Below are 144,179 nucleotides of genomic sequence, written 5' to 3'. Positions count from 1 at the left end.
AGGGTTCTTCTTTGTGAAGTGAAGAGACGTATTATATAGGAATCTGTAGGGTTCTTCTTGTGTGAAGTGCAGAGACGTATTATATAGGAATCTGTAGGGTTCTTCTTTGTGAAGTGAAGAGACGTATTATATAGGAATCTGTAGGGTTCTTCTTTTGTGAAGTGCAGAGACGTATTATATAGGAATCTGTAGGGTTCTTCTTTGTGAAGAGACGTATTATATAGGAATCTGTAGGGTTCTTCTTTTGTGAAGTGCAGAGACGTATTATATAGGAATCTGTAGGGTTCTTCTTTTGTGAAGTGCAGAGACGTATTATATAGGAATCTGTAGGGTTCTTCTTTGTGTATTATATAGGAATTTGTAGAGTTCTTCTTTTGTGAAGAGACGTATTATATAGGAATCTGTAGGGTTCTTCTTTTGTGAAGAGACGTATTATATAGGAATCTGTAGGGTTCTTCTTTGTGAAGTGAAGAGACGTATTATATAGGAATCTGTAGGGTTCTTCTTTTGTGAAGTGCAGAGATGTATTATATAGGAATCTGTAGGGTTCTTCTTTGTGAAGAGACGTATTATATAGGAATCTGTAGGGTTCTTCTTTTGTGAAGAGACGTATTATATAGGAATCTGTAGGGTTCTTCTTTTGTAAAGTGAAGAGACGTATTATATAGGAATCTGTAGGGTTCTTCTTGTGTGAAGTGAAGAGACGTATTATATAGGAATCTGTAGGGTTCTTCGTATTATATAGGAATCTGTAGGGTTCTTCTTTTGTGAAGAAGAACGTATTATATAGGAATCTGTAGGGTTCTTCTTTTGTGAAGAGAGACGTATTATATAGGAATCTGTAGGGTTCTTCTTGTGTGAAGTTATATAGGAGACGTATTATATAGGAATCTGTAGGGTTCTTCTTTGTGAAGTGCAGAGACGTATTATATAGGAATCTGTAGGGTTCTTCTTTGTGAAGTGCAGAGACGTATTATATAGGAATCTGTAGGGTTCTTCTTTTGTGAAGTGCAGAGACGTATTATATAGGAATCTGTAGGGTTCTTCTTGTGTGAAGTGCAGAGACGTATTATATAGGAATCTGTAGGGTTCTTCTTTTGTGAAGTGCAGAGACGTATTATATAGGAATCTGTAGGGTTCTTCTTTTGTGAAGTGCAGAGACGTATTATATAGGAATCTGTAGGGTTCTTCTTTTGTGAAGTGCAGAGAGGTATTATATAGGAATCTGTAGGGTTCTTCTTTTGTGAAGTGAAGAGACGTATTATATAGGAATCTGTAGGGTTCTTCTTTGTGAAGAGACGTATTATATAGGAATCTGTAGGGTTCTTCTTTTGTGAAGTGCAGAGATGTATTATATAGGAATCTGTAGGGTTCTTCTTTTGTGAAGTGCAGAGACGTATTATATAGGAATCTGTAGGGTTCTTCTTTTGTGAAGTGCAGAGACGTATTATATAGGAATCTGTAGGCTTCTTCTTTTGTGAAGTGCAGAGACGTATTATATAGGAATCTGTAGTGTTCTTCTTGTGTGAAGTGCAAAGACGTATTATACAGGAATCTGTAGGGTTCTTCTTTTGTGAAGTGCAGAGACGTATTATATAGGAATCTGTAGGGTTCTTCTTTTGTGAAGAGACGTATTATATAGGAATCTGTAGGGTTCTTCTTTTGTGAAGTGCAGAGACGTATTATATAGGAATCTGTAGGGTTCTTCTTGTGTGAAGTGAAGAGACGTATTATATAGGAATCTGTAGGGTTCTTCTTTTGTGAAGTGCAGAGACGTATTATATAGGAATCTGTAGGGTTCTTCTTTTGTGAAGTACAGAGACGTATTATATAGGAATCTGTAGGGTTCTTCTTGTGTGAAGTGCAGAGACGTATTATATAGGAATCTGTAGGGTTCTTCTTGTGTGAAGTGCAGAGACGTATTATATAGGAATCTGTAGGGTTCTTCTTTTGTGAAGTGAAGAGACGTATTATATAGGAATCTGTAGGGTTCTTCTTTTGTGAAGAGACGTATTATATAGGAATCTGTAGGGTTCTTCTGAGAATTATACAGACTTTGTGGTGCAACAGAAAGATAAAAAAACTAAATCCAAAGGTTGTGAGTTCAAATCCCAGGTGAAACATATTGAACAGTTAGCACTAAGTGATCATAATCTTAAACCCCCCCCCCTTAAAACCCCCATTTCATTACTTCCCTCAGATATGAATAATTTTGCACGCCCAATCAGTTTTAGATTTGTTAAAAAAGTTTGAAATATCCAATAAATGTCGTTCCACTTCATGATTGTGTCCCACTTGTTGTTGATTCTTCACAAACAAATACAGTTTTATATCTTTATATCTTTATGTTTGAAGCCTGAAATGTGGCAAAAGGTCGCAAAGTTCAAGGGGGCCGAATACTTTCGCAAGGCACTGTATTTCAAGGCCTACCTTCAAACTCAGTGCCTCTTTTCTTGACATCATGGGAAAATCAAAAGAAACCAGAACATTTTTTGTAGACCTCCACAAGTCTGTTTCATCCTTGGGAACAATTTCCAAACATCTGCAGGCGCCATGTTCATCTGTATAAACAATAGTACGCAAGAATAAACACCATGGGACAACGCAGCCGTCATACCGCTCAGGATGAAGATGTGTTCTGTCTCCTAGAAATGAACGTACTTTTGTGCGAAAAGTGCAAATCAATCCCAGAACAACAGCATAGGACCTTGTGGAGATGCTGGAGGAAACAGGTACAAAAGTATCTATATCCACAGTAAAACGAGTCCTATATCGGCATAACCTGAAAGGCCGCTCAGCAAGGAAGAAGCCATTGCTCCAAAACCGCCATAAAAAAGCCAGACTATGGTTTTCAACTGCACATGGGGACAAAGATTGTACTCTTTGGAGAAATGTCCTCTGGTCTGATGACACAAAAATAGAACTGTTTGGCCATAATGCCCATCATTATATTTGGAGGTAAAAGACGAAGGCTTGCAAGCTGAAGAACACCATCCCAACCGTGAAGCACAGGGGTAGCAGCATCATGTTGTGAGGGTGCTTTGCTGCAGGAGGGACTGGTGACCTTCACAAAACAGATGGCATCATGAGGCAGGAACATTATGTGGATATATTGAAGCAACATCTCAAGACATCAGTCAGGAAGTTAAAGCTTGGTCACAATTGTGTCTTCCAAATGGACAATGACCCCAAGCATACTTCAAAAGTTGTAGCAAAATGGCTTAAGGACAACAAAGTCAAGGTATTGGAGTGGCCATCACAAAGATCTGACTTCAATCCTATAGACAATGTGTGGGCAGAACTGAAAAGGAGTGTGCGAGCAAGGTCTACAAACCTGGCTCAGTTACACCAGCTCTGTCAGGAGAAATGGGCCAAAATTCCCCCAACTTATCGTGGGAAGCTTGTTGAAGGCTACCCAAAATGTTTTACCCAAGTTAAACAATTTAAAGGCAATGCTACCAAATACTAATTGAGTGTATGTAAACTTCTGACCCACTGGGAATGTGATGAAAGAAATAAAAGCTGAAGTAGATCATTCTCTCTACTATTATTCTGACATTTCACATTCTTAAAATAAAGTGGTGAACCTAACTGACCTAAAACAAGGAATATTTACTAGGATTTAATGTCAGAAATTGTGAAAACTTAAATGTATAGTTTAAATGTATTTGGCTAAGGTGTATGTAAACCTCCGACTTCAACTGTATATGAGTGATACAATCATACTAGCTCTGAAGATTTTACTGCAAAGAGACAAAATCATTAGATCATTTGTTTGTCCATATGTAGCGTTTTTTTGGTCACAAGTTCAGAAATGGCTGAAGAATTGCAACATTTACCTGGAGTTAAGCACTGCTGGGTGATCTGAAAAGTCATAGACAATCGATCAATAATATAACAATTCTCAGAGCAAAAAATGCTATCTTTAATTTACAATCTGTAGAAACCATGAGAATAGAAAGGTTCAGAACTTTGTGAAACATCACAGCACTGAAATCAAATCTGGATAGTGTTCAGAGATAGATGACAGGGGTTAAGGGGGGCTGAAGGGTGGGACCAAAAATCTAAAAAGACAAGGAAAATAATGTAAAATATACTGTGCCGTAAAATGTATATAGGATCAAGACTTTTGTGAAACATCATAACAACTTTGAAAAATATGGCAAATAGAAATCAAAACTGCATGGTGTTCGGAGATAGATGGGAGAGGTTGAGGGTAGCTGACAGATTTGATGAAAAGCAAATATAAGATAATGATTGTAGAATATACTGTGTCCGTGAAATGTATACAGTACACATAAGCTGGAAGTAGAAGCTTAACTGTTGTTGTAATTAGTTTACTCCAATTATGGAATGGATGGTAGGGTTAGGGGGAAAAAATATTATTAATTATATTAAAATATTTATTATACTGAACACTGAAAATACAAAATAACAATGTGAAAATAGACGAAAACCGAAAGTCTTGTAAGGTGCGTAAAACACTAAAACAGAAACCCACAAAACACAGGTGGGAAAAGGCTACCTAAGTATGATTCTCAATCAGAGACAACGAACGACACCTGCCTCTGATTGAAAACCATACCAGGCCAAACACATAAACATAACATAGAAAAAGAACATAGACTACCCACCCCAACTCACGCCTGACCAAACTAAAACAAAGACATAACAAAGGAACTAAGGTCAGAACGTGACACACCTACTCATTCCAGGGTTTTTCTTTAATTTTGCTATGTTCTACATTGTAGAATAATAGTGAAGACATCAAACTATGAAATAACACATATGGAATCACGTAGTAATCAAAAAAGTGTGAAACAAATACAAATCTTTTTTATATTTGACATTATTCAAAGTAACCACCCTTTGCCTTGAAGACAGCTTTGCACACTCTTGGCATTCTCTCAAACATCTTCATGAAGTAGTTACCTGGAATGCATTTCTATTAAGAGGTGTGCCTTGTTAAAAGTTCATTTGTGGAATTTCTTTCCTTCTAAATGCGTTTGAGCCAATCAGTTGCGTTGTGACAAGGTAGGGGTTGTATACAGAACATAGCCCTGTTTGGCAAGAACATCTAAAATAAGCAAAGAGAAACGACAATCCATCATTACTTTAAGACATGAAGGTCTGTCAATCTGGATTATTTCAAGAGCTTTGAAACTTTCTTCAAGTGCAGGACTGCCACTGGAAACGAAGACCCAGAGTTATCTATTCTGCAGAGGATAAATTCATTAGATTTACCAGCATCAGAAATTGCAGCCCAAATAAATGCTTCACAGAGTTCAAGTAAGACACATCTCAACATCAACTGTTCAGAGATTAAGTGAATCAGGCTTTCATGGTTGAATTGCTGCAAAGAAACCACTACTAATAGACACCAATAAGAAGAAGATACTTGCTTGAGCCAACAAACACAAACAATGCAAATTAAACCATATGTCCCTTGTTCTGATGAGTCCAAATTTGAGGTTGTTGGTTTGTGAGACGCAGAGTAGATGAACGGATGAGCTCCACATGTGTAGTTCCCAACGTGAAGCATGGAGGAGGAGGTGTGATGGTGTGTGGGTGGTTTGCTGGTGACACTGACAGTGATTTATTTAGAATTCAAGGCACACTTAACCTGCATGACTACCACAGCATGCTGCAGCGATACGCCATCCCATCTGGTTTACACATAGTGGAACTATCATCTGTTTTTCAACAGGACAATTACACAAAACACACCTCCAGGTTTTTTAAGGGATATTTAAGCAAGAAGGAGAGTGATGAAGGGCCGCATCAGATGCCCTGGCCTCCATAATCACCCGACCTCAACCAAATTGAGATGGTTTGGGATGAGTTGGACCGCAGAGTGAAGGAAAAGCAGCCAACAAGTGCTCAGCATACGTTGGAACTCCTTCAAGACTGTTGGACGGATTTCTCATGAAGCTGGTTGAGAGAATGCCAAGAATGTGCAAAGCTGTCATCAAGACAGGCCACTTTGAAGAATCTAAAATATATTTAGATTTGTTTAACACTTTTTCTGTTACTACATGATTCCATGTGTTATCTCATAGTTTTGATGTCTTCACTATTTTTCTACAATGTAGAACAGTAAAAATACAGAAAAACCCTTGAATGAGTAGGTGTGAACTTTTGACTGGTACTGTATACATTTATAAATAAAAAGATACGGGGGATTGGAAATGATGCAGATAACTACATTGATAGAAGCCACAATATATGTTGAAATATTAAAGCTGATCCACCGCCTAAAAATGCCCTGCAAAGAATGGGAACCTATTGGAGATGGGTAAAAACAAAATATAAAACAGACATTGAATATCCCTTTGATAAATACAGCGCATTTGGAAAGAATTCAGACACCTTGACTTTTAACACATTTTGTTACGTTACAGCCTTATTCTAAAATTGATTGAATAAATACAAAATCCTCATCAATCTACACACTATGCCCCATAATGGCAAAGCAAAAACAAGTTTTTAGAATGTTTGCAAATGTATTAAAAATAAAAAACAGATACCTTATTTACATAAGTATTCAGATCCTTTGCTGTGAGACTCGAAATTGACCTCAGGTGCATCCTGTTTACATTGATCATCCTTGAGATGTTTCTACAACTTCATTGTTGTCTACCTGTGGAAAATCCAATTGATTGGTATGATTCGGAAAGGCACACACCTGTCTATATAATGTCCCACAGTTGACAGTGGATGTCAGACCAAAAACCAAGCAATGAGGTTGAAAGAATGGACCGTAGAGCTCCAATGACAAGATTGTGTTGAGGCACAGATCTGGGAAAGGCTACCAAAGAAAAACGTTTGCAGCATTGAAGGTCCCCAAGAACACGTTGGCCTCAATCATTCTTAAATGGAAGAAGTTTGGAACCACCTAGACTCATCCTAGAGCTGACCGCCCGGCCAAATTGAGCAATTAGGGAAGCAGGGCCTTGGTCTGGGAGGTGACCAAGAACCTGATGGTCACTCTGACAGAGCTCCAGAGTTCCTTTGTGGAGATTGGAGAAGCTTCCAGAATTACAACCATCTCTACAGGACTCCACCAATTATGGCCTTTATTGTAGAGTGGCCAGACAGAAGCCATTACTCCATAAAAGGCACATGACAGCCCGCTTGGAGTTTGCCAAAAGGAATCTAAAGGACTCAGACCATGAGCAACAAGATTCTCTGATCTGTTGAAACCAAGATTGATCTCTTTGGTCTGAATGCCAGTGTCACGTCTGTAGGAAACCTGGCACAATCTCTACGGTGAAGCATGGTGGTGGTAGCATTATGCTGTGGTTCACCTTCCAACAGGACAACAGCCCTAAGCACACAGCCAAGAAAATGCAGGTGGGGCTTTGGGGCAAGTCTCTGAATGTCCTTGAGTGGCCCAGCCAGAGCCTGGACTTGAACCCAATCGAACATCTCTGGAGTGACCTGAAAATAGCTGTGCAGCAACACTCCCCATCCAACCTGACAGAGCTTGAGAGGATCTGCAGAGAAGGATGGGGGAAACTCCCGAAATACAGGTGTGCCAAGCTTGTAGCTTCATAACCAAGAAGATTTGAGGCTGTAATCACTGCTGAAGGTGCTTCAACAAAGTACTGAGTAAAGGTCTGAATACTTAAGTATTTGGTATATTTCCTTTTTTTTCTTTTTAATAAATTTGCTTTGTTATTATTGGGTGTAGATTGGTGAGGGGAAAAACATTTAAAATAAGGCTGTAGCGTCACAACATTTTGAAAACGGGGTCTGAAAACTTTCCATTTCCATTTCCATTTACATTTAAGTCATTTAGCAGACGCTCTTATCCAGAGCGACTTACAAATTGGTGAATTCACCTTCTGACATCAGTGGAACAGCCACTTTACAATAGTGCATCTAAATCATTTAAGGGGGGGTGAGAAGGATTGCTTTATCCTATCCTAGGTATTCCTTGAAGAGGTGGGGTTTCAGGTGTCTCCGGAAGGTGGTGATTGACTCCGCTGTCCTGGCGTCGTGAGGGAGTTTGTTCCACCATTGGGGGGCCAGAGCAGCGAACAGTTTTGACTGGGCTGAGCGGGAACTGTACTTCCTCAGTGGTAGGGAGGCGAGCAGGCCAGAGGTGGATGAACGCAGTGCCCTTGTTTGGGTGTAGGGCCTGATCAGAGCCTGGAGGTACTGCGGTGCCGTTCCCCTCACAGCTCCGTAGGCAAGCACCATGGTCTTGTAGCGGATGCGAGCTTCAACTGGAAGCCAGTGGAGAGAGCGGAGGAGCGGGGTGACGTGAGAGAACTTGGGAAGATTGAACACCAGACGGGCTGCGGCGTTCTGGATGAGTTGTAGGGGTTTAATGGCACAGGCAGGGAGCCCAGCCAACAGCGAGTTGCAGTAATCCAGACGGGAGATGACAAGTGCCTGGATTAGGACCTGCGCCGCTTCCTGTGTGAGGCAGGGGCGTACTCTGCGGATGTTGTAGAGCATGAACCTACAGGAACGGGCCACCGCCTTGATGTTAGTTGAGAACGACAGGGTGTTGTCCAGGATCACGCCAAGGTTCTTAGCGCTCTGGGAGGAGGAAACAATGGAGTTGTCAACCGTGATGGCGAGATCATGGAACGGGCAGTCCTTCCCCGGGAGGAAGAGCAGCTCCGTCTTGCCGAGGTTCAGCTTGAGGTGGTGATCCGTCATCCACACTGATATGTCTGCCAGACATGCAGAGATGCGATTCGCCACCTGGCCATCAGAAGGGGGAAAGGAGAAGATTAATTGTGTGTCGTCTGCATAGCAATGATAGGAGAGACCATGTGAGGTTATGACAGAGCCAAGTGACTTAGTGTATAGCGAGAATAGGAGAGGGCCTAGAACAGAGCCCTGGGGGACACCAGTGGTGAGAGCGCGTGGCGAGGAGACAGATTCTCGCCACGCCACTTAGTAGGAGCGACCTGTCAGGTAGGACGCAATCCAAGCGTGGGCCGCACCGGAGATGCCCAACTCGGAGAGGGTGGAGAGGAGGATCTGATGGTTCACAGTGTCGAAGGCAGCCGATAGGTCTAGAAGGATGAGAGCAGAGGAGAGAGAGTTAGCTTTAGCAGTGCGGAGCGCCTCCGTGATACAGAGAAGAGCAGTCTCAGTTGAATGACTAGTCTTGAAACCTGACTGATTTGGATCAAGAAGGTCATTCTGAGAGAGATAGCGGGAGAGCTGGCCAAGGACGGCACGTTCAAGAGTTTTGGAGAGAAAAGAAAGAAGGGATACTGGTCTGTAGTTGTTGACATCGGAGGGATCGAGTGTAGGTTTTTTCAGAAGGGGTGCAACTCTCGCTCTCTTGAAGACGGAAGGGACGTAGCCAGCGGTCAGGGATGAGTTGATGAGCAAGGTGAGGTAAGCGAGAAGGTCTCCGGAAATGGTCTGGAGAAGAGAGGAGGGGATAGGGTCAAGCGGGCAGGTTGTTGGGCGGCCGGCCGTCACAAGAAGCGAGATTTCATCTGGAGAGAGAGGGGAGAAAGAGGTCAGAGCACAGGGTAGGGCAGTGTGAGCAGAACCAGCGGTGTCGTTTGACTTAGCAAACGAGGATCGGATGTCGTCGACCTTCTTTTCAAAATTTCCGAATGTATATCCCGTTACTCATCAATATGAAAGCAGATCTAATGAAATGGAACGCCCATAACTCTTACAGGTAGAATAAACCTTCCAGACTTGGAATTGTTTCAACTCACCACCCAAGACTCTTACTAGAGATATATAGTTTAATACACTAAAGAGTAACAATTGGTACATATTGAATATGTGCTCGTCCCCAGAATCTTTTCACGAGTATATTTTCAAAGGATAAATGACATTCACAACTTCATAGCTAACAATAATGAAGAAAATGAAATGTATTACCTTCAAATAGGTTTTGGTTTTGCGTTGTGGATGGGGATGGCAGACGGGCTTAAGCATCTGCCTCTGATTCCAGATTGCAAGAATTATATTTTTGTTTTAAGCCTTACCTTAACCATTCAGAGTTAATGCCTAAACTTAACATTAAACACTTTGAAATTTTACTTTTGAAAAACATGAATGAATGTATAATTCTGATGTAAGACTCAGAGCTAGTTGTAAAAACTTTAACACAATGGAAATGTCAAATGCTTTATTATCTTGGGGTTGAAAGGGTGTGGGCGACACTAAATGGTGCAATTTGAGGTCATGTGGCTGAGAGTGATGCGAGCGCTGGAGATGGGGGTGTGAGCAGGTGGGTCTGGGCAGGTGTGATGTCTAAGTTTGCATCTGTATGTAGTCGTGCATTGTATAAAAATAATAATAATAATATGCATTGAGCATGGTGAAGTTATTAATCCCATTTTGGATGCATCAATACACCCAGTCACTACAAAGATACAGTCATCCTTCCTAACTCAGTTACCGGAGAGGAAGGATGATGGTGATTTGAAAACAGTTACAGAGTTTAATGGCTGTGATAGGAGATAACTAAGTATGGATAAACAACATTGTAGTTACTCCACAATACTAACCTAAATGACTGAGTGAAAAGAAGGAAGCCTGTACAGAATACAAAATATTCCAATACATGGATCCTGTTTGCCATAAGGCACTAAAGTAATACTGAAAATAAATTGCATTATGCTTAGGACAAATCCAAGATATTTTCATCATATTTTCAGGCATGGGTGGTGGCTGCATCATGTTATGGATATGCATGTCATCAGCAAGGACAAGGCAGTTGTTGGGGATAGAAATGGAATAGAGCTAAGCACAGACAAAATCCTAGAGTAAAACCTGGTCTCCTTTCCAACAGACAAAGTCACCTTTCAGCAGGACAGTAGCCTAAAACATAAGGCCAAATATACACTGGAGTTGTTTACCAAGATGACATTGAATGACATTGAATGGTCCTGAGTGGCCAAGTTACTGTTTTGATTTAAATTGGGTTGAAAATCTATGGCAACAACCAACTTGAAAGAAGAATTTAAAAAGAATAATGGAATAATGGGCATATATTGTACAATCCAGGTGTGCAAAGTTCTTAAAGACTTACCTAGAGTGGCACAGCGGTCTAAGGCACCACATCTCAATACTGGAGTCGTCACTACATACACCCTGAATCCAGGCTGTATCACAACCGGCAGTGATTGGGAGTCCCATAGGGCAGCGCACAATTGGCCCAGCGTTGTCCGGGTTTGGCCGGTGTAGGCTGTCATTGTAAATAAGAATTTGTTCTTAATTTAAATGACTTGCCTAGTTAAATGAAGGTTTTTTTGTCTTTTTTTTAACGTTTTTTGAAAAATGTATCCCAGTTTGTAAGTCAAGAGATGTGAATACTTTCTGTATGGGAGGGAAAAGGTTACGAGGGACGAGGAATGGGGCACAAGGGTTGTGGTGTGTTTGGGTGGGGAACCTTTCTCCCAAACATGCACATGCACAAGCACACACAATAAGGGAAGAGGGCTTTGCTTGCTGGACCCATTTTTCCTGAGGGTGCGAAGGGAGTTAAGAGGATTTAGTCATTAACTTTTTTGGGATAGGGGGCAGTATTCGGAAGTTTGGATGACTGAGGTGCCCAAAGTAAACTGCCTGTTACTCAGGCCCAGAAGCTAGGATATGGAATGACCTAGTCAAAGCCCAGACCAATCCAATTGAGAATCTGTGGTATGACTTCTCTTGAAACTCCCCATCCCGGATCCGGGATCGTGACTAAAGCCTCAGGCTCATTAGCATAACGCAACGTTAACGATTTCTGAAAATCGCAAATAAAATGAAAATAATGCGTTTGCTCTCAAGCTTAGCCTTTTCTTAACAACACTGTCATCTCAGATTTTCAAAATATGCTTTTGAACCATAGAAATTAACTAATTTGTGTAAGAGTATGCAAAGCTAGCATAGCATTTTGAGTAGCATTTAGCACGCAACATTTTCACAAAAACCAGATAACCAAATAAATAAAATCATTTACCTTTGAAGAGCTTCTGATGTTTTCAATGAGGAGACTCTCAGTTACATACCAAATGCGCAGTTTTTCCTGAAAGCGTCTGTGTGTAGGAGAAATCGTTCCGTTTTCTACATTGCGTCTGGCTACCGAAACGAACCGAAAATTCAGTCACCTACAACGTAAAACTTTTTCCGGATTAACTACATAATATCGACCGAAACATGGCAAACGTTGTTTGGAATCAATCCTCAAGGTGTTTTTTCACATATCTCTTCATTGATATGCAGTTCGTGGAAGCTTGCTTTCCTCTCTGTATCGCATGGAAAAATACTGGCAGGTGACTTTTGCGCACCAATTTCGGCGCAGGACACCGGGCGGACACCTGGTAAATGTGGTCTCTTATGGTCAATCTTCCAATGATCTGCCTACAAATACGTCACAATGCTGCAGACACCTTGGGGAAACGACAGAAAGGGCAGGCTCATTCCTCTCGCATTCACAGCCATATAAGGAGACAATGGAAAACAGAGCCTCAAAAATCCTTGTCATTTCCTGGATGCCATCTCATCTTGGTTTTGCCTGAAGCTCACGTTCTAGGGCACGCACAGAGAATATCTTGGTATTTCTGGACACGTCAGAGTGTTTTCTTTCGAATGGTATCAATTATATGCATAGTCGAGCATCTTTTTGTGACAAAATATCTTGTTTAAAACGGGAACGTTTTTCATCCAAAAATGAAATAGCGCCCCCATAGATGTAAGAGGTTAATTTGATTGCTTTTCTTATTTTCGTGAAAATGTTGCCTGCTGCTAGCAGAGCTTAGCATAGCATTCTGCCATGATAAACTTACACAAATGCTTGTCTAGCGTTGGCTGTAAAGCATATTTTGAAAATCTGAGATGACTGTGATTAACAATAGGCTAAGCTGTGTCTCAATATATTTCATTTGTGATTTTCATGAATTGGAACATTTTCTAGGGATATTTATGTCCACTGCGTTATGCTAATTAGCATGCGGAATGGGTAGTATCAAGAAGTTTTAATCACCCTGTCGTCTCAGATTTTGAAATTATGCTTTACAGCGAAAGCAATCCAAGCATTTGTGTAAGTTTATCGATAGCCTAGTATAGCATTATGTACACTTAGCATCAGGAAGCTTGGTCACGAAAATCAGAAAAGCAATCAAATTAACCGTTTACCTTTGATGATCTTCGGATGTTTTCACTCATGAGACTCCCAGTTACAAAGCAAATGTTCCTTTTGTTCCATAAAGATTATTTTTATACCCAAAAAACTTTGTTTGTCGCGTTATGTTCAGAAATCTACAGGAAAGAGTGGTCACGACAACGCAGACATAAATTCCAAATAGTCTTTATAATGTCCACATAAACATGTCAAACGTTTTTTATAATCATTCCTCAGGTAGATTTTAAAATATATATTCGATAATATATCAACAGAGTGTGTAGCTTTTTCCATAACAGCGGGAGGAACAATGGCCGTTTTACTCAATTGCGCACCAACTCACTCTGAGAGCCCCCACCTCTCCACTTACGCAATGTGATCCTTCACGCTCATTTCTCAACATAAAAGCCTGAAACTATGTCTAAAGACTGTTGACACCTTAGGGAAGCCACAGAAAAGGGAATCTGGTTGATATTTCTTTAAATGGGCAATAGGGATGCATAAGAACAGAGAGATTTCAAAAACAGGGGCACTTCCTGATTGGATTTTCCTCAGGTTTTAGCCTGCAATACCAGTTCTGTTTAACTCACAGACAAACAATTTACAGTTTTGGAAGTGTTTTCTATCCTAATCTGTCAATTATATGCATATTCTAGCATCTGGTCCCGAGAGATAGGCCGTTTATGTTTGGAACGTTATTTTTCCAAACATAAAAATAGTGCCCCCTAGCTTCAAGAGGTTTTAAGAGTAAGCAGTTGAAGATAATATTAATGTCCAATATATGCATCCTTGAGGAACACCAAACATACTTAATCCCATCATTATCAAATTATTGAGCAATTGAAATCACAACTAAACAAAACAATATATTTCCGTTTCTCATTCTCTCTTTTACTCTTACCCCTTTTTCTTTCTCCCCCAAACCTCCCTCTCTCTAACCCCCGTGCCCTTCCTTTTCTCTTCAGTAGCACATTGTCTGTTTCATTGGCTGGACACACATGCATAAAACACAGAAGTAGATTGAGCAGAGGGTGACCATATACATTTTCCCGACATTAACCATTTCTTATAAACTGTAAACTAAGCCAATACCTCCCCAGCCCCCCTCAATCCTCTAACCCCCTCCACTCAGCACACACACACACTTCACTATCATTATGTGCCATTACCCAGTCCCAAATCCTTACCCCTCTCCAACCTCTGTCCTTCCAGACAGACAAGCTAATCAATCTGTTAGGTTTTCTTATGCTTTTCTATCCTTCTCCATCCTTCACTTTACACAATGGGATTTAGTATCTTTCCATTTTTCCTTCTCTCTCCTTCTATCACATTACTGTCTCTGCCCCTTCTCTGACTATTTTCTCTCTGCCCTCCCCTCTCCACTTCTGTGTCGCTGTCACCTTCTATCTATTCCTCTCTCTCTCTCCTCCCCCACTCACTGTTACCCACTGTCTGTTTCTCTCTCCATCGCTATTTTTCTGTAATCAAAATGGTAAAACACTAAAACCTGTTTGGCAGTAAATCAGGTTTAATCTCGGGCTTGAAGAAAAGATGAACAGTAATCCACATCTGTCCATAGAAATATTTACCGCTCATATTTCAGACCTCATCCAGCCCTGCTAAGCCCTTTATGTGTGTGTGTATGTATGTGAGGGGGTGTTGGTTCTTCTATCCTCGTGGGGACCTAAAATCCCCCAAAATCCCCACAAGGATAGTAAAACAAGGAACATTCTCCCTTGTGGGGACATTTCCCACATCCCCATGAGGACAACGGCTATTTTAGGGTTAAATGGCTGGTTCAGCCAGCCAGTTCCTGTCGGGTTGTTGCCATGACCAGACCAATTAGAGACTGCATGATCTGTGGTAAACGCAAACTTACGAGGCTGGATCGTCATCTACGTTCGGTTCAAAAACTAAAAACTATGAGCCAGATGTACAGATGTACAGAGAAGCTATGCAGGCATCGTTGTCTACCTAGTTACCAGTGAATACCACAGTGTCAGTGAATACAGCCACAGCCGGATCCCCATCCTCCTATGATGAGAGCAACCTTCCGTCTGGGCAACGGGGGAGAGCAAACTTCCAGGGACGGATGAGAGCAACCTTCCATCTGGGCAACGGGGGAGAGCAAACTTCCAGGGACGGACGAGAGCAAACTTCCAGGGACGGATGAGAGCAACCTTCCGTCTGGGCAACGGGGGAGAGCAAACTTCCAGGGACGGACGAGAGCAACCTTCCATCTGGGCAACGGGGGAGAGCAAACTTCCAGGGACGGACGAGAGCAACCTTCCATCTGGGCAACGGGGGAGAGCAAACTTCCAGGGACGGACGAGAGCAAACTTCCAGGGACGGACGAGAGCAACCTTCCGTCTGGGCAACGGGGGAGAGCAAACTTCCAGGGACGGACGAGAGCAAACTTCCAGGGACGGACGAGAGCAACCTTCCGTCTGGGCAACGGGGGAGAGCAAACTTCCAGGGACGGACGAGAGCAACCTTCCATCTGGGCAACGGGGGAGAGCAAACTTCCAGGGACGGACGAGAGCAACCTTCCATCTGGGCAACGGGGGAGAGCAAACTTCCAGGGACGGACGAGAGCAACCTTCCATCTGGGCAACGGGGGAGAGCAAACTTCCAGGGACGGACGAGAGCAACCTTCCATCTGGGCAACGGGGGAGAGCAAACTTCCAGGGACGGACGAGAGCAACCCTCCATCTGGGCAACGGGGGAGAGCAAACTTCCAGGGACGGACGAGAGCAAACTTCCATCCGGGCAACGGGGGAGAGCAAACTTCCAGGGACGGACGAGAGCAACCTTCCATCTGGGCAACGGGGGAGAGCAAACTTCCAGGGACGGACGAGAGCAAACTTCCAAGGACGGACGAGAGCAAACTTCCAGGGACGGACGAGATTGATTCTGAGACCGAGGCTGACAGAGACTTCTCTGGTTCACACAATACTATTCTTTTGAAACATATGGATTTTCTCGTAGCGAGCCATCCTACAAGTTGTTGTACAGACAATACTCAATCAACAATCTCAAGGCTGAAGAATTTTTTCGATAAAATGACAGGGACAGAACCTGAGAACTACAAGAGGCACTCCGAGTGGTTCCAGATTGTGAGGGACTGCGGGCTACGCAAAAATACATTGAAAAACTACCATGGCTGTGTAAGACAATTCATCAAGTACTGTTTAGATTTTCAGGCAACTCCTTTTCAATCCAATGGGTCGAGAATTAGAAAGAGAGACAGAAAACTGTCTCTCGACAAGATGGACTATGATTGCCGGATGGAGCTCCCAGCACAGAGAGCTTTTGTCCTAAGTGCCGGGATTCCATCCTCAGCCCAGATGCAGAAATTAATATTGAAAAGTGATATGTCTATTGAACAATCTTTAGGTCAGTTGGAGCAGGGACGTTTAAAATCAGATATAGTCCATTTTGCAGCGTTTTATGTGGCCTTTAGGCAGTTTTTAATGGCTCTCGTTGGAGGCCACTCAATGAGAAGGAATTCCTAGAGATGACCCAGAAGGAGACCGGTACCATCTGTGTGTATATCACTAAAAAAACACATTTTGTGTTTGGTGAATGTAGACTTCTCTTATCCAAAGAGGAATTAAGCTGGCTCAAACATTTCTACAAAATCCGCCACTCTTTAAGTGGTTATCAAAACTCCATAAAACACTGTCGACATTGGGGCTTACTCTGGGTGAAACCTTTCAGGAATACGGCATTGGTTCTTGTGTGATGCTTGGCAGTGTACAACGTAGGATTACAACATGAAACTTTGCCAAAGAGAGTGTTGCACACGGGGAAATTATAAGCGAACACGTGCTTCATTCCCTCGACACTCAACATAGATATTGTAACTTCTCATGTCTCCCAAAGACTGCTGCTCAGATGTTGATTGAAAATGTAATTGTAATAAATAATAATTGTTCTGAATAATTTCTCTGTGTCCGTTATTAATTGGGGATATACATTTGCATTTGGAAAGTATTCAGTTTTTCCTCATCAATTTACAGACAATAGCCCATAATGACAAAGCAAAAACAGGTTTGAAGAAATGTTTTCAAAAATAAAACACTGAAATATTACATTTGCATAAGAATTCAGACCCTTTACTCAGTGCTTTGTTGAAGCACCTTTGGCAATTATTATAGCCTAGACTCTTCTTGGGTATGACTCTACAAGCATGGCACATCTGTATTTGGGGAGTTTCTTAAGCGTTCTCATCCAGCCAAGCCGTGGACCCCAAACCCACCCCTGAGGGCCCCTGGAGCCATCCCCTCCATCTGCACCTGGTTACCCATTTGAGTTGGACTTATACAGTTGAAGTTTACTGGCGTCATTAAAACTTATTTTTCAAACCCTCCATAGATGTCTTGTTAACCATCTATAGTTTTGGCAAGTCGTTTAGGACATCTAATTTGCAAATAAATTCATTAAAAATCCTACAATGTGATTTTCTGGATTTTTTTTTTCATTTTGTCTGTCATAGTCGAGGTGTACCTATGATGGGAATTACAGGCCTCTCATCTTTTTAAATGGGAGAACTTGCACAATTGGTGGCTGCCTACGTTTTCAACTGCACATGGGGACAAAGATCGTACTTTCTGGAGAAATGTCCTCTGGTCTGATGAAACAAAAATAGAACTGTTTGGCCATAATGACCATCGTTATGTTTGGATGAAAAAGGGGGAGGCTTGCAAGCCGAAGAACACCATCCCAACCGTGAAGCACGGGGGTGGCAGAATCATGATGTGGGGGTGCTTTGCTGCAGGAGGGACTGGTGCACTTCAAAAAATAGATGGCATCACCAGGAAGGAAAATTATGTGGATATATTGAAGCAACAGCTCAACTCATCAGTCAGGTTAAAGCTGGTCGCAAATGGATCTTCGAAATGGACAATGACCCCAAGCATACTTCCAAAGTTGTGGCAAAATGGCTTAAGGACAACAATGTCAAGGAATTGGAGTGGCCATCACAAAGCCCTGACCTCAATCCTATAGAAAATGTGTGGGCAGAACTGAAAAAGCATGTGCGAGCATGGCAGTCTACAAACCTGACACAGTTACACCAGCTCTGTCAGGAGAAAATGGGCCAACGTTCACCCAACTTATCGTGGGAAGCTTGTTGAAGGCTACCCGAAACGTTTTACCCAAGTTAAACAATTTAAAGGCAATGCTACCAAATACTAATTGAGTGTATGTAAACTTCTGACCCACTGGGAATGTGATGAAGGAAATAAAATCTGAAATAATTAATTTTCTCTACTATTATTCTGACATTTCACATTCTTAAAATAACGTGGTGATCCTAGCTGACCTAATAATGCAGGGAATTTTTATTCAATGTTTAAATGTCAGGAATTGTGAAAAACTGAGTTTAAATGTATTTGGCTAAGGTGTATGTAAACTTCAGACTTCAACTGTAAATGACAGATTGAAAAGGAGGAAACATGAACAGAATAAATATATTCCAAAATATGTATCCTGTTTGCAATAAAGCATTAGGTCTAAAGAAAAATGTGGCAAAGAAATTCACTTTTTGTCCGGAATAGAAAATGGTTTGGGGCAAATCCAACACTGAGTACGAAGCTTCATATTCTCAAGAATGGAGGTTAATTTGGGTCAAACGCTTCCACTGGGCCCCAAACGAACATCAAAGATCCACCACTATTTGTCCTTCACCCAAATCCAGATGTTCTGAAAGACCTGCAAAATCTGGACTCCTTCAATTCAGCCGGATCTTGACAATCTGGACCAACTCTTTCTAAAATTATCCGCTCGAAATTGTTGCAACCCCTATTACTAGCCTGTTCAACCTCTCTTTCATATCGTCTGAGATCCCCAAAGATTGGAAAGCTGCCGCAGTCACGCTTCAAAGGGAGAGAAACTCTAGACCCAAACTGCTACAGACCTATGTCCATCCTACCCTGCCATCCTACCCTGCCTTTCTAAGGTCTTCGAAAGCCAAGTTAACAAACAGATCACTGACCATTTCGAATCCCACCGTACCTTCTCCACTATGCAATCTGGTTTCAGAGCTGGTCATGGGTGCACCTCAGCCACACTCGAGGTCCTAAACGATATCATAACCGCCATCGATAAGAGACAATACTGCGCAGCTGTATTCATCGACCTGGCCAAGGCTTTCGACTCTGTCAATCACCACATTCTTATCGGCAGACTCAGCAGCCTTGGTTTCTCAAATGACTGCCTCGCCTGGTTCACCAACTACTTCTCAGATAGAGTTTAGTGTCAAATCGGAGGGCCTGTTGTCTGGACCTCTGGCGGTCTCTATAAGGGTGCCACAGGTTTCAATCGTCGGGCCGACACTTTTCTCTGTATACATCAATGATGTCACTCTTGCCGCTGGTGATTCTCTGATCCACCTCTACGTAGACGACACCATTTGGTATACTTCTTGCCCTTCTTTGGACACTGTGTTAACAAACCTCCAGACGAGCTTCAATGCCATACAACTCTCTTTACGTGGCCTCCAACTGCTCTTAAATGCAAGTTATACTAAATGCATGCTATTCAACCGATCGCTGCCCACACCTGCCCGCCCATCCAGCATCAGTACTCTGGACTGTTCCGACTTAGAATATGTGGACAACTACAAATACCTAGGTGTCTGTTTAGGGTAAACTCTCCTTCCAGACTCACATTAAGCATCTCCAATCCAAAATTAAATCTAGAATCGGCTTCCTTTTTTTCAACAAAGCATCCTTCACTCATGCTGCCAAACATACCTCGTAAAACTGACTATCCTACCGATCCTCGACTTCGGAAATGTCATTTACAAAATAGCCTCCAACACTCTACTCAGAAAACTGGATGCAGTCTATCAGAGTGCCATCCGTTTTGTCACCAAAGCCCCATATACTACCCACCACTGCGACCTGTATGCTCTCGTTGGATGGCCCTCACTTCATACTCGTCGCCAAACCCACTGGCTCCGGGTCATCTACAAGTCTTTGCTAGATAAAGCCCCGTCTTATCTCAGCTCACTGGTCACCATAGCAACACCCACCCATGGCACACGCTCCAGCAGGTATATTTCACTGGTCAACCCCAAAGCCAATTCCTCCTTTGGCCGCCTTTCCTTCCAGGTCTCTGCTGCCAATGACTGGAATGAACTGCAAAAATCACTGAAGTTGGAGACTCATATCTCCCTCACTAGCTTTAAGCTCCAGCTGTCACAGCAGCTCACAGATCACTGCACCTGTGCATAGCCCATCTGTAAATAGCTCATCCAACTACCTCATCCCCATACTTTTATTTATTTTGCTCCTTTGCACCCAGTATCTCTACTTGCTGCACACTCATCTTCTGCACATCTATCACTCCAGTGTTTATTTGCTATATTGTAATTATTTTGTCTATGTACTGCCTTACCTCCCTTATCCTACCTCATTTGCACACACTGCATATAGACTTTTCTATTGTGTTATTGATTGTATGTTTGTTTACACCATGTGTAACTCTGTGTTGTTGTATGTGTCGAACTGCTTTGCTTTATCTTGGCCAGGTTGCAGTTGTTAATGAGAACTTGTTCTCAACTAGTCTGGTTAAAAAAAGGTGAAATAAAATATATATATATATATATATATATTGCAGTGGGTATGAGGTACCCTCCACACAAACATACAGAATGTCTCTATACCTGTCAGCTGTACATCTGTTTCTCTATCCTTCACTTCCTCTCTCATCTCTTCTACTCCTTCCCTCCTTTTGTCCTTCTCTCCTTACACACACAAGTACACACAGAGTGGTCCGCCACCTGGCTCCTGTAGTGGGCAGCAAATGTTGCCAATCAGAATCACATGTTGGTTTGTACCCGTGTCTACTGTATGTCTGTGCCCGTGTGTGTCTGTTGGTATGTCTATGTAGCTGCAGTTGGGTGCATGTATGTAGAGCATGGCATTTGCAACACTAGGGCTGTGGGTTCAATTCCCATGGGGGACCAGTAAGAACAAATATGAGAATGTATGCACTCACTATTGTGTGTCTGCTAAAATGTCAAATGAACCCCTTACACAGTCTCACATCAGAATTATACATTCATCCATGTTTTTCAAATTTTGTTGTCCAAACTTCAAAGTGATTAAGGCTAAGTTTAGGCATCAACTCAGAATTCTTAAGGTTAGACTCTGAAAGGTTATGGTAAGGGTTACTTTTTGAGCTCAAAACAAAAATAAATATATATCGCTGGATTCAAACATACACCCGTTTGAACTAGAGGCAGATGCACCCAATCGCCATCTCCGTCCACATTTCCACAGCAAAACCCAAACCTCCTTGAAAGTAACATCACTGTTGCCCCTGGTGGCCAGTTTCAATGTCGTATCCAGACGGATGAAGGTCAATACTGACTGTATCACGGTTGACCTGCCTGGAACCCTGCCCCCCGTCCAAAAACATCACAGATCCTCCTCTACCCCATCCATTCTCTCATCCTCTCTTCACTTCTCCTTCTCTCCCCATCCCTTCTCTCATCCTCTCTCCCTCTCCCTCTCCCCATCCCTTCTCTCATCCTCTCTTCCCTTCTCCTTCTCTCCCCATCCCTTCTCTCATCCTCTCCCCCTCTCCACATCCCTTCTCTCATCCTCTTCCCCTCTCCCCATCCCTTCTCTCGTCCTCTCTTCCCTTCTCCCCATCTCCCAAATCCCTTCTCTTGTCCTCTCTTCCCTTCTCCTTCTCTCCGCATCCCTTCTCTCAACCTCTCTTCATCTCCCCCTCTCCCCATCCCTTCTCTCATCCTTTCTTCCCTTCTCCTTCTCTCCCCATCCCTTCTCTCATCCTCTCCCCCTCTCCCAATCCCTTCTCTCATCCTCTTCCCCTCTCCCCATCCCTTCTCTCGTCCTCTCTTCCCTTCTCCCGCTCTCCCAAATCCCTTCTCTCATCCTCTCTTCCCTTCTCCTTCTATCCCCATCCCTTCTCTCATCCTCTCCCCCTCTCCCCATCCCTTCTCTCATCCTCTCTTCCCTTCTCCATCTCTCCCCATCCCTTTTCTCATTCTCTCCCACTCTCCCTATCCCTTCTCTCATCCTCTCCCCCTCTCCCCATCCCTTCTCTCATCCTCTCCCCCTCTCCCCCATCCCTTCTCTCATCCTCTCTCCCTCTCCCCCTCTCCCCATCCCTTCTCTCGTCCTCTCTTCCATTCTCCTTCTCTCCCCATCCCTTCTCTCATCCTCTCCCCTTCTCCCCGTCCCTTCTCTCATCCTCTCTCCCTCTCCCCTCTCCCCATCCCTTCTCTCATCCTCTCTCCCACTCCCCTCTCCCCATCCCTTCTCTCATCCTCTCTTCCCTTCTCCTTCTCTCTCCATCCCTTCTCTCATCCTCTCCCCCTCTCCCCATCACTTCTCTCATCTTCTCTCACTCTCCCCCTCTCCCCATCCCTTCTCTCATCCTCTCTCCCTCTCCCCCTTCCTTCTCTCATCCTCTCTTCCCTTCTTCTTCTCTCCCCATCCCTTCTATCATCCTCTCATCCTCTCCCCCTCTCTCCCCATCCCTTCTCTCATCCTCTATCCCTCTCCCCATCCCTTCTCTCATCCCCTCTCCCTCTCCCCCTCTCCCCATCCATTCTATCATCCTCTCTCCCTCTCCCCTCTCCCCATCCCTTCTCTCATCCTCTCCCCCCTCCCCATCCCTTCTCTCATCCTCTCTTCCCTTCTCCTTCTCTCTCCGTCCCTTCTCTCATCCTCTCCCCCTCTCCCCATCCCTTCTCTCATCCTCTCTCCCTCTCCCCCTCTCCCCATCCCTTCTCTCATCCATCCTCTCCCTCTCCCCCTCTCCCCATTCCTTCTCTCATCCTCTCATCCTCTCCCCCTCTCCCCATCCCTTCTCTTATCCTCTCTTCCCTTCTCATTCTCTCTCCATCCCTTCTCTCATCTTCTCCCCCTCTCCCCATCCCTTCTCTCATCCTCTCTTCCTCTCTCCCTCTCCCCCTCCCTTCTATCATCCTTCCCTTCTCCTTCTCTCCCCAACCCTTCTCTCATCCTCCTCCGCTCCCTTCTCTCGTCCTCTCTTCCCTTCTCCTTCTCTCCCCATCCCTTCTCTCATCCTCTCTCCCTCTCCCCCCATCCCTTCTCTCATGGTCTCTCCCTCTCCCCCTCTCCCCATCACTTCTCTCGTCCTCTCTTCCCTTCTCCCCCTCTCCCCATCCCTTCTCTCATCCTCTCTCCCTCTCCCCCATCCCTTCTCTCATGGTCTCTCCCTCTCCCCCTCTCCCCATCACTTCTCTCGTCCTCTCTTCCCTTCTCCCCCTCTCCCCATCCCTTCTCTCATCCTCTCTCCTTCTCCCCCCATCCCTTCTCTCATGGTCTCTCCCTCTCTTCCCTCTCCCCATCCCTTCTCTCATTCCTCTCTCCCTCTCCCCCTCTCCCCATCCCTTCTCTCATCCTCTCTCCCTCTCCCCCATCCCTTCTCTCCCTCTCCCCCTCTCCCCATCACTTCTCTCGTCCTCTCTTCCCAACCCTTCTCTCATCCTCTCTCCCTCTCCCCCATGCCTTCTCTTATCCTCTCTCCCTTTCCCCCTCTCCCCATCCCTTCTCTCATCGTTTCTCCCTCTCCCCTCTCCCCATCCCTTCTCTCATCCTCTCTCCCTCTCCCCCATCCCTTCTCTCATCGTTTCTCCTCTCTCCCCCTCTCCCCATCCCTTCTCTCATCCTCTCTCCCTCTCCCCCATCCCTTCTCTCATCCCTCTCCCTCTCCCCCTCTCCCCATCCCTTCTCTCATCGTTTCTCCCTCTCCCCCTCTCCCCATCCCTTCTCTCATCCTCTCTCCCTCTCCCCCATCCCTTCTCTCATCCTCTCTCCCCCTCTCCCCATCCCTTCTCTCATCGTTTCTCCCTCTCCCCCTCTCCCCATCCCTTCTCTCATCCTCTCTCCCTCTCCCCCAACCCTTCTCTCATCGTTTCTCCCTCTCCCCCTCTCCCCATCCCTTCTCTCATCGTTTCTCCCTCTCCCCCTCTCCCCATCCCTTCTCTCATCCTCTCTCCCTCTCCCCCATCCCTTCTCTCATCCTCTCTCCCCCTCTCCCCATCCCTTCTCTCATCGTTTCTCCCTCTCCCCTCTCCCCATCCCTTCTCTCATCCTCTCTCCCTCTCCCCCATCCCTTCTCTCATCGTTTCTCCCTCTCCCCCTCTCCCCATCCCTTCTCTCATCGTTTCTCCCTCTCTCCCTCTCCCCCATCCCTTCTCTCATCGTTTCTCCCTCTCCGCCTCTCCCCATCCCTTCTCTCATCCTCTCTCCCTTTCACCTTTTCTTTCCATCTCCCTCTCCCCCATCTATCCTCTCACCCTCACTCTCCATCTCATACACACCCTGCATTGTCCTAAACTGTCCTAAATAACTTAATCTGTACAGCGACATCCCTTAGTAGACGTCTGACTGAGGTCACAACCTGACTGAGGATGCTGCTGCCTCACTGTAGTGTGCTGTAAGTGGATTGCCGTAACTACTGTGATCTCTGTACCATATTCATATTTTCAGCCAATCCTGCCATAAAAAGCCGAACATTTGGCACTTACCTAATTCACACCATTACATTGATTGTGTTGAATTGTTTTCTCTCTCTCTGTACTGTGTGTGTGTGTGTGTGTGTGTGTGTGTGTGTGTGTGTGTGTGTGTGTGTGTGTGTGTGTGTGTGTGTGTGTGTGTGTGTGTGCGTGCGTGCGTGCGTGCGTGCGTGCGTGCGTGCGTGCGTGCGTGCGTGCGTGCGTGCGTGCGTGCGTGCGTGCGTGCGTGCGTGTGTGTGTGTTATCCTGCCGGCATGCTGTTGTGTGATGCCTCTTAAATAATGGTTGTGTGCTGAGTGTAATCCTGATTTAAATGTGTGTGTGTGTGTGTGTGTGTGTGTGTGTGTGTGTGTGTGTGTGTGTGTGTGTGTGTGTGTGATATCCTGCCGGCATGCTGTTGTGTGATGCCTCTTAAATAATGGTTGTGTGCTGAGTGTAATCCTGATTTAAATGGGGTTAATGTCTGCTAGACTGTTTCACTGGAGCATCTCTATCGCTGACCTTCTCTGACAACAAAGCTTACATAAATGAACCTGCTTATGAGACATGGAGTGACAGAGACACGGGAGGAGTGATTTGATATGTCTATAGATGTGTGTATTTATTAATAATACATTTGTTTTCCCATGCTCAGAATCCTTTTACATGCTCAATATTACATTCTGAAAGCAAACATTTACAGATAATGAAATAGAAGAAGACATATCACTTTCCTCTTGGACGTGATAAAGGAACAAACAGATTGACTCTCAATTCCAAAATCCTCCCCCGTGCAAGCAACACGTGTCCATCTTGGCTGTGTGTGTGGCGGGTTATTCGGCCCAAACGCAAACCAACCCTCCGTTAAGACGTGTGTGTGTGTAGCCCAAACCTACGCACAGCTCATCTGCTAAGATCCCACCAGTTAGGAATTGGACACCTGTCCTTTTGTCTGTCATTTCACACAACCTGTCTTTCCACCAATCTCACTCCATCGCATTCCAAATCAAATCAAATCAAATGTTATTGGTCACATACACACGCTTAGCAGATGTCATTGCGAGTGTAGCGAAATGCTTGTGCTTCTAGTTTCCTGACAGTGCAACAATATCTGACAATATCCTTATTAAGTTGTATGTCTCTGACCGAGGCTATCTGCAGAGGACCTCTTCCTACTTCCTATTGTCCTAGTGTCTCTATGGGGTATTATTGAAACTGCTATCTGCAGAGGACCTCTTCCTCTTCCTATTGTCCTAGTGTCTCTATGGGGTATTATTGAAACTGCTATCTGCAGAGGACTCTTCCTCTTCCTATTGTCCTAGTGTCTCTATGGGGTATTATTGAAACTGCTATCTGCAGAGGATCTGCCTCTTCCTCTTCCTATTGTCCTAGTGTCTCTATGGGGTATTATTGAAACTGCTATCTATTGAAACTGCTATCTGCAGAGGACCTCTTCCTATTGTCCTAGTGTCTCTATGGGGTATTATTGAAACTCTTCCTCTTCCTATTGTCCTAGTGTCTCTATGGGGTATTATTGAAACTGCTATCTGCAGAGGATGGGGTATTATTGAAACTGCTATCTTCTTCCTCTTTCTTCCTATTGTCCTAGTGTCTCTATGGGGTATTATTGAAACTGCTATCTGCAGAGGATTGTCCTAGTGTCTCTTGAAACCTCTTCCTATTGTCCTAGTGTCTCTATGGGGTATTATTGAAACTGCTATCTGCAGAGGTCCTAGTGTCTCTCTTCCTCTTCCTATTGTCCTAGTGTCTCTATGGGGTATTATTGAAACTGCTATCTGCAGAGGACCTCTTCCTATTGTCCTAGTGTCTCTTCTATCTGCAGAGGACCTCTTCCTATTGTCCTAGTGTCTCTATGGGGTATTATTGAAACTGCTATCTGCAGAGGAGCTCTTCCTCTTCCTATTGTCCTAGTGTCTCTATGCAGGGTATTGTTATTGGGGAAACTGCTATCTGCAGAGGACCTCTTCCTCTTCCTATTGTCCTAGTGTCTCTATGGGGTATTATTGAAAACTGCTATCTGTCTCTATGGGGTATTATTGAAACTGCTATCTGCCTCTTCCTATTGTCCTAGTGTCTCTATGGGGTATTATTGAAACTGCTATCTGCAGAGGATTGAAACTGCTATCCTCTTCCTATTGTCCTAGTGTCTCTATGGGGTATTATTGAAACTGCTATCTGCAGAGGACCTCTTCCTCTTCCTATTGTCCTAGTGTCTCTATGGGGTATTATTGAAACTGCTATCTGCAGAGGACCTCTTCCTATTGTCCTAGTGTCTCTATGGGGTATTATTGAAACTGCTATCTGCATAGGAGACCTTCCTCTTCCTATTGTCCTAGTGTCTCTATGGGGTATTATTGAAACTGCTATCTGCAGAGGACCTCTTCCTCTTCCTATTGTCCTAGTGTCTCTATGGGGTATTATTGAAACTGCTATCTGCAGAGGACTCTTCTTCCTATTGTCCTAGTGTCTCTATGGGGTATTATTGAAAACTGCTATCTGCAGAGGACTCTTCCTCTCCCTATTGTCCTAGTGTCTCTATGGGGTATTATTGAAACTGCTATCTGCAGAGGACCTCTCTTCCTATTGTCCTAGTGTCTCTATGGGGTATTATTGAAACTGCTATCTGCAGAGGACCTCTTCCTATTGTCCTAGTGTCTCTATGGGGTATTATTGAAACTGCTATCTGCAGAGGACCTCTTCCTATTGTCCTAGTGTCTCTATGGGGTATTATTGAAACTGCTATCTGCAGAGGACCTCTTCCTCTTCCTATTGTCCTAGTGTCTCTATGGGGTATTATTGAAACTGCTATCTGCAGAGGACCTCTTCCTCTTCCTATTGTCCTAGTGTCTCTATGGGGTATTATTGAAACTGCTATTCCTATTGTCCTAGTGTCTCTATGGGGTATTATTGAAACTGCTATCTGCAGAGGACCTCTTCCTCTTCCTATTGTCCTAGTGTCTCTATGGGGTATTATTGAAACTGCTATCTGCAGAGGACCTCTTCCTCTTCCTATTGTCCTAGTGTCTCTATGGGGTATTATTGAAACTGCTATCTGCAGAGGACCTCTTCCTCTTCCTATTGTCCTAGTGTCTCTATGGGGTATTATTGAAACTGCTATCTGCAGAGGACCTCTTCCTATTGTCCTAGTGTCTCTATGGGGTATTATTGAAACTGAAACTGCTAGTGTCTGCTATGGGGAGGACCTCTTCCTCTTCCTATTGTCCTAGTGTCTCTATGGGGTATTATTGAAACTGCTATCTGCAGAGGACCTCTTCCTCTTCCTATTGTCCTAGTGTCTCTATGGGGTATTATTGAAACTGCTATCTGCAGAGGACCTCTTCCTATTGTCCTAGTGTCTCTATGGGGTATTATTGAAACTGCTATCTGCAGAGGAGCTCTTCCTATTGTCCTAGTGTCCTAGTGTCTCTATGGGGTATTATTGAAACTGCTATCTGCAGAGGAGCTCTTCCTCTTCCTATTGTCCTATTGTCTCTATGCGGTATTATTGAAACTGCTATCTGCAGAGGATTGAAACTCTATTCTTCCTTCCTATTGTCCTAGTGTCTCTATGGGGTATTATTGAAACTGCTATCTGCAGAGGACCTCTTCCTCTTCCTATTGTCCTAGTGTCTCTATGGGGTATTATTGAAACTGCTATCTGCAGAGGACCTCTTCCTATTGTCCTAGTGTCTCTATGGGGTATTATTGAAACTGCTATCTGCAGAGGACCTCTTCCTATTGTCCTAGTGTCTCTATGGGGTATTATTGAAACTGCTATCTGCAGAGGAGCTCTTCCTATTGTCCTAGTGTCTCTATGGGGTATTATTGAAACTGCTATCTGCCTCTTCCTATTGTCCTAGTGTCTCTATGGGGTATTATTGAAACTGCTATCTGCAGAGGACCTCTTCCTATTGTCCTAGTGTCTCTATGGGGTATTATTGAAACTGCTATCTGCAGAGGACCTCTTCCTATTGTCCTAGTGTCTCTATGGGGTATTATTGAAACTGCTATCTGCAGAGGATCTCTTCCTATTGTCCTAGTGTCTCTATGGGGTATTATTGAAACTGCTATCTGCAGAGGAGCTCTTCCTCTTCCTATTGTCCTAGTGTCTCTATGGGGTATTATTGAAACTGCTATCTGCAGAGGACCTCTTCCTCTTCCTATTGTCCTAGTGTCTCTATGGGGTATTATTGAAACTGCTATCTGCAGAGGACCTCTTCCTCTTCCTATTGTCCTAGTGTCTCTATGGCAGAGGACCTCTTCCTATTGTCCTAGTGTCTCTATGGGGTATTATTGAAAACTGCTATCTGCAGAGGTATTATTCTTCCTCTTCCTATTGTCCTAGTGTCTCTATGGGGTATTATTGAAACTGCTATCTGCAGAGGACCTTCTTCCTATTGTCCTAGTGTCTCCTCTTCCTATTGTCCTAGTGTCTCTATGGGGTATTATTGAAACTGCTATCTGCAGAGGGATTGTCCTAGTGTCTCTTCCTATTGTCCTAGTGTCTCTATGGGGTATTATTGAAACTGCTATCTGCAGAGGACCTCTCTTCCTATTGTCCTAGTGTCTCTATGGGGTATTATTGAAACTGCTATCTGCAGAGGACCTCTTCCTCTTCCTATTGTCCTAGTGTCTCTATGGGGTATTATTGAAACTGCTATCTGCAGAGGACCTCTTCCTATTGTCCTAGTGTCTCTATGGGGTATTATTGAAACTGCTATCTGCAGAGGACCTCTTCCTCTTCCTATTGTCCTAGTGTCTCTATGGGGTATTATTGAAACTGCTATCTGCAGAGGACCTCTTCCTATTGTCCTAGTGTCTCTATGGGGTATTATTGAAACTGCTATCTGCAGAGGACCTCTTCCTCTTCCTATTGTCCTAGTGTCTCTATGGGGTATTATTGAAACTGCTATCTGCAGAGGACCTCTTCCTCTTCCTATTGTCCTAGTGTCTCTATGGGGTATTATTGAAACTGCTATCTGCAGAGGAGTGTCTCTATGGGGTATTATTGAAACTGCTATCTGCCTCTTCCTATTGTCCTAGTGTCTCTATGGGGTATTATTGAAACTGCTATCTGCAGAGGACCTCTTCCTATTGTCCTAGTGTCCTAGTGTCTCTATGGGGTATTATTGAAACTGCTATCTGCAGAGGACCTCTTCCTATTGTCCTAGTGTCTCTATGGGGTATTATTGAAACTGCAATCTGCAGAGGAGTGTCTCTATGGGGTATTATTGAAACTCTTCCTCTTCCTATTGTCCTAGTGTCTCTATGGGGTATTATTGAAACTGCTATCTGCAGAGGACCTCTTCCTATTGTCCTAGTGTCTCTATGGGGTATTATTGAAACTGCTATCTGCAGAGGAGCTCTTCCTATTTCCTCTTCCTATTGCAGAGGACCTCTTCCTCTTCCTATTCCTAGTGTCTCTATGGGGTATTATTGAAACTGCTATCTGCAGACTGCTATCTGAGACCTCTTCCTCTTCCTATTGTCCTAGTGTCTCTATGGGGTATTATTGAAACTGCTATCTGCAGAGGAGCTCTTCCTCTTCCTATTGTCCTAGTGTCTCTATGGGGTATTATTGAAACTGCTATCTGCAGAGGAGCTCTTCCTATTGTCCTAGTGTCTCTATGGGGTATTATTGAAACTGCTATCTGCAGAGGAGCTCTTCCTATTGTCCTAGTGTCTCTATGGGGTATTATTGAAACTGCTATCTGCAGAGGACCTCTTCCTCTTCCCTAGTGTCTCTATGGGGTATTATTGAAACTCCTCTTCCTATTGTCCTAGTGTCTCTATGGGGTATTATTGAAACTGCTATCTGCAGAGGACCTCTTCCTCTTCCTATTGTCCTAGTGTCTCTATGGGGTATTATTGAAACTGCTATCTGCAGAGGACCTCTTCCTATTGTCCTAGTGTCTCTATGGGGTATTATTGAAACTGCTATCTGCAGAGGACCTCTTCCTCTTCCTATTGTCCTAGTGTCTCTATGGGGTATTATTGAAACTGCTATCTGCAGTGTCTCTATGGGGATTGAAACTGCTCTCCTCTTCCTATTGTCCTAGTGTCTCTATGGGGTATTATTGAAACTGCTATCTGCAGAGGACCTCTTCCTCTTCCTATTGTCCTAGTGTCTCTATGGGGTATTATTGAAACTGCTATCTGCAGAGGACCTCTTCCTCTTCCTATTGTCCTAGTGTCTCTATGGGGTATTATTGAAACTGCTATCTGCAGAGGACCTCTTCCTATTGTCCTAGTGTCTCTATGGGGTATTATTGAAACTGCTATCTGCATAGGAGACCTTCCTCTTCCTATTGTCCTAGTGTCTCTATGGGGGTACTGCTATCTGCAGAAACCTAGTGTCTCTTGAAATCTGCAGAGGACCTTCTTCCTATTGTCCTAGTGTCTCTTGAAAAGCAGGCCAGCAGACCAGGTTGGTCAAGAGAAGTCTTCCACAGTGTCAACTAGTTTGTATTTATGCCAATGGTAACCATGCAGGGCGCATTTAATGTGAATGTCACATGTCTACTCTTTTCCTCTCATACCAACAGAATTGTGAATAACAATATTTATATTATCCACGTTGTGCAAAAACCTGGCTGTTATTTACTGAGCCACTGAATCACATTTGGGATCCGTTCAAATTGATTGTTGTGCCAGAACACTTCTTATTTTTTTCTCCCTCTGTATCTTTCCCTCCATCCCTTCCAATAGATGGAGATGTGAAATATTTAAACACACTTTGTTGTTTGGGGACAATGCACTCCAGCAGATGGGCAGGCCCCGCACAGACCCAATGTATGCAAATCTCCATCCAAAGCAGCCCAGGATGTTTTCAATATAACACGAGCGCCTCGGGCCCTGTTTTAATCCCTCTTTACCCACAGCCAGCAACGCCTTTCATCCAGTCAAACGCCTTAAGCGCTATGTCAACTTGGACATCTGGCCACACGACTGAACCAAAAAAGTGTGTTCGGGTCTGTGACTGTGCGTATGTGTGTGTATTGGTTGGGGGCGGGGTGGTGTTGCTTGGTGTAGAGGGGTGCTACATTACAACAATTGTGAATTCTGTTTGTCTGATATACTGAGGATGACATCACACTTTGTCTATCCTCTCTCTGTCTTTTCTCTTTCTCCATGTGTTTTGTGATTCCTGAAGTTGTCTTTCCAGCCCTCCAAGAACATATAGCAACACATCCGCACACAGGCAGGCATGTATGGACACACACACACACACACACTCACACACTTAAACACACACACACTCAAACACTTAAACACACAAGTGTCTGCCGCCTGCAGCTTACTCTACCCTGTTCAGACGATTGATTTTTGTCATTGTGACATCTGAAGGGTGCTATTGCACAGCCAGACACCTGGATACACATGGCACCTTTCACTACCACCCCCCCCCCACACACACACACACACACACACACACTGGTGTGTTTATGCTAGGTGTGACGGAAGGTGCCATCTCTCCTGAGGCGAGATCATCAGGTTTTCCAGGACCACTGGTTCAGTTGCTCTTGGCGATGCTGCGTGTTCTCATTGACCTACATAATATTGAAACAGCAATGGAAACACATTATACGAGGCAAAAAAACATGGGCAAATGTGATAATGTAAGGCATACTGATACCGTATCATTCACTATTTATTCAAAACCTCCACGTCGATCTACATATTTAACCAAGACAAGTTTTAGAATCCATATACAGTAAACTGTCACCACTGAGGAGAGGAAGACGAGACCAGAACATACAGGGCCTTCGGATTCAGACCTCTTGACTTTATTATTAGGTCTTATTCGAAAATGGATACAATCATTTTTCCCCCTCATCAAGCTACACACAATACCCCATAATGACAGAGCAAAAACTGGATTTTAGACATTTTTGCAAATGTATTACAAATAAAAAAATGGTAATATCACATTTCCATAAGTATTCAGACCCTTTACTCAGTACTTTGTTGAAGCACCTTTGGCAGTGATTACAGCCTCGAGTCTTCTTGGGTATGACAAATAAATACACCTGTATTTGGGGAGTTCCTCCCATTATTCTCTGCAGATCAAGCTCTGTCAGGTTGGTTGGGGAGCGTTGCTGCTCAGCTATTTTCAGGTCTCTCCAGAGATGTTCGATCGGTTTCAAGTCCAGGCTCTGGCTGAGCCACTCACGGACATTCAGACACTTGTCCTGAAGCCACTCCTGCGTTGTCTTCGTTGTGTGCTTAGGGTTGTTGTCCTTTTGGAAGGTGAACCTTCGACCCAGTCTGAGGTCCTGAGCACTCTGGAGCAGGTTTTCATGAAGGATCTCTCTGTACTTTGCTCCGTTCATCTTTGCCTCTATCCGGACTAGTGTCCCAGTCCCTGCTGCTGAAAAGCATCCCCATAGCATGATGCTGCCACCACCATGCTACACCTTAGGGATGGTGCCAGGTTTTCCTCCAGACGTGATGCTTGGCATTCAGGCCAAAGAGTTCAATCTGGGTTTAATAAGACCAGAGAATCTTGTTTCTCATGGTCTGAGAGTCTTTGGGTGCTTTTTTGGTAAACTCCAAGCAGGCTGTCATGTGTCTTTTACTGAGGAGGGGCTTCCGTCTGGCCAATCTACAATAAAGACCTAATTGGTGGAGTGCTGCAGAGATGGTTGTCCTTCTGGAAGGTTCTGCCATCTCCACAGAGGAACTCTAGAGCTCTGTCAGAGTGACCATCAGGTTCTTGGCCACCTCCCTGACCAAGGCCCTTCTCCCACGATTGCTCAGTTTGGCGGGGCGGTCAGCTCTAGGAAGAGTGTAGGTGGTTCCAAACTTCTTCCATTTAAGAATCATAGAGGCCACTGTGTTCTTGGGGACCTTCAATTCTTGCTGACAATTTTTGGTACCCTTCTCCAGATCTGTGCCTCGACACAATCGTATCTCGGAGCTCTACGGACATTTTCTTTGACTTTATGTCTTGGTTTCTGCTCTGACATGCACTGTCAACTGTGGGACCTTATATAGACAGGTGTGTGCCTTTCCAAATCATGTCCAATCAATTTAATTTACCACAGGTGGACTCCAATCAAGCTGTAGAAACATCTCAGGTATGGAAACAGGATGCACCTGAGCTCAATTTCAAGTCTCATAGCAAAGGGTCTGAATACTTATGTAAATAAGGTATTTGTGTGTTTTTATTTTTAATACATTTGCAAAAAAAAAAAGAAGCTATTTTTGCTTTGTCATTGTGGGTTATTGTGTGTAGATTGCTGTGGATTATAATTGTTATAATCCATTTCAGAATAAGGCTGTAACGTAACTAAATGCGGAAAAAGTCAAGGTGTCTGAATACTTTCAGGCACTGTAAATAAAAGCTTACTAGGAATCTTGAATATTTCCAGTCTCTCTCTTAGTTTTCTATGGATGAGGTGTGATCACATTGTTACCAGCAACTCACCAGCACCTCTCAGAAAAAAATGATCCCTTTCACTTTGTGTTTGTTGTTGGCCAGAGAAAGAGACTGCCCGCAGGTTAGACTGTGTGTGTGCGCTTGCGTGCATGCGTGTCTGTGTGTGTGCGTGTGTGTAAGGATGTAAGAAGAGGGTGAGTGTGGCAAATATACCTGTCAGTGCCACAGCTGGTTCTCTCTGTGGCTGCAGGGCTCTGACTGGAGCAGTGTGACACCCAGCATCACAGCACCACTCCACAGGGCCTGGGGTCCCGTCACACACACATGGGGACACACATGCATACACAGACAAATGCAAAAACACATTGCATGGGTCTGAAGTCCAAAAACACCTTCTCCTGGCTCTACCCCTTTCCACCTATCACAGTGATACCTAACCCAGCGAACTAGGAACATTCCTTAAGATTTCCATTAAGTACTAGTTAGGGTTTAATCTAACATTAGAATGATAACATCCCCAAAGCATTCAAAGAACGCTTTATTTTTTAGTACATTTTAAATGAAATCGTTTAACAAAAGTGTTTTTCACATCTGTTAGAACTACCACAGAACATTTCCCCCAAGGTTCTCATTGGGTTGCCAGGCAACGTAATAATGCAATGATTGGGTAATGTTCTTAGAACACACTGCCGTAACAATAGAAGTGGTTCTGAGGAAACATTACGGTAATGTTCTGCTATTGTAACAACAAGTAAGGAATATTCCTACAATGGTCTCCTGAAGTCTTGGTGTGACACTATGACATGATGGTTCTGAGGAAACATTACGGGAATGTTCTGCTATTGTAACAACAAGCAGGGAATATTCCTACAATGGTCTCCTGAAGTCTTGGTGTGACACTATGACATGATGGTTCTGAGGAAACATTACGGGAATGTTCTGCTATTGTAACAACAAGCAGGGAATATTCCTACAATGGTCTCCGGAAGTCTTGGTGTGACACTATGACATGATGGTTCTAATAACGTTCCTGAACATAAATACAATGTTGGAGCAATTAAAGTTCTTCTAAAAAACATTCCTTCAATATTCAGCTAATGTTGATGGAGAGAGTTGTGAAAACATTCCTTCAATATTCAGCTACTGTTGATGGAGAGAGTCGTGAAAACATTGCTGGAATGCTCAGCTAATGTTGATGGAGAGAGTTGTGAAAACATTGCTGGAATGCTCAGCTAATGTTGATGGAGAGAGTTGTGAAAACATTGCTGGAATGCTCTGCTAATGTTGATGGAGAGAGTTGTGAAAACATTGCTGGAATGCTCTGCTAATGTTGATGGAGAGAGTTGTGAAAACATTGCTGGAATGCTCTGCTAATGTTGATGGAGAGAGTTGTGAAAACATTGCTGGAATGCTCTGCTAATGTTGATGGAGAGAATTGTGAAGATATTGGTGGAATGCTCTGCTAATGTTGATGGAGAGAGTTGTGAAAACATTGCTGGAATGCTCTGCTATTTTCTTTGGGTAACATCCAAACATAGCTATAGCTTTTTTAAAGAATGGTAGTTAAGTAGATTTCAACCTGCGATCTGCCATCTTCGTGCCCTGTAGGCTACTTAGTCTGCTGCACCTCCAGGATCCTAATATTTAGAGTGGATTTCCCTTTGTACTGAAATCATTAAATTATTATCCAGACTATGGCTTTACATCTTAGTACATATGTACACCTCATCGCAATCTATTTGCCATGACTTCTAGGGAGAGGGAAAATAAAAAAACATCCCAACATTACAGTATATAAGAAGAGTGGTAGAGTAATACATAAGAGGATACTCATTTTCTAGGTTTAAACCACATGACCAAATGTATGTGGACACCTGCTTGTCGAACATCTCATTCCTAATCACAGGCATTAATATGGAGTTGGTCCTCCTTTGCTGCTAGAAAAGCCTCCACTCTTCTGGGAAGGCTTTCCACCAGTCAAGTTCTTCCACACTTATCTCGACAAACCATTTCTGTATGGACCTCGCTTTGTGCACGGGGCCATTGTCATGCCGAAGCAGGAAAGGGCCTTCCCCAAATTGTTGCCATAAAGTTGGAAGGGCAGAATTGTCTAGAATGTTATTGTATGCTGTAGCATTAAGATTTCCCTTCACTGGAACTAAGGGGCAGAGCCCGAACCGTGAAACACAGCCACAGATCATTATTCCTAATCCACCAAACTTTACAGTTGGCACTATGCATTTGGGCAGAGTCCAATGGCGACAAGATTTACACCACTCCAACCGACGCTTGGCTTTGTGCACGGTGATCTGTGATTTGTTGGCGGCTGCTCGGCCATGGAAACCCATTTCAGTTAAGCTCCCGATGAACAGTTATTGTGCTGACGTTGCTTCCAGAGGTAGTTTGGAACCGAGGACAGACGATCTTTACGTGCTACGTGCTTCAGCACTTGGCAGTCCCGTTTTGTGAGCTTGTGTGGCCTACCACTTCGCTGCTGAGCCGTTGTTGCTCCTAGACGTTTCCACTTCACAATAACAGCACTTCAGTTAATCGGGGCAGCTCTAGCAGGGCAGAAATCTGATAAACTGACTTGTTGGATAGGTGGCATTCTATGACGGTGCCACGTTGAAAGTCACTGAGCTCTTCAGTAAGGCCATTCTACCACCATGTTTGTCTATGGAGATTGCATGGCTGTTTGCTCAATTTTATACACCAGTGTGGCTGAATTAGCCGAATCCAATCATTTGAAGGGGTGTCCACAAAGTTTTGTATATATGGTGTACTTGTCCTCTTCATGGATTGTTGTACAAAAGAAGCCCCCATGGACTGTTCAAAACTTAATTGTATCATTATGGGAACATAGGGACAGCATCCCTGATACAAACATTGTAAGAATGTCATCACAACTGGACAGATGTATTTAGGGAACCGATCAACTGAAATGTATCCACACTGATCGACAACCTATTGAAATATTCTGGGAACCTTTAAATAACTCAGAATAGCTATTCTGTCCATTCTTGCAACAACAAATGTTGAATCACTTGTCATATTCCCACAATATTCCATTAACCGAAAGACATTTTAGGAACTTTTAAAGAAAATAAAACATTTGTTCTGGGAACGTTCTTGCAACATCAGGCATCTGCTTCCACAACCTAATAGAAACATTGTAATCAGCACAACTGTGATGTCCCCACAATGTTCCCACCAGACTGTTCCCACAACCTAATAGAAACATTGTAATCAGCACAACTGTGATGTCCCCACAATGTTCCCACCAGACTGTTCCCACAACCTAATAGAAACATTATAATCAGCACAACTGTGATGTCCCCACAATGTTCCCACCAGACTGTTCCCACAACCTAATAGAAACATTGTAATCAGCACAACTGTGATGTCCCCACAATGTTCCCACCAGACTGTTCCCACAACCTAATAGAAACATTGTAATCAGCACAACTGTGATGTCCCCACAATGTTCCCACCAGACTGTTTCCACAACCTAATAGAAACATTGTAATCAGCACAACTGTGATGTCCCCAATGTTCCCACCAGACTGTTCCCACAACCTAATAGAAACATTCTGGGAACCTTTAAAAGAACAGATTAAATGTTTTCTGGGAGCGTTCTTGCAAAGTCAGGTGAATGTTTTATACAACCGTTGTATAATCATCAGCACAACTGGGCAGTTTTTGTGTTATGAGAACATTTGCTGCAACCAAACCAATTTTGGTTTGCTGGGAAGGCACCTCTGAAGGAGACAAAAAGAGTCGAAAAGCAGGTGCAGGTGAAACGTTTAATAAAACAACAAACATGGAACGAGACAGTAACGTCACGTTGGTAGCGTAGGCCTTCCCTTTCCCTTTACACACCTGGACCATCCCCCTTCCATAGGCTTTTGGCCAAGGCTGAAACCCAGCCTCCATAACCCCCTGTCATCTTTGTGACTGTAACCTCTACTCCATCAGTGCTAACTGGCCCTTGTCATCATCCCTCTCTTTGCGGAGAAGGACAGCTGGCAAACATACAAACCCACACACCAACCAACCAACCAACCAGTGCGCAAACATAATGCCTACCTTCAAACTCAGTTGAAGTTGGAAGTTACACTTAGGTTGGAGTCATTAAAACTTGTTTTTCAAACTCTCCACACATCTCTTGTTAACAAACTATTTTATTTTTTATTTTTGGCAAGTCGGTTAGGACATCTACTTTGTGTAAGACACAAGTCATTTTTCCAACAATTGTTTACAGACAGATAATTTCACTTATAATTCACTGTATCACAACTCCAGTGGGTGAGAAGTGTACATACACTAAGCTGACTGTGCCTTTAAACAGCTTGGAAAATTCCAGAAAATTATGTCTTGGCTTTAGAAGCTTCTGATAGACTAATTTACATCATTTGAGTCAATTGGAGGTGTACCTGTGGATGTATTTCAAGGCCTACCTTCAAACTCAGTGCCTCTTTGCTTGACATCATGGGAAAATCAAAATAAATCAGCCAAGACCTCAGAAAAAAATTTGTAGACCTCCACAAGTCTGGTTCATCCTTGGGAGCAATTTCCAAATGCCTGAAGGTCCCACGTTCATCTGTACAAACAATAATACACAAGTATAAACACCATGGGACCACACAGCTGTCATACCGCTCAGGAAGGAGATGTGTTCTGTCTCCTAGAGATGAACGTACTTTGGTGCAAAAAGTGCAAATCAATCCCAGAACAACAGCAAAGGACCTTGTGAAGATGCTGGAGGAAATAGGTACAATAGTATCTATATCCACAGCAAAACAAGTTCTATATTGACATAACCTGAAAGGCTGCTCAGCAAGGAAGAAGCCACTTCTCCAAAACCGCCATAAAAGAGCCAGACTACGGTTTGCAACTACACATGGGGACAAAGATGGTACTTTTTGGAGAGATGTCCTCTGGTCTGGTGAAACAAAAATAGAACTGTTTGGCCATAATGACCATCGTTATGTTTGGGGGGAAAAGGGGGAGGCTTGCAAGCCGAAGAACACCATCCCAACCATGAGGCATGGGGGTGGCAGCATCATGTTGTGCGGGGTGCTTTGCTGCAGGGTGCACTTCACAAAATAAATGGCATCATGAGGCAGGAAATGTATGGGGATATATTGAAGCAACAACTCAAAACATCAGTCAGGAAGTTAAAGGTGGTTGCAAATGGGTCTTCCAAATGGACAATGACCTCAAGCATACTTCCAAAGTTGTGGCAAAATGGCTTAAGGACAACACAGCCAAGGTATTGGATTTGCCATGACAAAGCCCTGACCTCAATCCTATATAAGATTTGTGTGCAGAATTGAAGAAGCATCTGCGAGCAAGGAGGTCTACAAACCTGACTCAGTTACACCAGCTCTTTCAGGAGGAATGGGCCAAAATTCACCCAACTTATTGTAGGAAGCTTGTGAAAAGCTTTCCGAAACATTTGACCCAAGTTAAACAATGTAAAGGCAATACTATCAAATACTAATTGAGTGTATGTAAACGTCTGACCAACTGGGAATGTGATGAAACAAATAAAAGCTGAAATAAATTATTATCTCTACTATTATTCTGACATTTCACATTCGTATATTATAGCGGGGATCCTAACTGACCTACGACAGGGCATTTTTACTAGGATTAAATGTCAGGAATTGTGAAAAACTGAGTTTAAATGTATTTGGCTGAGGTGTATGTAAACTCAGTGAACTTGGTTTGTTTGTTTGTTTGTTTATGCAATTTTGAACACACACACAGACACAGACAAACATCCATTGTACCTACAAGAGCGCTGGTACGGTTGAGGTCTGGATCTCCATGGTTCGGAAAACCAAAAACATAATGGAAGACCTGTGGGTAAACACACATGTAAACAGGACAGACCAGAATGCCTGGCAATGGACTGACTATAATTTTGTAAGAAGAGAAACACAAGAAGAGAGAGCAAGGAAGATCTATGAAACAGAAAGAAATAAGAAAGAAATGCAATAAAATTGACTTTTTTTGCATTGGGAATAATCGTTTAGGGGGAAAAAAAAGCATGAAACACACACACCGATTATGGTGTTCACACCGATTGGTCGGTTCTATTAAATGGATTCTCACTGTCTACATCAGTCAGTGCTGTACCTCCATCTCGTCAAGGGAGAGTCCTCAGTGTGTGCCCAAGCAGGGACTCTCTGTGGAGAAAGTTCCTCAGGCAGTACCACTCCCTATCCACAGTCGCTTCCCTTCCTCTTCGATGTCAGAGACTACTTGGAGTAAAGGGCCTATATGACAGAGCCATGCACCTCTGTAACGATGATTGCTACAGAGTGATTCATTTGTATCTCAGACACAGAGCCAGAGGTGACAACTAGAGTTCAGTCACAGTTCTCTGAATACCATGTAGTAAGGTTGGCGAATTCTTGTAGTTCTTTTTCATACATTCCTGTCATATAAACAATTGTCGGATGTCTTGGCTTGTTCAGGGTGACAGGGTCCAAGTCTGCCAATTAAGTAACACTTTGTAAGTAAGTAGCGTGGATGTGTGGATGTGTGGATGTAGGCTCTGACAAAGTTCTGGCACTGTCCAAGTGTTTCTGCCTTTATTGTGTCGTGTGGCTGGTGTTATGCTGGGCTGAATTACCGAACAGTAATGTAGGGCACGTGCCCTGGTGCTCCCAACCTCCATGGGGTATCCAACCGAAAAATATATATTTTAGGTTGGAGGTCAGGCGCCCCCCAAACAGCATATGAACATGTCCTAAGCAATGGCAAAATGTGTAGAATAGCAAATTAACTTCTTCAGGATTGGTGGGACGGTTGAGGTAACATAGGTTAATGCAATTAGCTTGAGGTTGTAAGTGACAAGAACGTTTCCCAGGACATAGACATATCTGATATTGGCAGAAAGCTTAAATTCTTGTTAATCTAACTGAACTGTCCAATTTACAGTAGCTATTACAGTGAAAGAATACCATGCTATTGTTTGAGGAAAGTGCACAGTTTTGAACATGAAAAGTTATTAATAAACAAATTAGGCACATTTGGGATACAACATTTTGAACAGAAATGCAATGTTTCATTGGATCAGTCTAAAAATTTGCACATACATTGCTGGCAATATCTAAATTGCACCTGGGCTGAAATAATACTTATTAACCTTTCTCTTGCATTTCAAAGAAAAAAATACAAAAAGACAGTTGGTTTTTTCTTTGTATTATCTTTTACCAGATCTAATGTGTTATATTCTCCTACCTTCCTTTCAGATTTCCACAAACTTCAAAGTGTTTACTTTCAAATGGTACCAAGAAAATGCATACCTTTGCTTCAGGGCCTGAGCTACAGGCAGTTAGATTTGGGTATGTCATTTTAGGCAAAAAATTGAGAGAAAAAAAGTGGGCTAATCCTAAGGGTTAAAACTGCAGAATCTTCTCTCACTCATCCTCTGTCAAAATGGGAAAAATAAAGTATTTTTTTACATTTTGTGGGAGGGTTGGGGACCCCTGGAGTTAGGTGCCCCGGGGCCCAAAATGCATTAGTGTTATGCCCCGATCCTGGTGACTGACCAATAGGAACACAGCGAGCATGAATTATCCACACAACAATATGAGTATTGTGAATAGTCAGATTAATATAACAGTTATTACTATATTATTTATGATATTTTTGGGAAGCCTGTTTGATTCATAGTTCAGACATATAAAGTTTGCAAGTGAAGACTATTTCTAAGGTGCATACTTTCAGTTTTTACAAACTCACTTCAGTCACGCATCAAATCAAATTCAACTTTATTTGGCACATGCGCCAAATACAATGTATTAGTCCGATGGCCATTTGATTAATTGAACAGTAGTCTGGGGGTAGAAGCTGTTATGGAGCCTTTTGGTCCTAGACTGGTGCTCCAGTATCACTTGCCGTGCGGTAGCAGAGAAAACAGTCTATGACCAGGGTGACTGGAGTCTCTGACAATTTTTAGGGCTTTCCTCTGACACCACCTATTATATAGGTCCTGGATTGCAGGAAGCTTGGCCCCAGTGATGTACTGGGCCGTACAAACTACCCTCTGTAGTGCCTTGCGGTCGGAGGCCGAGCAGTTGCTATACCAGGCAGTGATGCAACCGGTCAGGATGCTCTCGATTGGGCAGCAATATAACTTTTTGAGGATCTGGGGACCCATGCCAAATCTTTTCTGTCTCCTGAGGGGGAATAGGTTTTGTCGTGCCCTCTTCACGACTGTCTTGTTGTGTTTGGTCCATGACAGATTGTTGGTGATGTGGACACCAAGGAACTTGAAACTCTCGATCCGCTCCACTACTGCCCCGTTGATGTTAATGGGGGCCTGTTCGGCCCACCTTTTCTTGTAGTTCATGATCAGATCCTTTGTCTTGCTCACATTGAGGGAGACATTGCTGACCTGCCACCACACTGCCAGTTCTCTGACCTCCTCCCTATAGGCTGTCTCATTGTTGTCAGTGATCAGGCCTACCACTGTTGTGTCATCAGTAAACTTAATGATGGTGTTGGGGTCGTGTTTGGCCATCCACACAGTCGTGGGTGAATAGAGGGTACAGGAGGGTACTAAGTGCACACTCCTGAGAGGCCCCAGTGTTGAGGATCAGCGTGGCTGATGTGTTGTTGCCTACCCTTACCACCTGGGGGCAGCCTGTCCGGAAGTCCAAGATCCAGTTGCAGAGGGAGGTGTTTAGTCCCAGGGTCTTTAGCTTAGTGATGAGCTTTGTGGGCACTATGGTATTGAACATTGAGCTGTAGTCAATGAACAGCATTCTCACATAGGTGTTCCTTTTGTCCAGGTGGGAAAGGGCAGTGTGGAGAGAGATTGAGTCATCTGTGTGGTGTTAGCTAGTTACTGGCTAGCTAGGTCTACATCTGTCTGGTGTTAGTTGGTTAGTTACTGGCTAGCTAGGTCTTCATCTGTCTGGTGTTCGCTAGTTACTGGCTAGGGGGGGATGGGTTGTTCAACACTTAGACGCAGTTGTCAAGTCAACACATCCGTCAGTGCTGCTGTGAACGACATCATAAGAGACATTACAAATGGGAGATGTATAAAAAAAAGTATATAATTGATGCAATTTCAATGTTGTTTGAGTTGCTTTGTGTATCACCAAATCAGCTTGAGATGATTTGACTGCAACACTGCTCACTGCATCCAAGTTGCTTGACACAGGCGTTTCAAAGAGCTCAGTCAAGGGGAACTTATGAATATTAGCTCCTTGCCCACTCAGCCTGTCTTTTCAAACTTTCTGGTAGTTAGCCGTGCAAGAAAATGTTTTTTCAGAATGACTGTTCAGGACCTGTTTAGGAATTGTAAAAGACTGAATCTGACGTACAGTGTGGGAAGGCCTTTATTTAGACTTGTACCTACTAATTATCACTATGTGCAAAAAGTCAGCTAAATAGAGACATATTTAATTAATAATGTGCTATATTGATAGTCTAGTTATTTTGTTTACACAAGGCTAATGCTCGAGATAACTAAGTGCTTGTGGAAATGAAGCAATCCCATCATGTATTCTGCTGACATTTCCATAACCATTAGAAACTAGAGAAATGTAAAAAATAAAGTAACCAAGTTGACAGGAGAAATTAAACTGTGTCTTGGCTGTATCTGTCAGGGGGGTTGCCTTTCCCCCGTCTAAAGTTTAGAGTAAATGACTGGTTGCCCTGTTGGCTCTGCCTGCCTGCCGTGTGTGTGCGTGTGTGTGTTGCGTGTGTGTGTGTTGCAGCGATCAACTTCTGCTAAATACTAATTACTGAATACTTAGTGCGGGTGCCCTTTCTATTGAGTCCCTTTAGTATAAACATTCATTATGGCTCTTTTTGTCCTTTGTAGCTCCATCATCATTATTCCACCGCTTCCCCCGGAGGAGAGTGGGAGCCGAGGCCGAGACTGGGGCCGGACCCGGCTGGAAAAAACACTGATATTTGTGCGCAGAGATCAAAAGCATTTACCTTTAGATGTTTCCCCGATATGAATATTCAATGTCCTTACTGAAATCTAATGTGGGTCTCCTTGTCTCAGGGGCCTTTTCATCAGTGCCTGTTGCCCGAGGCCACTGCTGATTGACAGCCAAACTTTAATAAAGAGAGAGGAGGGAAAAGGGGAGGAAATCTGGTGGTGCTGGAGATGTGAGCAGAGAGGGTTGCTGTGTGAATCCATGGAGGGCTGAAAAAGACATGAGCGGAGGGGTGAAGGGTGGACGAGAGGGGTGGAGGGGCTATTTAACCTCGTGTATTTCCAAGCGGAATCCAGGAGTTTATTAACACCTCTGGAAACAATAAACAAATAGAAACAAGGGTTAATAAACTAAGGGAAAACACACCCTATTGTTTCCTAAAATCATATTCCTTCAACATTTGTAATGATGAGTTTCTCTCTGTTACAGACAAAATACTTTTGAACTCTCTCTCTTTCTCTGCAGAGGATGTCGTGATGATATTGTGTGTTTGTGTCTGTTGTCCGAGCTAAGACAAAGCCCATTGAATATCACTGCATATCAATAAATACGTGAGTGAACAACATCCTGAAGTCATGAAGTGATCTGCCTCTTGGGTATGATGGATGACTAAATTTGGACAGACAGACTGACAGTGACAAACGCCACAGCTCAAGGAGTAGGAAACTCCGATGGGATGTGGACAATGGACAATTAAGCCCGTTTATACCTGGTCCTAACATGTGTCCTGTGTCCTGATCTTGTCCATATCCTAATTGTGTTCACATTATAGACACCCATAGTATTAATGTGTATTTTATATGTCCACTGTGTCCCCATTGTGACTCCATTTCCTGGTCCCTCCCTGTATGCATAGTATTTGATGGATATTCTCTGAAAATAATATGTATTTATTCTAAGGCATTTAAATTAACCCAGGGATTTACACTGATTGTACAAAACATTAGGAACACCTTCCTAATATTGAGTTGCATCCCCTTTTGCCCTCAAAAGAGACTCAATTCGTCAGGGCATGGACTCTACAAGGTGTCAAAAGCATTCTACAGGGATGCTGGCCCATGTGGACTCCAATGCTTCCCATAACTTTTCTTAATCCCATTTTATTTGTTGAGTGGATTCTCTTCACTCCATGGTGGGTTTATGGTCCTGCAGAGTAGTAAAGAATTGTCTCACTCTGTCTTTCAGACCGACTGCTGCTGAGCTGCTAAATCATAAATTCTTCACTAAAGCAAAGCTAAGACAGATACTGTATATACACTGAGTGTCCAAAACATTAGGAACATTTACCAAATATTGAGTTACACCCGATTTTGCCATTAGAACAGCCTCAATTCGTTCACTCCACACTAAGGTGTCAAAAGCGTTCCACGGGGATGCTGGCCCATGTTGTCTCCAATGCTTCCCACAGTTGTGTCAAGTTGGCTGGATGTCCTTTGGGTGGTGGACCATTCTTGATACACACGGGAAACTGTTCAGTGTGAAAAACCCAGCAGCGTTGCAGATCTTGACACAAACCGGTGCACCTGGCATCTACTACCATACCCTGTTCAAAGGCACTTAAATGTTCTCTTGCCCATTCACCCTCTGAATGGCACACATACACAATCCATGTCTCAATTGTCTCAAGGCTTAAAAATCCTTCTATAACCAGTCTCCCCCCCTTCATCTACACTGATTGAAGAGGAATGAATAACAATTGACATCAATAAGGGATCATAGCTTTCACCTGGTTTCACCTGTGTTTAATGATCATTGAAAAACAGAAAAAAAAACAGAATATTCTTAGTAAATCAGCATGTATAACCATTCACAACAGAGTAAAACATTTGTTTCCAACTCTCTACATTTCAGCCCAATTTACATAATTTAAACATTTGATTCGGGCAGACACAAAGTATTAGAGTATGTCAAGCAACTGTAGCCACTAGCCAGGTAGGTACCCCTGATGATAACAGAAAACCAACTGAAACTTAACTTACATGTAAAGAGAGGGAGCACACACACACACACACACACACACAGAATAATAGTGAAAACCTCAAAACAATGAAATAACACATATGGAATCATGTAGTAACCAAAAAAGTGTTTAACAAATTGAATTATTTTTAATTTGAGATTCTTCAAAGTAGCCACCCTTAGCCTTGATGACATCTTTGCACACTCTTGGCATTCTCTCAACCAGCTTCATGAGTCAGTCACCTGGAATGCATTTAAATTAACAGGTGTGCCTTGTTAAAAGTTAAATAATGGAATTTCTTTCCTTCTTAATGAGTTTGAGCCAATCAGTTGTGTTGTGAAAAGGTAGGGGTGGTATACAGAAGATAGCCCTATTTGTCACGTTCTGACCTTAGTTTCTTTGTGATGTCTTTCTTTTAGTATAGTCAGGGCGTGAGTTGGGTGGGTTGTTTATGTTAGTTTTTCTATGTTGTGTTTTGTGTTTGGCCTGGTATGGTTCTCAATCAGAGACAGGTGTCGTTAGTTGTCTCTGATTAAGAATCATACTGAGTGATTGTTTTCTGTTGAGTGTTTGTATCTGCACCAGACAGAATTGTTTCGGTTTTGTTCGTTCACTTTGTTGTTTTTGTTCAGTGTTCTATTACTTTACTTACCACGCTGCGCATTGGTCCTCACCTCCTTCCACCGCCAACGGCCATTACACTATTGGTAAAAGACCAAGTTCATGTTATGGCAAGAACAGCTCAAATAACCAGGAATAATGAAACATTGAATAATAATAATAATAGATGTTTGGTGAATCTATGAATCTATGCATTACTCCATACATTTTCCATGATACTCAAAAGTAGTCGTTACATTTTGAATGTAATAAGCAAAAAGAGCCGACTGCCCATCATTACTTTAAGACATGAATGTCAGTCAATATGGTTTTTGTGTCGTCGCAAAAACCATCAAGCGCTATGATGAAACTGGCTCTCATGAGGACCACCACAGGAAAGGAAGACCCAGAGTCACCTCTGCTGTAGAGGATAAGTTCATTAGAGTTACTAGCCTTAAAAATTGCAGCCCAAAATAAATGCTTCACAGAGTACAAGTAACAGACACATCTTAACATCAACTGTTCAGAGGAGACTGCGTGAATCAGGCCTCCATAGTTGAATTGCAGCAAAGAAACCACTGCTAAAAGACACCAAAAATAAGAAGAGACTTGCTTGGACCAAGAAACACGAGCAATGGGCATTAGACCGATGGAAATCTGTCCTGTGCTCTGATGAGTCCAAATTTGAGAGTTTTGGTTTCAACCGCCGTGTCTTTGTGAGACGCAGAGTAGGGGAATGGATGATCTCTGCATGTGTGGTTCCCACCATGAAGCATAGAGGAGGAGGTGTGATGGTGTGTCGGTGCTTTGCTGGTGACACTGTCAGTGATTTATTTAGAATTCAAGGCACACTTAACCTGCATGGCTACCACAGCATTCTGAAGCAATACGTCATCCCGTCTGGTTTGCGCTGAGTGGGACAATCATTTGTTTTTCAACAGGACAATGACCCAACACACATCCAGGTTGAGTAAGGTGTATTTGACCAAGAAGGAGAGTGATGGAGTGCTGAATCAGATGACCTGGCCTCCACAATCACCCGACCTCAACTAAATTGAGATGCTTTGGGATGAGTTAGACTGCAGAGTGAAGGAAAACCAGCCAACAAATGCTCAGCATATGTGGGAACTCCTGTTTACAATGCATTCAAGGTGAAGCTGGTTGAGAGAATGCCAATAGTGTGAAAAGCTGTCGTTAAGGCAAAGGGTGGCTAGTTGTGCATCCTGCTACATGTTGAAAGAAATTGTGTTCACACACCGCCTTTTAAAATGGTTACCAATTCTGGATACCACTATGTGAAATCATTAGCAATAACAAGTAGTCATTATGTATGGTAATCATCATGTATTGTATTTTACAGTATTGTATGTTACTTATGTATTATTGTGGTCCTGTATAGCTCAGTTGGTAAAAGCATTGCACTAGTAACATCCGGGTTGTGCATTTGATTCCCACTGGGTCACATATGAAAATGTATTGACGTACTGTTGTCACTTTGGATAAAAGTGTCCGTTATGTCAAGGGCAGGTACTACAATACACTGTTACAGTAATGTGTTAACAGTGTGAAAACCCCTCAGAAACATCATTTTGGATACATGCTTACTGTAAGTGATGCATTTGTTACATCTCTGCTCTTATCAATATCAGATTTTGTTTAAACTTACTGTACAGTCAAATCATAGTAGTCATGATGATAATTGTACATTACAGTGCCCATAATAGTTTATATGATCATACATTACATACATTATCAAAAAACGTAGATAGTAGACAAACCATTTTAAAGCCTATAGGTTTAAACGATTGATTGATTATCAAATAAGAGCAGTTGGATTAAGTATTAGTAAAAGGTATTTTAACAAATGAGACGACAGTCATATCAATAGTAATGTGAGCATTTACTTTATATCAGTGGTTTCCAAGCTTTTTCACACCCTCCTATTATTGGGGAACATTGGCGGAGAGAACATTTTGAAGGTTTAAAGTTTATTTCCTGCAATTCTATAACATTTTGCCATGACTTATGTGTGTTCATGTGATATATAAGCGACTCAAACAGTACAACAAAATCAATACCCCATAATGTCAACGTGGAATTATATTTTTCGAAATGTTTACAAATTAATAAAAAATGAAAAGCTGAAATGTCTTGAGTCAATAAGTATTCAACCCCGTTGTTGTGGCAAGACTACATATCTTTTTTATTTGTATTTAACTAGGCAAGTCAGACAAGAACAAATTCTTATTTACAATGACGGCCTACCAAAAGGCTAAAGGCCTCCTGCTGGGACAGGGCCTGGGATTAAAAATGTTTAAAAAAGTTAAGAAGTAAAGTAATAAGTTGCATGGACTCACTCTGTGTGCAACAATAGTGTTTAACATAATTGAAACCTCATCTCTGTACGCCACACATAAGATTATCTGTAAGACCAGCAAGGTTTTCCAATGCCTCGCAAAGAGGGACACCTATTGGTACATGGATTAGTGTTAACAAAAAAAAGCAGACATTGAAAATCCCTTTTGAGCATGGTGAAGTTATTAATTACACTTTGGCTTGTGTATCAATACACCGAGTCACTACAAAGATACAAGTGTCCTTCCTAACTCAGTTGCCGGAGAGAAAGGAAACTGATGATGGATCAACAACATATTCCAAAACATGCATCCTGTTATGGATATGCTTTTAATGTGAAGTTAGGGGCAACAGGTAGCAGTTAACCCACTGTTCCTAGGCCGTCACTGAAAATAAGAGCTTGTTCATAATTGACTTGCCTAGTTAAATAAAGATTTTAAAAATCTTTAAGCACTAGGGAGTTTTTTCAGGATAAAAAAGGAACAAAATGGAGCTAATCACAGGCAATATCCTAGAGGAAAAACTGGTTCAGCCAAATATACACAGGAGTTGCTTACCAAGAAGATAGTTAATGTGGCTGAGTTCTGACTGAAATCTGCTTTCAAATCGAGACCTGAAAATGGTTGTCTAACAATTATCAACAATGAATTTGACAGAGCTTGAAGAATTAAAAAAAAAATAGTGGCAAATATTGCACAATCCAGGTGTGGAAAGCTCTTAGAGACGTACCCAGAAAGACTCACAGCTGTAATTGCTGCAAAAGGTGTATTGACTCAAGGGTGTGAATACTTATGTAAATGAGATGTTTCAATATATATTTTTTTTATTGTCATTGTGGGCTATCGTGTGTATATGGGTGAGGAAAAACAACATGTGGAATAGGTCAGGGGGTATGAATACTTTCTGAAGGCCCTGCTTACATGGCTCTGTAAGGTCTGGAAAACTGACAAGAGGAAAACTGCTGATGCACTACCCGAACATTTTCTACTATAATTATTACATTCATTAATTAAATATAATTACAGGAGTAAATTGAAAACCAATGTGAAATGTATTTCTAGATGAAACACTGATTAAGTTTGGTGAAAAAGTGTCACACCCTGACCATAGTTTGCTTTGTATGTTTCTATGTTTTGTTTGGTCAGGGTGTGATATGAGTGGGCATTCTATATTTCATGTCTAGTTTGTCTAGTTCTATGTTTAGCCTTATATGGGTCTCAATCAGAGGCAGGTGTTAGTCATTGTCTCTGATTGGGAACCATATTTAGGTAGCCTGTTTGGTGTTGGGTTTTGTGGGGTGATTGTCCTTGTTTCTGTGTTACTTTGCACCAGTATGGGCTGTTTCGGTTTTCACGTTACGTTTATTGTTTTTTGTATTGATTCGTGTTTCCATTGTTTTATTAAACATGAATCTCAATAGCCACGCCGCATTTTGGTCCGACTCTCCTTCACATAAAGAAAACCGTTACAAAAAGCGGTTGAATGATTTTGAATGTTGTACTCATTCATTTGAAAAAGTCCTTAGAGTTTTGAAACAAATGCCTTGTTGATGATCTGCTTTGAGTTTTGTACTAAGTTGTGAAAATGTACCACATACTTGTGAAAATTGTACCAACGTGATTGAAAAAAACTAATGGGTAGGTGTGGGTCCTGTCCCAAAGTGTTCCATTAAAATGGTGCCCCTCTCAATGCCCGTGCTATTTGCTCTTTATATTTAACAGAGGCCATTATGTGACCGACCGGCTCCATTGTAGCAAAATGTGAAATTGTGTTTTTTACATTAGCAAAATGTGAAATTGTGTTTTTTACATTGGATAAAAGTAGAGACTCAGAGCTAGAAAAGTCTATATCATACACTACAGTTGAGGAACAATGGGAAAGTAATTCTGCTTTGAAAGTTGAAAAACTTGTAACCCCACTTTTGAGAAAATGGCCTTTGAATGTTTTGGTACACCTACTGGAAAGCTCCTCTTTGTCTACACCCATTCAGCATCGTTCACACCATATTAAGCCTTAGTCCCACCAATCTCTTTAAGGATTCACATGTGAGGCCATGTAGTAAACACACGCAATATCAAATAAAATCAAAGTTTGTCACATGCAGAGGATACAGAAGGTGTAAACGGTACAGTGATAGTACCTGCATACCTGCATAGGAGCCATATCAAAAAGGGATTTTGTACATATTTTATCGTTAGTAGATGACGCTTACCAGACACACTTGTTGATTTGATAGGCCATGTGAAGAAAATGCTATAACCACCCCTCAACCACATCTATTTGATGGGTCACTATTGTCTGGGCATGTACACACTTTCATGAAATACAATCGATGGCCGTAATCAACCCCAGACACACCTGCTAATTTGATGGGTCATGTAATAATCTGGCTGAAGTGGAATCTTTTCTTTAGTATTTAACTAGGTTGCTAGCTAGCTAAACAATAAACCGGCATAACTTCAACTCATACTACTACCAATACAAACATTGTCATAGCTGTAGTATGAATCTGCGGGTAGCTAAAGCTAACAAACTAGGTTCAATGTTAACTAGCTAACATTATGCTATAACTAGCAATGCAAATGGTTTTCTGATTCAAATAATATTACTACACAGATCATACACGTAACGTTAGCTAGCGAGCCAGCAAGCTAACGTTTGATAGCAAACTAACAGTATCCTTTAACGTGCAATAAAAAGTTCTTTCTGACCAAATTAGAAACTTATATCTGGAAAATGTAGCTAGACTCTTACATGGATGAACGCTTCATGGCAGACTGGAATCATTTAACTTTGTTTTGTTTGTAGCTACATCTTGTTTGGCCAGCTTTGAGTCAAGTCACTCCGCTTCACACTGACCGTGGCAGTGCAGAAAAAAAGCCCATCACATTTTCCAACTGATCTGCGCTTGCTAAATTCAGGGCATCAATGTTGAGAAAAGTAGAAAAACTTTTGTAGTTTTCATGGCTAACGTTATATCTTTCAGAAATGGCACGGTAGAAAGGACTATCAACACACACTGAGCATCTCTTGTTATAGACAGAAGCAAGCTACATGGCAGACCAATCAGAACTCATCTCCTGGCATGTCCAGCTCATCCATTATCTCAGCCAATCATGGCTAATGGGAATGTCTTTTTCCATGGCTAAACCAACTAGGCTCATAATATAACTATTTCATTTGTATTTGTGGACGGATTTGTCATTAACTTCTTGCGTCGAGCAATCCCGGATCCGGGATCCTATTTATAGCCTCAAGCTCATTAGCATAACGCAACGTTAACTATTCATGAAAATCGCAAATGAAATGAAATAAATATATTTGCTCTCAAGTTTAGACTTTTGTTAACAACACTGTCATCTCAGATTTTCAAAATATGCTTTTCAACCATAGTATTGATAGCTAGCATAGCTATAAGCCTAGAATTCAGCCAGCAATATTTTCACAAAAACAAGAAAATCATTCAAATAAAATCATTTACCTTTGAAGAACTTCAGATGTTTTCAATGAGGAGACTCTCAGTTAGATAGCAAATGTTCAGTTTTTCAAAAAAATATTATTTGTGTAGGACAAATCGCTCCGTTTTGTTCACGTTTGGCTATGAAAAAAACCTGTATCCAGTTATAGCCTCAAGCTCATTAGCATAACGTAACGTTAACTATTTATGAAAATCGCAAATGAAATGAAATGAATGTGCTAGCTCTCAAGCTTAGCCTTTTCTTAACAACACTGTCATCTCAGACTTTCAAAATATGCTTTTGAACCATAGCAAAACAAGCATTTGTGTAAGAGTATTGATAGCTAGCGTAGGAATCAAATAAGGAAAAGGAATCAAAGAAAATCATTTACCTTTGAAGAACTTCTGATGTTTTCAATGAGGAGACTCTCAGTTACATAGCAAATGTTCCGTTTTTCCTGAAAGATTCTTTGTGTAGGAGAAATCGCTCCGTTTTGTACATGACGTTTGGGTACCAAAAAAAAAACGAAAATTCAGTCATCAAAACGGCGAACTGTTTTCCAAATTAACTCCATAATATCGACTGAAACACAGCAAACTCTGTTTAGAATCAATCCTCAATGTGTTTTTCACATATCTCTTCATTGATATATGTTCGTGGTAGTCTGCTTTCTCCAGTGAATCGCTTGGAAAAAGACGTGCAGTCGAAGATGACGCACCAATTTCGACGGAGGACACCGGGCGGACACCTGGCAAATGTAGTCTCTTATGGTCAATCTTCCAATGATATGCCCACAAATACGTCACAATGCTGCAGACACCTTGTGGAAACGATAGATCGGGCAGGCTCATTCCTTGCGCATTCACAGCCATATAAGGAGACAATGAAAAACAGAGCCTCAAAAATCCTGCTCATTTCCTGGTTGAAGTTTCATCTTGGTTTCGCCTGTAGCATCAGTTTTGGGGCACTCACAGACAATATCTTTGCAGTTTTGGAAACGTCAGTGTCCTCTTTCCAAAGCTGTCAATTATATGCATAGTCGAGCATCTTTTTGTGACAAAATATTGCGCTTAAAACGGGCACGTTTTTTTATCCAATAATGAAATAGCGCCCCATAGATGTAACAGGTTAAGGCACATGAAAGTTCACATGTTCCAGAAGGCATTTCTGCCCAAAAACACATTTTGCTGAAAGAAAAAGAGTTTTACATTCAAATGATGTGACGTAGTGACGCGCGACATACGCTTAGTTTCCTGAAAAAACCCACATATGTCTAGCAGGAGGCAAAAGGCTGGGTTGAATTGACAGAAGTATACCTACAGTTGAAGTCAGGTGTTTACATACACTTAGGTTGGAGTCATTCAAACTCATTTTTCAACCACTCCGCAAATTTCTTGTGAACTAACTATAGTTTTGGCAAGTCGGTTAGGACGTCTACTTTGTGCATGACAAGTCATTTTTCCAACAATTGTTTACAGACACATTATTTCACTTATAATTCACTGTATCACAACTCCAGTGGGTCAGAAGTTTACATACACTAAGAGCAATTTCTAAATGCCTGAAAGTACCACTTTCATATGTACAAATAACAGTACACAAGTATAAACACCATGGGACCACGCAGCCATCATACCGCTCAGGAAGGAGACACGTTCTGTCTCCCAGAACAACAGCAAAGGACATGGTGAAGATGCTGGAGGAAACGGGTACAAAAGCATCCATATCCACAGTAAAATGAGTCTATATATCGACAACCTGAAAGGCAGCTTAGCAAGGAAAAATCCACAGCCCCAGAACCGCCATAAAAGAGCCAGACTACGGTTTGCAACTGCACATGGGGACAAAGATCGTACTCTCTGAAGAAATGTCCTCTGGAGGAACTGCTTGATGCATTTGGGGCCTTTAAGGAAAACTCCAGGGCTGGATGGTATATACCAGTGGAAGTATACAAAACTCCAGGGCTGGATGGTATATGCCAGTGGAAGTATACAAAACTCCAGGGCTGGATGGTATATACCAGTGGAAGTATGCAAAACTCCAGGGCTGGATGGTATATACCAGTGGAAGTATACAAAACTCCAGGGCTGGATGGTATATACCAGTGGAAGTATACAAAACTCCAGGGCTGGATGGTATATACCAGTGGAAGTATACAAAACTCCAGGGCTGGATGGTATATACCAGTGGAAGTATGGAAAACTCCAGGGCTGGATGGTATATACCAGTGGAAGTATGCAAAACTCCAGGGCTGGATGGTATATACCAGTGGAAGTATGCAAAACTCCAGGGCTGGATGGTATATACCAGTGGAAGTATGCAAAACTCCAGGGCTGGATGGTATATACCAGTGGAAGTATGCAAAACTCCAGGGCTGGATGGTATATACCAGTGGAAGTATGCAAAACTCCAGGGCTGGATGGTATATACCAGTGGAAGTATACAAAACTCCAGGGCTGGATGGTATATGCCAGTGGAAGTATACAAAACTCCAGGGCTGGATGGTATATGCCAGTGGAAGTATACAAAACTCCAGGGCTGGATGGTATATGCCAGTGGAAGTATGCAAAACTCCAGGGCTGGATGGTATATGCCAGTGGAAGTATGCAAAACTCCAGGGCTGGATGGTATATGCCAGTGGAAGTACACAAAACTCCAGGGCTGGATGGTATATACCAGTGGAAGTATGCAAAACTCCAGGGCTGGATGGTATATACCAGTGGAAGTATGCAAAACTCCAGGGCTGGATGGTATATACCAGTGGAAGTATGCAAAACTCCAGGGCTGGATGGTATATACCAGTGGAAGTATGCAAAACTCCAGGACTGGATGGTATATACCAGTGGAAGTATGCAAAACTCCAGGGCTGGATGGTATATACCAGTGGAAGTATGCAAAACTCCAGGGCTGGATGGTATATCCCAGTGGAAGTATACAAAACTCCAGGGCTGGATGGTATATGCCAGTGGAAGTATACAAAACTCCAGGGCTGGATGGTATATACCAGTGGAAGTATGCAAAACTCCAGGGCTGGATGATATATACCAGTGGAAGTATACTAAACTCCAGGGCTGGATGGTATATACCAGTGGAAGTATACAAAACTCCAGGGCTGGATGGTATATACCAGTGGAAGTATACAAATCTCCAGGGCTGGATGGTATATACCAGTGGAAGTATGCAAAACTCCAGGGCTGGATGGTATATACCAGTGGAAGTATGCAAAACTCCAGGGCTGGATGGTATATACCAGTGGATGTATGCAAAACTCAAGGGCTGGATGGTATATACCAGTGGAAGTATACAAAACTCCAGGGCTGGATGGTATATACCAGTGGAAGTATGCAAAACTCCAGGGCTGGATGGTATATACCAGTGGAAGTATACAAAACTCCAGGGCTGGATGGTATATGCCAGTGGAAGTATACAAAACTCCAGGGCTGGATGGTATATGCCAGTGGAAGTATACAAAACTCCAGGGCTGGATGGTATATACCAGTGGAAGTATACAAAACTCCAGGGCTGGATGGTATATGCCAGTGGAAGTATACAAAACTCCAGGGCTGGATGGTATATGCCAGTGGAAGTATACAAAACTCCAGGGCTGGATGGTATATACCAGTGGAAGTATACAAAACTCCAGGGCTGGATGGTATATACCAGTGGAAGTATGCAAAACTCCAGGGCTGGATGGTATATACCAGTGGAAGTATACAAAACTCCAGGGCTGGATGGTATATACCAGTGGAAGTATACAAAACTCCAGGGCTGGATGGTATATGCCAGTGGAAGTATACAAAACTCCAGGGCTGGATGGTATATACCAGTGGAAGTATACAAAACTCCAGGGCTGGATGGTATATGCCAGTGGAAGTATACAAAACTCCAGGGCTGGATGGTATATACCAGTGGAAGTATACAAAACTCCAGGGCTGGATGGTATATACCAGTGGAAGTATGCATAACTCCAGGGCTGGATGGTATATACCAGTGGAAGTATACAAAACTCCAGGGCTGGATGGTATATGCCAGTGGAAGTATACAAAACTCCAGGGCTGGATGGTATATACCAGTGGAAGTATACAAAACTCCAGGGCTGGATGGTATATACCAGTGGAAGTATACAAAACTCCAGGGCTGGATGGTATATACCAGTGGAAGTATACAAAACTCCAGGGCTGGATGGTATATACCAGTGGAAGTATACAAAACTCCAGGGCTGGATGGTATATACCAGTGGAAGTATACAAAACTCCAGGGCTGGATGGTATATGCCAGTGGAAGTATACAAAACTCCAGGGCTGGATGGTATATACCAGTGGAAGTATACAAAACTCCAGTGCTGGATGGTATATACCAGTGGAAGTATGCATAACTCCAGGGCTGGATGGTATATACCAGTGGAAGTATACAAAACTCCAGGGCTGGATGGTATATGCCAGTGGAAGTATACAAAACTCCAGGGCTGGATGGTATATACCAGTGGAAGTACAAAACTCCAGGGCTGGATGGTATATACCTACAAAACTCCAGGGCTGGATGGTATATACCAGTGGAAGTATACAAAACTCCAGGGCTGGATGGTATATACCAGTGGAAGTATACAAAACTCCAGGGCTGGATGGTATATACCAGTGGAAGTATACAAAACTCCAGGGCTGGATGGTATATACCAGTGGAAGTATACAAAACTCCAGGGCTGGATGGTATATACCAGTGGAAGTATACAAAACTCCAGGGCTGGATGGTATATACCAGTGGAAGTATACAAAACTCCAGGGCTGGATGGTATATGCCAGTGGAAGTATACAAAACTCCAGGGCTGGATGGTATATACCAGTGGAAGTATACAAAACTCCAGGGCTGGATGGTATATACCAGTGAAAGTATACAAAACTCCAGGGCTGGATGGTATATGCCAGTGGAAGTATACAAAACTCCAGGGCTGGATGGTATATGCCAGTGGAAGTATACAAAACTCCAGGGCTGGATGGTATATACCAGTGGAAGTATACAAAACTCCAGGGCTGGATGGTATATGCCAGTGGAAGTATACAAAACTCCAGGGCTGGATGGTATATACCAGTGGAAGTATACTAAACCTTTTGATATACTCAGAGGTCCATTATTAGCATGTTTTATCCACTCATTTGTAAATGGTAGCTTATCAGACACGCAACAAGAAGGTCTGATATCATTATTACTGAAACAGAACCCAAGTGGTAAATATAAAGATCCAGTCCATTAATAACAATTGGAGACCTCTTACACTTCAGTGCTGTGATGCAATAATCCTAGCAAAATGCTTGGTGCATAGAATTTAAAACGTCAGATATTATTCATCCTAATCAGACAGGTTTTTTACATGGACGATACATTGGAGATAATATCAGACAAGTACTGGAACCAATAGAACACTAAGGGAAACCAGGCCTGGTTTTCTTAGCTGATTCTGAAAAGGCTTTTGATAAAGTATGATTAGAATTTAGATATAAATGCCTGGAATGTTTCAATTTTGGGGAATCTCTTATAAAATAGGTTACAGTTATGTTTAAAAAATATATATATTTCACCATTAATTAACCAGGTAGGCCAGTTGAGAACAACTGCGACCTGGCCAAGATAAGGCACAGCAATTCGACACAATACAACAACACAGAGTTACACAGGGAATAAACAAAACATACAGTCAATAATACAGTAGAACAAAGAAAACAAAACGTCTATATACAGTGAGTGCAAATGAGGTAAGATAAGGGAGTTAAGGCAATAAATAGGCCATGGTGGCGAAGTAATTACAATATACCAATTAAACACTGGAATGGTAGATGTGCAGAAGATGAATGTGCAAGTAGAGATACTGGGGTGCAAAGGAGCAAGATAAATAAATAAATAAATAAATATAGTATGGGGATGTGGTAGGTAGATAGATGGGCTTTTTACAGATGGGCTATGTACAGTTGCAGTGGTCTGTGAGCTGCTCTGACAAGCTGGTGCTTAAATCTAGTGAGGGAGATATGATTCTCCAGCTTCAGAGATTTTTGCAGTTCGTTCCAGTCATGGGCAGCAGAGAACTGGAAGGAAAGACGACCAAAGGAGGAATTGGCTTTGGGGGTGACCAGTGAGATATACCTGCTGGAGCGTGTGCTACGGGTGGGTGCTGCTATGGTGACCAGTGAGCTGAGATAAAGCGGGGCTTTACCTAGCAGAGACTTGTAGATAACCTGTAGCAAGTGGGTTTGGCGACGAGTATGAAGCGATGGCCAGCCAACGAGAGCGTACAGGTCGCAATGGTGGGTTGTATATGAGGCTTTGGTGACAAAATGGATGGCACTGTGATAGAGTGCATCCAGTTTGCTGAGTAGAGTGTTTGAGGCTATTTTATAGATGACTGAGCCTGTCGTTCCTTTCAGGCTCTGATCAGGATTACTGACCTCTGCCTGCTCTTGAACTGTCGTTTGCCTGCCCCGTTGTTGTACGACACCTTTGTTACTTCGAACTGTCTGCATCTGGGTCTTATTTTGAGGTCTGATAGACGTAGGCTATACTGAAATACGTTAGTTCTCTCAGGCTGCAACGTCTCAAATGAACCTCCTAAGGAAATCCCCAACATCAAGCTAACAGGCGCAAAGCAATTAGCGTTTAAACCATGTCAATGGGGTTCCAATACAAAGGCTCTCAGAGGACCTCGGGACTTCTAACACCTGATCTATCACCAGTGAATGATTAATCCTCAACAACACAATGCCCAGTCGTTAACTAGGTCTTTATGTCCTCAGTTAGTCCTAATAAACTCCCTGTGCCTTTCAGTGTCGTTAACTCGCTAATTAGCATTCTGATCAGGGGATCAGGAGAGAGAGAGGGCGAGAGAGTGAGGAGGGGGAGGGACATACAGTAGAGTAGAAGGATATCCCATGAGACGGTGGCACTGTGACATTGTCATTAACTTGATGTTAATTACAAATTAATAGGGCTATTTCATTTACATGTATCTCTGGCTCTGTGACGGGGCCCTCTTATAGCAGGTTACTCTAGCGAGGCCCATTGAAGCCCAGAAGATGTGGGTAGGTTCCTCTTGTCCCGTCTCCCCCCAGTGTTTCATGGGAGCTAATTAAACAGTGGGCCAGTCATCATGATTATGTCTGTGTGCTGCTTTAGCTCTGCAATGAAGGGACTTTTTGAATCAACCCATCTAGACCGTGAAGTGACTGACTGACCCTCCGCCTACTCTTAAAATGGAGACAGTGTTCCGCTCTAGAGGTCAGCCGATTATGATTTTTCAAGGCCAACACCGATTATTGGAGGACCAAAAAAAGCCAATACCGATTAAATCGGGCAATTTTTAAAAATGTATTTGTAATAATGACAATTACAACAATACTGAATGAACACTTATTTTAACTTAATATAATACATCAATAAAAATCAATTTAGCCTCAAATAAATAATGAAACATGTTCAATTTGATTTAAATAATGCAAAAACAAAGTGTTGGAGAAGTAAAAATGCAATATGTGCCATGTAAAAAAGCTAACATTTGAGTTCCTTGCTCAGAACATGGTTCCTTTTAACATGAGACTTCAATATTCCAAGGTAAGAGGTTTTAGGTTGTAGTTATTATAGAAATTATAGGACTATTTCTCTCTATACCATTTGTATTTCATATACCCTTGACTATTGGATGTTCTTATAGGCACTATAGTATTGCCAGTGTAACAGTATAGCTTCCGTCCCTCTCCTCGCCGCTACCTGGGCTCAAACCAGGAACACATGGACAACAGCCACCCTCGAAGCAGCGTTACCCATGCAGAGCAAGGGGAACAACCACTCCAAGTCTCAGAGCGAGTGACGTTTGAAACACTATTAGCGCGCACCCCCCTAACTAGCTAGCCATTTCACATCGGTTACACCAGCCTTTTAGCTAAATATGCAGGTTTAAAAATACCTTATATACTTCTGTGGATTGATTTGAAGAAAGGCATTGGTGTTTATGGTTAGGTACATTCATCCAACGATTGTGAATTTTTCGCAAATGCGCTTTTGTTAAATCATCCCCCAGCGTTGCATCGATTATATGCAACGCAGGACACGCTAGATAAACTAGTAATATCATCAACCATGTGTAGTTATAACTAGTGATTGATTGATTGTTTTTATAAGATAAGTTTAATGCTAGCTAGCAACTTACCTTGGTTTACTGCATTTGAGTAACAGGCAGTCTCCTCGTGGAGTGCAATGAGAGGCAGGTGGTTAGAGCGTTGGACTAGTTAACTGTAAGGTTGCAAGATTGGATCCCTCGAGCTGACAAGGTGAAAATGCCCCTGAACCCACCGTTCCTAGGCCATCATTGAAAATAAGAATGTGTTCTTAACTGACTTGCTTAGTTAAATAAAATATTATTATTATTTTTTTTTTAAATCGGCAAAATTGGCATCCAAAAATACCGACTTCCGATTGTTATGAAAACTTGAAATCGCCCAAATTAAATCAGTCGACCTCTATTCCGCTCTACCGCTCCCCTGTTCACGTAACTACAGCGACAGTAAAGTCTTATTAGATCAGAGGTCTTAGAGGAAAGGAGACAAGGAAAGGGAACTGTTTCAGACTATTTGGGACATGATGTAAAGTGCAATTCCTGTGTTTTTCTCATGGTACCTGTAGTATATTGTCTTCAGATTGTGTTGCAAGTGTGATGGAGATGGTCAGTGTAAGACATTTATAACAACAATATTACCTAAAAACCTGCAACTCCCTGCTCCAGCCATCTTCAAATGATGAATTCTGTTAACCATTGAATTCCCCAGAACCATCCTTAGTCTCGGACCCCTCCACGTTGACGGCCACAAGCCACCGGTCTCCATGGTAACATGAGCCTTTAGTCCCGTGAGAGTGGTGTCAGCTAGCCAACATGGCACATAGCGTTCTGCCATATGGTGCCACCCCATACGTCCTGACTGAGCTGGGCCTGAAGAGAGGGGAGTGTTAATGGAGAGACCAGCCTGCACCAGTATACACGCCACAGCTGAGGCAGAGAGATCTGAGAGCACATGATGCCCACTATAAGGTGCATGTAGCATGCTTGATGGTTTTACTATTGCTCAGACGTTATCACAAGGGTGTGTGCAATGAGTACAGCAAGTATGTTGTGCAAGAAAGTATAACTGAAACATCGTTGAAGTTAATATTATACAAACAAATCTGATTGGACGGAAAAAAAATAAGTATATGACATCTTGTAGACATACGTAAACACACAATTACATTTTTTGTATTTCTAAAGTAAGACAAAACATGTATTGTACTGCCCTTTCCCAATGAGCTACTTTGTGACTCTTGATTATAAGCCCTCTGCTGCCCCTGTGTGGTAGCAAGTGAAAGTACATTTTACAGTCCAACCAGTCACTTTCCATGGCAGGAAGGAATAATCCAACTCACTACAGTTGATAAAATAGTTGTATTTATTTCAAGTTCAATAAAGTAAGATTACAAATACAATATATGTCTTAAGCAATAGAATACTATTTATTTTGCATAAATCTTTTTTGATATATAATATATATTACATTATTCTTATCAAAAATAGTCTGTATGCTTTTGAAGAAAGCTACACGTTTGTGAAATGTTGGTGGCGGAAACATAATCAGAATTATCTGGTTCTTGGCTCTAATTCAATGGGCCGATATGATACATACAAAATGGCAGCATGTTGACACAGGGTTGGAGTCTATTCTGGAGAAATTTAAGTTCATCAAAATTCCAATTAAATCATTTTTTAAATCCTAATTGAGATGGCATTTTTTTTAATTCTTGAATTAGAATTTCAATTCACTCACTAATTTTACTAATGGTTGGACCCCAAACCTGATGTGACAGAAATCAAACAAGCAATGAAGGCATTTTCAAACAATCATCAGCTAAGGCAAGTGAAGTGAAAGAGCGTCTGAATAAGGTCAAACAGGATGACATTATGGATCAGTTATATTACGACATTTTGATTGAACGTGTTCTTGGAACTGAATCACTAACAGTGTTGACTACCTGTAGATGCATATATAAATGAAACTTACATATAGACCTGCTTTATACCTTAGGCCTTGGCATACAAAAGGTAGCACACAGTTAGTGACTGGGTATGTCATGTGATTATCATCTTTACATTAAAACAAGGAAACGTTATAACTTTTGGCATTCTTAATTTAACATAAAACAAATCCTTCTAGCTAAAATGTACAGTGGGGCAAAAAAGTATTTAGTCAGCCACCAATTGTGCAAGTTCTCCCACTTAAAAAGATGAGAGGCCTGTAATACCAGCAACAGTGTGTGAAAACCTTGTGAAGACCTACAGAAAACATTTGACCTCTGTCATTGCCAACAAAGGGTATATAACAAAGTATTGAGATAAACGTTTGTTATTGACCAAATACTTATATTCCACCATAATTTGCAAATAAATTAATTAAAAATCCTACAATGTGATTTTCTGGATTTTTCTTCTCATTTTGTCTGTCATAGTTGAAGTGTACCTATGATGAAAATTACAGGCCTCTTTTTAAGTGGGAGAACTTGCACAATTGGTGGCTGACTAAATACTTTTTTGCCCCACTGTATGTTGAGGCTACATTCTCTCTATGACAGCTCTGGAGATAAAACCAAACGCAGTGAAGCACACTGACGAGCATGTAACCATGGTGATAGACGATGGCAGGTAAATTGTACAGTACATAAGAGTGGGTGTATGGGTGATTAGTCACCTAATTAGATGCCACTCACACAGTCAGGTCTTTTTCTTTTAGTATGCTTTCCCAATAGTCTCCACAGAGTAGGGCTTCCCTCATCAGCCACAAACACACATCTATCCCAATAGTCTCCACAGAGTAGGGCTTCCTTCATCAGCCACAAACACACATCTTTCCCAATAGTCTCCACAGAGTAGGGCTTCCTTCATCAGCCACAAACACGCATCTTTCCCAATAGTCTCCACAGAGTAGGGCTTCCTTCATCAGCCACAAACACACATCTTTCCCAATAGTCTCCACAGAGTAGGGCTTCCTTCATCAGCCACAAACACACATCTTTCCCAATAGTCTCCACAGAGTAGGGCTTCCTTCATCAGCCACAAACACACATCTTTCCCAATAGTCTCCACAGAGTAGGGCTTCCCTCATCAGCCACAAACACACATCTTTCCCAATAGTCTCCACAGAGTAGGGCTTCCCTCATCAGCCACAAACACACATCTATCCCAATAGTCTCCACAGAGTAGGGCTTCCTTCATCAGCCACAAACACACATCTTTCCCAATAGTCTCCACAGAGTAGGGCTTCCTTCATCAGCCACAAACACACATCTTTCCCAATAGTCTCCACAGAGTAGGGCTTCCTTCATCAGCCACAAACACACATCTTTCCCAATAGTCTCCACAGAGTAGGGCTTCCTTCATCAGCCACAAACACACATCTATCCCAATAGTCTCCACAGAGTAGGGCTTCCTTCATCAGCCACAAACACACATCTTTCCCAATAGTCTCCACAGAGTAGGGCTTCCTTCATCAGCCACAAACACACATCTTTCCCAATAGTCTCCACAGAGTAGGGCTTCCTTCATCAGCCACAAACACACATCTTTCCCAATAGTCTCCACAGAGTAGGGCTTCCTTCATCAGCCACAAACACACATCTTTCCCAATAGTCTCCACAGAGTAGGGCTTCCTTCATCAGCCACAAACACACATCTTTCCCAATAGTCTCCACAGAGTAGGGCTTCCTTCATCAGCCACAAACACACATCTTTCCCAATAGTCTCCACAGAGTAGGGCTTCCTTCATCAGCCACAAACACACATCTTTCCCAATAGTCTCCACAGAGTAGGGCTTCCTTCATCAGCCACAAACACACATCTTTCCCAATAGTCTCCACAGAGTAGGGCTTCCTTCATCAGCCACAAACACACATCTTTCCCAATAGTCTCCACAGAGTAGGGCTTCCTTCATCAGCCACAAACACACATCTATCCCAATAGTCTCCACAGAGTAGGGCTTCCTTCATCAGCCACAAACACACATCTTTCCCAATAGTCTCCACAGAGTAGGGCTTCCTTCATCAGCCACAAACACACATCTTTCCCAATAGTCTCCACAGAGTAGGGCTTCCTTCATCAGCCACAAACACACATCTTTCCCAATAGTCTCCACAGAGTAGGGCTTCCTTCATCAGCCACAAACACACATCTTTCCCAATAGTCTCCACAGAGTAGGGCTTCCTTCATCAGCCACAAACACACATCTTTCCCAATAGTCTCCACAGAGTAGGGCTTCCTTCATCAGCCACAAACACACATCTTTCCCAATAGTCTCCACAGAGTAGGGCTTCCTTCATCAGCCACAAACACACATCTTTCCCAATAGTCTCCACAGAGTAGGGCTTCCTTCATCAGCCACAAACACACATCTTTCCCAATAGTCTCCACAGAGTAGGGCTTCCCTCATCAGCCACAAACACACATCTTTCCCAATAGTCTCCACAGAGTAGGGCTTCCCTCATCAGCCACAAACACACATCTTTCCCAATAGTCTCCACAGAGTAGGGCTTCCCTCATCAGCCACAAACACACATCTTGCTCGGTTACCTATAGAGCACCCACCGTCAAACTGACTACTCACACACATCATTCTCCAACATAAACCCAGACCTGTGTGTGGAACCAGGAGACGCTGAGGTCATACTGAACCTTTGAACTGTGAACCACAGTCACCATTTCCACGACCGCTACTCCCCAGCCCAACAGGCCCAACCATGGCTGAAATTCAAACAATCAAAAACATGACAGGAATGGTTCTTTAAATCCATATATGGAAGCACCGTCAGTGTTCCCCTAGGATTTTTTTCAGCAGTGGTGGCAGTGGGTGGGAAGGGAGGGAGGATTGGTGCAATGACATGCTAGCTGTTCCCATATAATTAGACACACTACTTTGTGCATGACAAGTCATTTTTCCAACAATTGTTTACAGACAGATAATTTCACTTATAATTCACAGTATCATAATTCCAGTGGGTCAGAAGTTTACATTCACTAAGTTGACAGTGCCTTTAAACAGCTTTGAAAATTCCAGAAAATTATGTCATGGCTTTAGAAGCTTCTGATAGGCTAATTGACATCATTTGAGTTAATTGGAAGTGTACCTGTGGATGTATTTCAAGGCCTGCCTTCAAACTCAGTGCCTCTTTGCTTGACATCATGGGAAAGTCAAAAGAAATCAGCCAAGACCTCAGAAAATTTTTTGTAGACCTCCACAAGTCTGGTTCATCCTTGTGAGCAATTTCCAAACGCCTGAAGGTACCGCGTTCACCTGTACAAACAATAGTACGCAAGTATAATCACCATGGGACAATGCAGCTGTCATACCGCTCAGGAAGGAGACGTGTTCTGTCTCATAGAGATGAACGTACTTTGGTGCGAAAAGTGCAAATCAATCCCAGAACAACAGCAAAGGACCTTGTGAAGATGCTGGAGGAAACAGGTACAAAAGTATCTATATCCACAGTAAAACAAGTCCTATATCGACAAAACCTGAAAGGCCACTCAGCAAGGAAGAAGCCACTTCTCCAAAACCACCATAAAAAAGCCAGACTACGTTATGCAACTGCACATGGGGACAAAGATCTTACTTCTTGGAGAGATGTCCTCTGTTCTGATGAAACAAAAATAGAACTGTTTGGCCATAATGACCATCGTTATGTTTGGAGGAAAAAGGGGGAGGCTTGCAAGCCAAAGAACACCATCCAAACTATGAAGCACGGGGGTGGCAGCAACATGTTGTGGGGGTGCTTTGCTGCAGGATGGACTGGTGCACTTCACAAATTAGATGGCATCATGAGGGAGGAATTTTGTGTGGCTATATTGAAGCAACATCTCAAGACATTAGTCAGGAAGTTAAAGCTTGGTCGCAAATGGGGCTTCCAATGGACAATGACCCCAAACATACTTCCAAAAATGTAGCAAAATGGCCAAAGTCAAGATATTGGAGTGGCCATCACAAAACCCTGACCTCAATCCTATAGAACATTTGTGGGCAGAACTGAAAAAGCATGTGCGAGCAAGGAGGCCTATAAACCTGACTCAGTTACACCAGCTCTGTCAAGAGGAATGGGACAAAAATTCAGTGTATGTAAACTTCTGACCCACTGGGAATGTGCTGAAATAAATCATTCACTCTACTATTATTCTGACATTTCACATTCTTAAAATAAAGTGGTGATCCTAACTGACCTAAGACAGGGAATTTTTACCAGGATTAAATGTCAGGAATTGTGAAAAATTGAGTTTAAATATATTTGGCTAAGGTGTATGTAAACTTCCGACTTCAACTGTACCTAGAATATATATAGTATGTGGACACATGCTCGTCAAACATCTCATTCTAAAATGATGGGCAATAATATGGAGTTGGTCCCCCCTTCGCTGCTATAACAGCTTACACTCTTATGGGAAGGCTTTCCACTAGATGTTGGAACATTGCTGTAGGGACTTGCTTCCATTCAGCCACAAGAGCATTAGTGAGGTCGGGCACTGATGTTGGGCGATTAGGCCTGGCTCGCAGTCAGCGTTCCAATTCATCACAAAGTGTTTCGATGGGGTTGAGGTCAGGGCTCTGTGCAGGCCAGTCAAGTTCTTCCACACCAATCTCGGCAAACCATTTCTGTATGGACCTCGCTTTGTGCACGGAGGCATTGGCATGCTAAACAGGAAAGGACCTTACCCAAACTGTTGCCCCAAAGTTGGAAGGACAGAATCGTGTAGAATGTCATTGAATGCTGCAACGTTAAGATTTCCCTTTACTGGAACTAAGGAGCCTGAACCATGAACAACAGCCACAGATCATTATTCCTCCTCCACAATCTTTCCATTTGGCACTATGCATTGGGGCAGGTAGCGGCCTCCTAGCACCGCAAAACACAGATTCGTCCGTCGGACCGCCAGAGGGTGAAGTGTGATTCATCACTCCAGAGAACGCGTTTCCACTGTTCCAGAGTCCAATGGCAGGAAGCTTTACACCACTCCACCCGACACACGGCATTGTGCATGGTGACCTTAAGCTTGTGTGTGGCTGCTCGGCCATGGAAACCCATCTCATAAAGCTCCCGACAGTTCTTGTGCTGACGTTGCTTCCAGAGGCAGTTTGGAACTCGCTAGTGAAAATTGTAACCGAGGACAGATGATATCTACGTGCTTCTGTACTCGACAGTCCAGCTCTAACAGTTGACTGGGGCAGCTCTAACAGTTGACTGGGGCAGCTCTAACAGTTGACCGGGGAAGCTCTAACAGTTGACCGGGGCAGCTCTAACAGTTGACCGGGGTAGCTCTAACAGTTGACCGGGGCAGCTCTAACAGTTGACCGGGGCAGCTCTAACAGTTGACCGGGGCAGCTCTAACAGTTGACCGGGGTAGCTCTAACAGTTGACCGGGGTAGCTCTAACAGTTGACCGGGGAAGCTCTAGCAGGGCAGAAATGAGACAACCTGGTGACATCCTATGACAGTGCCAAGTTGAAAGTCACTGAGCTCTTCAGTAAGGCCATTTTACTGTGCTAATGTCTGTCTATAGAGATGACATGGCTGTGTGCTTGTCAGCAACAGGTGTAGCTGAAATTGCCAAATCCACGAATGTCTATATAGAGAGAAACAATTGAGTTGTTAAATTAATATAGAAGAAACACTGGCTATGATCTGACAAACATCTTTCACTACTGTTTCACTTCTTTCACTTCTCAAATTCTCATGTGGATGTTTTGATACATTTAACAGACCAAGGCTCTCGCTGTTCTCTTTCTATATTTAAGTCTCCCGTGTGCATTCTGTGGTACATGGGCATAGATTCTGGTCCTGTTTTGGGGACTCAGATGTGGATAGTGTGGGACCTGGTCCCGTTTTGGCCCCTCAGTTTAAAAGGTGGTTGTTGAGGGACCAGGGCTTGGGACTCAGATGTGGATGTCATGGTAGTGGCCCTTGGAAGAGTCCATGTCGACCCGGCGGGCCTCAGCGAAGGCCAGGAAGGTGACCAGGCCCACCAGGTTCACCACAGTGATGAGGGTGAAGACAGACGCCCACGACCCTGTAGCCTCAATCAGATACCCTGAGAAATACACCATCAGCACACCTGGAGAAACACGATCAGATACGCAGAGGAATACGGCATTAGGAAACAGTACATGTACGCACAAACTGAGCAGGTTCAGACTACAGCTGAACTACTACTACTATCATATCAACAAGTGCCAGTTCAGCCTCCTATTCCCAGTTGTGTGGGGTATAAATAAACGGTTTCAAATGCCCCTTCCCCCTACGGTGCCCAAACTGTCATCTTCTACTCCCTCAATGATTTATCTGACACAAACTCTATTATCACGCCAGTATGAAATATGCATGGAGCATTGGAGCCAATGAGCCTGACAAGAGACACAACCCAAAGTCCTGCCTTTCGAACCATCAGATGAATTATTCATCACCACCTCATGAAAGGACAACACAACTGATCCTGGAACTGTCGGTGAACGATTCAGCACAGATGTTTCCGCTTCGGCTTGTCCCTCAATGAACATGCTCACCTGAGAATGCTCCACAGGTATTCATAACACCTGCAATGAAAAATAGATACATGATTCATTTGTAATATTTGACGGGACTGTAATATTCATCAATCAAATCTGCTGAGAGGTGGATAAATGAGGCACAGGTGTAACATACCAAACAGAGTCCCAGCACATGACGGAGCCAGGTCCTGAACATTCACAGACACACCGCTGGAGTACAGACACAAGACACGTTACTGTCTGCTGCCCCAGTAGACAAGGGGTTACAGACTCCCTATATTTACTGCCCCAGTAGACAAGGTGTTACAGACTCCCTTATTTACTGCCCCAGTAGACAAGGTGTTACAGACTCCCTATATTTACTGCCCCAGTAGACAAGGTGTATATTTACAGACAAGGTGTAATACAGACTCCCTATATTTACTGCCCCAGTAGACAAGGTGTTACAGACTCCCTATATTTACTGCCCCAGTAGACAAGGTGTACAGACTACATATTTACTGCCCCTATATTTACTGCCCCAGTAGACAAGGTGTAATACAGACTCCCTATATTTACTGCCCCAGTAGACAAGGTGTTACAGACTCCCTATATTTACTGCCCCAGTAGACAAGGTGTTACAGACTCCCTATATTTACTGCCCCAGTAGACAAGGTGTAATACAGACTCCCTATATTTACAGACTCCCTATATTTACTGCCCCAGTAGACAAGGTGTAATACAGACTCCCTATATTTACTGCCCCAGTAGACAAGGTGTTACAGACTCCCTATATTTACTGCCCCAGTAGACTACAGACTCCCTATATTTACTGCCCCAGTAGACAAGGTGTTACAGACTCCCTATATTTACTGCCCCAGTAGACAAGGTGTTACAGACTCCCTATATTTACTGCCCCAGTAGACAAGGTGTTACAGACTCCCTATATTTACTGCCCCAGTAGACAAGGTGTAATACAGACTCCCTATATTTACTGCCCCAGTAGACAAGGTGTAATACAGACTCCCTATATTTACTGCCCCAGTAGACAAGGTGTAATACAGACTCCCTATATTTACTGCCCCAGTAGACAAGGTGTAATACAGACTCCCTATATTTACTGCCCCAGTAGACAAGGTGTAATACAGACTCCCTATATTTACTGCCCCAGTAGACAAGGTGTAATACAGACTCCCTATATTTACTGCCCCAGTAGACAAGGTGTAATACAGACTCCCTATATTTACTGCCCCAGTAGACAAGGTGTAATACAGACTCCCTATATTTACTGCAGTAGACAGTAGACAAGGTGTAATACAGACTCCCTATATTTACTGCCCCAGTAGACAAGGTGTACAGACTATATTTAGCCCCAGTAGACAAGGTGATAAACAGACTCCCTATATTTACTGCCCCAGTAGACAAGGTGATTAACAGACTCCCTATATTTACTGCCCCAGTAGACAAGGTGTTACAGACTCCCTATATTTACTGCCCCAGTAGACAAGGTGTTACAGACTCCCTATATTTACTGCCCCAGTAGACAAGGTGTTACAGACTCCCTATATTTACTGCCCCAGTAGACAAGTGTAGACAAGGTGTTACAGACTCCCTATATTTACTGCCCCAGTAGACTACAGACTCCCTATATTTACTGCCCCAGTAGACAAGGTGTAATACAGACTCCCTATATTTACTGCCCCAGTAGACAAGGTGTAGACAAGGTGTTACAGACTCCCTATATTTACTGCCCCAGTAGACAAGGTGTTACAGACTCCCTATATTTACTGCCCCAGTAGACAAGGTGTAATACAGACTCCCTATATTTACTGCCCCAGTAGACAAGGTGTAATACAGACTCCCTATATTTACTGCCCCAGTAGACAAGGTGTACAGACTCCCTATATTTACAGTAGACTCCCTATATTTACTGCCCCAGTAGACAAGGTGACTCCCTATATTTACAGACTTACAGACTATATTTACTGCCCCAGTAGACAAGGTGTTACAGGTGTTAATTTACAGACTCCCTATATTTACTGCCCCAGTAGACAAGGTGTTACAGACTCCCTATATTTACTGCCCCAGTAGACAAGGTGTTACAGACTCCCTATATTTACTGCCCCAGTAGACAAGGTGTTACAGACTCCCTATATTTACTGCCCCAGTAGACAAGGTGTACAGACTCCCTATATTTACTGCCCCAGTAGACTCCCTATATTTACTGCCCCAGTAGACAAGGTGTACAGACTCCCTATATTTACAGTAGACTACAGACTCCCTATATTTACTGCCCCAGTAGACAAGGTGTTACAGACTCCCTATATTTACTGCCCAGTAGACAAGTACAGACATTTAGGTGACAATACAGACTCCCTATATTTACTGCCCCAGTAGACAAGGTGTTACAGACTCCCTATATTTACTGCCCCAGTAGACAAGGTAGACAAGGTAGTAGACAAGGTCTAATACAGACTCCCTATATTTACTGCCCCAGTAGACAAGGTGTTACAGACTCCCTATATTTACTGCCCCAGTAGACAAGGTGTTATACAGACTCCCTATATTTAAAGCCACAGTAGACAAGGTGTAATACAGACTCCCTATATTTACTGCCCCAGTAGACAAGGTGTAATACAGACTCCCTATATTTACTGCCCCAGTAGACAAGGTGTTACAGACTCCCTATATTTACTGCCCCAGTAGACAAGGTGTTACAGACTCCCTATATTTACTGCCCCAGTAGACAAGGTGTTACAGACTCCCTATATTTACTGCCCCAGTAGACAAGGTACAGACTCCCTATATTTACAGACTACAGACCCTATATTTACTGCCCCAGTAGACAAGGTGTTACAGACTCCCTATATTTACTGCCCCAGTAGACAAGGTGTTACAGACTCCCTATATTTACTGCCCCAGTAGACAAGGTGTAGACAAGGTGTTACAGACTCCCTATATTTACTGCCCCAGTAGACAAGGTGTTACAGACTCCCTATATTTACTGCCCCAGTACAGACTCCCTATATTTACTGCCCCAGTAGACAAGGTGTTACAGACTCCCTATATTTACTGCCCCAGTAGACAAGGTGTACAGACTCCCTATATTTACTGCCCCAGTAGACAAGGTGTAACTCCCTTATTTAAGACAGCAGACTCCCTATATTTACTGCCCCAGTAGACAAGGTGTTACAGACTCCCTATATTTACTGCCCCAGTAGACAAGGTGTTACAGACTCCCTATATTTACTGCCCCAGTAGACAAGGTGTAATACAGACTCCCTATATTTACTGCCCCAGTAGACAAGGTGTTACAGACTCCCTATATTTACTGCCCCAGTAGACAAGGTGTTACAGACTCCCTATATTTACTGCCCCAGTAGACAAGGTGTTACAGACTCCCTATATTTACTGCCCCAGTAGACAAGTTACAGTGTTACAGACTCCCTATATTTACTGCCCCAGTAGACAAGGTGTTACAGACTCCCTATATTTACTGCCCCAGTAGACAAGGTGTAATACAGACTCCCTATATTTACTGCCCCAGTAGACAAGGTGTTACAGACTCCCTATATTTACTGCCCCAGTAGACAAGGTGTTACAGACTCCCTATATTTACTGCCCCAGTAGACAAGGTGTTACAGACTCCCTATATTTACTGCCCCAGTAGACAAGGTGTTACAGACTCCCTATATTTACTGCCCCAGTAGACAAGGTGTAGACAATACAGACTCCCTATATTTACTGCCCCAGTAGACAAGGTGTTACAGACTCCCTATATTTACTGCCCCAGTAGACAAGGTGACTCCCTATATTTACTGCCCCATTAGACAATGAGTTACAGACTCCCTATATTTACTGCCCCAGTAGACAAGGTGTTACAGACTCCCTATATTTACTGCCCCAGTAGACAAGGTGTAATACAGACTCCCTATATTTACTGCCCCAGTAGACAAGGTGTTACAGACTCCCTATATTTACTGCCCCAGTAGACAAGGTGTTACAGACTCCCTATATTTACTGCCCCAGTAGACAAGGTGTTACAGACTCCCTATATTTACTGCCCCAGTAGACAAGGTGTAATACAGACTCCCTATATTTACTGCCCCAGTAGACAAGGTGTAATACAGACTCCCTATATTTACTGCCCCAGTAGACAAGGTGTTACAGACTCCCTATATTTACTGCCCCAGTAGACAAGGTGTTACAGACTCCCTATATTTACTGCCCCAGTAGACAAGGTGTTACAGACTCCCTATATTTACTGCCCCAGTAGACAAGGTGTTACAGACTCCCTATATTTACTGCCCCAGTAGACAAGGTGTAATACAGACTATATTTACTGCCCCAGTAGACAAGGTGTTACAGACTCCCTATATTTACTGCCCCTATATTTAGTAGACAAGGTGTTACAGACTCCCTATATTTACTGCCCCAGTAGACAAGGTGTTACAGACTCCCTATATTTACTGCCCCAGTAGACAAGGTGTTACAGACTCCCTATATTTACTGCCCCAGTAGACAAGGTGTTACAGACTCCCTGCCCCAGTAGACAAGGTGTTACAGACTCCCTATATTTACTGCCCCAGTAGACAAGGTGTTACAGACTCCCTATATTTACTGCCCCAGTAGACAAGGTGTTACAGTGCCCCAGTAGACAATACAGACTCCCTATATTTACTGCCCCAGTAGACAAGGTGTAATACAGACTCCCTATATTTACTGCCCCAGTAGACAAGGTGTTACAGACTCCCTATATTTACTGCCCCAGTAGACAAGGTGTTACAGACTCCCTATATTTACTGCCCCAGTAGACAAGGTGTTACAGACTCTATATTTACTGCCCCAGTAGACAAGGTGTTACAGACTCCCTATATTTACTGCCCCAGTAGACAAGGTGTTACAGACTCCCTATATTTACTGCCCCAGTAGACAAGGTGTTACAGACTCCCTATATTTACTGCCCCAGTAGACTACAGACTCCCTATATTTACTGCCCCAGTAGACAAGGTGTTACAGACTCCCTATATTTACTGCCCCAGTAGACAAGGTGTTACAGACTCCCTATATTTACTGCCCCAGTAGACAAGGTGTTACAGACTCCCTATATTTACTGCCCCATAGACAAGGTTTACAGACTATATTTACTGCCCCAGTAGACAAGGTGTTACAGACTCCCTATATTTACTGCCCCAGTAGACAAGGTGTTACAGACTCCCTATATTTACTGCCCCAGTAGACAAGGTGTAATACAGACTCCCTATATTTACTGCCCCAGTAGACAAGGTGTTACAGACTCCCTATATTTACTGCCCCAGTAGACAAGGTGTTACAGACTCCCTATATTTTACTACAGACCCCTATATTTACTGCCCCAGTAGACAAGGTGTTACAGACTCCCTATATTTACTGCCCCAGTAGACAAGGTGTTACAGACTCCCTATATTTACTGCCCCAGTAGACAAGGTGTTACAGACTCCCTATATTTACTGCCCCAGTAGACAAGGTGTACAGACTCCCTATATTTACAGACTACAGACTCCCTATATTTACTGCCCCAGTAGACAAGGTGTAGACAAGGTGTTACAGACTCCCTATATTTACTGCCCCAGTAGACAAGGTGTTACAGACTCCCTATATTTACTGCCCCAGTAGACAAGGTGTTACAGACTCCCTATATTTACTGCCCCAGTAGACAAGGTGTTACAGACTCCCTATATTTACTGCCCCCAGACTATATTTACTGCCCCAGTAGACAAGGTGTTACAGGTGCCCCAGTAGACAAGGTGTTACAGACTCCCTATATTTACTGCCCCAGTAGACAAGGTGTAATACAGACTCCCTATATTTACTGCCCCAGTAGACAAGGTGTTACAGACTCCCTATATTTACTGCCCCAGTAGACAAGGTGTAATACAGACTCCCTATATTTACTGCCCCAGTAGACAAGGTGTAATACAGACTCCCTATATTTACTGCCCCAGTAGACAAGGTGTAATACAGACTCCCTATATTTACTGCCCCAGTAGACAAGGTGTTACAGACTCCCTATATTTACTGCCCCAGTAGACAAGGTGTTACAGACTCCCTATATTTACTGCCCCAGTAGACAAGTAATACAGTGCCCCAGTAGACAAGGTGTAATACAGACTCCCTATATTTACTGCCCCAGTAGACAAGGTGTACAGACTCCCTATATTTACTGCCCCAGTAGACAAGGTGTTACAGACTCCCTATATTTACTGCCCCAGTAGACAAGGTGTTACAGACTCCCTATATTTACTGCCCCAGTAGACAAGGTGTTACAGACTCCCTATATTTACTGCCCCAGTAGACAAGGTGTTACAGACTCCCTATATTTACAGTAGACTACAGACTCCCTATATTTACTGCCCCAGTAGACAAGGTGTTACAGACTCCCTATATTTACTGCCCCAGTAGACAAGGTGTTACAGACTCCCTATATTTACTGCCCCAGTAGACAAGGTGTAATACAGACTCCCTATATTTACTGCCCCAGTAGACTACAGACCCTATATTTACTGCCCCAGTAGACAAGGTGTTACAGACTCCCTATATTTACTGCCCCAGTAGACAAGGTGTATTTACAGACTACCCTATATTTACTGCCCCAGTAGACAAGGTGTTACAGACTCCCTATATTTACTGCCCCAGTAGACAAGGTGTTACAGACTCCCTATATTTACTGCCCCAGTAGACAAGGTGTACAGACTCCCTATATTTACTGCCCCAGTAGACAAGGTGTTACAGACTCCCTATATTTACTGCCCCAGTAGACAAGGTGGTACAGACTCCCTATATTTACAGACTTACAGACTCCCTATATTTACTGCCCCAGTAGACAAGGTGTTACAGACTCCCTATATTTACTGCCCCAGTAGACAAGGTGTACAGACTCCCTATATTTACTGCCCCAGTAGACAAGGTGTTACAGACTCCCTATATTTACTGCCCCAGTAGACAAGGTGTACAGACTCCCTATATTTACTGCCCCAGTAGACAAGGTGTTACAGACTCCCTATATTTACTGCCCCAGTAGACAAGGTGTTACAGACTCCCTATATTTACTGCCCCAGTAGACAAGGTGTACAGACTCCCTATATTTACTGCCCCAGTAGACTAAACAGACCCTATATTTACTGCCCCAGTAGACAAGGTGTTACAGACTCCCTATATTTACTGCCCAGTAGACAGTAGACTCCCTATATTTACAAGGTGTTACAGACTCCCTATATTTACTGCCCCAGTAGACAAGGTGTTACAGACTCCCTATATTTACTGCCCCAGTAGACAAGGTGTTACAGACTCCCTATATTTACTGCCCCAGTGTTATACAGACTCCCTATATTTCACTGCCCCAGTAGACACTCCCTATATTTACTGCCCCAGTAGACAAGGTGTTACAGACTCCCTATATTTACTGCCCCAGTAGACCCAGTAGACAAGGTGTAATACAGACTCCCTATATTTACTGCCCCAGTTGACAAGTAGGTCCTGTGTGGCTCAGTCGGTAGAGCATGGCGCTGCAACGCCAAGCGTCGTGGGTTCGATTTACCCATATGTAAAAGTAGTGGCCCCAGCCGACTTGTAAGTCGCTTTGGACAAAAGCGTCTGCTAAATGGGATATATTATATTATTATATTCAGTAGACAAGGTGTTACAGACTCCCTATATTTACTGCCCCAGTAGACAAGGTGTAATACAGACTCCCTATATTTACTGCCCCAGTAGACAAGGTGATAAACAGACTCCCTTATTTACTTTGTCACCTGAACATATTATACCCTATAAAACTGACAGATAAGTGGAACTACATAGTCGCTGTTAAAGCGCTTGTGAGGGGGTGATTATGTTTATATGACCCATTCCACTGTTGGTTATTATCTACATCCTGCATCATTCATTCACATCCTTGTACAGCGTAGCCCTCAAGGGTCAGTACCTGTGGCTGAATATGGTCCTAGATGATAGACACTAGGCCTAGGAGCAGATTTGGGGACGAGCATATGTACCTGTGGCTGAAGGTGGTGAGGCCCATGGTGGCAGAGACAAAGGCCACAGCTGTGGGGAAGGTGGTGGTGCCACACAGCAGGAGGGTAAACACACTGGACACACCCATGGAGAAGAACTGACCAGGACACAAGGAGAGGAAAGGTGAGGAGAGGAAAGGCAAAGTTAACTAGTAATGCCAATGTGGGCATTGAATCGGAAACAAGCTACAATACCTGCATAAGCTTCCTCACAGCAGCAGTGTCAAACCCTAGAGACAGAGAGAGAAAGAGACAGAGAGAGAAAGAGACAGAGAGAGAAAGAGACAGAGAGAGAGAGAGACATGGGACAGATCAATAGTTAAAAACCTTGACACTCGTGTAAGGGTACCAACTTCGACTGATTAAAACAAAAGTTGATAATAGTTGATATCTCTGGCATTACCTCGGCTGATAAGGTGGTCAGAGAGACAGCCACTGAAGAGAGAAGAGGGGATGGCCACAAACCATGGGATAACATTAAACACCCAACCCTGCGGGGAGAACACCATAACATCACACCAAGAACGCTGATATGAGCTCAGACAAGTATGACATTAATACCCTATACGTTTGTTAAGAGATCGTGATCCAACTTGGCAAACATCTAAGTTTGGGGAACATCAGAGTTCCTTAGCGAGCAGAGTTTTATGTCTACACCGTGTCTACAGCGCCCTCTCTTGGTTTACTCAGTGGTATTACACAGGTCTGTCAGATGCAAGGGGTCTGACTAGATTTGAGCCATTTTGTATGTACACTTTCAAGTGTGTCTGTTGTCGTTGTCATTCCAACCTTGAACTCCAATGTGGTATTTCAAGTTTTGTTTTGTCTTCTGAAGGAATGGGTTGGGAGAAGAGGAGGGATGGAGGGGGCAAGTTACCTTGGCATCAGGGAAGGTGTCCTTGAAGTAAGTCGGTAGCCATGACAACATTGTGAAGAAGGTGCTCGCAGTGCAAAGGTGCGTAATAATCACAGCACTGAAGGGAGGATAATGGAGGCAGAGGCAAAGAGCGAGACAGAGAGAGACAGAGCAAACAAATATAATTAAGTTAGTGTACCACTTCTATGACTCATAGGCTACATCTTTTTAAAGCTCAAAATATTCCACAGCAGTTCCTACTTTTACTGGCTGAAATAACTTACGTATGGGTCACCACTACGGTTATATTAATGTGCAACATAAAAACAAGCAACATCAGTACGTTTACTGTACATTTAAATAGCTCTCTCTCCACTGAGTTTCGCTCATTCAAGAACTGATCAGATCACCAACCCCCACCTACACAGTCAGTGACATCTGCTTTTCTGTTCAGTGGTTCATTTTCCTATCAGTCTGTGCTGCTCACACCAACCCCCACCTACACAGTCAGTGACATCTGCTTTTCTGTTCAGTGGTTCATTTTCCTATCAGTCTGTGCTGCTCACACCAACCCCCACCTACACAGTCAGTGACATCTGCTTTTCTGTTCAGTGGTTCATTTTCCTATCAGTCTGTGCTCCTCACACCAACCCCCACCTACACAGTCAGTGACATCTGCTTTTCTGTTCAGTGGTTCATTTTCCTATCAGTCTGTGCTGCTCACACCAACCCCCACCTACACAGTCAGTGACATCTGCTTTTCTGTTCAGTGGTTCATTTTCCTATCAGTCTGTGCTGCTCACACCAACCCCCACCTACAGTCAGTGACATCTGCTTTTCTGTTCAGTGGTTCATTTTCCTATCAGTCTGTGCTGCTCACACCAACCCCCACCTACACAGTCAGTGACATCTGCTTTTCTGTTCAGTGGTTCATTTTCCTATCAGTCTGTGCTCCTCACACCAACCCCCAACCTACACAGTCAGTGACATCTGCTTTTCTGTTCAGTGGTTCATTTTCCTATCAGTCTGTGCTGCTCACACCAACCCCCACCTACACAGTCAGTGACATCTGCTTTTCTGTTCAGTGGTTCATTTTCCTATCAGTCTGTGCTGCTCACACCAACCCCCACCAACACAGTCAGTGACATCTGCTTTTCTGTTCAGTGGTTCATTTTCCTATCAGTCTGTGCTGCTCACACCAACCCCCACCTACACAGTCAGTGACATCTGCTTTTCTGTTCAGTGGTTCATTTTCCTATCAGTCTGTGCTGCTCACACCAACCCCCACCTACACAGTCAGTGACATCTGCTTTTCTGTTCAGTGGTTCATTTTCCTATCAGTCTGTGCTGCTCACACCAACCCCCACCTACACAGTCAGTGACATCTGCTTTTCTGTTCAGTGGTTCATTTTCCTATCAGTCTGTGCTGCTCACACCAACCCCCACCTACACAGTCAGTGACATCTGCTTTTCTGTTCAGTGGTTCATTTTCCTATCAGTCTGTGCTGCTCACACCAACCCCCACCTACACAGTCAGTGACATCTGCTTTTCTGTTCAGTGGTTCATTTTCCTATCAGTCTGTGCTGCTCACACCAACCCCCACCTACACAGTCAGTGACATCTGCTTTTCTGTTCAGTGGTTCATTTTCCTATCAAGGTGTGGTTTAGCCATTACAGGAAATAACACCAACCAACCAACCATTTCTGACATTGTAAACAGGGCAGATCAGTTGCACGGGCTGCCATGGGGTTCTATAAATAACAGCCAATAGAGACAGGCACAGAAGATATGAATGAAGCCTTTATGTGAGATGGAAACATCTACAGGGAAGTGAGCTGATCAGAGAGGATTGTGTTTTGGCCTTATCTCACCAGACAGCAGGTTGTTTGAAGAGACGTAGCCAGTGTCTCCTGGAGAGTTTGGACCGGGGCCCTCCACGACCCAGCGACTCCAATGTGATGATAGGTCCTGGAACCCACACACACAGAGAAAAGTCTGAGCTCAGAGGAAGTTCATGACAACAATAGGAGCAGATGGCTAGAAAACAACAATGAAGCAGCACTTGCCCAAAATAGTCTAGCTGTGAAATGAAAGTGTTCAGTTTCAGTGAGATATGCATGTGGTCATTACACCTACACTCCTTACCTTCCCCTCTGAGCAGGTATTTCCATATGCAGTATGCCCAGAGGACAGAGAGCAGACCAGACACATAGAACACACTCTCCCAACCATACAGGTCCAGCATGAGGGAACCAGCCCCCCCAATCACCAGTGTCCTGCAGGAGACAACAGCACTGGTCATACACTCAAACTGTTGGATTGTTTTTTTACTGCACTGGCAAAACAAGACCATCTGTGGAGAACTCCTGACTAGAGACAGAACATCTGTGGCCCCCTGATGAGCTGTTTATGGCCAGCCCAAAATGACATCCCCCGGCAACTCCAATGACAAACAGCTGACCCTGGCTTCCATAACAATAGTGGTGGACAACGCGTGTATATCCTGTTTACTGTATAGCATCAACTTCTTTTTGCTCTATAGTATTTCATCCCATGATCAAAGAGCACCTCGTGGATGAACTAAAAACCAAAGTGCTCCTCTCCTGTGTCTCTACATTAAACATATTATATTTAGGATAACGTTTTACAGCTTTGTCATTCCAATGTTTGTTTTTACCATCTTATTTGATTAATAATATATTTCACATGTGAAAAGGCCACAGAGGGGCAGAGATAATTACACACTCGGGTCAAGCTTTCTGTCATCCAGGACCTACACACTAGGCAGTGTCAGAGGAAGAGTCAAAGACTCCAGTCGCCCTAGTCATAGACTGGCCAACTGGACTATTTGCATTGACCCCCCCCCCCTTTTGTTTTACTAACCTGCACCCCTGTATATAGCCTCATTACTAACCTGTACCCCTGAATATAGCCTCATTACTAACCAGTACCCCTGTATATAGCCTCATTACTAACCAGTACCCCTGTATATAGCCTCATTACTAACCTGTACCCCTGTATATAGCCTCATTACTAACCTGTACCCCTGTATATAGCCTCATTACTAACCAGTACCCCCTGTATATAGCCTCATTACTAACCAGTACCCCCTGTATATAGCCTCATTACTAACCTGTACCCCTGTATATAGCCTCATTACTAACCAGTACCCCTGTATATAGCCTCATTACTAACCAGTACCCCCTGTATATAGCCTCATTACTAACCTGTACCCCTGTATATAGCCTCATTACTAACCAGTACCCCTGTATATAGCCTCATTACTAACCAGTACCCCTGTATATAGCCTAATTACTAACCTGTACCCCCCGCACATTGACTCAGTACCAGTACCCCTGTATATAGCCTCATTACTAACCTGTACCCCTGTATATAGCCTCATTACTAACCTGTACCCCTGTATATAGCCTCATTACTAACCTGTACCCCTGTATATAGCCTAATTACTAACCTGTACCCCCGCACATTGACTCAGTACCAGTACCCCTGTATATAGCCTCATTACTAAACATTTACCCCTGAATATAGCCTCATTACTAACCTGTACCCCTGTATATAGCCACATTACTAACCTGTACCCCCGTATATAGCCTAATTACTAACCTGTACCCCTGTATATAGCCTCATTACTAACCTGTACCCCTGAATATAGCCTCATTACTAACCTGTACCCCTGTATATAGCCTCATTACTAACCTGTACCCCTGTATATAGCCTCATTACTAACCTGTACCCCTGTATATAGCCTCATTACTAACCTGTACCCCTGTATATAGCCTCAATACTAACCTGTACCCCCGCACATTGACTCAGTACCAGTACCCCTGTATATAGCCTCATTACTAACCTGTACCCCTGAATATAGCCTCATTACTAACCAGTACCCCCTGTATATAGCCTCATTACTAACCTGTACCCCTGTATATAGCCTCATTACTAACCTGTACCCCTGAATATAGCCTCATTACTAACCAGTACCCCTGTATATAGCCTCATTACTAACCAGTACCCCTGTATATAGCCTCATTACTAACCAGTACCCCTGTATATAGCCTCATTACTAACCAGTACCCCTGTATATAGCCTCATTACTAACCTGTACCCCTGAATATAGCCTAATTACTAACCTGAACCCCTGTATATAGCCTAATTACTAACCTGTACCCCTGTATATAGCCTCATTACTAACCAGTACCCCTGTATATAGCCTCATTACTAACCTGTACCCCCCGCACATTGACTCAGTACCAGTACCCCTGTATATAGTCTCATTACTAACCTGTACCCCTGTATATAGCCTCATTACTAACCTGTACCCCTGTATATAGCCTCATTACTAACCTGTACCCCTGTATATAGCCTAATTACTAACCTGTACCCCCCGCACATTGACTCAGTACCAGTACCCCTGTATATAGCCTCATTACTAACCTGTACCCCTGTATATAGTCTCATTACTAACCTGTACCCCTGTATATAGCCTCATTACTAACCAGTACCCCTGTATATAGCCTAATTACTAACCTGTACCCCCCGCACATTGACTCAGTACCAGTACCCCTGTATATAGTCTCATTACTAACCTGTACCCCTGTATATAGCCTCATTACTAACCTGTACCCCTGTATATAGCCTCATTACTAACCTGTACCCCTGTATATAGCCTCATTACTAACCTGTACCCCTGTATATAGCCTAATTACTAACCTGTACCCCCCGCACATTGACTCAGTACCAGTACCCCTGTATATAGCCTCATTACTAACCTGTACCCCTGTATATAGCCTCATTACTAACCTGTACCCCTGTATATAGCCTCATTACTAACCTGTACCCCTGTATATAGCCTCATTACTAAACATGTACCCCTGAATATAGCCTCATTACTAACCTGTACCCCTGTATATAGCCTCATTACTAACCTGTACCCCTGTATATAGCCTAATTACTAACCTGTACCCCCCGCACATTGACTCAGTACCAGTACCCCTGTATATAGCCTCATTACTAACCTGTACCCCTGTATATAGCCTCATTACTAACCTGTACCCCTGTATATAGCCTCATTACTAACCTGTACCCCTGTATATAGCCTCATTACTAAACATGTACCCCTGAATATAGCCTCATTACTAACCTGTACCCCTGTATATAGCCACATTACTAACCTGTACCCCCGTATATAGCCTAATTACTAACCTGTACCCCTGTATATAGCCTCATTACTAACCTGTACCCCTGAATATAGCCTCATTACTAACCTGTACCCCTGTATATAGCCTCATTACTAACCTGTACCCCTGTATATAGCCTCATTACTAACCTGTACCCCTGTATATAGCCTCATTACTAACCTGTACCCCTGTATATAGCCTCATTACTAACCTGTACCCCCGCACATTGACTCAGTACCAGTACCCCTGTATATAGCCTCATTACTAACCTGTACCCCTGAACATAGCCTCATTACTAACCTGTACCCCTGAATATAGCCTCATTACTAACCTGTACCCCTGTATATAGCCTCATTACTAACCTGTACCCCTGTATATAGCCTCATTACTAACCTGTACCCCTGTATATAGCCTCATTACTAACCTGTACCCCTGTATATAGCCTCATTACTAACCTGTACCCCTGTATATAGCCTCATTACTAACCTGTACCCCTGTATATAGCCTCATTACTAACCTGTACCCCCGCACATTGACTCAGTACCAGTACCCCTGTATATAGCCTCATTACTAACCTGTACCCCTGAATATAGCCTCATTACTAACCTGTACCCCTGTATATAGCCTCATTACTAACCAGTACCCCTGTATATAGCCTCATTACTAACCTGTACCCCCTGTATATAGTCTCATTACTAACCTGTACCCTTGTATATAGCCTCATTACTAACCTGTACCCCTGTATATAGCCTCATTACTAACCTGTACCCCTGTATATAGCCTCAATACTAACCTGTACCCCATGTATATAGCCTCATTACTAACCTGTACCCCTGTATATAGCCTCATTACTAACCTGTACCCCTGTATATAGCCTCATTACTAACCTGTACCCCTGAATATAGCCTCATTACTAACCTGTACCCCTGAATATAGCCTCATTACTAACCTGTACCCCCGCACATTGACTCAGTACCAGTACCCCTGTATATAGCCTCATTACTAACCTGTACCCCTGAATATAGCCTCATTACTAACCTGTACCCCTGTATATAGCCTCATTACTAACCTGTACCCCTGTATATAGCCTCATTACTAACCTGTACCCCCGCACATTGACTCAGTACCAGTACCCCTGTATATAGCCTCATTACTAACCTGTACCCCTGAATATAGCCTCATTACTAACCTGTACCCCTGTATATAGCCTCATTACTAACCTGTACCCCTGAATATAGCCTCATTACTAACATGTACCCCTGTATATAGCCTCATTACTAACCAGTACCCCTGTATATAGCGTCATTACTAACCTGTACCCCTGAATATAGCCTCATTACTAACCTGTACCCCTGTATATAGCCTCATTACTAACCAGTACCCCTGTATATAGCCTCATTACTAACCAGTACCCCTGTATATAGCTCATTACTAACCTGTACCCCTGTATATAGCCTCATTACTAACCTGTACCCCTGTATATAGCCTCATTACTAACCTGTACCCCTGAATATAGCCTCATTACTAACCTGTACCCCTGTATATAGCCTCATTACTAACCTGTACCCCTGTATATAGCCTCATTACTAACCTGTACCCCTGTATATAGCCTTATTACTAACCTGTACCCCCGCACATTGACTCAGTACCAGTACCCCTGAATATAGCCTCATTACTAACCTGTACCCCTGAATATAGCCTCATTACTAACCTGTACCCCTGTATATAGCCTCATTACTAACCTGTACCCCCTTTATATAGTCTCATTACTAACCAGTACCCCTGTATATAGCCTCATTACTAACCTGTACCCCTGTATATAGCCTCATTACTAACCTGTACCCCTGAATATAGCCTAATTACTAAACATGTACCACTGAATATAGCCTCAATACTAACCTGTACCCCTGAATATAGCCTCAATACTAACCTGTACCCCTGAATATAGCCTCATTACTAACCTGTACCCCTGTATATAGCCACATTACTAACCTGTACCCCCATATATAGCCTAATTACTAACCTGTACCCCTGTATATAGCCTCATTACTAACCTGTACCCCTGTATATAGCCTCATTACTAAACATGTACCCCCTGTATATAGCCTCATTACTAACCTGTACCCCTGAATATAGCCTCATTACTAACCTGTACCCCTGTATATAGCCTCATTACTAACCTGTACCCCCTGTATATAGTCTCATTACTAACCAGTACCCCTGTATATAGCCTCATTACTAACCTGTACCCCTGTATATAGCCTCATTACTAACCTGTACCCCTGAATATAGCCTCATTACCAAACATGTACCACTGAATATAGCCTCAATACTAACCTGTACCCCTGAATATAGCCTCAATACTAACCTGTACCCCTGAATATAGCCTCATTACTAACCTGTACCCCTGTATATAGCCACATTACTAACCTGTACCCCCGTATATAGCCTAATTACTAACCTGTACCCCTGTATATAGCCTCATTACTAACCTGTACCCCTGTATATAGCCTCATTACTAAACATGTACCCCCTGTATATAGCCTCATTACTAACATGTACCCCCTGTATATAGCCTCATTACTAACATGTACCCCTGAATATAGCCTCATTACTAACCTGTACCCCTGTATATAGCCTCAATACTAACCTGTACCCCTGAATATAGCCTCAATACTAACCTGTACCCCTGAATATAGCCTCATTACTAACCTGTACCCCTGTATATAGCCACATTACTAACCTGTACCCCCGTATATAGCCTAATTACTAACCTGTACCCCTGTATATAGCCTCATTACTAACCTGTACGCCTGTATATAGCCTCATTACTAAACATGTACCCCCTGTATATAGCCTCATTACTAACATGTACCCCCTGTATATAGCCTCATTACTAACATGTACCCCTGTATATAGCCTCATTACTAACCAGTACCCCTGTATATAGCCTCATTACTAACCTGTACCCCTGTATATAGCCACATTACTAACCTGTACCCCTGTATATAGCCTCATTACTAACATGTACCCCTGAATATAGCCTCATTACTAACCTGTACCCCTGTATATAGCCTCATTACTAACCTGTACCCCTGTATATAGCCTCATTACTAACCTGTACCCCTGTATATAGCCTCATTACTAACCTGTACCCCTGTATATAGCCTCATTACTAACCTGTACCCCTGAATATAGCCTCATTACTAACCTGTACCCCTGTATATAGCCTCATTACTAACCAGTACCCCTGTATATAGCCTCATTACTAACCTGTACCCCTGTATATAGCCTCATTACTAACCTGTACCCCTGAATATAGCCTCATTACTAACCTGTACCCCTGTATATAGCCTCATTACTAACCTGTACCCCTGTATATAGCCTCATTACTAACCTGTACCCCTGAATATAGCCTCATTACTAACCTGTACCCCTGAATATAGCCTCATTACTAACCTGTACCCCTGTATATAGCCTCATTACTAACCTGTACCCCTGAATATAGCCTCATTACTAACCTGTACCCCTGTATATAGCCTCATTACTAACCAGTACCCCTGTATATAGCCTCATTACTAACCTGTACCCCCTGTATATAGCCTCATTACTAACCTGTACCCCTGAATATAGCCTCATTACTAACCTGTACCCCTGTATATAGCCTCATTACTAACCTGTACCCCTGTATATAGCCTCATTACTAACCTGTACCCCTGTATATAGCCTCATTACTAACCTGTACCCCTGAATATAGCCTCATTACTAACCTGTACCCCTGTATATAGCCTCATTACTAACCAGTACCCCTGTATATAGCCTCATTACTAACCTGTACCCCCTGTATATAGTCTCATTACTAACCTGTACCCTTGTATATAGCCTCATTACTAACCTGTACCCCTGTATATAGCCTCATTACTAACCTGTACCCCTGTATATAGCCTCAATACTAACCTGTACCCCATGTATATAGCCTCATTACTAACCTGTACCCCTGTATATAGCCTCATTACTAACCTGTACCCCTGTATATAGCCTCATTACTAACCTGTACCCCTGAATATAGCCTCATTACTAACCTGTACCCCTGAATATAGCCTCATTACTAACCTGTACCCCCGCACATTGACTCAGTACCAGTACCCCTGTATATAGCCTCATTACTAACCTGTACCCCTGAATATAGCCTCATTACTAACCTGTACCCCTGTATATAGCCTCATTACTAACCTGTACCCCTGTATATAGCCTCATTACTAACCTGTACCCCCGCACATTGACTCAGTACCAGTACCCCTGTATATAGCCTCATTACTAACCTGTACCCCTGAATATAGCCTCATTACTAACCTGTACCCCTGTATATAGCCTCATTACTAACCTGTACCCCTGAATATAGCCTCATTACTAACATGTACCCCTGTATATAGCCTCATTACTAACCAGTACCCCTGTATATAGCGTCATTACTAACCTGTACCCCTGAATATAGCCTCATTACTAACCTGTACCCCTGTATATAGCCTCATTACTAACCAGTACCCCTGTATATAGCCTCATTACTAACCAGTACCCCTGTATATAGCCTCATTACTAACCTGTACCCCTGTATATAGCCTCATTACTAACCTGTACCCCTGTATATAGCCTCATTACTAACCTGTACCCCTGAATATAGCCTCATTACTAACCTGTACCCCTGTATATAGCCTCATTACTAACCTGTACCCCTGTATATAGCCTCATTACTAACCTGTACCCCTGTATATAGCCTTATTACTAACCTGTACCCCCGCACATTGACTCAGTACCAGTACCCCTGAATATAGCCTCATTACTAACCTGTACCCCTGAATATAGCCTCATTACTAACCTGTACCCCTGTATATAGCCTCATTACTAACCTGTACCCCCTTTATATAGTCTCATTACTAACCAGTACCCCTGTATATAGCCTCATTACTAACCTGTACCCCTGTATATAGCCTCATTACTAACCTGTACCCCTGAATATAGCCTAATTACTAAACATGTACCACTGAATATAGCCTCAATACTAACCTGTACCCCTGAATATAGCCTCAATACTAACCTGTACCCCTGAATATAGCCTCATTACTAACCTGTACCCCTGTATATAGCCACATTACTAACCTGTACCCCCGTATATAGCCTAATTACTAACCTGTACCCCTGTATATAGCCTCATTACTAACCTGTACCCCTGTATATAGCCTCATTACTAAACATGTACCCCCTGTATATAGCCTCATTACTAACCTGTACCCCTGAATATAGCCTCATTACTAACCTGTACCCCTGTATATAGCCTCATTATTAACCTGTACCCCCTGTATATAGTCTCATTACTAACCAGTACCCCTGTATATAGCCTCATTACTAACCTGTACCCCTGTATATAGCCTCATTACTAACCTGTACCCCTGAATATAGCCTCATTACCAAACATGTACCACTGAATATAGCCTCAATACTAACCTGTACCCCTGAATATAGCCTCAATACTAACCTGTACCCCTGAATATAGCCTCATTACTAACCTGTACCCCTGTATATAGCCACATTACTAACCTGTACCCCCGTATATAGCCTCATTACTAACCTGTACCCCTGTATATAGCCTCATTACTAAACATGTACCCCCTGTATATAGCCTCATTACTAACATGTACCCCCTGTATATAGCCTCATTACTAACATGTACCCCTGAATATAGCCTCATTACTAACCTGTACCCCTGTATATAGCCTCAATACTAACCTGTACCCCTGAATATAGCCTCAATACTAACCTGTACCCCTGAATATAGCCTCATTACTAACCTGTACCCCTGTATATAGCCACATTACTAACCTGTACCCCCGTATATAGCCTAATTACTAACCTGTACCCCTGTATATAGCCTCATTACTAACCTGTACCCCTGTATATAGCCTCATTACTAAACATGTACCCCCTGTATATAGCCTCATTACTAACATGTACCCCCTGTATATAGCCTCATTACTAACATGTACCCCTGTATATAGCCTCATTACTAACCAGTACCCCTGTATATAGCCTCATTACTAACCTGTACCCCTGTATATAGCCACATTACTAACCTGTACCCCTGTATATAGCCTCATTACTAACATGTACCCCTGAATATAGCCTCATTACTAACCTGTACCCCTGTATATAGCCTCATTACTAACCTGTACCCCTGTATATAGCCTCATTACTAACCTGTACCCCCCGCACATTGACTCAGTATCAGTACCCCTGTATATAGCCTCATTACTAACCTGTAACACTGTATATAAGCTCATTACTAACCTGTACCCCTGAATATAGCCTCATTACTAACCTGTACCCCTGAATATAGCCTCATTACTAACCTGTACCCCTGTATATAGTCTCATTATTATCCTGTACCCCTGTATATAGCCTCATTACTAACAGGTACCCCTGTATATAGCCTCATTACTAACCAGTAACCCCTGAATATAGCCTCATTACTAACCTGTACCCCCTGTATATAGCCACATTACTAACCTGTACCCCCGTATATAGCCTAATTACTAACCTGTACCCCTGTATATAGCCTCATTACTAACATGTACCCCTGAATATAGCCTCATTACTAACCTGTACCCCTGTATATAGCCTCATTACTAACCTGTACCCCTGTATATAGCCTAATTACTAACCTGTACCCCTGTATATAGCCTCATTACTAACCTGTACCCCTGTATATAGCCTCATTACTAACCTGTACCCCCCGCACATTGACTCAGTATCAGTACCCCTGTATATAGCCTCATTACTAACAGGTACCCCCTGTATATAGCCACATTACTGACCTGTACCCCCTGTATATAGCCTCATTACTAACCTGTACCCCCTGTATATAGTCTCATTACTAACCAGTAACCCCTGAATATAGCCTCATTACTAACCTGTACCCCCTGTATATAGCCACATTACTAACCTGTACCCCCGTATATAGCCTAATTACTAACCTGTACCCCTGTATATAGCCTCATTACTAACATGTACCCCTGTATATAGCCTCATTACTAACCTGTACCCCTGTATATAGCCTCATTACTAACATGTACCCCTGAATATAGCCTCATTACTAACCTGTACCCCTGTATATAGCCTCATTACTAACCTGTACCCCTGTATATAGCCTCATTACTAACATGTACCCCTGTATATAGCCTCATTACTAACCTGTACCCCTGAATATAGCCTCATTACTAACCTGTACCCCTGTATATAGCCTAATTACTAACCTGTACCCCCGCACATTGACTCAGTACCAGTACCCCTGAATATAGTCTCATTACTAACCTGTACCCCTGTATATAGCCTCATTACTAACATGTACCCCTGAATATAGCCTCATTACTAACCTGTACCCCTGTATATAGCCTAATTACTAACCTGTACCCCCGCACATTGACTCAGTACCAGTACCCCTGAATATAGTCTCATTACTAACCTGTACCCCTGTATATAGCCTCATTACTAACCTGTACCCCTGTATATAGCCTCATTACTAACCTGTACCCCTGTATATAGCCTCATTACTAACCTGTACCCCTGTATATAGCCTCATTACTAACCTGTACCCCTGTATATAGCCTCATTACTAACCTGTACCCCTGTATATAGCCTCATTATTGTCATAGTTGTATTTATTTTTTTACTTTAGTTTATTCAGTAAATATTATCTTAACTCTATTTTCTTAAAACTGTATTGTTGGATAAGGGCTTGTAAGTAAGCATTTTACAGTAAGATCTACCTGTTGTATTTGGCTCATGTGACAAATAAAATTGGATTTGAGTTTACTGTGATCATTTGAAGTACCAAAAAGGGCCTCTAGATGTCTTGTGATAAATTACATATAAATTCTTTAAAGTTCAAAAATTCTGGTAGTTCCCAGTAACATTTGCAACCCTAGATCAGCGTGGAAACAGGGAGTTTGGTAGGGCCAGACTCACCCCAGATAGGAGCCACTGCTCACAGTGCTCATGAGGAATCCTCTCTCACTCTCCACCACCTTCTGAGAACACAGGCTAACCAGAGACGGGTAGTGCACACCTGGAGGTACAGATACACAGCTCTGTTAGTCAGCGCAGAAAGTCTCACACGTTAATACAGATTCTGTCTTTAGGAAAAATGACACAAAGTGGAAAACGGCAAAAGAAAAGCACCATTGTCTCAAATACGAAAGTGGTGTTGCCTGCAGAGTCAAACTCACGATTCATATCCTGACAGACGCGCTTCAAATCAACATTACATTTAATTGTAGATACGGGTCCTTTTTCAACAATGCAGAGTTAGAGATAAAAAATGTACAACATTTTGAATAGTGACACAAAAAATAAATACACAAAAATAACATGGCTATATACAGGGGCACGAGGTAATAACATGGCTATATACAGGGGCACGAGGTAATAACAAGGCTATAGACAGGGGCACGAGGTAATAACAAGGCTATATACAGGGGCACGAGGTAATAACAAGGCTATAGACAGGGGCACGAGGTAATAACATGGCTATAGACAGGGGCACGAGGTAATAACAAGGCTATATACAGGGGCACGAGGTAATAACATGGCTATATACAGGGGCACGAGGTAATAACAAGGCTATAGACGGGGCACGAGGTAATAACATGGCTATATACAGGGGCACGAGGTAATACCATGGCTATATACAGGGGCACGAGGTAATAACATGGCTATATACAGGGGCACGAGGTAATAACATGGCTATATACAGGGGCACGAGGTAATAACATGGCTATAGACAGGGGCACGAGGTAATAACAAGGCTATATACAGGGGCACGAGGTAATAACATGGCTATAGACAGGGGCACGAGGTAATAACAAGGCTATATACAGGGGCACGAGGTAATAACATGGCTATAGACAGGGGCACGAGGTAATAACAAGGCTATAGACAGGGGCACGAGGTAATAACATGGCTATATACAGGGGCACGAGGTAATAACATGGCTATATACAGGGGCACGAGGTAATAACATGGCTATAGACAGGGGCACGAGGTAATAACATGGCTATAGACAGGGGCACGAGGTAATAACATGGCTATAGACAGGGGCACGAGGTAATAACATGGCTATAGACAGGGGCACGAGGTAATAACATGGCTATATACAGGGGCACGAGGTAATAACATGGCTATAGACAGGGGCACGAGGTAATAACATGGCTATAGACAGGGGCACGAGGTAATAACATGGCTATAGACAGGGGCACGAGGTAATAACATGGCTATATACAGGGGCACGAGGTAATAACATGGCTATAGACAGGGGCACGAGGTAATAACATGGCTATAGACAGGGGCACGAGGTAATAACAAGGCTATATACAGGGGCACGAGGTAATAACATGGCTATAGACAGGGGCACGAGGTAATAACATGGCTATAGACAGGGGCACGAGGTAATAACATGGCTATAGACAGGGGCACGAGGTAATAACATGGCTATAGACAGGGGCACGAGGTAATAACATGGCTATAGACAGGGGCACGAGGTAATAACAAGGCTATAGACAGGGGCACGAGGTAATAACAAGGCTATAGACAGGGGCACGAGGTAATAACAAGGCTATAGACAGGGGCACGAGGTAATAACAAGGCTATAGACAGGGGCACGAGGTAATAACAAGGCTATATACAGGGGCACGAGGTAATACCATGGCTATAGACAGGGGCACGAGGTAATACCATGGCTATATACAGGGGCACGAGGTAATACCATGGCTATAGACAGGGGCACGAGGTAATACCATGGCTATATACAGGGGCACGAGGTAATAACAAGGCTATAGACAGGGGCACGAGGTAATAACAAGGCTATAGACAGGGGCACGAGGTAATAACAAGGCTATAGACAGGGGCACGAGGTAATAACAAGGCTATAGACAGGGGCACGAGGTAATACCATGGCTATATACAGGGGCACGAGGTAATACCATGGCTATATACAGGGGCACGAGGTAATACCATGGCTATATACAGGGGCACGAGGTAATACCATGGCTATATACAGGGGCACGAGGTAATACCATGGCTATATACAGGGGCACGAGGTAATACCATGGCTATATACAGGGGCACGAGGTAATACCATGGCTATATACAGGGGCACGAGGTAATAACATGGCTATATACAGGGGCACGAGGTAATAACATGGCTATATACAGGGGCACGAGGTAATAACATGTCTATATACAGGGGTACGAGGTAATAACATGGCTATATACAAGGAGTATCAGTACAGAGTCAATATACAGGGGTACGAGGTAATAACATGGCTATATACAGGGAGTACCAGTACAGAGTCAATGTGCAGGGGTACGAGGTAATAACATGGTTATTTACAGGGGTACGAGGTAATAATATGACTATATACAGGGAGTGCACGTCCCAGACGTGCACAATGGGATTGACTGACATTCCTGTCTTGCAGGAATTCACACACAGAACGAGCAGTATGGCTGGTGGCATTGTCATGCTGTAGGGTCATGTCAGGATGAGCCTGCAGGAAGGGTACCACATGAGGGAGGAGGATGTCTTCCCTGTAACGCACAGCATTAAGATTACCTGCAATGACAACAAGCTCAGTCCAATGATGCTGTGAAACACCGCCCCAGAACATGACAGACCCTCTACCTCCAAATCAATCCTGCTCCACAGTACAGGCCTTGGTGTAACGCTCATTCCTTTGATGACAAACGTGAATCCGACCATCATCCCTGGTGAGACAAAACCGCGACTCGTCAGTGAAGAGCACTTTTTGCCAGTCCTGTCTGGTCCAGTGACGGTGGGTTGGTGCCCATAGGCGACGTTGTTGCCGGTGATGTCTGGTGAGGACCTGCCTTACAACAGGCCTATAAGCCCCCAGTCCTGCTAATAGCACATCCTGCTGCGCTTGTGAAAAACTAATACAACGATAGCGTGCTGGACTTCGGGCTACAATGTTGAGGGTTCGAAACCTGCTCCCTGCTTGTTTCATTACATTATTATGCCGGTCTCAGAGCAAATAGCCTGGATTGTTACTCCCATCTTGTTCCTCACGTTATTATCTGCCTGAGTGGGTCGCTTGTGGGCGTGCTGGTAGGATGTACTGTTTTTTTTCTGTATATATGAATAACAAATCAGCCTTTAACTAGTTAAATCATGTTTCTAGTCTATTGCATAGTTACAATGTGTAACCATTGATGTCCCAGGACCAGTAGTGGTAAACACTGTTGAAGTGGATAATTGTAATACATCATTCAGAGGCGTTTGATACACCTGGTATTGGATAGGACGGGGAAATAAAATAAAAAATAAAATCGCTAAAGACCAAAGTTCCTATATGAACTTTATGACGGAAAAACATGCTCAATCGTTTGTCTCTCCATTAGCTGACATATTCCTCTCAATTGTACATGTTTTGCTTGTCTTGTTATGACGTTATAATGACTTCCACCGTAATGTTTTGTCAGCCATCTTGGCTCTCTGTGGTCACTAAAGATCCAACGGCACTCAAGGGGTTAATTAACCCCCGTGTCCTGGCTAAAGTCACAATTTGGTCTTCATACTGTACCATCATGGCCACCTAATCATCCTCAGTTTACAATTGGCTCATTCCCCCCTGTAACTATTCCCCAGGTCGTGGCTATAAATGAGAATGTGTTTTCAGTCAACTTACCTGGTAAAACAAGGGTTAAATGAAAAAATAAATAAAAAAAGTAGGAAATGCGAACAGTTATACCTCAGGAGGAAGCAATAAAGTCAAACTTCAACCCCAGAGGCCACAGGCTATGTCGTTCTGAAGGTGAGACCATTGTTTGTTTATTCAGGACAGAGAAACTATTTGACTGGTTTTGTCCAGTAATTGACTCTTAACCAGAAACCAGTTCTCTCGGTTTGGGCAGTTGCTTGTCCCTTCCCCATGTGGCTCTCGTTATAATTACAGCATATATATATATAGCATACATATATACATATATAGGACATAATAGGGTGTCATTTGAGATGGAGCAGAGCTGTTCATTGGCTCCCAGTGACCTCTGACCTTGCAGCAGCCCCATCAGGAAGCGGGCCAGCGTCATGGAGAAGATGGGCTGAGAGCAGAAGTGGGCCAGGACGGGCGTGAAGGCTGTCATCGCCCCCCAGGCCGCCGCAGACAGCAGGAGCACCTTCTCACCTCCAACCCTGAAGGGAATAGATAACATAATAGTGTTACTGCAACAACATGCACTCTCCTGACAACTTTATTATAATGACTATACACTCTCACCTCCAACCCTGAGGGGAATAGATAACATAGTGTTACTGCAACAACATGCACTCTCCTGACAACTTTATTATAATGACTATACACTCTCACCTCCAACCCTGAGGGGAATAGATAACATAGTGTTACTGCAACAACATGCACTCTCCAGACAACTTTATTATAATGACTATACACTCTCACCTCCAACCCTGAGGGGAATAGATAACATAGTGTTACTGCAACAACATGCACTCTCCTGACAACTTTATTATAATGACTATACACTCTCACCTCCAACCCTGAGGGGAATAGATAACATAGTGTTACTGCAACAACATGCACTCTCCAGACAACTTTATTATAATGACTATACACTCTCACCTCCAACCCTGAGGGGAATAGATAACATAGTGTTACTGCAACAACATGCACTCTCCAGACAACTTTATTATAATGACTATACACTCTCACCTCCAACCCTGAAGGGAATAGATAACATAGTGTTACTGCAACAACATGCACTCTCCAGACAACTTTATTATAATGACTATACACTCTCACCTCCAACCCTGAAGGGAATAGATAACATAGTGTTACTGCAACAACATGCACTCTCCAGACAACTTTATTATAATGACTATACACTCTCACCTCCAACCCTGAAGGGAATAGATAACATAGTGTTACTGCAACAACATGCACTCTCCAGACAACTTTATTATAATGACTATACACTCTCACCTCCAACCCTGAGGGGAATAGATAACATAGTGTTACTGCAACAACATGCACTCTCCAGACAACTTTATTATAATGACTATACACTCTCACCTCCAACCCTGAGGGGAATAGATAACATAGTGTTACTGCAACAACATGCACTCTCCTGACAACTTTATTATAATGACTATACACTCTCACCTCCAACCCTGAAGGGAATAGATAACATAGTGTTACTGCAACAACATGCACTCTCCAGACAACTTTATTATAATGACTATACACTCTCACCTCCAACCCTGAGGGGAATAGATAACATAGTGTTACTGCAACAACATGCACTCTCCAGACAACTTTATTATAATGACTATACACTCTCACCTCCAACCCTGAAGGGAATAGATAACATAGTGTTACTGCAACAACATGCACTCTCCAGACAACTTTATTATAATGACTATACACTCTCACCTCCAACCCTGAGGGGAATAGATAACATAGTGTTACTGCAACAACATGCACTCTCCAGACAACTTTATTATAATGACTATACACTCTCACCTCCAACCCTGAAGGGAATAGATAACATAGTGTTACTGCAACAACATGCACTCTCCAGACAACTTTATTATAATGACTATACACTCTCACCTCCAACCCTGAAGGGAATAGATAACATAGTGTTACTGCAACAACATGCACTCTCCAGACAACTTTATTATAATGACTATACACTCTCACCTCCAACCCTGAGGGGAATAGATAACATAGTGTTACTGCAACAACATGCACTCTCCAGACAACTTTATTATAATGACTATACACTCTCACCTCCAACCCTGAAGGGAATAGATAACATAGTGTTACTGCAACAACATGCACTCTCCAGACAACTTTATTATAATGACTATACACTCTCACCTCCAACCCTGAGGGGAATAGATAACATAGTGTTACTGCAACAACATGCACTCTCCAGACAACTTTATTATAATGACTATACACTCTCACCTCCAACCCTGAAGGGAATAGATAACATAGTGTTACTGCAACAACATGCACTCTCCAGACAACTTTATTATAATGACTATACACTCTCACCTTCAACCCTGAGGGGAATAGATAACATAGTGTTACTGCAACAACATGCACTCTCCAGACAACTTTATTATAATGACTATACACTCTCACCTCCAACCCTGAAGGGAATAGATAACATAGTGTTACTGCAACAACATGCACTCTCCAGTCAACTTTATTATAATGACTATACACTCTCACCTCCAACCCTGAGGGGAATAGATAACATAGTGTTACTGCAACAACATGCACTCTCCAGACAACTTTATTATAATGACTATACACTCTCACCTCCAACCCTGAAGGGAATAGATAACATAGTGTTACTGCAACAACATGCACTCTCCAGACAACTTTATTATAATGACTATACACTCTCACCTCCAACCCTGAAGGGAATAGATAACATAGTGTTACTGCAACAACATGCACTCTCCAGACAACTTTATTATAATGACTATACACTCTCACCTCCAACCCTGAGGGGAATAGATAACATAGTGTTACTGCAACAACATGCACTCTCCAGACAACTTTATTATAATGACTATACACTCTCACCTCCAACCCTGAAGGGAATAGATAACATAGTGTTACTGCAACAACATGCACTCTCCAGACAACTTTATTATAATGACTATACACTCTCACCTCCAACCCTGAGGGGAATAGATAACATAGTGTTACTGCAACAACATGCACTCTCCAGACAACTTTATTATAATGACTATACACTCTCACCTCCAACCCTGAAGGGAATAGATAACATAGTGTTACTGCAACAACATGCACTCTCCAGACAACTTTATTATAATGACTATACACTCTCACCTTCAACCCTGAAGGGAATAGATAGTCATCCTCTTAATCTACAACCCGAAGGAAAGACACAGTACTGTAACCAGATAATAACAATTACGCATCTCTCAATAGTACAACATGTATTTTGTCATCTAACCTGCTTCATTTGCACTATTCATAACAACATGTATACATGAAACCAAGTGATCCAGTTGGTCTCCAACAATTAGCTTTCACCTATTCTGTTGTCAGAACAATGCAAACGAAAAAAAAGGAGACAAGGAGGCTACTTCCCATTATCAGCTACCCATTTCCTGGGTGCTTCCTCTAATATCTGAAAGGATTGAAAATCAGAATCATATTATAATAGCTTCAGGTGTTTGGCCAAATCTAAACTGTTTCAGTGGAGTTAAGACCGTTTCACTTCATTGATTTTGGGGGGAGGAGTTGAGAGCAGAGGCTTCTGAACTGTGAACGCTCGATTACTTATTACCTCCGTTGGCAAGATGTAAGATGACCCTAAACATCGCCTGCCATGTGAAGAAACAGAGAATCATTAAATACCTGTTAGTCTGCAGTCACTTAAACACCGGCACAAGGGCTGTGCACTCCTCAAACAACACACAGTATAATACTAACGGTCACATAATGCCCTTCAAATTCCACTCCTTACTCAAGGTTTATCTTGTATCCCTTTCAGACCAAAATCCCACAAATTTACCAGAACCTCAATTAAAAAACAGCCTTTTCATATTTCTGAAAAGAGTTCTCCAAAAAAAATGAAGGTATTCATTTTTCCTGCATTTTCACAGACCCTGTAACCAAAATACAGGAATTGGGTCTGTGTGAATGATTCTCTGCTTTTTTTGCAGGTAAATTCATTGATAACTTCTATTGTTTAACACCTCCTTAATTTGAACTGCAAACAGACCCCATGTTCAAACAACAACCCCCAACCCTCCCAAATTGCCAGTTACGACCTGATACATACAGTGCATTCGGGAAAGTATTCAGACCCCTTGACTTTTTCCACATTTTGTTACCTTACAGCCTCATTCTAAAATGGATAGATTTAAAAGTCCCCACCCCCCCTCAAATCTACACACAATTCCCCATAATAACAAAGACAAACAGGTTGAGAATTTCTTGCAATTTTTATTTATTTATTTATTTTTTATAAAAAATGAAATATGACATTTACATAAGTATTCAGACACTTTACTCATTACATTGTTGAAGCATCTTTGGCCGCGATTACAGCCTCAACGCTTCTTGGGTATGACGCTACAAGCTTGGCACACCTGTATTTGGGGAGTTTCTTCCATTCTTCTCTGCAGATCCTCTCAAGCTCTGTCAGGTTGGATGGGGAGTGTTGCTGCACAGCTATTTTCAGGTCTCTTTGGAGATGTTCGATCGGGTTCAAGTCCGGGCTCTGGCTGGACCACGCAAGGACATTCAGAGACTTGTCCCGAAGCCACTCCTGCAGTGTCTTGGCTGTGTGATTAGGGTCGTGGTCCTGTTGGAAGGTGAACCTTTGCCCCAGTCTGAAGTCCTGAGTGTTCTGGAGCAGGTTTTCATAAAGTATCTCCCTTTACTTTTCCCTGTTCATCTTTCCTTCGATCCTGACTATTCTCCCAGTCCCTGCCAATGAAAAACATCCTCGCAGCATGATGCTGCCATCAGCATGCTTCACCGAAGGGATGGTGCCAGGTTTCCTTCAGACTTGACGCTCAGGCCAAAGAGCACAACATTGGTTTCATCAGACCAGAGAATCTTGTTTATCATGGTCTGAGAGTCTTTAGATGCCTTTTGGCAAACTCCAAGTGGGATGTTATGTGCCTTTTACTGAGGAGTGGTTTCCGTCTGGCCACTCTACCATAAAGGCCTGAATGGTGGAGTGCTGCAGAGATGATTGTCCTTCTGGAAGTTTCTCATATTTCCACAGAGGAACTCTGGAGCTCTGTCAGATTTTCCTTTTGAACAGATACAACCATCAGCCAACACAGCGATCCGTGTTGCCTGTGTCACTGACCTACTGAAAACCTGCTAACCAAACAGTGTTTCTCTTATCCTCTAACACTAGCACTTCCTCCAACCACGAGTGAGTACTCAATAGTTTAAACGTGTTTTATTGTGTGTATCTACCGGAAAGATCCATCCATTGTTTTGTTAAACTCTGCCTGCAAACACGCTGGATGACTCAAACCGTTGAGGAGCTTGAACGATTCATTGACGAGAATCGAACTCAAAGAAACGCGTCACTGGTTACGGAGGATTCGAGCTGAGGACAACCAACCCAATCAACAAAACAAACCAAGTTGGCCAAGCTGTATCAGCGATGGCACCAAACCATCCCCAAGCAAGAAGGCACATGTGGAGAGAGGTTCACAGATATGGATGTGGACGTGTTAAAATCCATCAATGAAAGGCCTTGATATCTTAGATATATTATCTTGGATATATTACGAGAGGACATCAATGCATTATGTGCCAGTCTAGAATTCAGCCAACGTCAGATTGATGATGTAAGGAAAGAGAACACGGCGCTGAAAGGTGCTGTAGACTCTGTTCATAGCAAGGTGGAGGTGGTGCAAAGGGAGAACAAACAACTTAACGAAACCTTGCTTGATGTACAGTGTCCATCAATGCGGAACAATCTAATACTTTCAGGGATACCGGAGAATGACAACAGCAGAGGCTGTGACTTTATGTCAACTCAACTAAAACTGCCCACGGATGTTGTGCGTAATGCCACTTTCTCCAGAGTCCATAGAATAGGCAAGGCCTCTGGGAATAGGCCACGGGCTATTATTGCATGTTTTGATCATTTTAAGCAAAAGGAATTGACGAAGAGCAGGGGCAGAGAACTCAGAAACACTGACTTTGGAATGAAAGATTACTTCCCCACGGAGATCAATGAAAGGAGAAAAAAAACAGTTCCCATTATGAAGGAAAAGCCTGAATCAACGAGTCTCCCTGGTGATGGATAAACTTTATATCAATTGTATCGGGACTCTAAATTAAAATAGCCAGGGAATTATTATAATGTTCAAATTTGAGTTTGTGTGTTGTGTATCATGACAACTTCTACTAAAACGGATACATGCTCTATTGATCTCCACTTGATAAGGAAAGGGCTGCATACAGCTCAGGTTAATGTATGTAGTCTTCCTAACAAAATACATGAGGTTTTTGACTTGGTCAACATAAATAATATATTTTGGCTTTGACCGAAACACATTTAGATGTTCATTTGCCCATCATTTTACATTCAAGGATATAGTCTACTGAGAAGAGACAGGAATGGTGGGGGTGTAGCACTATAAATTCAGAATCATATACCTTTTAAGAGTGATGGCCTTGTCAAGGCACCCATATTGATTAAGGTTTTACTGCTAATCTACAAAGCATTACATAAGCTTTCTCCTACCGATCTTTCCGATTTTGTCCTGCCGGTACATACCGACATGTAAGCTATGGTCACAAGACGCAGGCCTCCTAATTGTCCCAAGAATTTCTAAGCAAACAGCTGGAGGCAGGGCTTTCTCCTATAGAGCTCCATTTTTATTGAATGGTCTGCCTACCCATGTGAGAGACGCAGACTCGGTTTCAACCTTTAAGTCTTTACTGAAGACTCATCTCTTCAGTGGGTCATATTGATTGTAGTCTGGTCCAGGAGTGTGAAGGTGAACGGAAAGGGTCTGGAGCAAAGAACCGCCCTTGCTGTCTCTGCCTGGCCGGTTCCCCTCTTTCCACTGAGATTCTCTGCCTCTAACCCTATTACAGGGGCTGAGTAGTTAGACATGTATAAAAGCAACAGATACCATTAGTAAGAAGGGGCTCGAAGCATCATATATGGTGAGTTACCGAGTGGCTAGGACAGGCAAGTCCCATACTATTGAGGAGGACTTAATTCTTCCTGCTGCCGTGGATATGGTTGGGACAATGCTGGGGGGAAAGACACCCAAAAAATATACAGACAATGCCGTCATCAAACAACACTGTTTCACAACACAGTGACAAGGCAGGAAATGTTTTGAAACAATTACTGCTTCGCATACAAGCCAGTGAATTATATGCGTGACAGCTGGATGAGTTAACAGACGTGGCGGGCCTGGCACAGCTCCTGGTATATGTCCGTTTACGTTTATGGGGGGGGGTCAATTAAGGAAGACATCCTCTTCTGCAAACCAGGACAAAAGGAGAGGCTATTTTTCAAATCAGGAGGCTGCAGATGGCACAGAACAAAGCAGCAAGCTTTGTTTTAAGGTGGAGACATGGTTCTTCTGTTGTAGTCATGCTCAAAGCGCTTGGTTGGTCATCAAAAAAACATTATATTCCATAGTATACAGCATTTAAAACTCTCTTCACAAAAGTATTCAGTTGGTAAGAGACAGACAGTAAATACTAGGAACAGATTGTCCCATCTATGTGTTATCCAGACAGGAAAGAGAAATGGGCAAAATAACAATTCGACTTAGAGCAATAAAGAAATGTAACAATTTGTCTGAGCAAACCAGAAACCGTTCAATATATAAATTCAAACAATACTTCAAAACCATTTAAATATAATACATAGGAAAGTTGTGCTGGACTATGGAAGATGAAGAATCAAGCCATCTTTTTAGACTGATCAATATGTCAGTGTGTTATGTGAAAATGTGATCATATTATGAATTGTATTTTAATGTTTAAGGACTCTTGGAAGATTAGAATCTCTTTTAGTCCTCATTTGGACTAATCAAATCAAAGAGTAACCATGGGGTTCTTGGTCACCTCCCTGACCAAGTCCCTTCTCACCCGATTGCTCAGTTTTGCCGGGTGGACAGCTCTAGGAAGGTTCCATATAACAATAATGGAGGCCATCATGTTCTTGGGGACCTTCAATGCTGCAGAAATGTTTTGGTACCCTTCCCCAGATCTGTGCCTCGACACAATCCTGTCTCGGAGCTACATGGACAATTCCTTCGACCTCGTGGCTTGGTTTCTGCTCTGACATGCACTTTCAACTGTGGGACCTTATATAGACAGGTGTGTGCCTTTCCAAAGCATGTCCAAACAATAGAATTTACCACAGGTGGAATCCAATAAAGGATGATCAATGGAAACAGGATGCACCTGAACTCAATTTCAAGTCTCATAAGCAAAGCAAATACTTATGGAAATAAGGTATTTCTGATTTGTATTTTTTATATTTTTATAAGTTAGCAAAAAAGGTCTAAAAATCTGTTTTCGTTTCGTCATTATGGGCTATTGTGTGTAGATTTATGAGGAATTGTAAATGAGAACTTGTTCTCAACTGGCCTACCTGGTTAAATAAAAGGTGAAATAAAATAACATTTGTTTTATTCAATTTTAGAATAAGGCTGTAACATAAATGTTGAAAAAGTACAGGGGACTGAATACTTTCCCAATGCACTGTATTTATACGGTTTATAAATGCAAATAAGTGCTAAATAAGGGGCTGTTTGAAAGGGGGCCATATCAACACTGCCTTATAATTTAAAGTAAATTACTCCATCTTCTGTCTGAAATGGGTATTGGCTCCTAAAACTACACTCCCTTTATACTCTGTAGCATGGAGAGCAGTATCTCTGCACCATGACATTCACCATCCCCTCAGGAGTTATTTTGCTTTTTGGGCTAATGGGTGTTTTGAAGTGAATATGAGTTATATAAAATGTATTGTTTTATAGTCTATTGTACCAATGGAGCAGTAAAACAGACAAAGTATTTCATTCTCAAATCGCAGGTCTCATATCATCCGATTGTCCATCTGTGTTTAAAGGTGAATAAATGTGATGCAATGTACACTGTTTATTCTAGCTATTGTATGTAATGAGCGCAGCTGCAGGTTGTGCAAACAGGCAATATATGTGCAAATTTCTGAGCAAACAGACAATCATCTCGTTGCCCACCTGTCGCTGACGTAGCCTCCGAGGACCTGTGTGAAGCAGTAGCCCCAGAAGAAGCTGCCCAGCACCATGCCCTGTTCCCTCTTGGTCCAGTTAAACTTCTCGGCCATGCTGACGGCACAGATGGGCATGGCCACGCGGGCACAGTACAGCAGACAGGTCCCCAGCAGTAGCACCACCGTCCATACCCGCGCCAGGGGTCTGCAGAGCAGGTGCAGGGAATGATTGTGTAGCAAAGACAATGGTGTGTTTGAGAGTGTAGGTGTGATATTCTCAGTAAAACCAACATGTGTACATTTATTTTGCTTTTCTACATTTTAAAAACAGCAAATGGGGCTTGTGAGACATGTAGAAGGTTAACCAACTAGGCGTATTCACTTTACTTCAAATGTAGAAATTGTATCTATGTTAAATTGTACTAACTAGTTAGGTTAAGCCTACATCTCATGATATTAGTATTGGCTGAATCCTTAGTTGACAAGACAAAGATAAGACTATGATGGATGATAAGAAAATTCGATAAAATGCCTGACTGTCAGACTTCCTAGTAAAAGTCCCAAAAGGTGTGTGTGTGCAGCTTAGTAACATAACCTGGAGACCACCAGCCGACAGGGATCTGATTAAAAGTCAAGTATTTGGGGGGGGATGCCCCTCACAGCAGTGTTAGCTACATTTCATATGGTTACAGTATGGCTTCAATGTGGGTCTACACTTTTAGAGAAGACTCAAAAGTATTAAACACAAAGCTACATTTCATATGTTTACAGTATGGCTTCATTGTGGGTCTACACTTTTAGAGAAGACTCAAAATTATTAAACACAAAGCTACATTTCATATGTTTACAGTATGGCTTCATTGTGGGTCTACACTTTTAGAGAAGACTCAAAATTATTAAACACAAAGCTACATTTCATATGTTTACAGTATGGCTTCATTGTGGGTCTACACTTTTGGAGAAGAGACTCAAAAGTATTAAACACAAAGCTACATTTCATATGGTTACAGTATGGCTTCATTGTGGGTCTATACTTTTGGAGAAGACTCAAAAGTATTAAACACAAAGCTACATTTCATATAGTTACAGTATGGCTTCAATGTGGGTCTACACTTTTAGAGAAGACTCAAAAGTATTAAACACAAAGCTACATTTCATATGTTTACAGTATGGCTTCATTGTGGGTCTACACTTTTAGAGAAGACTCAAAATTATTAAACACAAAGCTACATTTCATATGTTTACAGTATGGCTTCATTGTGGGTCTACACTTTTGGAGAAGAGACTCAAAAGTATTAAACACAAAGCTACATTTCATATGGTTACAGTATGGCTTCATTGTGGGTCTATACTTTTGGAGAAGACTCAAAAGTATTAAACACAAAGCTACATTTGTATGAGTTGTACTTTTTGTTTGCTTACATCAAGGGAGAGAAAATGTTCTGAAAATTCAATTTGCCAATGCCAATTACTTCCAGTAACCCACCAAGAGCTCAAATCGTTTCTAACTTGTAGGGCATTTGCAAAATAAGGAACTAGCTAAGACATCTCCCATATAGTGTTATGTTATTACAAACCTAAGAAAACGTCCGTAATTTCAATATGGTAGTTTTAGTCTTTGGGGGAAATGATGGATACTAAAATCTTGCTTCGTTAACTCACCTGGGCCAGTTCGTGTTATGTTCACTCCAATTCTTCTGATGACCTCCGGCGTCACCGATTGTGTCTGACGGGGTTTCTTTGAGGCAGACCAAATCTGGACCAGAGATCTTTCCATGTTTTTGCAGAATTGCCATTCAACAAGAGATGCTAATGTTTGAGATTTGCTTTTTCCTGCCCGTCGCAGTTCAGTGGGCTATGGAATGAATGAGGAAAGCCGACAAAAAGAAACGCTTTGATCGATGTTCGCGCCGACGTATCATTTCCTTTCGTTTAACGAGGATCTGTTATTGTATTGCAGTGTGATGAGGTGAAGAGCACGGGGGAATACGGACAGATAGCCACAGAGAGGATGGGTTTTTTCCGTGGCTCTTGCCTGGAACTAGAGGAGCAATGATAATCCACGTGTCCGTATTCTTTTCCAGACACGCAGTTCTTCCTGCTAACGGTTTGTTACACCAGGAAGTAAGTTAAAGAAGTTACTCAGTCCCTATGAAAACCAGTTTGAATGCACTCTTTTCCACCGGGGTATCGCTGCCCAGTACATCCATCCAACATAGGCGTTCGCGCTCCATAATGACTGCAATATTCTTGAAACTCTATGCTACATAACCTGGATGATAACTATGAGATAGTAAATCTGACTACGAGATAGTAAATCATAATTATGACATTGCAAATCATAATGAGATTGAGGGCCAAACCGTGAGAAATAGTAAATCATGATTATAAAATCATTCGAAATTATGAGATAGTAGACTTACTATGAGATAGTAAGCCATAATTATGAGATAGTAAGTCAAACTAATGATATAGGAAGTCATAATTAGGAGATTATACTATGGCCAGTGTCTATTCCACAAATGACCACCGGTTAAAAATTAGGTTAAAATGCCTATTTACTCTGTTCCATCAGCCCAGCCAGGCAATTTATAAACTTGATCTCCACTATAAAAAGCTTCTAGACATGATCTCACATTTCTTTTAGAATTACATTTGGTTTCAACAGCAGATATTTGTATAAACCTTGCTCTCTGTCTGACATTTGCAACATTGTTTCAATATTGAAATTCGATCTCCAGCTGTCCCATAGTAATGTTGAACGAGTCGGGATGAGACAGACAGGCAGCTTTTCTCAGCCAGTCGAAATCATGAATCAGCACCATTTTTATGGATATATATAAAGAACCATCAATAAAAAAAGCAGCTGAAATTAAACAAAGTGCAGCTCATTTTCTTTATTTCCAGCTTCAGTTTTAAGTGATTGTGTTAGCTGTGTTTTTGGCTAGCTCCACATTGTCCTGACAAGAAAGCACATTTTCTATGCCTAGTGAAATCACATCATTAGCTCATTGTTATGGATGTATCCAAATTCATGTCACTCGAAAACAGCTTAAACAAACACAAATGCAGCCACTTTGCTGTTTGTCTTGTGTGACTAAGTTAGCTGTAGTTGGCTAGCTAGCAAGCAGGAACATTCAGAAGAAACGGCTGGATCGTGTCCATAAATGTAGAACAAAAAGATTGAACGACTGGGTCCTGTCTCTGGCAACCAAACCGATAATACAAACAACCAGCCGGCTTGGGTAGCAACCCTACATGTGTCGAGACTATATCTTGTGGATGGATGAAATTGTATGTATAAATTAATAAAATGAAAGTAAAAAAATCATTACGGTTTGCTGGCACTCGACTAACAACACCTGTGCCAATATATCCTCCAAACTCTGGCTTCTCTGGCATTATCAATTAACCCATAATAATGAGATAGTAAGTAATTATTACGGGATAGTAAGTTTGGATCATGGACATTGAATAGATCTACAGGTTGACCCCTTTTAAAGGGACAATCTGGGATTCAAAGAACAAAGCATTGTCCCCACCACTTTATTTGGAAAACAGCTGAGGAATGGGGCAGGAGAAATGTAACCACTCAATTCCATAGACACAGTGTTTGTTTACAAACAATGGAATAAAACAAGCTTATATTTTGGGTTGGTGGAGTAAAACCATTGTTCATGAGGCATTTCTAAGATACATTCAAGAATCAATGGCTATATAATAATTTAAAAGTAAACAATAATAATAATTATGTACCATTCCCAGATTGCCCCTTTAATGAATTGAATTGAGTTAATGAATTACCATTAAAAAAAAGTCTCAAATAGCTACCTGTCTCTTTTAATAGCAGAGCAACAACACACATTAAAGAAAATAAACACGGGGTCTAAATGAATCATTTACAAGGTTAACAAGGTTTAATGTTTGATTTGTTACATTAAATAATTAAGAAATGATTAAAAAAATGGCAATCATCCATTTTATTGCCAGTAAGAGAACGTGCTAGCCATTGGCTGTTAACAGCTGAGAAATCCTAGCTTACTAGCAAGTACAAAAACAGTCAACAATTTCAGGAGGACAGACCCTAGAAACTGGCCAATCCCCCTCTAGTCGTAGAACTCTTATGTTTACATAGAGGCATACATAGAAACTGGCCAATCCCCCTCTAGTCGTAGAACTCTTATGTTTACATAGAGGCATACATAGAAACTGGCCAATCCCCCTCTAGTCGTAGAACTCTTATGTTTACATAGAGGCATACGAAGACAAAAGAAACATGGCCGTGTGTGAATAATAACAGTGCAAGCGATGTAGAAATGATTAAAATGCTGGAAGTGAATTAAACAATTAACTGCAAATGAGCAAAAGCTGTGTTCAGTGATTTAAGGAAATACATGCCTGTGCTATTAACTGAAAGTGTTACAGAAATTAATTACATCTGATAAACCAGATGTCATCATACAGGCACCAACTCACATCAACAAAACTCTCCAATCCATTAATATGGGACAATACCACCACAAACTCTCTCTCGCATACACACATACAATGTGTGATTGGCTATAGGATATACATAAGGTTATCCTTGAAAGTTGAGGCAGGCCTGATGCAAAGTGCACATTGGATTCATGTGATACAGATCACCTAAACGTATTTGGCTCCCAAGTGGCACAGTGGTCTAAGGCACTGCATCTCAGTGAAAGAGGTGTCACTACAGTCCCTGGTTTGAATCCAGGCTGTATCACAAACTAGCACATCCAGCTGTGATTGGGAGTCCCATGGCTGGGGTAGGCTGTCATTGCAAATAAGAATTTGTCCTTAACTGTCTTGCATAGTTAAATAAAAAAGATAATGACTTATAAGTTATGAGAAGTCATCATGAGATTGTTATGAAATAGTTAGTCACAAAGTCAGATATTTTTTTTTGAGGGGGATTGGCAGGAACAAGCTTCCATAAATACCTGATTGGATTGCACAGCAAAACTCAGCAGGGTCCATATGAGAAAAACCACACATCCCAGCCGAATATAGCCAGCTTCTACAGAATGTTAGTCTATAATGGCCATATCATCCTAAATTTTGTAGGTCTACCACTTACGGGATAGATGCACTACCCTGCCGATGTAATTGGTGTTGTCATCCTTCATAGGACAGCCAGGGACGCTGCAGAACATCTTCAATGAGTTGGCTCCTCTGCCTGAGGTACCAAGCATAGGTACCATTATATAACCTGCAATCAGATGGGGAAAAAGTGAGATTCAAAACGACATTTCTTACTTGTTCCATCCTGTGAGAAAGTAAGCTATCGGTAACTAGCACACAGATGACAATAACACACACAATATCATCATTACATATTTTTTTGTTGCAAATATAATGAACAACAACCTAGGCATATCAAGTGTTCCAAAAGAGTATTTTATTCCATACATGTAAATAATCCGGTTGCAAAACAGCCACCGTGAACTGAGTGGATGTCTCTGTATGTATTCACATTATTGTCTTGTTTGTTCAAGATAACACAGGATGAAAACTAAAGTTGCAATAAAACTCTGACAAAGATACAGGGCATTGGCAGCTTAGAAGCATTCACCATCAGTACCCAGAAGCTTTGGCCCCTATCCTATAGCATTAAACTCAAATGTGCATGTTTTTGTTCAGAAAAATAAAACAATGTTGACAGTGGACCACAGCAATGGGAACCAATCGTTCTACCCAAACACCACACCTTCATTCCTGTTCTAGGTTGACACATTATAGTCCCGGGAGCCTAATTTAGGCTTTAAACACACCCTCCATATGCAAAGATTGCTAACTTTCCCTGCCAGTAGACAGAAAAAAATAGTGAAACTGTGAAATATGTAACCATCTATCGGAGACATGAAACAAAAGTCTAATTTTACTTCATTAAAATACAAGTGTTTATATTTCAGATATTGAAGTTTCAGTCAGAAAGTCACTTTAAAAATACAAACCATCCAGTTTGCACAGTCCATGTTATCAAAGTCTCCCAAAAAGCAACCCACACAAAAAAAGAAAAAAGTAGTATGAGTCAGTCTGTGTCGGAGCATAAATAGATAGGAGGTGAGTCCATTCCGTTTCCCATGGCACACATAGCCTGGTGTGCTGTCACTTTGGGTCCTCGATCGTGCCCTTGCTGAGGTCTGTCATTTTGGGGTACTTGACTTTCTTTTGGTCAAGTTCGTTCTGAGCCCACAGGAGCAGTTTGAGGAGCTTGGCCAGTTTGGGCGTTGACTCTCTGTTCTCGTAGTCCAGCACAGACTGGTTCACTTCACTCCACACCTTCAGGAAGCACACAGTGGACAGGAAGAACATGAAATCAGCAATAATGTACTCAAAAGTTCAATTACTGAAGAAATAACATTAATTAAATAGTAGAAACGTACAATTACAAAGCAATACGTTTCTATTTCTAGATTATGATGCGACATTAAAGCCTCACCTTCTGCCTCTGCATCGTGTTGAGGAGGTCTCCGAAGGGCGACTCCTCAGGGTTGTCGAAGGCCAGCAGGGCCAAGGTTCTCTCCATCTCTGTCAGACACTCTCTGCTCTCCTCCCCCTGCTCGGCCAGCTGGGACTGAGCAAACTCTAGTGCTGCCTCAGTCTCCCTCAGACGGATCAGCTCAATCAGGTGCTGCTGCTGCAGAGGGGCAGATCAGTATGAGGGGATGGACAAAAGAAAAGGATAGTGAGAGGAACAGATTGGGTGGAATAAAGGGAACACTGCACATAAGACTGCCAGAAGAATAAAGGGAGAGGCCATCTGCTTTTTACCTGTAGGTGAAAGTACAGGTAGCGGTTTGTGTCGAGCAGTTCTGGGTGCAGGCTGTTGATGAGTGCGATGGCCTCCTGTATCTGCCCCTTCAGGATCATCTCCCGGATCTTTATCCTCTCGTCCAGAGAATCCAGGTCCACACTGGGCTCAATCCCAGACTCCATACGGAACTTCTCAGCTGCCTCCTTAAACCCCTCTGTTGATATCAAAGACATACAATTGTCTGTTTAGAGAACCTTTTTGTGCACCTGGTATTTCTTGGTATGACTATGTTTGTGTGTGTGTGTGCATGGTTTACTGTACCAGTCACCAGGTAGTTCATAGTATGTGTGTTTTACTGTACCTGTCACCAAGTAGTTCATGATGAGCCTGTTCATGTCGGCTCTCTGAATGTGGACATTGTTGAGCTTTTCCATCCACTCCTCTCTCGTTATCTCCTCCGGCTTTTCAGCATAACTCATCATGAATTGTTCTGCAAAAACATGTTTTTTCTGATGATCATTGCCATTTCACTAATACAACGAAGGCTCAATGTTTAACGTTGCAGTTAGTGGGTGTGTCAGCTGTACTGTAACGTTAGTGAGTTATTTTGGTTATTTTATTTATTTAACTAGGAAAGTCAGTTAAGAACAAATTAGTATTTACAATGACGGCCGGTTAAATGTATCATAGCACATAGAAGCCAGGTTAAAATAGAATAACTGCAATGTTGTAAACTTGTTGTATGAGATTGCCATGGACGTCATTTTAACGTCAGTAACGTATTCGTAAATAAAGTTGGGGAACTGAGTGACTGTCCTTTTGGTATAAGCCGGAAACGTAATACTGCGGCCTTCGACGAAAACCACAACATTGAAGCCTGGCCGCTAACAAGCAGAACAACGCCATCTATTTGGCCTCAATGAATTTCTATCAGACATAAATAAGCACAGGGTCAGTTTAGGAACGCGAATATCTATTTGTAGGAGTCAACTATGTTTTGGTAAAGAAAATATATTGTTTTAAATACTGTACCTGATATTTTCCTCCTACTCTTCAGCGACAGCAATCAAGATCACACGGGAAAACTCGCGAGACTTCATCATAAAGCCCATGAACGTGGGATTTCATTGATTCCCCCAAATGATTGGTACGGACTGCGTAGGTCATGTGATAAGAATCCTGCGTGTTTTTTTTTTTTTTTTTTCGTGTGTGTGTACGGAAGCAGGCGCAATGGGTGAGTTCAAAATCACATTAGAATAAACATTTATTTCATTGATCAAACATGCAAAAACTAACAATAGTCACAATATAATATGATGTCATCACACGATGCAGAGGTAACGATCTTGTATTTTCATGTTACGAAGCCATAGTCGGCAGCACCTGCCAATGCTTGAAAATAAATGTATTATATGAGAATGCTAGTGGGTTAGCGATATGTCAGCTTACCAAAGCTCTCTTTCAGTGTCCATGTAGGATACATGATTTGTTGTAAGGTGTTCGTTTGGCTGCTGTCCTCTCTTCTTGACAGCTTATTTCCCTCCACACCTATGTGATGCTGTGAGCACGCCAGATAATAATCATGCAGCCCTCAAATTCCCAAGACCAATAGTTGTTCCATGTAACTACAGATTGTACGCCAGATGTTTCCGTTACAGGTTAGCTTATACAAAATGCTCACGAATTTATTTTCCAATCATTTCGATCTGAACAGAACCACTTATTTTTCTGTTCCCGACAAGCAAAATAAAGTTCTGAACCGGTTCAACCCCACCAAAAACGCAGTTTATATAATTCCTTTCTATTGCTTTTTTAAGCTGTGAAATCAACATTGTGTTTACATTTAGCTCATTAAATTACTCCACCAATCAGTGTGGCACAGCTTGCTATAGATCAGGTAACGGTTCACAAGAGAAGGTCACGATTGGCTTGTGGGGTATCTTTCATTTATTTGGCGTGGGCTACGGCCAAACAGGTAGCCTGTGTAAAGTTGGGTTAATAAACCGTCAATTCATTAACTCAATCCTCTGTCTGGACAACTGTTCCTTTATGATCTAGTCAGGTCATTACACTACAAATGAGATGAGTAATGCAAAATATGTAAACATTATTAGTGACTAGTGTTTCATTTATTAAAGTGGCCAGGGATTTCAAGTCTGTGTGTTGGCAGCAGCCTCTGTGTGTTAGATGGCTGTTTAACAGTCTGATGGCCTTGAGATAGAAGCTGTTTTTCAGTCTCTCGGTCCCAGCTTTGATGCACCTGTACTGACCTCGCCTTCTGGATGATAGCGGGGTGAACAGGCAGTGGCGCCGGTGGTTGTTGTCCTTGATGATCTTTTTGGCCTTCCTGTGACATCGGATGCTTTAGGTGTCCTGGAGGGCAGGTAGTTTGCCCCCGGTGATGCGTTGAACAAACCAAACCACACTCTGGAGAGCCCAGCGGTTGCGGGCAGTGCAGGTGCCGTACCATGTCTGTGGTACTTGTTCAGTTTATGTCTCAGTTGTTGAATCTTGTTATGTTCATACACATTTTTACACATGTTAAGTTTGCTGAACATAAATGCAGTTGACAGTGAGAAGACAATTATTTTTTTGCTGAGTTTAGTTGATTTAATTAAAACACATAGGGTGTGTCAATATATGGGGAAAAAACACGTTTGGCCGAAAGAACAAACGATTCTTGGTCGACAAAGATTTTTATTTTGTCAGACAGCCCTAGTTGTGCTACTGCCAAATTAAAAATGGACTAAATACAATTGTATAACCCATCTATATACCCCATAATGACAAAATGAAACAGTCTTTATATATTTTAGCAAACTTATTGAAAGTGAAATACAAAAATACTATCTCATTTTCATACTCTGTCAGAGTGAAGGAAGCCTATTTCTTTGTAGTGACTGGGTGTATTGATACACCATCCAAAGTGTAATTAATAACTTGACCATCCTCAAAGGGATATTCAATGTCTGCTTTTTTTACCCATCTACCAATATGTCCTTTGTGAGGCATTGGGAACCTCCTGGTCTTTGGTTGAATCGGTGTTTGAAATTCACTGCACGACTGAGGGACCTTACAGATAATTGTATGTGTGGGGTACAGAGATTATTTCTCATCCATCAGCAGACAGAGCTCTGACTGAAGTGAAGCTACTTTTCTCTTGTACTTTCTCAGTGTCTGGTCAAATGCAATATTGACTTCAAGCAAAACATTAGGAAATGTAGCTGGGTGCATTCTTTCTATGATAAACATTAGGACATGTAGCTGGGTGCATTCTTTCTATGATAAACATTAGGACATGTAGCTGGGTGCATTCTTTCTATGATAAACATTAGGAAATGTAGCTGGGTGCGTTCTTTCTATGATAAACATTAGGACATGTGGCTGAGTGCATTCTTTCTATGATAAACATTAGGACATGTAGCTGTGTGCATTCTTTCTATGATAAACATTAGGACATGTAGCTGGGTGCATTCTTTCTATGATAAACATTAGGACATGTAGCTGGGTGCATTCTTTCTATGATAAACATTAGGACATGTGGCTGAGTGCATTCTTTCTATGATAAACATTAGGACATGTAGCTGTGTGCATTCTTTCTATTAGGACATGTAGCTGGGTGCATTCTTTCTATGATAAACATTAGGACATGTAGCTGGGTGCATTCTTTCTATGATAAACATTAGGACATGTAGCTGGGTGCATTCTTTCTATGATAAACATTAGGACATGTAGCTGGGTGCATTCTTTCTATGATAAACATTAGGACATGTAGCTGGGTGCATTCTTTCTATGATAAACATTAGGACATGTAGCTGTGTGCATTCTTTCTATGATAAACATTAGGACATGTAGCTGGGTGCATTCTTTCTATGATAAACATTAGGACATGTAGCTGGGTGCATTCTTTCTATGATAAACATTAGGACATGTAGCTGGGTGCATTCTTTCTATTAGGACATGTAGCTGGGTGCATTCTTTCTATGATAAACATTAGGACATGTAGCTGGGTGCATTCTTTCTATGATAAACATTAGAAGTATGATGGCCATGGATTGTTTTGACTTGCGTGGCTGCGAGCCAAACAGCATTGGACTGTTGTCATTGGATGAAAAATTAGCTATTTTCTGACAAATGTGTTGCACTAATGTATTTTCATAAAAAGCTATAGTTGCACACCCCTGGTCCAGCCTATTGAATATTTATTTTTTTACTTTCAATATACTGTAAAATGCAGGTGAATCCTGGAGTCCTCCAGAACTCCAGATTTTCTCTTGACTTGCTTTTATAGATATCTCAGACCCTGAAGCGTGAGTCCCTGAGGTAGTGGATGTACTACTTAGGTTTGGTGTGTTTTCGGGTTATAAATTAAACCTCAAAAAGTTTGTTTTCCTATTAATGAATTAGCATTACAAATGCCACGGGATCCATTTCCTATGTCCAAGTCTGGCTTTAAATATTTAGGGTTCAATATCCCTCGTACCCTGTCTTCCCTCCATGATGAGAACTTCACTCCCCTGATCAACAAACAGTAAAGATAGATTTTGTTCGGGCGAACAGACAGGTATTAACCATGCCGAAAGGAAAAGAGTAGAATAGAGTGAGTACCACTACCAGAACCACACACACACACACACACACACACACACACACACACACACACACACACACACACACACACACACACACACACACACACACACACACACACGCGCGCACACACACACATCAGCAGAAGAGACTGCCTAGAGTGTAGCCGGTTTACCAGATAGCCAGTGGAGAGAAGAGAGAATACAACACCATATAAAACCCACATCACAGCACAGGGGTAACCCCAACAAGAATACCTCATACAATAATACTAATACTAAAAATGGCAGAGCAATTAAACAGCAACTTCATACAAGAACAAACCCAGTCATCATCAGAGGATTTGCAATAATCTGTATTATCTTCCAGTGGATGAGTGCAGAGGGTATGAATGTGGGGAGTGTTCAGACACAACAAAGGCCTTAAAAATGTCCACAGTCTTCTCGGCCACATGTCATTAGTACCCCTCACCTCAATACAGTTCACATAATACACAACTTGCAAGCAACCTCCCTTTTAACTAAAATGTCCACCCAAATACTTCTGGCAGGGCAATAATAGTCCAGCTCTAACGAACTTCAATGGGAAGTGCATTGGAAAAATAGAGAGTCTGTTGCAGGGTAAAGCCCTGGAATGATAGAGGGAAGAGAAAGAGCGAGAAAAATAGATATCTTAGCTGTGGTCTTCAGGCATGCCTGTGTACTGTCTGACTGTCCAATGGTTTGTATGTTAAAGCTTTGCAACAATGTTGCTACTGATCCATAATGGGCGCGGTCCCAAACGAAAACAACCACGACATAGAGCGATTACACCGGTGATTGAGTTAAATACTTTATAAACAAAACTCCTACAGCACACAATCAAACTGTCGCGCCACACGAGCCCCTCCCCAAAGAGCTGAACGAGCTCTCATTATTTCCCCCGTCCTTACTGCTCATGCGCTCTTAGTGGCAGCGCACGGTGAAGGCTCCGTGCAGATTTCGCCACAAATTGTATCAAGATGAATTTATTGGCCAGATTTCTGTACTTGTTCCAATGTCTCCTTCTGCTTTTACCAAAGTATTTTTTCACTTACCGTATACAGTTTGAGGTACTTCACCTTCTCCATTTCAGCAAGGCCAGATCGTCCAAATTCTACCCAAATATTGATGGTACATGTGACAGGTGTAAAGGCCCCTTGACAGACCTGACCCACACGTTCTGGTTCTGTCCCTGTCTTGCAGATTATTGCTCCACTAGATTTAAAACCCTTTCTGAAGCATTTGATATGAAGTTGCAGCCTAGTGGAGTATCAAACAACAACTTTTCTTACCAATAGACAGCTGGATGCCATTGCCTTTGCCTGCCTGTTAGCCCGCCGAAGGATTTCATTGAAATGGAAATCTATCAATCCTCCCTTAGCCTCTCTTTGGCTCAAAGATCTGATGCTGTTCCTAAAATTAGAAAAAATTAAGTTTACCATTTGAGGGTCAACCAACTCGTTTTATTCCACAGGGGACCCGATGATATCCTATTTGCAACAGCTCCAAACACTTCCTCCAGATTAGTGCTCCTGGCCCCACCCCTTCAGATTGCTGCTATAGGCCTATAGGATCACCTCATCACCAGAAATGGTTAGGCTATTACATTTTCGCTTGTATTGAAGTAACCTTGTTGTACACTTGTTTTCTGATATGTAACCCAATGACTTTGCCTTTCTGTGTAAATGTGTTTGGAGGCATTCTGGGGTCAAAGGGGACAAAAAGAGGAAATGTGAAGACATTGTACATTTTCATCTTTCATTCATTGTGAAAAAAAATATAGAAATGCATTTGTCTACAATTTTTTTGCTACAATTTGCCATACTTCTTAATTATTATTTGAGCAAAAAATTTAGAATTTTTTTTTTTAAATTCCTTGAAATATAATTTTGAAAGTATTAACTTTTAATTATTTTTACTGTCCCCACTACAAAAAAACAAAAACTTAAATACATGTAATTGTGTACTTAACACTGAATTGAAATACTGTAAAATTCCATTCATCCCTATAGAGGACTGCTTCAGGGGAGTGCCAATATGGCCGATCAAGTGGCTTCAAAGTCTCTCATTGGCCATTACACTGCAACAGCAATCCATATTATATTATGTATTGCACATCATTGAGCTAGATTAATTCACCAATCCCAAAATTGTTAGCTGACATGGCTAATTGAGTGACTCAGTGACTGACATAACAAAATAAACTGTTGATGCAAATCCACATATTGAAATTGCACCTTGTGTATTCTACTATTTTTAACTCTCTACGGCCCCCATTATTGGACATTGATCCATGGCCCTACAAAGAGCCGTTTCCAGTCCCTCAAGAACATCCATATACTTTTGATTTGTGTTTTGGTTTATTATGAGTTTGCCATCTGTTTCCTGGATTTTCCTCCTTTGAACTTACGACACACTTCCAGGCTTTTCATCATCACCACTGTTTTGAAATCCTCTTCCTCCTCTCTCAACAGGATGGAGTCTTGGTAGCAGAAAGGGGCATTCCGATGGGGATATTCCTGGTGTCTGCTTCAACGTGGTCAAAGTAGCCAATGTCTCACTACTGGCCCTTTACAAGGGCAAGAAAGAAAGTCCTCGATCATAGAAAATGTGGACACTCAAACAATGAAAAAAATTAAAGACATTTCTATTATGAGGATATGAATTCTGAAATGTGTAAAATGTTGTAGACATGTAAATGTTTTATTTCTATAGGGTTAATAGTTAGCATAAAACATGTGGTAGACAACTATAAAGGAGCTGTATAGCCTCTCGCTCTTTTTTTTGTGTTGTTGCAATGCATTCTAATTGTTTGGACCTTTAAATGTCCCTGCATAAATTGCAATGTTTGATAATGCTAGTCTGGTACCCAGTCTTTTTAGCTAATATTCCACTCCATGTCATTGCCAAAGAGACTGCCTAAAGGCCAATCTCAACTTTCTATGTGCAGCTGGATTTGAGACTGATTGGTTGTTGGCAATAACATTATTTTCCATGATATGTGGAGCCTCAAATATAATTATAGGCAAATTGTTGTATTTTGTGGTTGGAATTGCAGTATGTACACTGTATATATTTGTTTCAGTACCAATCAAATGTTTGGACACTAACTCGTTCCACTTTTTTTCCCTTTTTTTTTTTTGCTACATTGTGAAGACATCAAAACGATGAAATGACACACATGGAATCATGTAGTAACCAAGAAAGTGTTAAACAAATCTATATGTTTGATTTGAGATTCTTCAAAGTAGCCACCATTTGCCTTGATGGCTTTGCACACTCTTGGCATTCTCTCAACCAGCTTCATGAGGCAGTCACCTGGAATGCATTTCAATTAACAGGTGTGCCTTTCTTTCCTTCTTAATCCATTTGAGCCAATCAGTTGTGTTGTGACAAGGTAGGGATGGTATACAGAAGATTGCCATATTTGGTATAAGACAACATCCATATTCTGGCAAGAACAGCACAAATAAGCAATGAGAAACAAAAGTCCATCATTACTTTAAGACATGAAGGTCAGTCAATCTGGAACATTTAAAGAACTTTAAAAGTTTCTTTAAGCGCAGTTGCAAAAACTGTTCAGAGGAGACTGAGAATCAGGCCTTAATTTGACCAAGAAGGAGAGTGATGGAGTGTTGCATCACATGTCCTGTCCTCCACAATCACCCAACCTCAACCCAATTGGGATGAGTTGGACTGCAGAGTGAAGGAAAAACAGCCAACAAGTGCTCAGCATATGTGGAAACTCCTTCAAGACGGTTAGAAAATAATTCCAGGTGAAGCTGGTTGAGAGAATGCCAAGAGTGTGCAAAGCTGTCATCAAGGCAAAGGGTGGCTACTTTGAAGAATCAAAAAAATATATATATATTTGAACTTGTTTAGCACTTGGTTATTACTACATGAGTCCATATGTGGAATGTAGAAAATAGTAAAAATAAAGAAAAACCCTTGAATGAGTAGGTGTGTCCAAACTTTTGACTGGTACTGTATGAACACATGTATTTTTGGTCCCATGTTTCATGAACTGAAATAAAAGAACACAGAAATGTTACATATGCACAAAAAGCTTTGTCTCATCTCTTGCACAAATGTATTTACATCCCTGTTAGTGAGCATTTCTCCTTTGCCAAGATAATCTATCCATCTGACGTGTGGCATATCAAGAAGCTGATTAAACGGCATGATCATTACACAGGTGCACCTTGTGCTGGGAACAATAAAAGGCCGCTGTAAAATGTGCAGTTTTGTCACACAACACAATGCCACAGATGTCTCAAGTTTTGAGGGAGCGTGCAATTGTCATGCTGACTGCAGAAATGTCCACCAGAGCTGTTGCAGGATAATGTTATGTTCATTTCTCCACCAACGTCGTTTTAGAGAATTTGGCAGTACGTCCAACCGGTCTCACAACTGCAGACCAGAACAGGACCTCCAAATCCGCCTTCTTCGCCTGTAGGATCGTCTGAGACCAGCCAGCTGATGAAACTGAGTTCTTACAACCAAAGAATGTATGCAGAAACTGTCTTAGGGAAGCTCATCTACGTGCTCGTCATCCTCACCAGGGAATTGACCTGACTGCAGTTCAGCGTCGTAACTGACTTCAATGGGAAAATGCTCACCTTCAATGGCCACTGGCACGCTGTAGAGGTTTCAACTATACCGGGCAGATGGCAGACAGCGTGCATGGTGTCTAGTGGGCGAGCGGTTCGCTGATGTCGACGTTGTGAACAGAGTGCCCCGTGGTGGCCATCAACTTCACACAGCCATTGAAGAGGAGTGGGACAACATTCCACAGGCCACAATCAACTGCCTGATCAACTCCATGTGAAGGAGATGTGTCGCACTGCATGAGGCAAATGGTGGTCTGGTTTTCTGATCCACACCCCCTTTTTTAAAGGTATCTGTGACCAACCGATGCATATCTGTATTCTCAGTCATGTGGAACACATAGTGTTAGTGCATAATTAATTTATTTTAATTGAATAATTTCCTTATATGAACTTTGACACGACCCTGAAAAATTTTGGTTTTCTAACAAGTCACGACCCTGAAAAATTTTGGTTTTCTAACAAGATCACAGTTTTTGATGATGTTTTGCCCCGTAACTAGCCATGCACGAGGGAGCTCAGAGAGCGTGTCAGTATGACGGAAATCCAAGTGTATAAAAGATTGAGTTAATAATTAACATACCAGACTAGAAGGACCACAAGCTCCAGCTAGGTCTCCATTTGTCACGACCCTGAAAATCAACACGATTTGAAGACGACAAAGTAGCCTCTAACAATCAATGTTACGGTTGAGTAGCTGTTCTAAGTACTGTGTCTAAGAAAGTGAATTTAAGTAGGACCACCCGGTTATTCTCTTCAATTCATCGTCGCCTACACTGCTCTCATCACCACTCTGGTGATCATCGGCTGATCAGCTGTCCACAGAAGACCACTCTTCCAGAATGAGGGAAAGTTAACACAGATAACTAAGGAGAAGGACATTATGATCTCTTGTGGACAATCAGAGCCTTACACTTATGAACTTAGGAGAAGGCCCAATCAAACCCTTTTCACGAAGGCCTGGGTCCAACAGAGATACACAACAAAGACCTTCAACACATAAATACATGCATTACTTCTTACCCAAACGGGCAGCAGTTCGTGGCAAGGTATTAGGATTACTGTGAGCGTAGTTCCCAAATCTTTCCAAGTGTTGTCTCTCTTTCTTTCACTCTTTCTCTCTCTCTCTCTTGAACTCTCCATCTTGTGTAACAAGTGTCATATTGTGTTAGTCCGCTAGGGACCTATTTCCATCGTATTAAGTTTCTAATCAATAACCTGTACCATGTGTGTGTGTATCCTGTTATTATTTCGTTTGTTAGTACATAATCAAATCAATGGTGTGGTACGGAATGATCAGTAAGACTGGGGTTTGTGCAGATTCAAGTGGTCTGCGATGTTCAGAATGAGACTGATATGAGGTAATGATTAATAAGTGACTTATAACTTATATATATATATATATATTCTTGAGTTTAATTCGGGAGATGGTAACTCGTTGAACAACTTCTTCCATGTTGCCCCAAATTCCTAATGAGTTAATTGTTATTATATGTGATCAATATAATCTGGTAACAATTAAACATAGGTAATGATTCGATAAATAACAGCTCACAACATATTGGTGCCCCGTGTGAGGAATCAAAGATAAAACTAAGGCCTTACTGTTGAATTCAGTCTGTATGAATTGTGTAGCAAAGTAACTTATACACCATTAGCGCTATAGGCAGGATTCATGTTGAGTGGCGTGTGTGTGGTTCCTTTTCATCCAGATACTGGTAGGGAGACATTGACTCTGGCATTGAATATCTGACAAAAAGTAACTCCTTGGGCCAAAACTAAGTACTATTTCTGTATCTCGCGTTTCAGAAGTGAGTAGACTCTGTCATTAATCATTTCTAGAGAAATATGGGCCGGCCGATTATAGAAATTTGAGTAGATCTAGTCGTTTGAACGAAACCAACTTATCCCTCCATCTTTCACATTTCAGTAGCGTGAGTTGACCACGGCGGGTATTTATTTTATGTTTCATGTGTTCTGGTAAAACATTGCTAGCAAAAGAAACGCAGAAAGGGTGAACGTGAGACGTCATTAGTAAACCCAAAACAGCAGAACTCATTGAAGTCGTTGATCAAATGAACAATGAGAGAACCCAGGTGAGAAAGTTGGAAATAGTGCCCTCTAAGCCATCGAAGGACATTTCATCACTGAATCTCTTGCTCCGCACTCGAGACCTCTGCCTGCAAGCCATGAGAGATAAGTATGAGGCCGATTGGAGCAAGTGTGACACTCACATGTCTAATTGTCACACCCTGACCTTATTATTCTTTGTTTTCCTTGTTATTTTGGTTAGGTCAGGGTGTGACATGGGTGATATATATGTTTTTTTGACTTGTCTAGGGGGTTTTGTATGTTTATGGGGCTTTTTCCTTTCTGGGTAAATTGTATGTCTATGGTTGCCTAGATTGGTTCTTTGGTCTACTGCATACGACGATCGTGACACTAATATAAATATCCTAAGCTCCCAAGTGGACTCTGCGATACTGCAGAATACCACCCTTATGTACCATTTGGAGGAACTCCAGAACAGTCATGCACTATTGTGGGACTACCCATCCAAGCAACCTAGCTTGCAACCGGAGCTCAAGGAACAAAGGAATGTAGACGACAGGAGGTTTTAGACTTCACCTCTCTTAGGGGTACCTTAGTCTTTCCCTTTTTGCCATGACTACGCTAAACTTGCCAATAGAATTCAGTGGTTCTGCGACTCGCAAACATGACAGCTCGCTGGCTAACAATGTCAAATAAGCTCGGGAATGAACACCCACAAGCCTTCGAAAGTGAGCCAGGCTAATACTCCGGACATCTTGGTTTTCAAGCTTAGGAGGGAGCAATCACTCCAGTTGGAGTGTGCTGCATCAGGGACAGGAGCAGCAAAAGATGACGCACACGTGACCACCACACCAATAACCACCACAGTCACGGTAGCTATAAAGAACGTCCCCAACAAAACAGGTCCCAGAGATTGATCTGGCCGCTACATTCCTGGACCTAACCCTCACAAAGGGTCGGGGCACAAGCGTAACAAGCATAAGAAGAGCAACAAAGGGTTCAATGACAATAAAAACGTCAACCGAAACCCTCTAGAAGCTCTGATAAGAGTTGTACTGCAGCGGAAGAAATTTGAGGAAGAGGACAAGGATAAGACACCATGACTAGGCGTACAATTGCCAGAGAACGAGTTCGCCAAAATTAATTCTATTCGCGAGGACGTCAACGTTCACATTACCCCCGCCCTCAATCAAATCCCTGTCCAGGGCATGCTCAATCTAGACACAAGACCATGTGTTTTGTCTACAGACTCTGATACAGATGTGGAGATGCACAAGGTAAGCAGCGTTGCAACAGCTGATTCCTCTCCCATTCCGATAGAGCACCCACTGGGTCACCAAATGGATTATCTGTCTTGGTAAGCAGCGTTGCAACAGCTGATTCCTCTCCCATTCCGATAGAGCACCCACTGGGTCACCAAATGGATTATCTGTCTTGGTAAGCAGCGTTGCAACAGATGATTCCTCTCCCATTCCGATAGAGCACCCACTGGGTCACCAAATGGATTATCTGTCTTGGTAAGCAGCGTTGCAACAGCTGATTCCTCTCCCATTCCGATAGAGCACCCACTGGGTCACCAAATGGATTATCTGTCTTGGTAAGCAGCGTTGCAACAGCTGATTCCTCTCCCATTCCGATAGAGCACCCACTGGGTCACCAAATGGATTATCTGTCTTGGTAAGCAGCGTTGCAACAGCTGATTCCTCTCCCATTCCGATAGAGCACCCACTGGGTCACCAAATGGATTATCTGTCTTGGTAAGCAGCGTTGCAACAGCTGATTCCTCTCCCATTCCGATAGAGCACCCACTGGGTCACCAAATGGATTATCTGTCTTGGTAAGCAGCGTTGCAACAGCTGATTCCTCTCCCATTCCGATAGAGCACCCACTGGGTCACCAAATGGATTATCTGTCTTGAAAAATGTTCTTCCAACTCTCTCCACTTTGTTGGGGATATGACGAGAAAAAAGAACTCGAACCATACCTCCACGTACCTCAACATACCTCAACGTGGTCTTAGAGGACTGTTTGACCTGTGATGCACTGAGAGTCAGGTTAGACTATTTCCCTCAAATCTCAAAATTTGCTGGATGAACTCAAAAGGGCAGTGGATCCAGCAAAACGATGGTTAGGACCAAACACTACACTTTAAGGTTTCACTCAGGCTACCTCACCTCTAACCAAGCGTCTCCTACTAAAACTGAACTTCAAAGGCGTGTCACTTATCCACCCTGTGCATGTGACTAGCATTGACACAGAGCATATGCTGATTGGGATAGATTTAATTGACCGTATGGTACCACTAATGGATTGGAAAACCAACCAAGTCTGGTCACAAATAACTATGCCAACTCCGTTGACTCTACCGCCTTCATCGAAGGCTACCTGCAGTACATTATGCAACGACGAGGGTTTGGCGTCATCAACTGACGTACCCCCGTTGAACTTGGTCATGAGTCTGCCATTTGTGGCAAATGACAGGGTGACAAGTTCAACTCAGAAATTAACCAAATATGATTTTCACCTGTGTGGCTTGGGTGAATCACCAACAGACACATACCGCCCTCCACTGATAGATGGCTTGTGCCTAAACAGCACTATGGTTGAGGATGCCATACTGGCAACCTGGTCTGAAAAATCTGCAATCAGTTTGGAAATGTTCAATAACATTTAGAAAGCGGCTAACTGCCAACCCCTTGTTCCAAAGAAATTCAGATTCCCACTGGGAATGACTCCCCAGATGACACTGACTGCTGTAGGGGTGTCTGCGTTATCACTTCTCATTGGAACCAAGAACTCATCTCACTACCTACTACTTGTCACAAACCATCCGAGCAGACTATTCCTGAAGCTTGCAAAGTGCTAACTTAGTCCGCCGTGATACCGGCAAGAACCAGAAAGGTTTCTGTAAGACTGAACCTGGCGCCCGGCTACCAGATGGAAGGCACCACTGCGTTCTTCCAACCATCTCCGCGACTATTCGACTTGGGGCTAACTATCAATGGTAACCCACTGTTGGAGGTAAACGCTAGATCCACTTACCTCTTGGTGCAGAATCTGACTCAATCAGATATTTACATTTCTCGGCACACTCAGCTAGGAACATTGATTGATTAATCCTTCCTTGATTTTGAACTTGTTGTTCCCATGATTGGGCCTCTTTCTTCCTCTCTAGACCTATTTGCTGAGGGAGGGACGCTTTTTAGTTGTCCGTCAAAGGTAGACGCACTTGTCAATTACACTGAACGACATCAGTTGCAGGAATTGTTTAACAAACACAGAGTGACAGACTCGCTGGATTGTTACGGATATTCATGTGGTGGGTATTCCTATATTCATCTATAGTGGCTATATACATATATAATGGCTCCTATGTAGCAGCTCCTACATTTGTGAGACAATACAAAATTCAGCTTGCAGCGTACTCAGAGGTATAAGAGCGACTCCCTTTTAGCTAAACAGATAATCAGGGAATGTAACAGCATGTACAGCGTTCCCGTGTGGCCTGCTTTGAAACCAACCGGTAAATGGTGTTTTACCATTGACTATAGGCAACTCAACAAGCTGGTTACATTGTCTTGTTGGCCAATGACACAGCTCGACAAAGAGTGGACAAAGGTGGCAAACGCCAAGTACTCCACTGTTGATGTGGCGAACGGTTTCTGGACCATGACAGTCAACCCTCGTGACCAACACAAGTTGTCTTTGTCTTTCTCGAACAAGCTCTTCACGTTCAATAATTGCCCCTTTGCGTATGTGAACTCCTCCTCAGAGTTCAACATCTTCCTGCACAAGGCAATGCCAGATGCAGCCACCAGGGGGGTCAAGGTTACATCTGAAACATTGCGACAGGTGGCCCACAAGGAACAAGACGTGGCACAATAAACCCATGTCACACCCTGGCCTGAGGGGGTGTCTAGTTTGCTGCCAGTTTCAACCCTTCAAGCCACTCCACAGAGCGCCCTTGCAATGCAGCTCGATCCAGATCGACTGGGTCAGCCCACTCCTCACAGTGACTTGCGCATTCACAAGGCTTGTAAAGTGCCTGCCCGCAACCAATGACACAGCGGAAACCACGGCCATTCTTTTGCTCAATTACATTTTCAGTCGTTTCGGCCTGCCAGGAGAAACCATGGACAGCGACAGAGGAACTCATTTTTCAGCTGCAGTAATGACCGAACTGTGGCGGCTCCGGGACTCCTCTCGGTTCAAGCTCTGTTAACTTCATATCTCCACACAGCTGTGCCCTTGAAAGATGTGAGAAGAACAGGATGGACTGAGACACTGTGGTCACTCTCATTTCGCATAAGACATAAGGTAGCATGAGGTTTTGAAGTGTGTGTCCTATATCTAGGAGATATAAGAACGCTCAGGAAATATATATATTTTTTTGGACACATTTAACCACATTTAACCTCTTATTTTCAGTTCAGTGGCACTTGTGGGGGTCGTAGAGCAAAATGGAGAACATCATTGTGTTCGTGAGCATCTCCCCTTTCCATAGAGTCTCCCCTTACCCTTTTGTAAGCCAAACAAACAATTTTCGGGATGTCTCATGGTCTGAGAAACACAGCTGTAGCTCGGCCATAGGTGAATACAGTGGATTGAGACACAGCCCATGCAACAAATTACAACTGACTCAGAAGCACGGTTGACCCTTAAAAGTACACGGCGAGTTAACATTAATGATATGCATGTCGATCTCTCATGGCTCAAAGTGGAAGAGCTATTGACTACATCAATACTTGTTTTTGTAAGAAGTGTTGACAAGCTGAATGTACCAAATTGTCTGTTTAAACTACTAGTACACATCTTGGACACCCATGCATACATTTATATACATAAACACTGATCCACCACTGATGTGCTTGCCTATATCAACCCGGTGATCATGACAGAACTGGCTAATCTAAGAGCATAATGGCGCTGGAGTGGAGGGCGGACGTTTTACGGGCTCCTAACCAACTGTGCTATTTTGTGTGTTTACTCACCTCGAACTGGACGAAGATTCTCTCTTTAATGAGTCTGACATGAAGGATATGCTGCTTCTCTGAGACCAGGCCCAAATCCCTGTCATTCGCGTGAAGAAAATACATATAAATTGGGCGGAGATCGGGATGCCTTGTTAGGATTCGTCGTGAGTGGGTAACCCTCCTCTACCATTCGTTCTATTGGCCAACGTGCAATCACTAGAAAATAAACTAGATGATCTCCGTTCGAGACTATCCTACCAATGGAACATTTAAAAACTGTAATATCTTATGTTACAACGAAAAGTGGCTGAATGACGACACGGATAATACACATTTGGTTTTCCTTGCATCGTCAGGACAGAACAGCTACATCTGGTAAGACGAGGGGGTGTGTATCCATTTGTCAATAACAGCGGGTGGTCAATGTCTAATAAGGAAGTACCTGATGATAAACTGTAGACCACAATCTCTACCAAGAGAATTTTCATACATACAGCCTCTTGCACAGTGAAACTTCTTCATTTGAGTAATGAAGTAATGGGTTAAAAAAAGGATGGTGGTTGATAGGGGTGGATGAGTAGAGTAGGCATACAGCACGAACATCTAGCAACCCAAAGGTTGTGTGTTCAAATCTCATGACGGACAACATTTTCGCTAATTAGAAATTTGCAACTACTTAGTATTTTTTAGCTATTATGCAACTACTTAGTACTTTTTAGCTACTATGCAACTACTTAGTACTTTTTAGCTACTATGCAACTACTTATTACTTTTTAGCTACTATGCAACTATTAGCATGTTAGCTACCCGTTCACCGAACCCTTTAACCTAACGCCTAAACCTAAGCTTAACCCTAACCTTAACCCCAACCTTAACCTCTTACCTAACGTAGCATGTCATACTAAAGCAGTTAAATATAATATGGGTCATTCTAACCCTAACCTTAACCCTAACCTTATCCCCAACCTAAACCTCTTACCTAACGTAGCATGTCATACTAAAGCAGTTGAATGTAATATGGGTCATTCTAAACCTAACCTTAACCCTAACCTTATCCCCAACCTAAACCTCTTACATAATGTAGCATGTCATACGAAAGCAGTTGAATGTAATATGGGTAATTCTAACCCTAACCTTAACCCTAACCTTAACCCCAACCTTAACCTCTTACCTAACGTAGCATGTCATACTAAAGCAGTTGAATGTAATATGGGTCATTCTAAACCTAACCTTAACCCTAACCTTAACCTCTTACATAATGTAGCATGTCATACGAAAGCAGTTGAATGTAATATGGGTAATTCTAACCCTAACCTTAACCCTAACCTTAACCCCAACCTTAACCTCTTACCTAATGTAGCATGTCATACTAAAGCAGTTGAATGTAATATGGGTAATTCTAACCCTAACCTTAACCCCAACCTTAACCCCTTACCTAACGAAGCATGTCATACTAAAGCAGTTGAATGCAAAATTGGTAATTCTTGGGAGTTATTTCAGTCCCTCTGACTTTTTAAATTATATTTCAAGTATTGGGTCGCCAATATGAAATGCTAAAAGATTTTATATATCAATTGACATGTCCAGTATAATGAATTTAAAGAAACATAGCATTAATTTAATTTTTATTATTAAAAAATCTAATTTAACTGACATTAACAATTATGTCATATCCACCAATACTTTCACTTAATTTTTAACTTGGGAAAGAGGGAGGTAGCTGGGTCCAGGGGCAGGCAGAAGGTCATATACAGGAGGAGGCAGGTAGCTGGGCCCAGGGAGAGGCAGAAGGTTATACACAGGAGGAGGCAGGTAGCTGGGTCCAGGGGCAGGCAGAAGGTCATACACAGGAGGAGGCAGGTAGCTGGGTCCAGGGGCAGGCAGAAGGTCATACACAGGAGGAGGCAGGTTGCTGGTTCCAGGGGCAGGCAGAAGGTCAAACACAGGAGGAGGCAGGTAGCTGGGTCCAGGGGCAGGCAGAATGTCATACACAGGAGGAGGCAGGCAGCTGGGTCCAGGGGCAGAAGGTCATACACAGGAGGAGGCAGGAAGTTGGGTCCAGGGGCAGGCAGAAGGTCATACACAGGAGGAGGCAGGTAGCTGGGTCCAGGGGCAGGCAGAAGGTCATACACAAGAGGAGGCAGGTAGCTGGGTCCAGGTGCAGGCACAAGGTTATACACAGGAGGAGGCAGGTAGCAGGGTCCAGGGGCAGGGTAAGAAGGTCATACACAGGAGGAGGCAGGTAGCTGGGTCCAGGGGCAGACAGAAGGTCATACACAGGAGGAGGCAGGAAGCTGGGTCCAGGGGCAGGCAGGTCGTCATACACAGGAGGAGGCAGGAAGCTGGGTCCAGGGGCAGGCAGAAGGTCATACACAGGAGGAGGCAGGAAGCTGGGTCCAGGGGCAGGCAGGTCGTCATACACAGGAGGAGGCAGGTAGCTGGGTCCAGGGGCAGGCAGAAGGTCACACACAGGAGGAGGCAGGAAGCTGGGTCCATGGGCAGGAAGAAGGTCATACACAGGGGGAGGCAGGACGCTGGGTCCAAGGGCAGGCAGAAGGTCATACACAGGAGGCTGCAGGAAGCTGGGTCCAGGGTTAGAAGGTCATACACAGGAGGCGGCAGGTAGCTGTGTCCAGGGGCAGACAGAAGGTCATACACAGGAGGAGGCAGGAAGCTGGGTCCAGGGGCAGGCAGGTCGTCATACACAGGGGGAGGCAGGAAGCTGGGTCCAGGGGCAGGCAGAAGGTCATACACAGGAGGAGGCAGGAAGCTGGGTCCAGGGGCAGGCAGGTCGTCATACACAGGAGGAGGCAGGTAGCTGGGTCCAGGGGCAGGCAGAAGGTCACACACAGGGGGAGGCAGGACGCTGGGTCCAAGGGCAGGCAGAAGGTCATACACAGGAGGCTGCAGGAAGCTGGGTCCAGGGTTAGAAGGTCATACACAGGAGGCGGCAGGTAGCTGTGTCCAGGGGCAGGCAGAAGGTCATACACAGGAGGCTGCAGGAAGCTGGGTCCAGGGGCAGGCAGAAGATCATACACAGGAGGAGGCAGGTAGCTGGGTCCAGGGGCAGGCAGAAGGTCATACACAGGAGGAGGCAGGAAGATGGGTCCAGGGGCAGGCAGAAGGTCATACACAGGAGGAGGCAGTTAGCTGGGTGCAGAGGCAGGCAGAACGTCATACACAGGAGGAGGCTGGAAGCTGGGTCCAGGGGCAGGCAGAAGGTCATACACAGGAGGAGGCAGGAAGCTGGGTCCAGGGGCAGGCAGAATGTCATACACAGGAGGAGGCAGTTAGCTGGGTGCAGAGGCAGGCAGAACGTCATACACAGGAGGAGGCAGGTAGCAGGGGGCAGGCAGAAGGTCATACACAGGAGGAGGCAGGTAGCAGGGTCCAGGGGCAGGCAGAAGGTCATACACAGGAAGCGGCAGGAAGCTGGGTCCAGGGTTAGAAGGTCATACACAGGAGGCGGCAGGTTGCTGTGTCCAGGGGCAGGCATAAGGTCATAAACATTAGGAGGCAGGTAGCTGGGTCCAGGGACAGGCAGGTCGTCATACACAGGGGGAGGCAGGTAGCTGGGTCCAGGGGCAGGCAGAATGTCATACACAGGAGGAGGCAGGAAGCTGGGTCCAGGGGCAGGCAGAAGGTCATACACAGGAGGAGGCAGGAAGCTGGGTCCATGGGCAAGAAGAAGGTCATACACAGGGGGAGGCAGGACGCTGGGTCCAAGGGCAGGCAGAAGGTCATACACAGGAGGCGGCAGGAAGCTGGGTCCAGGGGCAGGCAGAAGGTCATACACAGGAGGCGGCAGGAAGCTGGGTCCAGGGGCAGGCAGAAGGTCATACACAGGAAGCGGCAGGAAGCTGGGTCCAGGGTTAGAAGGTCATACACAGGAGGCGGCAGGTAGCTGTGTCCAGGGGCAGGCAGAAGGTCATAAACAGGAGGAGGCAGGTAGCTGGGTCCATGGGCAGTTAGAAGATCATACACAGGAGGAGGCAGGTAGCTGGGTCCAGGGGCAGGCAGAAGGTCATACACAGGAGGAGGCAGGAAGCTGGGTCCAGGGCAGGCAGAAGGTCATACACAGGAGGAGGCAGGTAGCTGGGTGCAGAGGCAGGCAGAACGTCATACACAGGAGGAGGCAGGTAGCAGGGGGCAGGCAGAAGGTCCTACACAGGAGGAGGCAGGTAGCTGGGTCCAGGGGCAGGCAGAAGGTCATACACAGGAGGATTCTGGAAGCTGGTTCCAGGGGCAGGCAGAAGGTCATACACAGGAGGAGGCAGGAAGCTGGGTCCAGGGGCAGGCAGAAGGTCATACACAGGAGGAGGCAGGTAGCAGGGTCCAGGGGCAGGCAGAAGGTCATACACAGGAAGCGGCAGGAAGCTGGGTCCAGGGTTAGAAGGTCATACACAGGAGGTGGCAGGTTGCTGTGTCCAGGGGCATGCAGAAGGTCATAAACATTAGGAGGCAGGTAGCTGGGTCCAGGGGCAGGCAGAAGATCATACACAGGAGGAGGCAGGTAGCTGGGTCCAGGGGCAGGCAGAATATCATACACAGGAGGAGGCACGAAGCTGGGTCCAGGGGCAGGCAGAACGTCATACACAGGAGGAGGCAGGTAGCTGGGTCCAGGGGCAGGCAGAAAGTCACACACAGGAGGAGGCAGGAAGCTGGGTCCATGGGCAAGAAGAAGGTCATACACAGGGGGAGGCAGGACGCTGGGTCCAAGGGCAGGGTTAGAAGGTCATACACAGGAGGCGGCAGGAAGCTGGGTCCAGGGTTAGAAGGTCATACACAGGAGGCGGCAGGTAGCTGTGTCCAGGGGCAGGCAGAAAGTCATAAACATTAGGAGGCAGGTAGCTGGGTCCAGGGGCAGGCAGAAGATCATACACAGGAGGAGGCAGGTAGCTGGGTCCAGGGGCAGGCAGAATGTCATACACAGGAGGAGGCAAGAAGCTGGGTCCAGGGGCAGGCAGGTCGTCATACACAGGAGGAGGCAGGTAGCTGGGTCCAGGTGCAGGCAGAAAGTCACACACAGGAGGAGGCAGGAAGCTGGGTCCATGGGCAAGAAGAAGGTCATACACAGGGGGAGGCAGGACGCTGGGTCCAAGAGCAGGGTTAGAAGGTCATACACAGGAGGCGGCAGGAAGCTGGGTCCAGGGTTAGAAGGTCATACACAGGAGGCGGCAGGTAGCTGTGTCCAGGGGCAGGCAGAAGGTCATAAACAGGAGGAGGCAGGTAGCTGGGTCCATGGGCAGGCAGAAGGTCATACACAGGAGGAGGCAGGAAGCTGGGTCCAGGGGCAGGCAGGTCGTCATACACAGGAGGAGGCAGGAAGCTGGGTCCAGGGGCAGGCAGAAGGTCATACACAGGAGGAGGCAGGAAGCTGGGTCCAGGGGCAGGCAGGTCGTCATACACAGGAGGAGGCAGGTAGCTGGGTCCAGGGGCAGGCAGAAGGTCACACACAGGAGGAGGAAGGAAGCTGGGTCCATGGGCAAGAAGAAGGTCATACACAGGGGGAGGCAGGACGCTGGGTCCAAGGGCAGGCAGAAGGTCATACACAGGTAGCTGCAGGAAGCTGGGTCCAGGGTTAGAAGGTCATACACAGGAGGCAGCAGGTAGCTGTGTCCAGGGGCAGGCAGAAGGTCATAAACAGGAGGAGGCAGGTAGCTGGGTCCAGGGGCAGGCAGAAGATCATACACAGGAGGAGGCAGGTAGCTGGGTCCAGGGGCAGACAGAAGGTCATACACAGGAGGAGGCTGGTTGCTGGGTCCAGGGGCAGGCAGAAGGTCATACACAGGAAGAGGCAGGAAGCTGGGTCCAGGGGCAGGCAGAAGGTCATACACAGGAGGAGGCAGTTAGCTGGGTGCAGAGGCAGGCAGAACGTCATACACAGGAGGAGGCTGGTAGCAGGGGGCAGGCAGAAGGTCATACACAGGAGGAGGCAGGTAGCAGGGTCCAGGGGCAGGCAGAAGGTCATACACAGGATGCGGCAGGAAGCTGGGTCCAGGGTTAGAAGGTCATACACAGGAGGCGGCAGGTTGCTGTGTCCAGGGGCAGGCAGAAGGTCATAAACATTAGGAGGCAGGTAGCTGGGTCCAGGGACAGGCAGGTCGTCATACACAGGAGGAGGCAGGTAGCTGGTCCAGGGTTAGGCAGAATGTCATACACAGGAGGAGGCAGGAAGCTGGGTCCAGGGGCAGGCAGAAGGTCATACACAGGAGGAGGCAGGAAGCTGGGTCCAGGGGCAGGCAGGTCGTCATACACAGGAGGAGGCAGGTAGCTGCGTCCAGGGGCAGGCAGAAGGTCACACACAGGAGGAGGCAGGAAGCTGGGTCCATGGGCAGGAAGAAGGTCATATACAGGGGGAGGCAGGACGCTGGGTCCAAGGGCAGGCAGAAGGTCATACACAGGAGGCTGCAGGAAGCTGGGTCCAGGGTTAGAAGGTCATACACAGGAGGCGGCAGGTAGCTGTGTCCAGGGGCAGGCAGAAGGTCATACACAGGAGGCTGCAGGAAGCTGGGTCCAGGGGCAGGCAGAAGATCATACACAGGAGGAGGCAGGTAGCTGGGACCAGGGGCAGGCAGAAGGTCATACACAGGAGGAGGCAGGAAGATGGGTCCAGGGGCAGGCAGAAGGTCATACACAGGAGGAGGCAGGAAGCTGGGTCCAGGGGCAGGCAGAAGGTCATACACAGGAGGAGGCAGGTAGCTGGGTGCAGAGGCAGGCAGAACGTCATACACAGGAGGAGGCAGGTAGCAGGGGGCAGGCAGAAGGTCCTACACAGGAGGAGGCAGGTAGCTGGGTCCAGGGGCAGGCAGAAGGTCATACACAGGAGGATTCTGGAAGCTGGTTCCAGGGGCAGGCAGAAGGTCATACACAGGAGGAGGCAGGAAGCTGGGTCCAGGGGCAGGCAGAAGGTCATACACAGGAGGAGGCAGGTAGCAGGGTCCAGGGGCAGGCAGAAGGTCATACACAGGAAGCGGCAGGAAGCTGGGTCCAGGGTTAGAAGGTCATACACAGGAGGCGGCAGGTTGCTGTGTCCAGGGGCATGCAGAAGGTCATAAACATTAGGAGGCAGGTAGCTGGGTCCAGGGGCAGGCAGAAGATCATACACAGGAGGAGGCAGGTAGCTGGGTCCAGGGGCAGGCAGAATATCATACACAGGAGGAGGCACGAAGCTGGGTCCAGGGGCAGGCAGAACGTCATACACAGGAGGAGGCAGGTAGCTGGGTCCAGGGGCAGGCAGAAAGTCACACACAGGAGGAGGCAGGAAGCTGGGTCCATGGGCAAGAAGAAGGTCATACACAGGGGGAGGCAGGACGCTGGGTCCAAGGGCAGGGTTAGAAGGTCATACACAGGAGGCGGCAGGAAGCTGGGTCCAGGGTTAGAAGGTCATACACAGGAGGCAGCAGGTAGCTGTGTCCAGGGGCAGGCAGAAGGTCATAAACAGGAGGAGGCAGGTAGCTGGGTCCAGGGGCAGGCAGAAGATCATACACAGGAGGAGGCAGGTAGCTGGGTCCAGGGGCAGACAGAAGGTCATACACAGGAGGAGGCTGGTTGCTGGGTCCAGGGGCAGGCAGAAGGTCATACACAGGAGGAGGCAGGAAGCTGGGTCCAGGGGCAGGCAGAAGGTCATACACAGGAGGAGGCAGTTAGCTGGGTGCAGAGGCAGGCAGAACGTCATACACAGGAGGAGGCTGGTAGCAGGGGGCAGGCAGAAGGTCATACACAGGAGGAGGCAGGTAGCAGGGTCCTGGGGCAGGCAGAAGGTCATACACAGGATGCGGCAGGAAGCTGGGTCCAGGGTTAGAAGGTCATACACAGGAGGCGGCAGGTTGCTGTGTCCAGGGGCAGGCAGAAGGTCATAAACATTAGGAGGCAGGTAGCTGGGTCCAGGGACAGGCAGGTCGTCATACACAGGAGGAGGCAGGTAGCTGGTCCAGGGGCAGACAGAATGTCATACACAGGAGGAGGCAGGAAGCTGGGTCCAGGGGCAGGCAGAAGGTCATACACAGGAGGAGGCAGGAAGCTGGGTCCAGGGGCAGGCAGGTCGTCATACACAGGAGGAGGCAGGTAGCTGCGTCCAGGGGCAGGCAGAAGGTCACACACAGGAGGAGGCAGGAAGCTGGGTCCATGGGCAGGAAGAAGGTCATACACAGGGGGAGGCAGGACGCTGGGTCCAAGGGCAGGCAGAAGGTCATACACAGGAGGCTGCAGGAAGCTGGGTCCAGGGTTAGAAGGTCATACACAGGAGGCGGCAGGTAGCTGTGTCCAGGGGCAGGCAGAAGGTCATACACAGGAGGCTGCAGGAAGCTGGGTCCAGGGGCAGGCAAAAGGTCATACACAGGAGGAGGCAGGAAGATGGGTCCAGGGGCAGGCAGAAGGTCATACACAGGAGGAGGCAGGTAGCTGGGTCCAGGGGCAGGCAGAAGGTCATACACAGGAGGAGGCAGGAAGATGGGTCCAGGGGCAGGCAGAAGGTCATACACAGGAGGAGGCAGTTAGCTGGGTGCAGAGGCAGGCAGAACGTCATACACAGGAGGAGGCTGGAAGCTGGGTCCAGGGGCAGGCAGAAGGTCATACACAGGAGGAGGCAGGAAGCTGGGTCCAGGGGCAGGCAGAAGGTCATACACAGGAGGAGGCAGTTAGCTGGGTGCAGAGGCAGGCAGAACGTCATACACAGGAGGAGGCAGGTAGCAGGGGGCAGGCAGAAGGTCATACACAGGAGGAGGCAGGTAGCAGGGTCCAGGGGCAGGCAGAAGGTCATACACAGGAAGCGGCAGGAAGCTGGGTCCAGGGTTAGAAGGTCATACACAGGAGGCGGCAGGTTGCTGTGTCCAGGGGCAGGCATAAGGTCATAAACATTAGGAGGCAGGTAGCTGGGTCCAGGGACAGGCAGGTCGTCATACACAGGAGGAGGCAGGTAGCTGGGTCCAGGGACAGGCAGAATGTCATACACAGGAGGAGGCAGGAAGCTGGGTCCAGGGGCAGGCAGAAGGTCATACACAGGAGGAGGCAGGAAGCTGGGTCCATGGGCAAGAAGAAGGTCATACACAGGGGGAGGCAGGACGCTGGGTCCAAGGGCAGGCAGAAGGTCATACACAGGAGGCGGCAGGAAGCTGGGTCCAGGGGCAGGCAGAAGGTCATACACAGGAGGCGGCAGGAAGCTGGGTCCAGGGGCAGGCAGAAGGTCATACACAGGAAGCGGCAGGAAGCTGGGTCCAGGGTTAGAAGGTCATACACAGGAGGCGGCAGGTAGCTGTGTCCAGGGGCAGGCAGAAGGTCATAAACAGGAGGAGGCAGGTAGCTGGGTCCATGGGCAGTTAGAAGATCATACACAGGAGGAGGCAGGTAGCTGGGTCCAGGGGCAGGCAGAAGGTCATACACAGGAGGAGGCAGGAAGCTGGGTCCAGGGGCAGGCAGAAGGTCATACACAGGAGGAGGCAGGTAGCTGGGTGCAGAGGCAGGCAGAACGTCATACACAGGAGGAGGCAGGTAGCAGGGGGCAGGCAGAAGGTCCTACACAGGAGGAGGCAGGTAGCTGGGTCCAGGGGCAGGCAGAAGGTCATACACAGGAGGATTCTGGAAGCTGGTTCCAGGGGCAGGCAGAAGGTCATACACAGGAGGAGGCAGGAAGCTGGGTCCAGGGGCAGGCAGAAGGTCATACACAGGAGGAGGCAGGTAGCAGGGTCCAGGGGCAGGCAGAAGGTCATACACAGGAAGCGGCAGGAAGCTGGGTCCAGGGTTAGAAGGTCATACACAGGAGGCGGCAGGTTGCTGTGTCCAGGGGCATGCAGAAGGTCATAAACATTAGGAGGCAGGTAGCTGGGTCCAGGGGCAGGCAGAAGATCATACACAGGAGGAGGCAGGTAGCTGGGTCCAGGGGCAGGCAGAATATCATACACAGGAGGAGGCACGAAGCTGGGTCCAGGGGCAGGCAGAACGTCATACACAGGAGGAGGCATGTAGCTGGGTCCAGGGGCAGGCAGAAAGTCACACACAGGAGGAGGCAGGAAGCTGGGTCCATCGGGCAAGAAGAAGGTCATACACAGGGGGAGGCAGGACGCTGGGTCCAAGGGCAGGGTTAGAAGGTCATACACAGGAGGCGGCAGGAAGCTGGGTCCAGGGTTAGAAGGTCATACACAGGAGGCGGCAGGTAGCTGTGTCCAGGGGCAGGCAGAAAGTCATAAACATTAGGAGGCAGGTAGCTGGGTCCAGGGGCAGGCAGAAGATCATACACAGGAGGAGGCAGGTAGCTGGGTCCAGGGGCAGGCAGAATGTCATACACAGGAGGAGGCACGAAGCTGGGTCCAGGGGCAGGCAGGTCGTCATACACAGGAGGAGGCAGGTAGCTGGGTCCAGGGGCAGGCAGAAAGTCACACACAGGAGGAGGCAGGAAGCTGGGTCCATGGGCAAGAAGAAGGTCATACACAGGGGGAGGCAGGACGCTGGGTCAAAGGCCAGGGTTAGAAGGTCATACACAGGAGGCGGCAGGAAGCTGGGTCCAGGGTTAGAAGGTCATACACAGGAGGCGGCAGGTAGCTGTGTCCAGGGGCAGGCAGAAGGTCATAAACAGGAGGAGGCAGGTAGCTGGGTCCATGGGCAGGCAGAAGGTCATACACAGGAGGAGGCAGGAAGCTGGGTCCAGGGGCAGGCAGGTCGTCATACACAGGAGGAGGCAGGAAGCTGGGTCCAGGGGCAGGCAGAAGGTCATACACAGGAGGAGGCAGGAAGCTGGGTCCAGGGGCAGGCAGGTCGTCATACACAGGAGGAGGCAGGTAGCTGGGTCCAGGGGCAGGCAGAAGGTCACACACAGGAGGAGGAAGGAAGCTGGGTCCATGGGCAGGAAGAAGGTCATACACAGGGGGAGGCAGGACATTGGGTCCAAGGGCAGGCATAAGGTCATACACAGGTAGCTGCAGGAAGCTGGGTCCAGGGTTAGAAGGTCATACACAGGAGGCAGCAGGTAGCTGTGTCCAGGGGCAGGCAGAAGGTCATAAACAGGAGGAGGCAGGTAGCTGGGTCCAGCGGCAGGCAGAAGATCATACACAGGAGGAGGCAGGTAGCTGGGTCCAGGGGCAGGCAGAAGGTCATACACAGGAGGAGGCAGGAAGCTGGGTCCAGGGGCAGGCAGAAGGTCATACACAGGAGGAGGCAGTTAGCTGGGTGCAGAGGCAGGCAGAACGTCATACACAGGAGGAGGCTGGTAGCAGGGGGCAGGCAGAAGGTCATACACAGGAGGAGGCAGGTAGCAGGGTCCAGGGGCAGGCAGAAGGTCATACACAGGATGCGGCAGGAAGCTGGGTCCAGGGTTAGAAGGTCATACACAGGAGGCGGCAGGTTGCTGTGTCCAGGGGCAGGCAGAAGGTCATAAACATTAGGAGGCAGGTAGCTGGGTCCAGGGACAGGCAGGTCGTCATACACAGGAGGAGGCAGGTAGCTGGTCCAGGGGCAGGCAGAATGTCATACACAGGAGGAGGCAGGAAGCTGGGTCCAGGGGCAGGCAGAAGGTCATACACAGGAGGAGGCAGGAAGCTGGGTCCAGGGGCAGGCAGGTCGTCATACACAGGAGGAGGCAGGTAGCTGGGTCCAGGGGCAGGCAGAAGATCACACACAGGAGGATTCAGGAAGCTGGGTCCATGGGCAAGAAGAAGGTCATACACAGGGGGAGGCAGGACGCTGGGTCCAGGGTCAGGCAGAACGTCATACACAGGAGGCGGCAGGAAGCTGGGTCCAGGGGCAGGCAGAAGGTCATACACAGGAGGAGGCAGGAAGCTGGGTCCAGGGTTAGAAGTTCATACACAGGAGGCGGCAGGTAGCTGTGTCCAGGGGCAGGCAGAAGGTCATAAACAGGAGGAGGCAGGTAGCTGGGTCCATGGGCAGTTAGAAGATCATACACAGGAGGAGGCAGGTAGCTGGGTCCAGGGGCAGGCAGAAGGTCATACACAGGAGGAGGCAGGAAGCTGGGTCCAGGGGCAGGCAGAAGGTCATACACAGGAGGAGGCAGGTAGCTGGGTGCAAAGGCAGGCAGAACGTCATACACAGGAGGAGGCAGGTAGCAGGGGGCAGGCAGAAGGTCCTACACAGGAGGAGGCAGGTAGCTGGGTCCAGGGGCAGGCAGAAGGTCATACACAGGAGGATTCTGGAAGCTGGGTCCAGGGGCAGGCAGAAGGTCATACACAGGAGGAGGCAGGAAGCTGGGTCCAGGGGCAGGCAGAAGGTCATACACAGGAGGAGGCAGTTAGCTGGGTGCAGAGGCAGGCAGAACGTCATACACAGGAGGAGGCAGGTAGCAGGGGGCAGGCAGAAGGTCATACACAGGAGGAGGCAGGTAGCAGGGTCCAGGGGCAGGCAGAAGGTCATACACAGGAAGCGGCAGGAAGCTGTGTCCAGGGTTAGAAGGTCATACACAGGAGGCGGCAGGTTGCTGTGTCCAGGGGCAGGCAGAAGGTCATAAACATTAGGAGGCAGGTAGCTGGGTCCAGGGGCAGGCAGAAGATCATACACAGGAGGAGGCAGGTAGCTGGGTCCAGGGGCAGGCAGAATGTCATACACAGGAGGAGGCAGGTAGCAGGGTCCAGGGGCAGGCAGAAGGTCATACACAGGAAGCGGCAGGAAGCTGGGTCCAGGGTTAGAAGGTCATACACAGGAGGCGGCAGGTTGCTGTGTCCAGGGGCAGGCAGAAGGTCATAAACATTAGGAGGCAGGTAGCTGGGTCCAGGGGCAGGCAGAAGATCATACACAGGAGGAGGCAGGTAGCTGGGTCCAGGGGCAGGCAGAAAGTCACACACAGGAGGAGGCAGGAAGCTGGGTCCATGGGCAAGAAGAAGGTCATACACAGGGGGAGGCAGGACGCTGGGTCCAAGGGCAGGGTTAGAAGGTCATACACAGGAGGCGGCAGGTAGCTGTGTCCAGGGGCAGGCAGAAGGTCATAAACAGGAGGAGGCAGGTAGCTGGGTCCATGGGCAGGCAGAAGATCATACACAGGAGGAGGCAGGTAGCTGTGTCCAGGGGCAGGCAGAAGGTCATACACAGGAGGAGGCAGGAAGCTGGGTCCAGGCAGAAGGTCATACACAGGAGGAGGCAGGTAGCTGGGTCCAGGGGCAGGCAGAAGATCATATACAGGAGGCGGCAGGAAGCTGGGTCCAGGGTTAGAAGGTCATACACAGGAGGAGGCAGGTTGCTGCATCCAGGGGCAGGCAGAAGGTCATAAACAGGAGGAGGCAGGTAGCTGGGTCCAGGGGCAGGCAGGAGGTCATACACAGGAGGAGGCAGGAAGCTGGGTCCAGGGGCAGGCAGAAGGTCATACACAGGAGGAGGCAGGTAGCTGGGCCCAGGGGCAGGCAGAAGGTCATACATAGGAGGAGGCGGGTAGCTGGGTCCAGGGGCAGGCAGAAGGTCATACACAGGATGAGGCAGGTAGCTGTGTCCAGGGGAAGGCAGAAGGTCACACACAGGAGGAGGCAGGACGCTGGGTGCAGAGGCAGGCAGAATGTCATACACAGGAGGAGGCAGGTAGCTGGGTGCAGAGGCAGGCAGAAGGCCATACACAGGAGGCGGCAGGAAGCTGGGTCCAGGGTTAGAAGGTCATACACAGGAGGCGGCAGGAAGCTGCGTACAGGGGCAGGCAGTAGGTTATACACAGGAGGAGGCAGGTGGCTGGGTCCAGGGGCAGGCAGAAGGTCACACACAGGAGGAGGCAGGAAGCTGGGTCCATGGGCAGGCAGAAAGAAGGTCATACACAGGGGGAGGCAGGACGCTAGGTCCAAGGGCAGGCAGAAGGTCATACACAGGAGGCGGCAGGTAGCTGGGTTCCAGGGGCAGACAGAAGGTCATACACAGGAGGAGGCAGGAAGCTGGGTCCAGGGGCAGGCAGAAGGTCATACACAGGAGGAGGCAGGAAGCTGGGTCCAGGGTTAGAAGGTCATACACAGGAGGCGGCAGGAAGCTGCGTCCAGGGGCAGTCAGTAGGTTATACACAGGAGGAGGCAGGTAGCTGGGTCCAGGGGCAGGCAGAAGGTCATACTCAGGAGGAGGCAGGTAGCTGGGTCCAGGGGCAGGCAGAAGGTCATACACAGGAGGCAGCAGGAAGCTGGGTCCAGGGGCAGGCAGAAGGTCATACACAGGAGGAGGCAGGAAGCTGGGTCCAGGGGCAGGCAGAAGGTCATACACAGGATTAGGCAGGTAGCTGGGTCCAGGGGCAGGCAGAAGGTCATACACAGGAGGAGGCAGGTAGCTGGGTCCAGGGGCAGGCAGAACGTCTAACACAGGAGGAGGCACGTAGCTGGGTCCAGGGGCAGGCAGAAGGTCATACACAGGAGGAGGCAGGTAGCTGGGTGCAGAGGCAGGCAGAAGGTCATACACAGGATTAGGCAGGTAGCTGGGTCCAGGGGCAGGCAGAAGGTCATAAACAGAAGGAGGCAGGTAGCTGGGTCCAGGGGCAGGCAGGAGGTCATACACAGGAAGAGGCAGGAAGCTGGTTCCAGGGGCAGGCAGAAGGTCATACACAGGAGGAGGCAGGTAGCTGGGTGCAGAGGCAGGCAGAATGTCATACACAGGAGGAGGCAGGTAGCAGGGGGCAGGCAGAAGGTCATACACAGGAGGAGGCAGGTAGCTGGGTCCAGGGGCAGGCAGAAGGTCATATACAGGAGGCGGCAGGAAGCTGGGTCCAGGGTTAGAAGGTCATACACAGGAGGAGGCAGGTTGCTGCGTCCAGGGGCAGGCAGAAGGTCATAAACAGGAGGAGGCAGGTAGCTGGGTCCAGGGGCAGGCAGGAGGTCATACACAGGAGGAGGCAGGAAGCTGGGTCCAGGGGCAGGCAGAAGGTCATACACAGGAGGAGGCAGGTAGCTGGGTCCAGGGGCAGGCAGAAGGTCATACACAGGAGGAGGCAGGTAGCAGGGTCCGGGTGCAGGGTTAGAAGGTCATGCACAGGGGGAGGCAGGACGCTGGGTCCAGGGGCAGGCAGAAGGCCATACACAGGAGGTGGCAGGAAGCTGGGTCCAGGGTTAGAAGGTCATACACAGGAGGAGGCAGGTTGCTGCGTCCAGGTGCAGGCAGAAGGTCATAAACAGGAGGAGGCAGGTAGCTGGGTCCAGGGGCAGGCAGGAGGTCATACACAGGAGGAGGCAGGAAGCTGGGTCCAGGGGCAGGCAGAAGGTCATACAAAGGAGGAGGCAGGTAGCTGGGTGCAGAGGCAGGCAGAATGTCATACACAGGAGGAGGCAGGTAGCAGGGGGCAGGCAGAAGGTCATACACAGGAGGAGGCAGGTAGCTGGGTCCAGGGGCAGGCAGAAGGTCATATACAGGAGGCGGCAGGAAGCTGGGTCCAGGGTTAGAAGGTCATACACAGGAGGAGGCAGGTTGCTGCGTCCAGGGGCAGGCAGAAGGTCATACACAGGAGGAGGCAGGTAGCTGGGTCCAGGGGCAGGCAGGAGGTCATACACAGGAGGCGGCAGGTAGCTGGGTCCAGGGGCAGACAGAAGGTCATACACAGGAGGAGGCAGGAAGCTGGGTCCAGGGGCAGGCAGAAGGTCATATACAGGAGGAGGCAGGAAGCTGGGTCCAGGGGCAGGCAGAAGGTCATACACAGGAAGAGGCAGGTAGCTGGGTCCAGGGGCATGCCGAACGTCTTACACAGGAGGAGGCAGGTAGCAGGGGGCAGGCAGAAGGTCATACACAGGAGGCGGCAGGAAGCTGGGTCCAGGGTTAGGTCATACACAGGAGGCGGCAGGTTGCTGTGTCCAGGGGCAGGCAGAAGGTCATAAACATTAGGAGGCAGGTAGCTGGGTCCAGGGGCAGGCAGAAGATCATACACAGGAGGAGGCCGGTAGCTGGGTCCAGGGGCAGGCAGAATGTCATACACAGGAGGAGGCAGGAAGCTGGGTCCAGTGGCAGGCAGAAGGTCATACACAGGAGGAGGCAGGAAGCTGGGTCCAGGGGCAGGCAGGTCGTCATACACAGGAGGAGGCAGGTAGCTGGGTCCAGGGGAAGGCAGAAGGACATACACAGGAGGAGGCAGGTAGCTGGGTCCAGGGGCAGGCAGAAGGTCATACACAGGAGGAGGCAGGTAGCTGGGTCCAGGGGCAGGCAGAAGGTCATACACAGGAGGAGGCAGGTATCTGGGTCCAGGGGCAGAAGGTCATACACAGGAGGAGGCAGGTAGCTGGGGCCAGAGGCAGACAGAAGGTCATACACAGGAGGAGGCAGAAAGCTGGGTCCAGGGGCAGGCAGAAGGTCATACACAGGAGGAGGCAGGTATCTGGGTCCAGGGGCAGAAGGTCATACACAGGAGTAGGCAGGTAGCTGGGTCCAGGGGCAGGCAGAAGGTCATACACAGGAGGAGGCAGGTAGCTGGGTCCAGGGGCAGGCAGAAGGTCATACACAGGAGGAGGCAGGTATCTGGGTCCAGGGGCAGAAGGTCATACACAGAGGGTCCAAAATGGCAACAGTACAGGCAGGGAAAAGGCCAGTAACGTAGTCTGTGTGATCAGGCAATAGGTAGAGTTGAAGTCAGAAGTTTACATGCACTTAGGTTGGAGTCGTTAAAACTGGTTTTTCAACCACTTCACAAATTTCTTGTTCACAAACTATAGTTTTAGCAAGTTGGATAGGATATCTACTTTGTGCATGACACAAGTAATTTTTCCAACAATTGTTTTACAGACTGATTATTTAATTTATAATTCACTGTATCACAATTCCAGTGGGTCAGAAGTTTACATACACTAAGTTGACTGTGCCATTAAACAGCTTGGAACATTCCAGAAAATGTCATGGCTTTGGAAGCTTCTAATAGGCTAATTGACATCATTTGAGTCAATTGGAGGTGTACCTGTGGATGTATTTCAAGGCCTACATTTAAACTCAGTGCCTCTTTTGCTTGACATCGTGGGAAAATTTAAAGAAATCAGCCATATCAACATAACCTGAAAGGCTGCTCAGCAAGGAAGAAGCCACTGCTCCAAAACGCCATAAAAAAAAGCCAGACTACGGTTTGCAACTGCACATGGGGACAAAGATAGTACTTTGAACAGAGAAATGTCCTCTGTTTTGATGAAACAAGAATAGAACTGTTTGGCCATAATGACCATCATTGTTTGGAGGAAAAAGGGGGAGGCTTTGCAAGGCGATAAACACCATCCCATCTGTGAAGCACGGGGGTTGGCAGCATCATGTTGTGGTGAAGCTTTGCTGCAGGAGGGAATGGTGCACTTCACAAAATAGATGGCATCATGAGGGAGGAGAAGTATCTGGATATATTGAATCAACATCTCAAGACATCAGTCAGGAAGTTAAAGC

General features: G+C 44.3%; 2 protein-coding genes and 1 long non-coding RNA gene across 6 annotated transcripts; 1 reads left to right on the top strand and 2 right to left on the bottom strand.

Annotated features, from left to right (window-relative positions):
- Positions 1–45,701: 45,701 nt before the first annotated feature.
- Positions 45,702–106,087, bottom strand: LOC135559078 (voltage-gated purine nucleotide uniporter SLC17A9-like). Of its 3 annotated transcripts, XM_064993440.1 has the most exons (13): positions 105,527–106,087; positions 103,872–104,069; positions 95,149–95,288; positions 91,046–91,145; positions 79,977–80,107; positions 79,703–79,799; positions 77,851–77,947; positions 77,377–77,464; positions 77,169–77,203; positions 76,956–77,071; positions 69,098–69,153; positions 68,959–68,988; positions 61,803–68,510 (listed from the first exon to the last, which is right to left on the bottom strand). In XM_064993440.1, exons 1-13 carry the CDS (start codon positions 105,658–105,660, stop codon positions 68,332–68,334), a joined length of 1,401 nt encoding a protein of 466 aa, XP_064849512.1. In that variant the 5' UTR covers positions 105,661–106,087; the 3' UTR covers positions 61,803–68,331. The 3 variants fall into 3 exon arrangements, with proteins under 3 accessions (XP_064849514.1, XP_064849512.1, XP_064849513.1); XM_064993442.1 differs by lacking the exons at positions 61,803–68,510; positions 68,959–68,988; positions 69,098–69,153 and adding exons at positions 45,702–46,187; positions 46,598–46,646; XM_064993441.1 differs by lacking the exon at positions 103,872–104,069.
- A 3,176-nt stretch (positions 106,088–109,263) lies between these two features.
- LOC135559075 (glucose-induced degradation protein 8-B homolog) lies at positions 109,264–111,732 on the bottom strand. Its single transcript, XM_064993439.1, has 5 exons — positions 111,675–111,732; positions 111,004–111,132; positions 110,660–110,856; positions 110,328–110,525; positions 109,264–110,167 (listed from the first exon to the last, which is right to left on the bottom strand). Exons 2-5 carry the CDS (start codon positions 111,122–111,124, stop codon positions 109,994–109,996), a joined length of 690 nt encoding a protein of 229 aa, XP_064849511.1. The 5' UTR covers positions 111,125–111,132; positions 111,675–111,732; the 3' UTR covers positions 109,264–109,993.
- LOC135559076 (uncharacterized) lies at positions 111,499–119,303 on the top strand. Of its 2 annotated transcripts, XR_010458431.1 has the most exons (3): positions 111,853–111,876; positions 116,727–116,845; positions 117,727–119,303. It is a non-coding gene; the product is annotated as an uncharacterized LOC135559076 (long non-coding RNA). The 2 variants fall into 2 exon arrangements; XR_010458432.1 differs by lacking the exon at positions 116,727–116,845 and having other exon boundaries at positions 111,499–111,876.
- Positions 119,304–144,179: the final 24,876 nt, after the last annotated feature.

This window comes from Oncorhynchus masou, chromosome 17 (genome assembly GCF_036934945.1).
Source record: "Oncorhynchus masou masou isolate Uvic2021 chromosome 17, UVic_Omas_1.1, whole genome shotgun sequence".
NCBI classification, from domain to species: Eukaryota; Metazoa; Chordata; class Actinopteri; order Salmoniformes; family Salmonidae; genus Oncorhynchus; species Oncorhynchus masou.
Note: the sequence above shows the minus strand (reverse complement) of the source record. Positions and strands in the feature narration are given on the sequence as shown.

Bases quoted from the DNA above. Each gene is read 5' to 3' on its own strand.
- LOC135559078 (XM_064993440.1), bottom strand. From the start codon at position 105,660: ATGGCAATTCTGCAAAAACATGGAAAGATCTCTGGTCCAGATTTGGTC. The intron at 79,800-79,976 runs GTAAGGAGTGTA...TGTGGGTTCCAG, and splicing joins ATACCTGCTCAGAGGGGAAG to GACCTATCATCACATTGGAG. The intron at 68,511-68,958 runs GTGAGCATGTTC...GTGTTTCTCCAG, and splicing joins TACCTGTGGAGCATTCTCAG to GTGTGCTGATGGTGTATTTC.
- LOC135559075 (XM_064993439.1), bottom strand. From the start codon at position 111,124: ATGATGAGTTATGCTGAAAAGCCGGAGGAGATAACGAGAGAGGAGTGG. The intron at 110,857-111,003 runs GTACAGTAAAAC...TGATATCAACAG, and splicing joins CATGAACTACTTGGTGACAG to AGGGGTTTAAGGAGGCAGCT. The intron at 110,526-110,659 runs GTAAAAAGCAGA...GCCCCTCTGCAG, and splicing joins ACCTGTACTTTCACCTACAG to CAGCAGCACCTGATTGAGCT.